Here is a 109,420-nt window from a genome sequence, read left to right as displayed (position 1 = left end):
TGCTTTTTTCAGACAGCAAGAAAACAGACTATAAATATTACAGCAAAACATGATTCCAGTTACTCTGCCCTGGTCGTACATGTTGCATCCAGGAAGTCTGGTAAACCTGGCAAGATGAGCAGATCCAATACCAACCATTGCTCAAGGGAGATAACTCTTTCACGACATCTCACAAACAAAGCCATACCCCAGATTCAGGAGAAGGCTCCTGTCAACATCTCACAACAAAATGTAACATCATGATATAGTCTAAAATAATGCAGGGAGAAAGACTTTTCACTCTCAGAGAATAAAAGGATTTCAAGAGTTTGGTTTTCACTTATCCTCCCACAAACCCATGACACATAAACATGGCATGCTAATAATAACACTATTAGTGGTATGGGGATTTCTACATGTACCATTAATAAGTAGGGTGTCAGCCCAACAGTGGTAATGATGTCTATTCAAATGGGCTTATTAAAAGATAGTGACATAACCAGTAATAGACTTGACTTTGCAGAAGCCAAAATCTTGCAGCAAAAGGACATCACCATACCCAGGTAACACATCGTCAAGCTAAAAATCAATTTGTAACACTCTTATGATTCAAATATATAAGGTGTTCTATTCTGAAAAAAATCAAGAGAGGTATTTTGAATGATTTATGATTTCATAATTTGATTTGAAGTTCACAAGCAACAGAAATCCTGTTAATGAACTAGAATGGTTGTGAATATGAGTACTGATGATAATTGAATGAAGAATCGAAAATAATGAGAGTCAAACAAACTTGCAGACAATGGACACTATGTACAACATTTGACTTCTAACCAAATGAACTCTGGAATATAAAGATTATCACATACATAAACAGTCTAGAGAAGCACAATGCATGTAACCATGGAATATTCTTACATAGTGAGTGAGTGAGTATGGTTTTACGCCGCTTTTAGCAATATTCCAGCAATATCACGGCGGGGGACACCAGAAATGGGCTTCACACATTGTACCCATGTCGGGAATCGAACCTGGGTCTTCGGCCAGGGTTCGACAACAGATTGTAAAAACAACAGATTGTGTAAGTAACACGCAGAAACAGGAACCAACTTCGTAATATTCTGGGGGACTTTAGTTTCTTCTTTAATTTGTTCCAGAATGTTTTTACCTAAGATTTTTCAAACAAACAAAATATCTATTCACTGGATAATGCTGGATGCCCTTAAAAACTTGTACTATTGAGCCCAAAGAAATTGTTTGGCTCCCCCACTACCAAGAATATTGACGTACAATATGTTTCTGTTGGAAGCAGCCTTGACGATACAACCCACTTGACACCTACACCAATCCACTTGACACCTACACGAGATCCGCTGACAAGCGTCTGATATTTGTCCTTCCAACCTCTGCAAGGGATGTCCATCTCCTATGGGTTGCAGCTAGATTAGACAAAGTGTGTGGATACCACAACATGGTACTGGCTAGAACTTTCCCAAAGCATTCATGCCCAGCTAGACTTCAGCTCTCTATTTTCTACAATAAAATGCAATCAATGTCTTACATTACCTTAGATAACACCAATAGAAATGTAGTTTTTTAAGTGTGCCAACCTAAAGAATATGTTTTAACAACAAATCTCAAAACCTGTCATTGAACGTGGTCATGTTTTTTTCATTTTTCATCTTTTCACTGGCATTACACAATAACAATGGTCAAAACTTTAGTAAGTGTGATTTCTATGTGTGCCCTATGGCATAGGGTCATATATATTGCCACATTAACGCAAAGAATGTTTATTCCTGGACAATTCAACTAAGCGCAACAAAAATGGTAACTTGAAACAATGTTCAAACTATTTCTAAAATTATTTCTTGGAAAAGGACTGCATCCAATAGTCTACATGCCCTACCTGCATAACTTTACAATGAAAGAAATCTTTGTTACAAAGCTTAACTCCATTACAAATCGCATTCATATCCCTTCACGTATAAAGCGCAGAGGATGAGGTATGGCAGGATGGTCTGGGTTGCAATGTGATGAAGATGTGGCAGAACCTGGCACATGAACAGGAGCTTGATAAATCTCACTCATAAATGTTGATATGACTAGTTAACATTGTCTCATAGCAGGGTATGAAACTCCCCAAAAATTCAGCCAGACCACAGGACTGGCTAGCTGAAATACTTGCCAGCCCTGACCAAAACCTGCCTGCCCACTATAATCATATGTTTCTCAGGATAATTTAATTAAAAATATGAAAACTGATTGCTTGTAGCATAAGCGCATCGCTAAATGTTAGGTTGTCTAAAAGCTAACAGGATTTCTTTTTGGTTACATTTTATCATTCTTCTTTACATGTGAATTAATGCTTATCATCGGGAAATATTTAGAATATTTTCACCTATGAAATATAACCCAACCGTCGGGCAGGGGGATTTGAAAATCTGGCAGCCCGAGTTGAAATCAACCCGTCTCGGACGGTCTGGCTGGCATCTATTTCGAACGCTGCTCATAGGTAAAAGCTCTCTAAAGCATGTTGTGTTAAAAAGAAATTTAAAAAATTCATTGGTTCTAATTACATCTTTTTCTGAATTCATCCCCTTTCTAAAAATGATGCCACATGTTTGGTCATTTGTGGAATCAAAGGTTTCCACTTTCCAAGAACTAGAAAGAAAACTGCTTCAAGAATGTTTATAGTTAGTCCTTTAACTAACAACATACAAAAATATAGAATCATAAGATCATAACCAATAACAAACAATACATTGTTTAAACATAAAACAATGTTCCTCTATGGTGAAATATACTGATTCACATTGATGATGTTGCCATGACTACCCCGCATCACATGTATCAGTACTACTGCACCCTAGATGAAACTGAAACATGATCGACTGATTTTGAATCCCATGAAAGAAACATCTTCGGTGACCTGCTTGTGGTAATGACAAGTACCTCACAATGACACGTTAAACCCTCATGTAACCCCACTGAAGACTCCTAGTGCTTGTCTGTTACAGGCAAACTCTTGGCTTTCATCTCTTGCAGTTTAAAATGTGTGTAGGCAAGGACTCCTGAAACAGAGGGAGATAATATACTTAATTTGATATATATTTTTTCAGATTTCATTTTGTATTCAACTCGTAGGCTTGTATTTTGTTGTAACAAACTAAATACCCAAGTCGTGTTTCATAGTTCAAGATATTTATAATGTGTCTCACAATTGTATCATAACTGTTTGGGAATGATTGTACAAGGGTGGTGAGAATGTGTACCTACCTCCGAGGGTGGTGAGAATGACTACGTACCTCCGAGGGTGGTGAGAATGACTACATACCCTCGAGGGTGGTGAGAATGACTACATACCTCCGAGGGTTGTGAGAATGACTACGTACATCCGGGGTTGGTGAGAATGACTACATACCTCCGAGGGTTGTGAGAATGACTACGTACATCCGGGGTTGGTGAGAATGACAACGTACCTCCGAGGGTGGTGAGAATGACTACGTACATCCGCGGGTTGTGAGAATGACTATGTACATCCGCGGGTGGTGAGAATGACTACGTACCTCCGGGGGTGGTGAGAATGACTACATACCTCCGCGGGTTGTGAGAATGACTATGTACATCCGCGGGTGGTGAGAATGACTACGTACCTCCAGGGGTGGTGAGAATGACAAGGTACCTCTGGGGGTGGTGAGAATGACTACGTAGCTCCTAGGGTTATGAGAATGACAACATACCTCCGGGGGTGGTGAGAATGATTACGTACATCCCCGGGTGGTGAGAATAACTACGTATCTCCCAGGGAGGGTGGTGAGAATGACTACGTACCTCCGAGGGTGGTGAGAATGACTACATACCTCCGAGGGTGGTGAGAATGATTACGTACATCCGCGGGTGGTGAGAATGACTACGTACCTCCGAGGGTGGTGAGAATGACTACGTACCTCCGAGGGTGGTGAGAATGACTAGGTACCTCCGGGGGTGGTGAGAATGACTACGTACATCCCCGGGTGGTGAGAATGACTATGTACATCCGCGGGTGGTGAGAATGATTACGTACATCCCCGGGTGGTGAGAATGACTATGTACATCCGCGGGTGGTGAGAATGACTACGTACCTCCGGGGGTGGTGAGAATGACTAGGTACCTCCGGGGTTGGTGAGAATGACTACGTAGCTCCTAGGGTTATGAGAATGACAACATACCTCCGGGGGCGGTGAGAATGATTACGTACATCCGCGGGTGGTGAGAATGACTACATATCTCCCAGGGAGGGTGGTGAGAATGACTACGTACCTCCGAGGGTGGTGAGAATGACTACATACCTCCGACGGTGGTGAGAATGATTACGTACATCCGCGGGTGGTGAGAATGACTACGTACCTCCGAGGGTGGTGAGAATGACTACGTACCTCCGAGGGTGGTGAGAATGCCGGAGACCTGCAACAGCTGCAGGTGGTCGTGGAACAGCAAGTAGCCTCCCAGGAGAGTGAGACAAAACTTGAGGTGCCCCACCATGTTATATCTGAACACAGTCAGGAACAACAACACAGGAACAACACAGGACCATCAACATGAGGACTGCAAACTGCTTCAAACAATTATTCTACAATGACATCTAGGCATCCAGCATTTTACTTCAAAACTGGTGCAAATAATTGTTGCATTTCTTAGATTATTCAAAGCAAGTGTGCTAACATACTTTAGGGTGAAAACTCGATAAACAAGGACTTAGTGCGTGTAGTTTGTAAATTTCAGGAACATCAACACAGCTTGACTTGGCTCTTCTCTAATTCATATTGTGACATCTTGGTCGTCTTGTCTGTACAACATGATGTCATCATCGCAGCAAGGTATCTGATTTGATACCTCTACCTTTTTCAAATTCTCTTGACTGCATTTGACTTCAAATGAAATTTATAGGTGAGGTGAGGTGAAATGGGGTTTAACGTCTCATTCAAATTTATTGCACTTATATAGCGACGTACATGCATGTGTGAGTCTGCTTGTACTAGTCTGAACTAATGCTGATTTAAAAGTGCTATCCCACTGAGATACCATGCCAAGGTTTTAACATGAATACCACACTCCGAGACGGCCAGTCCTTGTTTTAGCCCCTTAATACTGAGGACCAGGCAGTGTAACAACAAGTATCATCTTTTAATGTCTTTTGGTATGACACGGCCAGGGATTGAACCCTCGACCTTTGACTCCCCGGCAGATGCTCTACCACTAGACCAGGGAGGCAGCTGAAATTTACAGGTATTGAATCTACATTCCAAACCTCAAAATAATGTAAATTGTAAACAGTCAGTCACAATGCCACGGAGAGTTTACGATTGAAGCATTACATCATATAACACTACATATTCACATACACTGTCCACTGTCTCACTCAGTGTGACATACTCGAATAATACTATGGAGAATATGCCCCGCAAAGAGCTACAAGACTGCTGAAGCGACAATACACATTCACAAACTGACGAAGGATACGTGACAGGTGATGTGTTGCCAATGATCCAAAAGATGGAAAGATTAACAGAGAAGGCTACCACTCCCGACAGGAACACCATCAACTGAAACAAATACAGCCTATTACATGGGTGAATGTCATACCGATGCTAGGACTATCTATTTCAGTTCATGCTGTAGTCAAGCCATTGTGTTGTCTGTATGGAGAACAGTTTCCATATGAAGACGCCAATGACAGATTTGTTTGTTGTTTAACACCACACTCAGCAAAATTACAGCAACATGATGGTATGTAAGTAACTGTTTTTGGACCAAACAATCCAGTGATTGACATCATGAGCATCAATCTACGCAATTGGGATAAAATGACATGCATAAACCATGACAGCCAGTTTGGCCACTGATCCCCTCAGTCGCCTCTTACGACAAGCGTGTCCTAACCATGATCTTTACTGTGGACCAATGAGACTCTGATGTCATCATCCTCATATGTTGTTTGTTTGTTTGTTGTTTAGCGCCGCACTCAGCAATATTTCAGCTATATGACGATGGTCTTTAAATAATCGTGTCTGGACCAGACAATCCAGTGATTGACACCATGAGCATCGATCTATGCATTTGGGATACGATGACATGCATCAACCAAGACAGACAGTCTGACCACCCGATCCTGTTAGTCACCTCTTACGACAAGCAGAGTTGCCTTGTACGGCAAGCAAAGATTGATGAAGAACTATTCTAACCCGGATCTTCATTGGGACCTCATGTGCTGTAATGTTATTAAACAGTACTGCAGTACATTATCATTCAAATGAAACTTATTAAACATGCTGTACAATATGGAAATTTATTCATCATCATATCATTAAACTGTGTTGAATGTAATCTCATCCCAATCTCATTAACATCAGATCTAAGTTCTCGCTGCTGCTAAACAAAGATCCGAGGACATACCATTATGTGTCACGTTAGAACGACCTTACGCGAACTTTGACCGACCACTGAAACAACTAACGAGAAGTCAACATCAGCCAATTAGAAAGCAGCTTTCTCAAGCTTTAGGGTACTTGTTTCAACCTGGCAACTTCCATTTCAGACTACGCTAGAAAAGTATGTTCACGCAGTTCTCGATTAAAATTTTGAAAACTGAACAAAAGAACATTCCGGAATGTCTAATATATTGTTGCGATTGTATGACAGTGCTTCCCACGTACTTTGCAACGTCTCCACCATTCAAATGTTTATCCAACGGAAGCGAGAGACAGAGGATAAATTTTACGGAATCTGTCATTCGGAATCCCCGTGTTAACATTTTCGAGGTTGCATGATTAGAAAACACATTGCGACTGTCACTTTCATGATCTGGTAAGCAACGCTTTGATTGGTCGGATGAAAGGTCGTTCTGACATGACCCTACCTTAGGTGGTTGTACCTTAAAATCGACCTGCCACGGCCACATGGCCAAACAGTGGAATGGGGCTGTGGACTTGGTCAAATGTGGCACAAATATAGTAATGGTATCATGATTAATCATAGATTAAAGACTCCAGAGTCACACTAATCATTAGGTCTGTCCTTAGAGTTACAAAGAGCATTCTCTCTCTGTATATTGCAAGAACGAAAAAAAATGAACTGAAATATTTTGCAATACTCTTCAACACAAACACAACTACAAGAAACACTGCACCACATGTGTTATCAGATCTTATTGTTTCTATACAAGTTGCTGAAAATAATCAATATCATGACTGATTTGTTAGATACTGAAACCAGTCTGTTGCCAGTTATCACTTAACCGGAATACTAATGCCTGTCCTATTGTTATACCAGATATCTGTATGATGAGCAGTGTGCTACTTACAAGCGCCTCCATGGGCCAGTTGTGAAGAACCCCATGGAACTGTAGGACTGGCTCAAAGAACGGAATAACGAACATGAGGAGGACTGCTGAGAGAGGAGCTTGGTAATACAGGAGCTGCATGGAGTTTACTTGGAATTCATGCTGTTTCTCACCAACCCACTGAAACAGAAGACAAATGACTCAATCTTTATGTAATCATGGCATTAGTCTTAATATAATTATTTCAGTGATATTTCCAGTTTTTGAAATTAATTTCTATATTCACTAGTCCGCAAGAAACCTGCTACAACAATACGAGATCAGTTACATTGTTCAATGATGCAACACAGCCCCCAACCACTCTATTAACAGCCAATCAACAGCCTCTGTTGTCTAGCAGTAGAGCGTCCGCCCGAAGAGTTAAACATCTGGGGTTTAACCCCAGCTGCGTCATATAAAAAGACGTTAAAAGATGGTACTTGATGTTACCCTGCCTGGCGCTCTGCATAAAGGGGATAAAACAAGGACTGGTCGACTAGAAGTCAGTATACTGTGTCTGAGTAGGGTATTCATGTTAAACTGTGGCATGGTATCTCAGTGGGCCAGTTCTATACACGGCATCAGTCTGGACAAGCACCCCCACACACACAAACATGCACATAACTATATTAGTGCAACAATCATAAACACAGGGTTAAACCCCACTTCACCTCACCTCACATTATCAGCCAATCAGAAAACAGTGGCCCCCTAGTGGGCAGCACCTAGCTTTGGGGGATTTATGGAAACATAAATTCAAAACGAATTGCTTGGTTAGCCAATACAATGTCATGGGCTCACATGCAATATATCCATCCACTACAGTCAACAACCCAAAGAATCTTGTAAAGTATAACGCTGCAGTGTCAAAATTAAGGAGGGGTCCTGGTTTTTGATTCTAAGGATCTAACTTTTAACATCAGGGTAATGACAAGCAGGGATAATTCTAGGGTGGGGCCTTGTGCTTTTAGCCCCTAAATTTGAAAAAAGGCCTACATTTTAAAATACGAGGAATTGGCGTATGGGTGTATCTCTGGAATACTTGAATTTTTCATATAAGAGCCCATGTCAGAAGAATCCAAGAGTGAACCCTGGACAAGGATCCCTTGACTTTCATGCTTAATTTTCAACACTACACGCATAAACAGTGTTGGAAATAAAGTGGGGCCCTGGAGTACCTTACGTTTGCTGCTACAGTATTTGAATCTATGGACCCCTTAATTAGGGAGGTTTTAAAAATAGGGTTATGATGAGGACACCTTGACTTTCACAGCAACATGTGTAAGAAACCTACCACTTGATACAGGGATGTGACCAATACACCAGCTGTAGCAAATCCAATACCAACGATATTAAACTTGACATCGTAGAAGGAGTTGAGAAAGACACCTATCGTGATGGGAATCTGAAACAGAAAAATGTGTGTATGACAAGAGCTGACCATGTTGACTGTACACAGAAGAATATTTTCATCATTTTTCACATTATAGTATAGTTTTCTTTTAGGGTCAGGCTCACTCGACCATCTATACTACCTTACACAGTTAAGGAAAAGGTAATGTTAATTAAAGATTAGAAAGAAGTAGATTGCACTTTACTGTGAACCTGCAAGTAGGATCACTTCATCCGCCTGCATCTACAATCAGAGCCAAAGGATAAATATTTCCATATTGTCACTAATACATTCATCGGGGGAACTATGCTTGTGTAAGTCCTTGCAAGTTAATCTCATAGTTTATTATACACAGGTACATTATGCCTTAACTTAACACACACACACAAACACATATTCTTGTTTCTCCATACACTTTTCAAAACTGACAGGTTAGGATGGGAAGAATTAAATTAAAGATTTTTTCGGATTTCGGTAGTTCCCAAAACCATGTGATCTCATTTGGAAATAACAACTGCGGCTAAAGTATGAGATGGACCATGCAGAGGTCACAGTGACAAGAAGGTTATGCTGCAAATATGACACACTGGGACTTGCACGATCTGTGCAAAATGTCAAAAATTCCATCTCAAACACAGTATATTTGGGAGAATATTGTTTGTTATTATTTCTAACAAATAATTAGGAGCAGATATAACTAAAACTGAACAACTAACAACATATCAGGAATTTAAGGACTAGAAGACTAAATATGACATGTTACAAACAACTGTTTAGAAAAATGGAAAACTTGTATTTTCTATTTGATTACCCATAAGTACCACTGATGGGGTCGTTGTCGTCACAGGGTCTACAGCTATATACCCCAGGTACATTTCTGTATACAGAATTGTACACAAACCAAAATGAGAATACAGAAAGGTACCTGGTACCTTAAACGGCGGACAAGTCCATATTCCTCAACCCATAACCAGGTTCACCATATTCCTCAACCCGAAACCAGGTTCGCCTGATGACGAATGCATACTGGATAATACTGTGCATCATGGAATATTAGAGTAATGTACGTTCATCTTTGGTCGTTTTTTTATATAGCACACTGGAATGCATCTCATACAACATTAAGACAGTTCAGATCCATTTATGGTAAAGAACTACTGAGGGAAACATATACAACACATAATCATTATAATGCCATGTTGAATTTTACCACGGTTTGGCATCCAGGACGTGTGGTATATGTAAGTGTTCAAGGATCCGATTCAGCGTTATGCACAATTCGGTCTGCGTTGAATGAACTCATCCCTGGGTACTTTCTACATTGTGATTTTGTCTAGGGTTCATCTCTGTATACAAAAACGTTCCTGCAGTACATATATATATAATATGTATAAACAAGTGATTTCATCAGATGTATAAATGTATAGGTATTAAATATACAGAGTCCAGATATTCGTGCTTGTAAAAATTCCTATATGCAGTCGCCGTGCCACCTTTAGCAGAAGTACCAATATTAAATTAGACTTTTCAAAACAAATTATAAACAGACCACGGCGACAAAAATAAATTTTGTTATGGTTATGGTGAAACTGCAAGAGGTCACTACTAAAAAAACTACTACAAAACACCCACGTTAATGCCACGAAACGAAACGTCCGTAAAATGTCCTTACCAAGGTAGATTTCACCTTCCAAGAAAAGCTTCGTGAATAAGCATACGTTTGAATGACAATTATGCATGGTGTTGTCATTGTCTTGATCAGCTGATACGTTCCAACTGTGTTCGTTTCAAGCGATAAATTAGTGAAGACGACAAATCCACAAAATGTCAAAGCAAGAGGCAACATCTGCAGAAACGGAAGACTTTTGGGTTGAAATAGATTCCCTAGTTTGCAGAGGAACAGTCCAAATGTGGTGACAATGAAGTGAATGCATGTCAAGGTGATGTTTGGAAATCCGTAATGAGTGTAGATCCATTTGTTTAACAAGACGATCACGATAGAACAGCAAATATTCAGTACGAGACAGATGGATACGACTGTACTGCTGGGCGGCGCCATGTTCCTACAATGCAGCAAATATTTTAGAAATGTTGATTCGTGTATAAAACATTAAAACCTTTTTAGTCATGTCTTATTATCCATCAAATATATTTCTGTGAAATACTAAATACATAATAAACATAGTCAAACTCGTATAATGGTAATATAAATTTCTTCATAAATTTGGAAACTAGAACCGCACTCTTCAATACTATTATCCGAACAGCATATATTATATGTGAACTGTCCTCGACTGTTTGGGGACCCTTTCCAGTCTCTGTTCATGGTCATTGTAATTTGTGCCTTGAGTGAAACTGAGACATTCATCTGTTTTATTAAGATAGTCAAGAAAGACTACTTTGATATACGTCGCTTAGTTGAGTGTTTGAAAAAGGTGTCAGAATATCACTATTTTAATACAAATGATCGAATGTCCATCTTATTACACATAAGAATATGCCTTTTTAGATATTTCATGATATTTCACAGAATAGATCACCTGACAAGTAAGAGAAGTATGTTTGTTAGAAAAGTAAAAGAATAATCTTGACAGTCGCATTTACTTTCAATCCTTATCAAACATTATTATTTGAGATGTTTGATAGTTTTGTAAACGGATTTTAGAATCAAATTTCAACCTATACCCCGTAATATACGGTATGTTACTTGCGAGTGAAGCCATTCTCGGCATCGATGTATGTTGTAATCACATCGTTGGTTTATGAGGACAGATTACCGGACGTGCGAGGGAGATGAGTGGAGAGTTAATCCGGATTAGGGAGCGTCAGGTGGATATTAAATAGGCCCTTTGTCCCATTTCAGTCCGGAATCCAGAGTGAAGAGAGTCCGGAATCGACACATTTTTAAGGAAGCTTCGCGGTGGCTGAGTGGGTTAGGTCGCTGACTTTGTTTGCTGGCGATTAGTGCCTCACTCTGACTGAGTGGATTTGAATCCCGGATGGGACGTCCCCCAAAAGTAAATACTGGAATTTGTAATTTACTAAGAAAATGTAATCCCAAATATAAAATGTTGGATTTTTACTTGATTATATATGAACATATTAATCAAATCAATGACATTATTTTACTCTGGTGTTAATTGAGATCCGGAATTGTCAGAGTCGGGTTTACACATATTCCTCTGTGGTTAAAATGACACCAAATTGTGTGAAACGGAAGCAGGGCCCGTTGGAAATTGCACCTTCCTATCTTGCCAAGCAAACTTATATCTAAATAATAATTAAAAAAATAAAAACATGTATATGATTAAAATAAACTAAAACGTAAAAAACAAACCCGCAGTTTGCATACGATGCTCACTGTTTTTACGTTTACAAGAGTACAGACGCAAAAGCACATTGAAGTCAATTCTTATAAATAAATACGTCTACAATATTAACTTCACAGACTGATTATTTAAGAATTCTGACACGAAAACTGTAGACAACAAAACGAATCATTGACATCGTTCTACCCAATAATGTAACAGAAAGCCCCGCCCATTCTAGCATCAGTCAATCAGGAAACAATAGTCCGATAGTATCCAAGGTACTTTTCGCCCCTTAATTACAGGTGTTAATTGGTGTTAATTAACCGGAGGGTAACAGTCGTTACCTCCTCACCTGTACTACGGTAATCCCCTCGTTCTTGGTGCTGACAGACTGGGATGTTACGAGAGGTACAAGGTCAGTACCCGAGGGCCTTGGATGAATTACCGTAGTTCTCCCAATGAGCACAAAGAGTTTCTTTCGTTGATGACTGTTTATTCAATCACTAATGATTGATCAACAACTTCTGGTCACGATGGTTTAAGGACTTTAGCCGCAAAGCTTCAGTCCTGGCCGAAATACTGGAGGTGTAAACTGGTGTTTTTCAGAGTAAGGTCGAGATCGTGGTGCTCAATTGGGATCCTCCAGTCTCCCCGAACCTTGGGTCTCCCCGTCCTTTTTACCCCCAGCTTACGTCAAGGTTTTACCCATTTTTTTCCTATTTCATTGGTCAAACACCTTTCCCCCCTTACCTTAGGTCGTTCTTCCCCACTCTTCTCTAATAACCAGAACCTTATTCGGACTCGCTATCATGTAACTTCTTACCCCTTGGAATTCGGACTATTTTCCCCCCTCAGACCATATATGTCCAAAGTCCCTGACGTTCCCGTACCTCCCAACTCTATTTTTTTCCCTTTTATCTATTTCTCATCTGTTAATTATATTTCGTTCATGTATAACCCTCGACCTACTGCCCTCGTCCCTGGATCCTCGTGGCCCGGCATGCTCCCGTAGTCTTCAAGTAACCAGAGCTGCCTGTTTTATACATTTACCTATTCCCGACTTACCGACCCCAACTCTCCCTCTTGATCTTTTATAGAATCAGAATGTATCTTAATGCTTATTAATTACTTTAATTACTTGTTAATTATCTAAATGTATATTACACTTTTATGCCTATAATAATGCCTATAATAATAGTTGTCGTGGCCTATTTTTTCGGTTTATGAAAAAGCAATGTGCTGAGTTATCCCATCAAATGCCACGTCATTTGCGTTTTTATAAATATATGCTCTGGGATATGTAATACAGGATACTTACAAAGCTGCTACATACATTTATATTCTACTCAACCACTCAATATTCTATTCTGATAGGGGTCCTGGGCTTGTTGTTTGAACATCTGTTGATGATCGAATAGTACGCTATTTTTGCATGTTTATATTTCAAATCCAAAATAAGTATAAGTACATGTGGATATAAGTATAATAAATATCGTACCAGTATGAGATCAAACAGTATCAAGATGCAATTTCAATTAAGACAATACTACTATAATCAACCTCATTAAAATCAGATCTAAGTTCTCGCTGCCGCTGATTTTAAAGAGATTGTACTACATGTATATGTATAATCAAACTACAAACTGCCACAAAGCTCATTCCTTTTCAACCCATGCAGCGAAGACGTTCCGGTTTTAAGACTCCGTGTAACATGTCAGTCCTAATTCCAATAATTAAATGGAAGTCTTCTCTTGGGCCGGAAATCTAAGGATTCGATTCTGACAGTAAGTCCTTATAACATGTTTGTAGTTGCTGTTGTTGTTGTTTGTTGTTTAACGCCGCACTCCGCAATATTCCAGCTATATGACGGCGGTCTGTAAATAATCGAGTCTGGACCAGACAATCCAGTGATTGACCTCTGGAGCATCGATCCACACAAATGGGATACGATGACATGCATCAACCAAGTCAGCAAGCCTGACCACCCGATCCCGTTATTCGCCTCTTACGACAAGCATAGTCGCCTTTTACGGCAAGCATGGGTTGCTGAAGACCTATTCTGCCCCGGATCTTCACGGGTCTATAACATGTTTATAGACTGTGGATCTAGAGATTGAAAAAAGCTGTTGTGTCTGATCCTGTTGAGTGACGGCATGTCGCTGCTCCATGAGCGTCGGTCGGGTAATTAGTGTCTCTTGCGAAACTATCCTTATGTAATTAGGGTAATAAATTATTCATTGATCTAGTTAATTAAATCTGAGAATCAGTCAAGCAAATCGTTGTTTGAATGGTGACTTCTCATTCTGCCTACAGCTCATTCTGCCTACAGCTCATTCTGCCTACACTGAATTAAATGAGAGAGTCCTTTTGTTAACACATTGACAACAGAAATAAATTATCAGGTGAGGAGCAATCTCATTATAATCAGATCTTAGTTCTCGCTATCGCTAAACAAATTGTTTAACGGCAGCGAGAACTTAGTAATTATACTCTAATGTTCCTTTGTGTGATTTAAACATATCTGTTTTCACAAAATATGAAAATGGATCGGTAAACAAGCGAATCGCTTATGTTAATACCATGCATAATTTAACTCCCAGTGTATCCCTTTATCTCCCCTTCTTACATTTTGTAACTGTCTCCGTTGTCAGTTTTGTCATTTCTGGTAGCAAATTCTGAAGTTTTTTCGGAGCTGGTTTTAATTAATCTGCATGTGCTTTTGTTTTACACGTCACTGTTTGAGGATTGGCTTTATCCCTTAAGTTGTAGTTTTCGCTTTCCGAAACTGTATTAGGTACAAGCCTACAAAGATATTCGGGTGAGAAATGATTATTCATTTTGTAAAAGGTTACCAATTGTATCAACATCTTTCATTTGTATTGCATTCATCTTATTTCTTTTATGAAAACATAAAATAATTATACATATGTTATCATCAGTGATATCATGATCAGATAATAAGTACACGTATTTTCATATATGTCATCTTGACATAAAATAAGTCAAGTCACAATTCAGATTAAATGTAACATCAGAACATGTCAGAAGCCAGTTCTCTCTGCGTGTTTTGAGACAAGATAGCTTGATATGTATTCACATTTCTTTATGGACTGGTCTGCATAATTTGTGCTGAAAGGATAAGTCTATTATATGAAAGGGATGACAGGTATTCAGTAAACATTCAGTCAAGTGGAACTAATCGCCACATTCAAATTATAATGAGTATTATAAACTGAAGGCAGAATTAGCTGTAGGCTGAATGCATGATCCAAATGTCTGCACGTTGGTCTAAGCCAAGTCGCGCGCGCGTGCGTGTGTGTGTGTGTGTGTGTGTGTGTGTGTGTGTGTGTGTGTGAGGTTTCTCTTATTAAAATATTGTAAATTTACTTTGCACATGCAATAAAGAAAACTGTATATATACAAGTTATATCATCATAGTGATTTGTCTAATATTGAATTTCAAATTTGACACAAACAAAAATCATGCTAATGATAAAAATATAGTATCTTTCGTTAAGTGTTCATCCCTAAAAGATAGGAAACGGAGGCTGGTAGAGATCCATTTAACACTTTGTATTTAGTCGATAAGAATATAATATGTGACTCACTTCCTGTTTACTTCCGTGTCACGTGATCAACGCTGATTGACATTTAGGAAGCAAAGCGTAGCGTGTCATGTCAGAGGCATGCAAGACTCATTCATCACTTGACAGTTAACGATAACAGTGTTCTGGCCGACTCTCATCAACTCTTTTGTGGAAAATGGGAAGGGAAAGCGACCTGATCAAAGCAGTAAAGCACAATGACGCTTCAAAAGTTCAGGTATTTGTTTGAATAATATTTAGGTTACTCTGGTAGTTTTTTTTATACTAATAAACACCACGGCCCCAGGTTGTCCTGTGGCATGAACGATAAGATGCTTGATAGAGTTTATGTGACAATGTCTTTACTGTTGGTGCTCGGCTGTGAAAGTATAGCCATGCCAGAGGCATATATCGATATATGGTCTCTAGCGAAGCAGATGTTGGCTATATGAACTTTCAAATACAAATTTATTTTCTTCTCTTAAGAAAATGTACATGTGTGAAATAATGAATGATATTGTTTTTATTTTTGCTTCGGTTATAGAATCTGTTCGCCACTCAATAGTATCATAAAAACTAGATATGTCTCAAGAAAAAGTATTTAGTATATCGCATTACTGATCTGGTTAGTTGTTATATGTTCACAGGAACCTAATTTGTTATTGGTCAGTAAATAATAATATATACCCAAATATGTAATTTGTTTTTGGTCAGTAAATAATAATATATACCCCTATATGTAAGTCCCTACTTACGTACGTAACTACGTATGGGATATAAATTAATTATTATTTACTGACCAATAACAAGTTCCTGTGTGTCAGTTACCCCCAACTCTATCCTTGGCCCATGGATCCTTGAATGAAAATAGTGGTGAACACATTTTACATCGGCTTCAAATTGTTTTCTCCAAGTGTTATTTGCAGATTGTTTTCATATAGTTTCGGTATTGATAATATTTTGTCATATTGAAATATCTGAACAGTTGTGAATGTAAATAAGCGATTTCTGTTCACCTAAGGAACTATAGGCTGTGAGTGGGAGTGGACTGGCATTTTTATCTGGGAGTGTTCATCAATATCACCCAATACATCCTGTTTTAGAAACTGCTGCTCCCGGATAAAGGATACAACGTGAAGCGAAACACAAACACGTGGTCAGAGAGTCCACTGGTCAGTCCGCCTGACCGTACCAAGTCTACTGGTGGACGTATACGTCTGGAGCTGGGTCATATTGACATAAACTGTCATGAGCGGAATACGGAATACACACCTCTCATTATTGCGACGCTGAATGGTAAGGTTATTAAAATTTGTTCTTAAGATCTTAGGCCCCATGCCCTCAAATACTTGTGTGTTTGGGGTAATCCAGCTGACCCCTTGTCTCACTTGCAACCCAACTGTTTTAATCACAGCTGAAAACAGCCATCAAGAAATTATATTTTACATTCAAAAACAAATTGGATTTTTCTGCATTTTATTGTTGCCATAGTTACTTTGACCTACAATTCGAGATGAATTGCAACTAGCATCAGTTCTGACAAGCCATCTGCACATGGCATTTTGTTCAACATTCCCTAAAAGGGTTACCGTATTCAACGTAATAAGCGCCCAGGGCGCTCTCAAAATAAGAAATAGAGGGTGCTTATTAGAATATTATTTTGATTTGAAAGATCGTAATTTTCGTGGTTTATGCTAACAGCCTGAAATGTTTACATACGACAGATATATTTTTCAAGAATTTAATTGCCCATAATTAAGGGTGATATGACACACAAGTGCGTATTATACACGAATAAATAAGTCTTGTGTACATTGATCATCGGAAGGGGTGCTGATTGTTCACTAGCCAATATATTAGCATATATCGCCGTGAGCGCTTATGAGAGCGGGGCGCTTATTACGTCGAATACGGTATTAAAAAAAACAAAAAAACTACCTACTTATCCATATCTGTTAGATCCATGTGAACCTGAACACAAATATATATTTTTTACGTCCTTCCTTACTTCTTTTCATATTGGTCAAACCAAAGAAATACAAAAACTAACCAGTGGCCATTGGTATCAACTTTCATTTTATGCTTTGATCTCTTAACATGCTTATGAGGTATCTTGAAATCAACAAAGTTATTTACTGAACAATATTTATTGTTTGTTTGATATTGTCAACTGACAGATTTCATTTGGCCATCTTCCATTATGACATGACATTTGTCGCATTGGAATTTCTCCCACGCAACAATGACACACCATCATATGTCTGAGCTCCAGACAAGCTACGTATTTGCATAAAATACATTCACTAAATCACAATATGTAATTAATGTTGAGTTGCTGGAGTACAAATACCCATGAAGAAATTTGATAACCCAAAAGTTTAATAACACTATGCATTAAGGGTGTGTGGTATTACCGGTATATAGGTAAATTGAGATTGATTCTTTCAACAATATGTATCACAATATCATGTTTTAATGCTGGGTATATTGGGTGATTTAAAAAAAAAGGATTTTTATTATGTGTTTAATGTTATACACTTGCCAAAGACATGTACATTCAAAATGTTTCCGTAATTCCAAAATGCAAGTTCGCATTCTGGAGTTCTTCTGTGGCAGTGGTGTAACACCAAGTCATCATTGTCCCGGAGCGTGCATCCTTGAGTATTTATTGAATAATCAAACATAATGCTGTTCTAGCATCTTGTTTTGTTCCATTTGTGAACTTCAATTCCTGCATTGCTTCTTTATGCTTAATTTTGAATTATACAGTATATTGTGATACATATCACAATACGGCCCTGTGCATTGTAATATATTGTGATACACTTTAAACATCCAATACCCATCCCTAATGTGCATAATAACTTACGTAGCCTTTTCAGTTTGTACAGATGTGACACTTCTGTCTTATTGTAACTTAGACATGTGTCACTTTTAGTAGGTAATGTGTCATGTGACTCACTTGCGTTAGCACACAAACATAGGCTTTTAGAAGCTACCGGAACACCACAGATGTACTAAATACCCATTGTGAGTGATAACATAATGTGATAATAACGATAACATGAATAAATACTCAATGATTCAAAGACTTACCTGAATGCTGTTCCAAACAGCCATGACTGACTCACACACAGTTCATATTGTGAGATGTTTTGAATTGTTTGATGGGCATTTCTTAGAAGTTGACGGATGACAAAGTAGACACAATTTATGGATAAAAACAGAGCTCCAGATAAGCTGCGTATCTGCGTAAAATACGCATCAGACATGCAGAAATACGCAGTAAAATATAATCCAAGCGTATCAAATACGCAACAAACATTACAGATAAGCTACAAAAATAAAACTTGTGCGTATCATCAAAATATTGTGCAGTAACCCTGCATATTCGATCAGCAAATCAGCAACTTGTTTTGAAATTATAAACGGGCATTCCGTCAACCTTGCCAAACTCCATGATGACAGTTACATCACGATCATTTGCCATCACACTTTCTTGTGGAAGTATCGTGGTATTTTTGAGTCCTATAAAGCTCCAATCCACACGACACCAGTTTGCAGGGACTAGATGAATAGTGTTTATAAATATTTAACTTAAATACCCACATGTGTAAAACTAGTGGGTAACAGAAATTTGAATACCCAGATAGAATTACTGATACCAAATGATTTTAAAATGCATGGGTAAAATACCCACAACACCAAAAGCTTATCTGGAGCTCTGAAAAACTTTTTAATTTTACCGTAATGGCAACGTTAGGTATAGATCCACTTACTGTTGTCAGTCTTGTTTGACATTGGTTTAAGGATCTAAACCGAAACACCCCATTACAGTAAAATATAGAAGTTGTTTTAGATTCTATCTACTTTCTAAGATATTTTGCTGATATTAAAAACTCTGGTAATCCAACCTGATTGGTTTGGAAACCCCACCTTCCGAACAATTACTAATGGAAAGATATATTCAAAGGGACGTTACTCTATAATCAAAATTGGTTAATCTACAAATTGTTAGTGTGGCAGTTTTCTTCAGAATGGTAGCACCTGGATTAACATGGCTCTTGGACCCGGAGGAACCAGGTTAGAATTGGCCCCCGGCGTTTAATTGCTTGTCATAAGAGGTGTTTAAATTTGGGTGGTCATTCTCGATGACTTGATTGATTGCGTGTCATCACACCAGCGACTAATACGTCTGGCCTAGGGTCAGTTATTTGAAGGCCACAGTGATACTAATGGAATATATCGTCTTCTACATAAACAAAAACAAAGAAAGACAAACGTTTTGACAATTTATTGACTTCAGAACTGACTTTTCGTGTTGTCTGTTTGGATGAGAATCTTTCAAATGTTTGATATTTTGATACACTGTTGTGACCTCTAGCTCAATAAGATCTGGGTGCCATTGTACGAAGCGGATCTTAGCGCTAAGGTGATCGTAACTCACATACCTTAACTTAGACTTGCGACAGTCGTGTTGCTAAGGTTGTTTTGAACAATGGCATCCAGGTCTTTTGCTCTGATTTGACACCTCTCTCTGTCAGGACCAGACAGACTCTCCATAGGAGCTCTTAGGATGAGATGGTAATGTGACTGTTAACCCAGCAGTGGATGGGTACCTGGTAGGATGAGATGGTAATGTGACAGTTAACCCAGCAGTGAATGGGTACTTGGTAGGATGAGATGGTAATGTGACTATTAACCCAGGAGTGAATGGGTACCTGGTAGAATGAGATGGTAATGTGACTATTAACCCAGCAGTGGATGGGTACCTGGTAGGATGAGATGGTAATGTGACTGTTAACCCAGCAGTGGATGGGTACCTGGTAGGATGAGATGGTAATGTGACTGTTAACCCAGCAGTGGATGGGTACCTGGTAGGATGAGATGGTAATGTGACTGTTAACCCAGCAGTGAATGGGTACTTGGTAGGATGAGATGGTAATGTGACTATTAACCCAGGAGTGAATGGGTACCTGGTAGAATGAGATGGTAATGTGACTGTTAACCCAGCAGTGAATGGGTACCTGGTAGGATGAGATGGTTATGTGACTGTTAACCTCCTAGCACCACACAGACACAAAACATTGCCAGATAGTATTACTGTATACAATGTTGGATGTTTAGAAGCTACAGGATGTCAAATAGCCGCGACATATCATGACCGGTATTCTACATTCAGAACTGTCCATTAACCTTCCTTTTTGAAAACAAACAAACAGATAAGCTGGTCTGAGTACGTAGCTTGCTGATACCAAGGATTAAGAAATCATGCAGATGATTGACTGATCTGGAAGCTCACCTGACATGACCTCCAGTGGAATGTTTTCCACATCTTGACTTTGAGATTTATCACAACAGAGTAAAAAACTTATTCAATGAGATTGATCATGATGTCACTCACATCACTCAAATCATCAGACAACAACTGTTTTTGTAAAATGCATCAGAGTATGGTGGCAGTGATTTTGTCAGCTAAGGTTATATGCTCAGTTAAACATTACTATAATGATATTAGTGTATTGAGAAATGAAAATTATTAGTGATTGTGATATGGACTAAATGACCCTTAAACTAATTAGTGTTCTTTTTAAGGTCAGCTTTTGGCTTTTTCACTGCGTAATGTACTGCTTCCAATCATTTTAAGAATGTTCATTTCTGTTGGGGAATGGAAATAATTAATACAATATTTCACCATAACTTGTGTTAATTACACAAATTTGCTTGGCAGAATATGAATTGAAATTGCAATTTCTTTAACTTATATTTAAAACAAATTAAGATCATTCTTGTTAAAGAGAGCTGCCAATTAAACACCAATATACATGGACATGTTTTAAATCTTCAATGAAGTTCAACGAGGAGTTTTGAGTTGGGAGTGAACCAGAGCATGATGGCTGTGAAGGAGTGCCCCCTTCACAAGCCTGTTACCCTGAGGCTAAACACAATTAAAATCAACTAGCTGTAACTAGTTATGAATTTTGTTAAGGTTTGACTGTGTATTTTTTCGGGTTTTTTGAGGTATGAATCGAAAAACCGCTGTGCAAACCTATTGAATCCACGTACCTGATTCTTACAAAAGTTTGCGCATCGGTTTTTCGATGACATTTGTGGAACAATGTGAACGAGAGAAAAACAGGCGAGCGAGCCTATACCTTTGCTGTTTAATTCCTTCCCTGGTTTCGGTCTCAAGGGGTAGTTTGGAATTTTGTTAAATGTCCTGTCCATGTTACGATACAAAGGTGTGCAGAAAGGGAATTGCTCGACTGTAATTTTGGGATTTCCTAACAATTCTATGGTAATGAATTAATGCAATAACATGTGACCAATTCAGCTAATCAGAATGCAGGAATTACAATGAACACAACGAAAATTTAATTATTCACTTGTAAATACGAGTAATTATATTTTAATTGCATATGATTTGATTTTTCAAAATGCATATTTACTTGTTTAGTTATATTGTGTTCATGGCAGTGACAATATTTAGATCAAATATTCAAGACATAAGTCCAGATATACAAAGAACACTTTTTATAGCCAGACAGTGTAATTACATGATTAATTTGCGTACTTCAGTATGGATTTGTTGACATGGTATTTCCCGTGTTAAGTGCTCACGGTAATATCTTTCCATGGGGGAGGAGGGGGGGGGGGGGACATCAAAACTCATTATTTCGTGTATAATGCGCACCCCCTTCTACTTGAGTGAGTGAGTTTCGTTTTATGCTGCTTTTAGCAATATTCGGGCACTATCAATAAAAAAAAAAAAGTATCATGGCTGAGGACACCAGAAATGGGATTCACACATTGTACCCATGTGGGGAATAGAACCGGGTCTTTGGCGTGACAAAAGTAGGTACTTGACCTTGTGACCATCTGTCTGTGTTAAATTTCAGTTAAACCTTATTGACTCATTTTAGTAATATACATATCAATACAACTGTTTCCTTATTAGACCTTATAACACTGAAATGATATCCATATTTCAGTTTTGCCAATTATGTAATATAACATCTAACAATTTTAGTACAAGGTATCAAAATATCCTCTCTTGATGTAAAATTCAAACAGTAAAAGGTAAAGAATGTGTAAACTGTTTTCAAATGTGAATATTGATGTGACTGAAGCAATTTACTAATATTTTCATTTTCAAATCAAATAAGTCCTTTGAAACATTCAACCAAAGCACAAATAAAACCTCCTATGTAACTTTTTTTGTAATCTTTCTTCTAAGTAACCTAGTGTCATTCAAGGAGGTGTTTTATTGCTAAAGGAGCCTTGTGGAACTGGGCTAAACCAATACATGTTGTATGACATGCATCTTCTGTCAAACTCAAATTCATTTATTCTCAGAAAAACCACCCACGGTGGTACATGAGATACAATTATATACAATTTTTATTATGTACAAAATGACAGCATTTAACAAGAATAGGTTTCGTGGATACTAATACAATTTACCAATTGAACTGAACACATTGTTAAGGAATTAAGATAGGCCTTTTAGATCTCCTACACTGTTTGTGGTCATAGTTTTCTTAAATTGGGACATGTTTGGAAACTGAAGATAATGCTTATTTAAGAGTTCATATCGCTGTTGGTGAAAAGCTTCACATCGGAATGAATAGTGAAATTCATCTCCCGATTGAATCACTGAGTGGACACTGGCGGTCTTCCCTGGGAATGTTCAACCATCGACCAGTTTCAACGGGTAATCTATGGTTAGAAGTTCTGAATTTTAATATAGGGAGAAATATTGATTTTGAGAGCAATAGATATTTCTCAAATGAAGCTTGATTCTTCAAGTACTCGTAATACGACCCTTTAGAACTTGATTTGACAGTGGATTTCCAGTACTGACGGAATTGAGATTTATACGTATATTCAACCATTGAGGCCAGCCATGGCGTGGAACATACCGATAGGTTTTGAAATACATATGACAGGCCGCAATTATCTAATACATTCTAAAAATAAATTTTAACCATGGGACATTTTCAACTTCTGTATGGATAGCATACATGTATTTGTAAAGTATCTGGGACGGTTTATGATACACTTCTGAGGTAGCAAGCTTACTTATGCCAAAAGGAGATAACACGTTTATAAACTTTAATACTTAGTGGTTCCCTACCCAGTTTGCCATATAACATAAAGTTTGGGGTTGTGTTTTTCAGTCCAGTAGCTAATTTAAGAAATTTTAGATGGACTCTTTCTATAATAGTTAGATTCTCTTACCCCCAGATCTCGACACCATATAATAGTATAGGGACGACGATTGCATCAAATGCAAATAAGAGGCAATCTAATGGCAAAGTAACATTTCAGGACTTCATGAGTAAGCTGAACATGGCTTTAGTTGCGTTTTCTGACAGCGATTTGACTGCTTATATACATCGTATATTCCTGTGTAGTTTTAGGCCAAGGTAGTCATATGAATCTACAGTTTCGATAGGGTCGGAGTCGATAGTGAAACATAATTTTGATTTGTTTGCAGGTCTGGCACCAAAGATCACCACTTTTGTTTTTGTTAGATTAACATTTAACTTCCATAGAGCACAATAGTCGGAAAACTGATTTAACGATCTTTGTAGGTCTTTAGGGTTATCACTTATTATAACTGTGTCATGAGCATAGAGCAGCATTAGGAGGAGCTGGAAAAATACTGTTAGGTTAGTATCGATCAGATTTTCAAGATCAACACTTTTACATTCATTGTTCAGCAGATATTGTTTGAGATCATTTAGGAATAACGAAAACAGCAGAGGGGAAAGGTTTTCACCCTGTCGTACACCATCATGGCAAATGAAATCGTCAGAGAACTGGTTATTAATACTAATTTTAGATTTGATGTTGTGGTACATATTCTTGACCAGGGTGAAAAACCTTCCTTCAATTCCAAGTTTTTAAAGTTTATGCCATAGACCAACTCTCCATACTTTATCGAATGCTTTAGTGAAATCTATAAAAAACGAATATAATTTCTTTTTTGATATTTTCATTATTTGCATCAACATTTGCATTGCAAAAATGTTATCACAAGTAGAAAAAACTTTTCTAAAACCTGCTTGTGCAGGATTTAAAATGTTATTATCATCAACAAATTTAGTTAATCTGTTATTTAATATTCGGGTAAAAAGTTTGCCGAAGCAACTCAATATAGTTATGGGTCTGTATGAATTAGAATCTAGGCGATTGCCCTTCCCTTTATAGACTGGTTTCACAATCCCTGTAAGCCATGTATCTGGCAACAGTCCAGATGATAATATACCATTAAAGACATTTCTAAGAAATGGGACTAGAGTGTCAATGGCATCTATAAAATAATCATTCTCTATAAAATCCTGTCCTGAAGCTTTATTCCTCTTCAGGCCTTTAACTGCTAAAGTAATTTCTTCGGCTGAAATATCGGTGTTAAGAACTGTAGTATCTAGTGTAAGGTTACCTAGCCAGTTGTCATCGATGGTTGTATCATATGTTGAACGTTCATTAATTTCAGTGAAGTAGGCATAAGAACTGTCTATATCTGGTGTAATTTCTGTTTTATTACTATCATTTCTATTTAACATTTTCCAAAATTCTCTGTCCATGTCAGGTGTCTCAAATTGTAGCTTGTATGGAGATTATACATGCTGCCAGTTACCTAGACTAACATCTAGTCTCGGAATTTAACATATTTTTCAATAAAAAACAGTTGTTAAATTAGTGTTATAAAAAATAATAAAAAGGAGCCAAGTGACTTTGTTACTTTTCAGCCTGATGCTACTGTAATCAAGACTTGCCAAATATTGTAGACTTGGCATTGCATGGGCTGTATTGGATATATTTGATTTCTGTTTCTTTTTTCCTTTTTTTCTAGGGAGGGGGAGGGGGGTTCTGAAATAATTATCAAGCCCTATTTTACTGTTTTTTTGTACATATACCTCGTATTGTAGGAAACGAATAATGTGCCGTTTTCTTGCAGACTGTATTGATCTATTCAAAGCATACAGTTTGTTATTTTCATTTATTTAAAATTAATAACTGAGCACATTAGAAAAAAATTAGAAAAAAATTAGCTGATCTCAAACCAAAATCTGCCCCCCACTTCCCTGAAAATCAAATGCTTACTTGCCTCATTTGGGGTTTAACTATGTCAGAGTTCATAGGAGTGCTCGTACCATCCAGGATATGAGGACACTCGACTGACCCTGTTGACGCCATTCATTACACAGCAATATTCAGGTTGTTTCACATCTATGTATACCAAATATAGATAGCATCTTCCAACATGACCAGGTTTTCAATGAATAAAAATTTCATTCTCAACTCCTAAAATGGTAGCCCCTGAAGAAAGTTCAAACGCTCTTGATGTACGTGGAAACCGCAAAGATCTGGGGTAGAATAGGTCTTCAGCAACCCATGCTTGCTGTAAAAGGTGACTAACGGGATCGGGTGGTCAGGCTCTCTGACTTGGTTGATGCATGTCATCAATCCCAATTGCGTGTATCGATGCTCATGATATTAATCATTAGTCTGGTCCAGACTTGATTATTTACAGACTGCCGTCATATAGGTGGAATATTGCTGAGTGGAAACCTATGTGATCACTTGACATGCACAACAGTAAATGTCAAACATTCACACGTAAGTACTTTCTCTTTGTTCCAAAGTGCAACTGCCTTGATATCTCTCTATTTCTATTCATTGATATCCCATATTGATTGATATTCTGCAAGCTGATCGTGACCCAGACTGTCTCAGCTTAATCTGTCTACAAACACCAGCCATCTTGAAACCTCCCCCAAAGCTTAACACAGCTGATTGAGTGGGTTGTTTTGGCAGGTTCATTCGCGTTACGCCGACTTTCAGAAAAAAATTATTCGCGTTACGCCGACCAGCGGTTTTTCTTTGATGATACGTGCGTGTTATGTTAACACAGGTGGTTGTTACAAGCACGCATTGAATGGTGTTTTTGAATGGTGTTCAGGACACATTCTAACAGTAGAAACATATAATAGATTTTGTGTCGTTTATTATAGAACATACCCAAGATATCAAGTTATTTGCTTTTCTCTTATTTAAACGGTACATGAACCCACCTACACATAAGTATCTTACACCATGAGCAGTTGGAATGAACTTCTTCTCTATCTGTGCATTGGCCATTACGAAAAGAAGTGAAGATATCTTGAACTCGATCCATTATATATACATATGTATATGACACGTGAACACAATTCATATCTTAATCAGCTGGGATGTTCAATCATTTTCTTCTCAAATGTGAGATGTTCGATCATTTTCTTCTCAAATGTGAGATGTTCAATTATTTTCTTCTCACAAGTGTTCACCAGAACCCGACTTCAGTCCTACTATAAAAAGTTGAAATCACACGCACTAATCCCATTGTTCTCTTAATCCCCAGTGAACAACCCAACTATTCGCATTTTGCCGACCTTAATTTTGACCCCAAATGTCTAAAGGTCGGGGTAACACGAAGATACCGTTTTGGAAGCAGGTTATAAGAAACCTGATATATAATGTCATTGCCCTTGCAGCCCTGACCATTCAGGATTCCTGAACAGCATATGTGAAACGTTTAAGTCCCACATGCTTTGATTAAAGTCCAATATTCTGTAGTTTAATATGTATATCTATTCTTAGGTTTAAGATGCTGAAGACCAAGATTGTGACAGGTGTAATTGATGACATGTTTAATTGTCAGGGTTGACTGACTTCAGCCCGGGGACGTTGTTTGTGGGAGCAGGGCCTGTGTGGCAGTCTAGTCATCAATCAGGATGGTGTGCTGAGGGGTGGGGATCGGGGATGGGGTGGCGTGTGTGAATAGAAGGGGAAGTAGATACAACAGTAACTGCTTCAATTACTAATATATATGTACATATTCTGTTGCAAAGCTTCATTAAAAATCGTTGCTTCAAATGATTTCTTTTTATATCATAATGTGATTTGGTGGGATATGTTTTAACATATTTCTTGTTTTAATATCCCAACCACTTCAAACCAATTTCAGAATTGGGCTAAACGAAAGAAGTGATATAAAAAGAGATAATTGTTTTGCCATTTTATTCCTGGTAGTCGGGATTCGTTGGAACAAAAAGTGCAACTCAGAATGGAAAAAAACACAGAATTGGAAGCAGATTTAGTTTGAAAAAATATGTAAAAAACTCAGGTGTTTGATCATGTTGATAGGTATTTAGGGTCTGGCTGATTATAGGATTGGTTCAGGGTTGTATGAGAAACAAAATATGTGTTTTTCAAATGTAGCCTATGATGTTATGAGGAAGTATGATATTGAAAACGTACTCTCTCACCTTCTTATTGACTCTCGAATCTGAATTTATCTAATTACAGATGAGCAGACATTATGATAAAGATTATGAAATAATGTTATCATTTAATGGCAACAGAAACCATATATCATATGGTCCCTGATGGCAATATGTAGTTTAATCATTTCGAAATGTCCATTCCTAAGTTGTATCTAATTCAAATAGGTGAATGTTGATGAATTAACATCAATAAAAGCCTTAAAGAAGAATGCACAAATAACTTGTTATGCATGACATGCATGATACAATAACAAAGTAAAAATCAACAGACTTTATTTTAGTTTTAAAAAAGATGCATTGTGTTGTTTTCAGGATTATTCCTATGAATGTTATATATACACAATATTAGGAAATGTACCACCAGGACCTGGTGTGAATGCATAACATGTACGAGTGATAGTGCCAACTCATATCACGGAAACATTCCAATCTCCGTTGATTGACCTGATGTATCATTTGAATATGCCCTATATGTTATTTCCTGCTATTGGTTTCAAGGAACAGTAGGTCAAATGTGAAGTGAAGTTTAAATAAAGTGATGGAGAAGTAAGGAGTGTAAGGGAGCAAGCAACATCCCTCAATCAGTTGCAGATTTGTGTTATTAAATGTAAAACAGGCAGATTTGTGTTATTTAATGTAAAAAGGGCAGATTTGTGTTATTGAATGTAAAACAGGCAGATTTGTGTTATTAAATGCAAAAAGGGCAGATTTGTGTTATTAAATGTAAAACAGGCTAATCATGTTTATTTCATGACCCATTCTTGGCTATTGGTGGAGGTGCACGCAATAATTTCATGATTTTCAGTATGTTATGCCTAAGTTGTGATCACATTAGTTGAACACCCATAATATATCATTTTCAGAGCCTACAATCATTGAATTATGAAGTGTGACCTTGTAACTTGTGTTAAATCTGTATCTAGATTACTAGTAGAAATAGAACTTTTATTGTGAAATATTTTGCCAACAAGTGTGATTATATAAAACCATACCTTAAAATTAATCAGGTCAATATACAGTATATAAGTATATATGTAGAACCAAATAATTTGTTAATGGGTTTGGACTCGTGAAGATCCACTTCAGAGGCATATAATAATATTGGTTGAATGGGGTGGTCAAACAAATGTACTGGACTGTCGATGGACATTTCCAACTGTCTTATCTTCATAAACACAGTTAAGATCCGGGGTAGAATAGGTCTTCAGTAACCCATGCTTGCTGTAACAGGCAACTATGCTTGTCAGAAGAGGCGACTAACGGGAACAGGTGGTCAGGCTCGCTGACTTAGTTGATGTATGTCCTCGTATCCCAATTGCAAAGATCGATGCTCATGATGTCTATCAATTGGATTGTCTGGTTCAGACTTAATTATCTACAGACCACCATCATATAGTTGGAATATTGCTGAGTGCGGCGTTAAACAACAAACAGACGAAGTGTTTATGAGTTTGCATGAATTATTCATGTCTGATTGTTTTAGGATTAAAACATCAAACCTGTTCAGACAAGAAATGAAATACAAGATCTCCATTATATATTAGCCACTCACATAGAAAGATAGAGTATGATAATTTCATAATATTTGCATTTTAGCATGTTTAACAATTCATGATGCTGATTGGTCCTTTGAAGCTGTATGACATCACAGTGCCCAATTGTTGAGAACAATACAAGGTGATGTCATCCATTCTTCATGATGTCACACACTGACAACATGATGCCATCACAACACCAGTTTTTCATCAGTAATGGTTCTCTGTAGGATCGACATTTCATTCCTTTTTCCCTCATTTTCTTTCTTAAAATGATAAGGCCACACATTTTTTAGTTTTCGTTTCATGGGCCTGCCACCCCTACTGAAAAGCAGCTGGAGAAGAAATAATTTAAACTTAAATTTTATATTTTTTTTGTTATACAATAAAAAATGTTATATATATAATCCATGTCTACATCACTATCAGTGATTCAAGCAGTTTAACACCATGGCAGAATAACTTTCATATTAATAAATAAATAAATGATTGACATAGTTAATTATTTTTATTTTTATTTCAACCGACCTTGTGTTGAAAAGCTGGAATAAATGCGTGAAACATTAAATGAAATAAGTGTGGCCTAATGTGCAATATAATGGATAATGCGTTGTGAATGAATTATGTTATTTCCTGGCGAGATATTCGGGCCCATTCATCATGTTCATTCCCTGATAAAGAGCAGTCCGTAATACCTCATTGTTGGTCTGTAACTCTTTCCCTGTCACGGGGCGGTCGGGTAGCCTAGTGGGTAAAGCGTTCGCTCGTCACGCCAAAGACCCGGGTTTGATTCCTGACATGGGTACAATGTGTGAAGCCCATTTCTGGTGTCCCCTGCCGTGATATTGCTGGAATATTGCTAAAAGCGGCGTAAAACCTCAGTCACTCACTCACTCACTTTCCCTGTCACAGCCTGAATACAGAATAAGTTAGTATTTCTGTGTTGTTTCCAGGGTGTAAGGCTATCGCCGAGACGCTCATCTTTCACTCCGCTGATGTTGATGGCAGAGACATAAAGGGGTAAGTAAAAATTGTTTCCTTGGCAACAGATATGTTGTCATAGTGAAAGTATGTTATTATCTTGTATCTTGTATCTTATATTAGAATTGGTCAACAGCAACCACTTGCTTGTTTTAATAGACGACTAAAGGGATTGGGTGGTCAGGCTCACTCAATGGTTGATGCATGGCATTGTATCCTATTTATTTAGATCAGTGCTTATGTCAATTACTGTATTGTCTGGTCCAGACACAATTATTTACAGGCCACTGTCATATAGCTGTAATATTGGTGAGTAGCGTTAATCATCAAACAAACAAACAAACAAACAAACAATTGTGATAGTGGTACCAGCACTACAACAGTATTTCAGTGGTGTTTCCAACCGATGAATCCCTGGGTTAGAATAGGTCTTGAGCAACCCATGCTTGCCGTAATGGGCAACTATGATTGTCAGAAGAGGTGACTAACGTGGTGTGGCCAAGCTCGCTGACTTGGTTGATGCATGTCATGGTTTCCCAATTGGATCAATGCTCATGATATCAATCACTGGATTGTCTGGTCCAGATTATTTACAGAGCGCTGTCATATAGCTGGAATATAGCTGGAAAACAATGGTGTTTCGAAGGTGTCCATGGAAATCCCCCGGCCTAAAGAATGAAGGATGGTTGTATGCTTTTATTATTGAACACAGGTGATGTGTGAATCATCGGCCATTCCTTGTGTGTGTATGAAAGTACATGTGGCCAGTGGTTAAGCCAAACAGTTGCCTCATGTCCTCCTCCACCACCCAGTCTCCCACATGGGCACAATGTGTGTCCACACCCCTCTACCATGTCCCTTGAGGGGAACTCCACATGCTGGGGGTGTGCTTCTACTACATGTGTCTATTATGTTCCAGCAACACAGCGCTACATATGGCCGTCTTCGCAGGGGAAACAGAGTTTGTGGAGTTGTTTTTACAGAATGGCGCCTCGGTGAGTTCACCTGACCTCTGACCTCTGGAATGGGTTGTGTTGATGTGCTGCAATCATGCCAATGGGAAATGTCAAACAAAGTGCTACAGTCATGGGAAACTAATGCCTTTTGACCTTTTGAAATATGTTGTTATTTTGGGTCATATCACCACTTGACGCTCAGTATGTTTTCTCACATACCTGTATATGTTGATTGGTCACTGTATTATTTCACAAAAGTGATTTAATTGTGTGCAAATGTAGATCTTTGTTTATTCATCCTGTTGATAAAGCAGCGTTCTTGAGTTCCTATACAATAGATATTTTGTCTGTGAGATGTACTAATATTTCATGGTGACAAGGGTGGAAAGACTTCATGTTTCTATACTGCTCAACTCTTGACAGGGATGTTCCTATCATGCTTTGATATACCAATGTGGTGGCTTTAGGAACCCACTGGTTAGAATATGTCACTAGCTCCCTATCACGTTTATTGCTTCTTTAAAAATGGGGGTCAGTCATCTATGGAGTTGCAATTCACATTGCAGAGTTGCTTCCCTTGGACATGCCAGGAACCAATGATTTTGGGTTTCGAATCTCTGTTCACCCGATTATGTTTCTAGGTTAATCAGTCCCATAGGGCCGGTGGGTTTTACCAAAGTGGTAAATGTCCGAGACCTGCATCATTTCGGCCCACATCAACCTGACATTACTGTTCAATAGGAGTTAAACCCAACTCACTCAACCTTAAACCCAACTCACTCGTTGATATATTAGATATCAAAAGAAATGAGGGTGAGATTCTCTATTTCTACTGATATTAAACATTCTCCTTCATTATTACTCGGTGTCACTTAACAATAAGAGCATCATAGCTCCCGTACCTTAACATAGACTTGCGACAGTCGTAGCACTTATGTCACTATGTTACACAGGCCCAGGTGGCAGGGAGTTTGTATGATGATTAGTATGATGTTTGTCCTGTTCTAGGTGAATTGTCAGAACAACGATGGCAACACCCCCCTCCATATTGCCTGTCAGAGTGATGCTGAAAACAACGTGCCAATTATCCTCCGCCTCCTCAATGTAAGTACACAAGGTTCTACAGATGTACCAGCATCACCCCCGAGTATCGTGTATTTTGTCTCCATTTCCTTGTGGTATATGCCCCATGCCAAATTACTGCCATAGGTACATTTTTAGCCTGACTCGATTGACACGATACTAAAGGTAGCCATACAATCAAACTACCCAATCAGTACATATTTACAGCTATACCAACTTTTGATAAAAATTAAGGAATGTAAATCTGTTTCAGATATGATTTTAGGAAGTTTCAGGTGCCATATACCAGGGTATGAAACTCCAAAAAATTTTCAGCCAGACCACTGGACTGGCTAGCTGAAATACTTGCCAGCCCTGACCAAAACCTGCCTGCCCACTATAATCATATGTTTCTCAGGATAATTTAATTAAAACTTTAAATCGAATTCATTGAACATGAAGTAATGCAAGAAAAGAAATAGCAAACACTTTTTAGGTCAGATTTGTATTTAATATCCTAGAATACATCATGTAAATAATTCTTATCATCGGGAAATATTTAGAATATTTTTACATATGAAATATAACCCGACCATCAGGCAGGGGGATTTGAAAATCTGGCAGCCCGAGTTGAAATCAACCCGTCTCAGACGGCCGGGCAGGCAGGTATTTCGAACACTGCATATACAAGTTGTTTTTGGCATCTAGTATGTTGTTACTGTTTCACAGAAAGTGCAATTCTCTGAACACGACGTTAAACCCCATTGCATGTCAACCCCATACATCAAAGAATGCTGCCCAATACCTTTTTGCAAACACCATGGACCCAAATAGGTGACTGTTGTAGACCTATCTTTGAGTCACTTGTACTGTAGACATATCTATTTTGGATATCTTAACCATTGCAGAGCTACAGATAAGCAGCATATTTGCGTAAAATACCCCCCAAAAATATTAAAAACCCAGTTACTTTCAATTAACTTGCATACAGAAACGCATGCATGTAATCAAAAACTCAAATGTATAAAAACAGCATGTGTAAATACCCAATGATGCTTTTTCAGTGCGAATACAAAGGAGCTAATTTCCGAAAGACAGTTACGAGCTGATCTACTTTCCGAGTCAAGCCTATATATTTAGAACAGTTATCTGCATCTAAAACATTATTTCATTTTTTTTTAAATCTTAAAATGTTCACTAATTTTGGGAAAAACCCAATAGAGTGATGAATAGATGAGTGAAAAAATATTGGTTACCCAATGAAAAATGTAATAACCCAATTAAAATAGAAACCCTAGAGTAAAAACTCAATTGCTCAAAAAGTTATCTGGAGTTCTGCCATTGACAGTTATTGTTGTTACTAGCATAAGTGTTAGTTTCATACTTCCTGGTTCCAACTCCAGATTTATGAAACATTTTATCACATATGGCTCGTGTTATCAATAGTGCAATAAACTTTGGATAACAGCCCAATAGATATGCAATCCAGGTCACCAATCAGAAACTACTTTGAGTAGGCTCTGTACACGTGATGCCATGCTTAAAAAACTACTTCCTAACATCCCCACAAAGTTAAGACAGGATTTTCCTGATGTGTGAGTGCAGATGTAAACAAACATGGATGTAGATCATTTAGCACGATATCAAAAGTAGGGCAGGTCAGACATTGTGTTACTCTAGGCTTCTAAAGTTACTTAAGTGAATGACGATATGTGGTAACCTTTGATTATTTTAAGAATGATGTTGAGTGAGTGAGTGAGTATGGTTTTACGCCGCTTTTAGCAATATTCCAGCAATATCACGGCGGGGGACACCAGAAATGGGCTTCACACATTGTACCCATGTCGGGAATCGAACCTGGGTCTTGGGCGTGACGAGCGAATGCTTTAACCACTAGGCTACCCGACCGCCCCAGAATGATGTTGAAGTATTTAGAGATTATTTCTTTTGTTTAGTAAGATCATATATTAAGAATATAAAAAGATGTATTAAACTTTCTGAGAGCTGTCATGATACAATTTCTATTCCTAACGTGTAATATTACAACACAAAAGCACACTTGGCGTAGTAAATAATCTCAATCACAAATCTTCTTTGATGGAGTCAGGTTAGTCCGGTAATGGGGCCAGTCAAGAACCAGGAAGTGATTCACTTGGGGGGCGGTGCATGGAGAGGGGTAGAGATAACGTGTACCCTGAAACACACTCTACACACCTCTATTGTGCTTTAAAGTATTTGTTACGGATCGTTGGTGGCTGTATTGTGACAGGGCAGTTGGCTTCAGTGTCTCAGTATTTTTCAGTTTTGACCTGATAGTCATTATTTGTTAAAGTTTCACACTCAGAAAATGGACAAAAAATATTTCTGTTTACATTGCTGTTCTGTGACATAACCATGTTTCATTCTTTCAGTATTATGATACAGATGTTATTGTATATATATATATATATAGAGAGAGAGAGAGAGAGAGATAGAGATAGATAGATAGATAGATCAATAGATCAATAGATAGATAGATAGATAGATAGATAGATAGATCCCTCCCACATCATGCAGTGATATAACTGGAATGCTGTTAAAAGCGGCATTAAACCCATCTCACTCACACTTGTCATTTTGGCCAGGCTTTTTATATTTTTCGGATTACGGACCCGCCGACTCTAAATTTTTTAAAAACGTGAAAAAAAAAATCAGATTTCCATTTTTTTTTCCCGCCGATAGCCACGTAGTCAGTTATTTTATTTGTTATCATCACCTTTTAATAAAAAAACATATGAATTTACCGTTGTTAACTAGTAAAGAGATACATAATCGATTTTTGAACATGAATAGCCTCCCTTGACAATTGTCCGTGTTGTAAGTAGTTGAAATTTCATTGTTACAAGGTGCTTTATCGTCACAAATGGTGGTCTTTTGAGCACAGAATATGTTCATAAAGTATGCCAGAGGCATTCTGCATTAAAAAAAATGCATCTGGCTTCTTTTTTTTCCCTTTTTTCCCTCCTCCAACCCTGGACTTGGGGCTGAAAAATCTGTAATCCTAAAAATAAAATAAAAATGGCCTAAGGTGTTTATCTGATTAAGTGGGTGTGGCACTCCTGAAAATATCTAACTTGTCCAACCTCATTAAAATCAGATCTTAGTTCTTGCTATCAGTAGACAAAGATCTGAGGACATCCCATAACAGGTTATGCAAGAATGACATTTCATGTCGCTAACCAGATTCGGAAAGTGACAGTCAGAATGTGTTTCTTATCATGCAAATTCAAGGAGCTTAACACTGGGTATTCCTAACGACAGTTAAGGACTCTACGACTGAATCCGTCAAAATTATCATAGATCTCTCGCTTCCATATCTTAGACATTCCAGAATTGTCTTTTGTTCAGTTTTATAAATTTTGAATGGAGAACTTAGTCCAAATTATTTTAAAAGCGTAATCTGTTATTGAAAAAACTAGTGCCTTAAATGTCAAAACAGCTTTTTTCTGATTGGCTAATGTTGATTTCTCGTTAGACATTTCATTAGTCGGTCAAAATTCGCAAAACGTCATTCTCACATGACCTGTTTAATGGGATGTCCCCAGATCTTTGTTTAGCGGTAGCAATAAGTAATATTACAGCTATATGATGGTGGTCTGTACGGCATGGTAACTAGGAAGACAAGTACATCAGCTGATAGCTGGCCCAGTATAGCTACATAGAAGTCACAACTGTAGGTTAAGAACACAAACATGAAGTTTTGGGATTTTTGTCACATGTGTTATGTACTTGAGATTTAGGCTAACTGATAAGGCTAATTCCACTGACTGTTCCTTGCTTTTGACATACCATAACTCCCACACCATTTAAACTTGGACTCATTATGTACCGTGACATGAGAATATTATAAAAAACTTGATATTCCATCCTCGATTATCAAGGGTATCATATCACCATTCTAGTATGACACATACCCTGAACCCGTGATCCTTTGTTTCAGCAGTCACCATCTCCATCCTTTGTATCACTGACCCATCACTGACCTATCACTGACCTATCACTGAAATTCCCTCTTTCATGACTTTTGAAACCAAATTTATGATGCCTCTTCTGAATACAAGTTCTGCAAAGGTTGGAACATTCAATGTCGCAGCCATGTATGAGCTAGCTCTCATTGTAGATGAATCAGGAGACTTGTTATTGAAGAACGTTAAGCTAAAAAATATGACTGTTATCCTGAGTATAAGACAGGTGGAGGGATGTCCTTATGCTGTAAGATGTTCCCAGCTGTATATAAAATGGTATGCAGCAAGGCGAATTGAGTACTAAAATGTCACCACTTGTTGCAAATTTTGAAAAAAAACAGTGTAATAAGATTAGACAGCTTAGTTTAGCATTGTGTCAATTGGGTCAGGCTGATAACACTACTATGGTGGTGAATGCGCCCAGGGTATATATCCAGCCATACATCGCTAAAATTTCAGTTTGACATGGCTTGTTTAAGTGGTAGGACTTTATTATCACACGTTTCATAATTTCAGGAATAAAAAGTTAATAGTGAGGATTAGTCCTACTTACGGTATTGATTTAATAAAACAATGTGCATTGCCATAAAAAATCATAACTGAAGTTCTGAGCAGTGTGCGTCGTTGCATCATAACTTTCTGTATCATTGTCAGGAGCTATGGTGACTTAGAAAGCATTTTCTTATTGCAAGGTCTATTGGCCAGGTTATATATATTTATCCAATCACAAATGGTATTGTATTGATTTGTTGTTATGGTTGTCCGCAAACAGGCTGTTGCCTGCCACACAGGATCCAATCTAGTCTGTCTTACAGACCCTGATACAAATATATATCAAATACAGCTCATGCAAGTCTATAATGTTTGGCAAGTCTAGATCACTGCAGTATCAGGAAGAGAGTCACTGGGCTCCTTTTTATTATATTTTTATTAAGATAACTGAACAACTGTTTTTTTATGTACGATATGTTCATTTCAGAGACTAGATGTTAGTCTAGATCCAATCATTAGGGTGAAAGTTGAAGATGAAATACATTTTTTATGGGGGACTAGACTGCTGGGAAAAAATGAAAAAACAACTCTTGTTCAGTGAAGGTATATGGACATGAAGGTTTAGTGGCCATTATGGTTCTGATTAAAGGCTGTCCAAACAGAGTTTTGTATAACACATGCTCATGATATAGTCACAGTCGTACAATCGACTCTGCTTTTAGCAAAGATTTCTATTGAATATGAAAAGGGTTTTGTTGCTTTTATATATTTGACTTTTTGACTTTTGCCAATGATTTATTACAAGTCATTGACCTATATACAGCTTTTCGTGTCAAAATCACTGATATAATGGAATGGAGATATACTACATTTGATAATCGAGGATGTCTATACTTGATAATGTACTGTACAGTATAATTTTTTTACAGCTACATATATTTGCAAAAAAAAATTTCTGATGTGGGTAAAAAAAACATGGAGATTATTTTTTGGTTAAATATGAAGTAATTGTGAAATATACATCGAGAAATCTTTTGGTACACTTGGATAAAATGTGTCTGTCCCACCCTTCCATGATAAATGTTAATCCAAGGTGTCTTCTATACATCAAGTCAGCTGTTGAGGGAGAGACTGACTGTAGTGACCCATCTCTCCGAAGTGTACATTGGCAGTGTATTGAGGTTGCCTTGTATTGAAGGAAGTTCCCCCTCAGACTTCAAGAGGCATTTTCCTTAATTAGAATGGACCAATTTCTAAACAATATAGAAGCTAAGGGCCTGTTTCTTCGTTTTTGATCATCATGTCAGCCAATTAAATACTACATATATGGAGAGCTTCACGTGAGTGTGTGTGGACTTCGTATTTGAGTAGAGAAAATACTGCCAGGATGTTTGTTTGCTTGTTTGTTTGTTTGTTTTTTTAATGCCGCACTCAGCAATATTCAACCTATATGATGGCGGTCTGTAAATAATCGAGTCTGGACCAGACAATCCAGTAATTGACATCATGAGCATCAATCCATGCAATTTTAATACGATGACATGCATCAACCAAGTGAGTGAGTCTGACCATGCAATCCTGTAAATTGCCTCTTACGGCAAGCATAGCTTCCTTTTAGGAAAGCATGGGTTGCTGAAGATCTATTCTACCCCGGATCTTCATGGATCGCCAGGATGTTTAATCCCTTACACATTTGAGTTGTACAAGATTGGTGTGATCATTTCACAAATGAAATAATTTCTATATAATCTACACAGCTGTGGAATAAATACAGTGATCTCTATATTTAAGTCCTGTGTGGATTCGAGTTGAAATAAATCACCACTCACCAGTAAAATGTTGTTTTCTGTAAGGGGCAATTCGGAGGACTTGATGACTTGAATGTTATCGTACCCAGTAGCGTGGGACATTGTTCATGATATCAACCACTTGTTTACAGACTGAGGCCGTATTACAGTATTATAGCTAAAATTGATAGAATTATCATTAAACCGCCCTCATGTTATCAGAAATCATCGGGCCACTGCAACTTGATAATGCCCTCATATTGCTTGACGACTGGCCATTATCACACACGCTGTTAGGTGACGTCATAGGATAGGGATAGGTGACGTCACGTTCAATAGTGACATCATCTGGTTTGTTCTATGACATTTCCATATTTGTAAAAGTGGGTCAGTGACATTCGTGTTGATTGCAGTAAATTTTTCAAAACCGATATTGTTGTTTCTTTTTATTTGATAACAAATTCCATCCATTTTAGCTGTTATAACGGTAACGCTCTTTTTCAGGGCATTATCATTTGCAGAAGCCCTCGGGTCTTTTCAACTGCCCTCCTTCCTCGGGCAGTTAATGGAAGACCTCGTGCTAACAAACAAGAAACATACTAACAATATAACTTTATCACAAGTTTTGATTATAATCTTCCTGTATTCTCAGGGCGGGGCAGACAGTGACAAGCGAAACAAAAAAGGCATCGGACCGTTGGATGCTGCTGCAATGTTCAATAAAAAAGGTTTGTTATTGATGTGGAAGTGAAAGCAATGATTTTGTTCCTCGTAGGTATGGATGGAGAAAAATTCACACAGATAATAATAAACATGTGAAAAGGAAGGACACGCTATTGTGCTTGATGTTCCTTAGCATCCTGTACTGACACATGTTGCCATGGTAACAGGAAAAATCCTGTTTCATTATGAGGTGCATGCGACATTAGATATTGATTTCATTTTTACTGAATAATTTAACTTAATTTGTCTCCTCTGGAAGGAGACACTTCACAAGTCATTAAACTTTTATCCCTGAAGGAAATATCTTTTTTCCTTTCCTAGCATATGCTTCACCACTGTGAAGACCGGAGGAGCATCGCTCAATCTAAATATTTTTTTATATTGTTTCAAACATGAATAAAAGCATTTTAATGAATATAATTAACTGGGCATATATGGTATACATGTTATCTGATTTGCATCAGGGTGTTGATATTAATGCTTAAAGATTTCATGATGAAACTTTCATGTTGATTGGGCATTTCTATTTGGTGTTCTGCACATTATTTTGAACTTCCTTGTGTTACATGCATAATATGGAAAAGATACAAAGGCAGTTTTATCCAGCAAAAGTTCACTTGATAACCTGTCCTAGTTTTGTGTTATCCTATTATTTCATACGGCTTTAGACCCGTGAAGATCCGGGGTAGAATAGGTCGTCAACAACCCATGCTTGTCCCCCCCGTGAAGATCCGGGCTAAAACAGGTCTTCAGCAACCCATGCTTGCCATCAAAGGCGACCATGCTTGTCGTAAGAGGTGACTAACGGGATCGGGTGGTCAGGCTCGCTGATTTGTTTGATTGATGCATGTCATCATAACCCAATTGCGTGGATAAATGCTCATGATATCAATTGCTGGATTGTCTGGTCCAGACTCGATTATTTACAGACCGCCATCATATAGCTGGAATATTGCTGAATGCGGTGTTGAACAACAAACAAACCAACAAATGATATGGCTTTAGTGTGTCTCCCCCTGAAAGCCATTTGGTATTATGTTCTGGGTTGGATTTAGATGTTCTATTGCAGGTTCTGTCCTGAAGTATCTTTGATTAACACTGGTTACTTCTAATGTGGTCAACCTTGGTTACCCGAAATGACGTAACGTCAGTTGACTCACGTCACTCAAATGTTAATAATCCAACTCACATGCCAAGAAAACATACTACTTTGTAGATAACAAATTCTTGTTTATTGCATTTAGTGACATTTTGATGTAGGTTCTTACACTGTTATCAGGCAAGAGTGACTACAACCAAGTGATGAGAGGTATAATTTATGATGTGCTGTGATAAGCGGCAGATAAAGCCACACATTGTTTGTTTTCCGTTTCACTGGCCCACTGCCCCTACTGAAAGGCAGCCAGTCCAGGAAATAAATTAAACATAATTTTTTTTATATTTATCATGTTACCTCCTAGTAATATAGACACTCTTAAAGATAAAAAAATGTTATGTTTAAATTACAAGTCTACATCACATGGAACATGGGACTGAACCCACACTGCCAGAGTGAGGCACCTAATCGCCAGCACACAAAGTCAGCGATCTAACCCACTCAGCCACCGAGATAACCACAAAAATGAAAGTCTGACAACTGGTAGTCTAGATCATGTACTTTGTGTACCCCTCTGACAAGTGTAAATGGGTACATGATAGGGCTGGGATGGGTAACTCGGATACCCGGGTGGGGTGGGTACTGAGTAGGACCCGGATACCCCAGGACTATCCGGACCCGTGGTTAGTCACGTGATGTATTGTTTAATGACCAAAATTATCTAGAACTCTATGGTTACACTACAAGTCACTAATGTTCGCATTTCTTTCTGACTATGCATCCATTCCTTCTGATTTTTCATATGGTTGAATAAAGATATAACTTAATTGAGCTTCAGTGTTTGAATGACCAGATTGTTTAATACAAATATCGAAATATGTTTTGCCAGGGCTATGCTAAAAATGTTCCCAATCTCCTGAGACCTACGGTGGGTACCTGGGTAGGGTGGGATAATAGGGGCGTGGGTACCCAGGTAGTAAATTTGGACTCGTCCCAGCCCATAGTACATGATCTAGACTACCAGTTGTCAGACTTTCCCAGTTGTGTCCTCTCCGTGATCTGTGAGTAAAGGATGTGTCTTTCACAGATGCCGTGTCACTCCTCCTGGACCACGACCCACGCCTCCGGCTCAACTCCATGGCCATCGTGGAGGCGGCGACCAGAGGAACAAAAGAAATTGTGGAGCTACTGTTGGATTATGGGATAAGTCCGAACGGCATTGATGTCATCAAGTGTACAGCACCTCTCCATGAGGCTGTCAGGTTTCTCAGGTAAATATATTTCTCCATCCCAGTTGCCAAGACTAGCTTCTACAGACATTTCTCCTTTTAATCGTATGGACAGGCTTAAATTATTTCACTGAAACTGTCTGTTCTATTTGTTGTATTTTGGAGAAATAGTATGGGTCATGTTTAGTTCCTGTTTAATATGTCAGGAAATTTATCTAGACCTGCTCAGAGGCCAATATTTTGCCCCGAGTCTGCATCAACTGTGCTAATTAATCACTATTAATGTAATACATCACTAATTTTATGGCTTTGTAGGGATACCATGTATTTCACTGATAACAGGGCCAATATATAGGAAGAGGTATTAATGCTTAGCTCACTGCATATAATGCAATCTCAAAATACAATGTTGAAATAGGCCTACCTCTGAATTTCAAGGGGGGGTGAAGTTGTCTAGAGGTTAAAGTGTTGCTCGTCACGCTGAAGACCAGGGTTCTATTGCCCTCATGGGTACAATGTGTGAAGCCCATTTGTGGTGTCCCCCGCCGTGATATTGCTAGAATACTGCTAAAAGCGGCTGTAAAACCCAACTCACTCACCCTCACTCACTGAATTTAAGAAAATAACATACAAAATCCCCATTTTATGCAAGATAATGTTTACTTTTCTATTTGCCTGCCAGAGGCACTTTGTTTTGAATCCTGGATATGCCGCCATTTTGAAGTAATTTCCAGACATATTCTAATTTCCAATTATGTAATGGTTTTATTATAATCTACTTTTGGATTTTAGATAAGGCTACAAGGAAACTAATATATTCAGGTGAGCTACAGCACGTCACAATGTAACTTCTCTGTTTGACCACAGATTTGAAGCAGTGAAGGTGTTACTTGCATTCGGTGCATCTACAGCTCTACAGAACACCAACAGGGAGGTAGGTGGGAGTGTTACCTGTCGTGAGCAGCTGGAGTCACAGTCTACAGGTGTTAATTACTTGCATTAATTGCAAGGTGAATAAGGAAATTAGGTGATATATTTTTCAAAAGATAAGTAGGGTGTTTCATGAAAAATGAAAGAGTGGTTTATTATTAATGTCCTTATTAAATGGTCATGTAACCATAGTCTTGACATTGTCAACAAGTGATCTTTTCAGGTGCAAGATCTTCACACTGTCCCGAAGTATGTTTTTAAGGTGCAAGACCTGATAAGGTGTGCTCTGACAGTTATTTTTTTGTTAAAATGACCGGTATAAATCCATATCCAAATATGAACTCTTATGTGTATGGACTGAAACTTTTCATGACATAGAAGTTTATTTCACAAAGGGGCTGGTCATTTATTAAATGGGGTGAGGTTGGGTGGGAGTGATAAAGGGGGCTCATGACAAAATGACACCGTGAAAGAGGGTGTGTCACCGATATTTTGGTGCATGACTATATGGGTGGGAGAGAAGTGATGACACAGTCCTCTGGGTTATTTTTTCAAAAAAGGCTTTATAAATATTGAACAATACAGGATTTATGGCAAAGATGTAATAGAGGTAGAGGATTCGCGAGAATTATGAACATTGGGATTGGTTATTTAATGGGGGGTGGGGGGGGGGGGTGGACATGTAAAACTGTACATGTATTCTTGGTTGAAGGATGAAAAAATGCTGCATAAAATGAATGGGGAGAGGGGGGGTACAATCTGTAAGTGCCAACTGAGAGCATGTTCACTATAACTCTCACTCATGTTAATGTTATCTCAGTTCTATGGTTGCCAGGGGTTGCCCAATCTCCTGAATGTGCGGGTCATGATGACCCCTGTTGCTGGGTCACTGTCATTTCTGCGAATCTTTTTGAATAAATCAGTATCTATTTTAAGAATATGTTTGTCGGTATCTATTAAACTCTAATCTTACACCTTGAAATACCACTCCTACATGAAGTACAGAGCCTGTCGTCTTGCTGTTATGTTTACACTGTTGCATGTCTGACCCCACAACCTGCCACTCAGAATATCCCTGTCAAATGCTGAGTAGTATATTTGGCAATAGTGATGCTGTGATAACTCCATTATTGAATTACCGACCAAGACAAGATGAGTCAACAAGATTAACAATAGATTTGCTCACATTCTTTGTTTTTGTTTGTTTTAATGCGCTTTGCATGCTGTTTATTTTACGTATTTTGAGTTGTGTATTTTACTTTATGTGTGCTTGTTGTCTAATTGTTTGACAGACCCCAGAAAGTATCGTCCGTGAGCTACCCAAAGCAATGTGTGATAAATTTCTAGATTTGTTTGAAGGTAGGCAAAGACATCTTTGTAATACAAACATATTTTTATAAAATTGATATCTTTCTACAGGTATCTAAAATCTGGATATATGATATTATACCTGTAAATATTATGAAAAAATTATTTGTACGCTGACTAAGTTGATTGACATTCCTGCCAACTGACACACTATCTTTCTGTATTTTCAGTTGATTATTTTCATTTTGTTTCTCTTTCACTGCCTTTGTTGTCCATTTTGCCTTCATTCTCATCCTGCATGGTTATATTAACATTAGTGTACTTCTCTAATGGAAGATATGTTGGTCTAGATGTCATGTGTTGATTGAGATGTTGTCATGTGTAGGTCCATATGAAGTCATATGTAGGTCCATATGAAATCATGTGTAGTCCATATGAAATCATTTGTAGGTCCATATGAAATCATGTGTAGTCTGTATGAAATCATGTGTAGGTCCACATGAAATCATGTGTAGATCAAGATGTCATGCGGAGGTCCATATGAAATCATGTGTAGGTCCATATGAAAACATGTGTAGGTCCATATGAAATCATGTGTAGATCCATATGAAATCATGTGTAGGTCTATATGAAATCATGTGTAGGTCCATATGAAATCATGTGTAGATCCATATGAAATCATGTGTAGGTCTATATGAAATCATGTGTAGATCAAGATGTCATGCGAAGGTCCATATGAAATCATGTGTAGGTCTATATGAAATCATGTGTAGGTCTATATGAAATCATGGGTAGTCTATATGAAATCATGTGTAGTCTATATGAAATCATGTGTAGGTCCATATGAAATCATGTGTAGATCAAGATGTCATGCGAAGGTCCATATGAAATCATGTGTAGGTCTATATGAAATCATGGGTAGGTCTATATGAAATCATGGGTAGTCTATATGAAGTCATGTGTAGATCCATATGAAATCATGTGTAGGTCTAGATATCATGTGTATACCAAGATGTTGTCATGTATACGTCCATATGAAACCATCACACTACAGATCAGTCCAATGTGCTCGCAGGTGATGGAGATATTTGATCTAAACCATTCTATTGCATTTGTTGCAGAGTACAAGAAGTCACTGCCCAGACTACCAAGGTTTTATGGAGAAAATGGCAATGAGAAAACTAACACAGAAATCTCAAAAGGTGGGAGTTACTATACAACATGGACTGGAATAAACATACCATGTTCGACGTTATAAGCGCCCCGTTCTAATAAACGCCCACGGTGATATTTGCTAATAATTATATTGGCTAGTGAACAATCCCAATTAGCACCTCTTCCGAATGATCAATGTACACAAGACTTATTTATTCATGTATAATACACACTCATGTTTTATATGCACCCTTAATTATGGGTAATTAAATTCTGGAAAAATATATTTGTTGTGTATAATATGCACATACTTTTCTTTTGTATCATTTCAGGTACACAAATGTAGAAATGTATGATCTTTCAAGTCTGTTTTTTTTTTCACCAAAATTATATTCTAGTAGGAGCCCCCTACTTCTAATTTTGAGAGCGCCCTGGGCGCTTATTACATCAAATACAGTGTGTCTAAATACTAGCATTCTCACATACTTTGACATTTGTTAAGATCCAGGTTAGAGTTGGTCTTTAGCAACTCATGACAACCGTAACGGGACTAACAGGATCGGGTTGTCAGGCTTGCTGACTTGGTTGATGCATGGGGCAGGTGACCCATAGATGTTGCCTGCCCATCTTCAAAATTACCTACCCGCATTCAGATGTTATAAATATTGATGAATCGCTAAATTAAGAGACAAATCGCATCTTGAGTCAGTTGAAATAATGCAAAACAATCACTTTAGAATCTACGAGGAGTTATGATAAATTTGAATAAGTAAGTAGTCTTAAAATTATCTGCTAGACAGTCAGGCTTGTGGAGGGAAATGTCCCTCAGCCCGACCAAAAAGTTACCAGCCATGGGCTGGCAGGCAGGCAGTTATATCAGACACTGGGCACAGGTAACTCAGTCATTGAAGGTACCACAATGTGTGAGCAGAGTTGCATCCCTTAGTCATGCCAGTATCCAGTGATCCTGGAAACCCTGATAAAAAAAGACAAGCAGACTTTGCTAGAAAGATAAACTTTATTGATTATCGCCAAGGTTTTGTTCAACACCAAAGACTTATAAGGTCCACAGGGACGGACAGTCATGTGAATTACCGGTCCAAGCCTAATTTTACCAGGGTTCATATCATGTCATATGGAAAATATATGTGGATTTTGAATGTGTGTACAGGGGGGTCGGCTAAAAGGTTGGGCCCCTTTATAGACGGCGTTATGTGGTACACTACCCTCACCATCCACGTGGACTCACAGGGGGGTCGGGTAGCCTAGTGGTTAAAGCGTTTACTCGTCATACAAGACCCGGGTTCCATTCCCGACATGGGTGCAGTGTGTGAAGCCCATTTCTGGTGTCCCCTGCCGTGATATAGATGGAATATTGTTAAAAGCAGCGTAAAACCATACTCACTCACTCACTCACTCATGTGGACTCACAACTCTGGTGAAAATAAAGGCCAAAATCAATTAATCAGGGCCAGTGATTATATACAGGAAGTTGTGTGACTTGCTTGTCGAAATATAAAATGTGTGTCTCCTTTAAGTGTAAGTCTTTATCAGAATGAAGAACAGAAATTGATGGAATATTTGCTTAACGAAGGTGTGAAAACTTACTGTCTAGAAAATGTCCTGTGTGTCCATTGATTCTTCTTCAGCACCGGGCTTCACTCCACAACACAATCTGCACACAGCCATACCTCCACATAGAGTTATAACATCTGTACTGCTATCTTAGCGTTATGGGGACACAGGTGGCCCAGTCGTCTAAGGCGCCGCAATTCGCTGTGCAGAGTTGCGTCCCTTTGGCACGCCAGAAACCTATGATTGTGGGTTTGAATCTCGGTTCGCCCCGATAATGTTTCTAGGTTTGTCAGCACCATACCCGTGCTCGTGGGTTTCACCGAAGTGGTAGACGTCTCAGACCTGTGTCACTTCGGGCTTTCCTCCCACATTAAGCTGACACGCCGCGATATAACTGGAATACTGTTAAAAGCGACTTAACCCAACACACTCACTCACTCACTCTTTGCGTTATGGAATGTGGCCCTGGGCCAGATTCCACAAAGCTATCGTAGTGCTACAACTGTCGTAAGTCTATGTTAAAGTATAGGAGTTATGATCATCTTAGCGCTACGATCATTTTGTGGATTGGACCCCTGCTTTGTAGTTTCTGAAATATCCAGTGGGACTCCTGACTTTCTGTCCACTGGGTGACATTGTACAAAACAACAAACCTGTCGTAAGTCCATGTTAAAGTATAGGAGTTACGATCATCTTAGCGCTACAATCACTCATACATGTGGAACCTGGGGACTGTGCCTAGACAGCACATGTAAGGTGTATCTATAGACATGATGTATTGTAGATTCTATTGTGTTTATGCTCACAGTTGAATCAGAAAGGTTTTGTCTCCAGTCAATCACTATTTCCACCTTCATCCTAGATTATCCTTTACTGCCGAGCAACAGCAAATGGACCAAGAATATTCCAGAATTTTGCAGCACGTGTACAGAGAAAAACACAAACGCCCATGTGCTTGATGGTATGTACATAATCAGGACACATTGTATCCTATGTGTTTGATAGTAGGTGCCGTATTCAACATAATAAGCTCCCTGCTCTAATAAGTGCCCACAGCAATATTTGCTTATATATTGGCTAGTGAACAATCCCAATTAGAACCCCTTCTGATTGATCAATGTACTTGAGACTTATTTATTCGCGTATAATACGCACTCGTGTTTTACATGCACCCTTAATTATGGGCAATTAAATTCTGGAAATATATATCTGTCGTATAAAATCATTTCAGACTGTCAGCATAAACCACGAAATTTATCTTTCAACACTTTTCACCAAAATAATATTCCAATAAGAGTCTCCTATTTCTAATTTTGAGTGCGCCCTGGGCGCTTATTATGTCGAATACGGTATATTTTGTAGAGCACATTATATCCCCCAGTTGGGTTTCCATGTTAGAATAGGTCTTCAGCAACCCATGGGGGTCATAAGAGTTGACTTAGTGGATAGTGGTTAATAGCGTGTCAACTCACCCCGATGGAGTGAATAGTTGCTCATACTGTCAATAACCGGAGTATCTGGTCTTGATTTGAATAAACCCATGAAGCTCCAGTTAGAAGAGGTTTTCAGCAACCCATGCTTGTCGTAAGAGTTGACTTAGTGGATTGGGTGCTCAGGCTCGTTGACTTGGTTGATGGTTTGTCAACGCACCACAACGGAGTGGACAGTTGCTCATGCTATCAATCACCCAATTATCTGGCCTTGATTTGAATAAACTCGTAATGTTCCAGTTAGAATAGGTCCTCAGCAACCCATGCTTGTCGTAAGAGACTTTTAACGGGATCCGGTGGTCAGGCTCGCTGACTTGGTTGATAGTGTGTCAACGCACGCGGACGGTGTGGATAGTTCTTCATAATATCAATCACTGGATTATCCAGTCTTGATTCGATTAATTACATATTGTGTCAGTGCACTGTAAGCATGGTTATGGCAGTAGAGAGGAGGGTTTGAGATACTGTACAAGAAGAGTTATACCACTCACTCACTCACTCATCAGGAACATGTGATGTCAGTACCATCATGATCATGCAACTGAGGACTAAGGACAGTTGTGAAAACACTGTCCTGCAGAACACAAATTGAATCAAGATGCTCTGCTAATGAGTCAAATGTGCTATTTCGATTTCGTGAATTAACAAAACTTTGTCGTGTAAAATTAGCAAATACCCCCAAGATCTGTGCCCTCCATGTCACTTTATGATCGCCTTTCAGATAACCCGTTTACATTCTGGGTGATCCCAAGTCTTCACCACGCCTGGACAGTGTTTGATCTACAGCAGGACCACACCATCACGGGCATCACGCTGTATGGCTGGTGAGGGCACCTGCTTTGTCAATCCATTGTTAGCCGCAGGGGAGAAAACTCTTGCCCAGTCAAGGAGTTGGTGCAAATTGCCTACCTGTGGCTTTAGTTTGCTCTTAAACTTTCATTGATTGAGACTACTCCATTTCAAAGAATTTTGTCATTTCAACTGTAAAAGATTACTGATATATCCATATTGGAGTGAAATTGACCATTAAGACAGATGTCGTCATTACTTTGTGAAACTGGATTATAGTTCCAAGTTTTCGACATTGTCAACTTATGTGTTACAGGCACAGTACTCAGATGGTGAAGAATTTTGAACTGCAGAAATCGGATAACGTGAAGTAGGTTGATAGGAGTAGATACTGAAGTAGATGGTGAGGACTAAGATAGAGACACTTGATGTGTGCCTCCATTGATGCGGATGTAGTAGATGAAAGCCTTTGTGAACATTGCCTGTGACAAAAACACACATCTTTCTATATACACCATTATGGGGTGTGTGGGTGTGTGGGTGTGGGTGTGGGTGTGGGTGTGGGTGTGGGTGTGGGTGTGTGGGTGTGGGTGTGGGTGTGGGTGTGGGGGTGTGGGTGTGGGGGCGTGGGCGTGTGGGTGTGTGGGGGTGGGGGTGGGTGCGTGGGCGTGTGTGGGGGTGTGGGGGTGGGTGTGTGTGCGGGTGCGTGGGTGTGGATGTGGGTGTTGGTCAGGTGGTTATACTGATCTGTGCTGTGGGTCAATGGATCTCAGGTGTGTGTGAGGTGATTTGTGTGTGTGTGTGTGTGTCAGCCGATGTGTGTATGAGCTTCATGTGTATGTGTGTGTGTGTGTGTGTGTGTGTGTGTGTGTGTGTATCTGGTGATGTGTGTGTGTGTGTCAGGTGATGTGTGTGTGTGTGTGTGTGTGTGAGCTGGTGTGTGTGAGCTGATTTGTGTGTGTGTGTGTATCTGGTGATGTGTGTGTGAGCTGATGTGTGTATGAGCTGGTGCATGTGTGTATGTCAGGTGATGTGTGCGTGTGTGTCAGGTGATGTGTGTGTGTGCGCCAGGTGATGTGGGTGTGTGTCAGGAGATGTGTGTGAGCTGATGTGTGTGGGTGTTGGGGTGTGTGTCAGGTGATGTGTGTAAGCTGATGTGTGTGTGCCAGGTGGTGAGCTGGTGTGTGTGTGTGTCAGGTGATGTGTGTGTGAGCTGGTGTGTGTGTGTGTCAGGTGATGTGTGTGTGTGTGTGTGTGTCAGGTGATGTGTGTGTGAGCTGGTGTGTGTGTGTGTGAGCTGATGTGTGTGTGTATGTGGGTGTGGGTGTATGTGGGTGTGTGTGAGCTGATGTGTGTGTCAGGTGATGTGTGTGTGTGTCAGGTGATGTGTGTGTGTGTCAGGTGATGTGTGTGTGTGTGTGTGTGTGTGTGTGTGTGTGTGTGTGTGTGTGTGTGTGTGTGTGTGTGTGTGTGTGAGCTGATGTGTTTGTGAGCTGATGTGTGTGTGTGCCAGGTGGTTGTACTGATCTGCGCTATGTTTCACCAGGGGTCCCTGGAGCACCTGTCTGTCCGGAGTGTGCCAACTGGAGGGCAGCACAGACCCAAAAGAACCTGGTGAGTGTTTACTTTGTTTCCTTCCAGCCTCTTGTCATATCGATTACTCACCAAATCACCTGGCCCAAATTACACAGCCGTCCCATCAGCCCCCCAACCACGCAGGTGCTCACTGAACCACCCAAATCACATAATCCACTCACTCACTCAACCTCTCAAAAACCCAACAACTCACTCACCCACCAGCTCACTCACTCTTCACAGAATCACTCTCATCTGGACAGTCAAACAAACATACACCTTCCCATAACTCACTCACTCACTCACTCACTCACTCACTCACTCACTCACTCACTCACTCACTCACTCACTCACTCACCCTTCCACTCAAAATCACCCACCACCTCACTCACCCTTCCACTCAATCACTCTAATCTGGACAGTCAAACAAACATACACCCTCCCATAACTCACTCACTCACTCACTCACTCACTCACTCACTCACTCACTGTTTCAGGGGCACCCCAGACATTTAAGGGTTTCGAGGTGACGTGTCAGTACCTTCGCCTCTACATCCGCAACAACCACGGCGGCAGCTGCATCTGCTTCCAGGGGGCCCAGCTACACGGCGTGGAGGGGAAGGTGAGCTCCATCTTGGACAGCAGCAACATCGTCGACAACAAAGACAACATCATCTGCCAGGTACATCCTTGTCTGCTCTGTGATAGTGTGAGATGTTGGCCCCAAGACATAAATGTCACAGATGTTCCATTTAAGCAATATGACATTTTATCACACCTCCATGTCAGAATGATGAGATCTGATTGGTCCACGTGATCTTGATAAAACACTGTGTAACCCCGCATTGGAGGGTAAAATTTTTCTCAGCGGGGGAATAAATCTCCCGCCAAGAGCGCTACAGGCTGCACGTGCATTTCTGAGAGACAGAATAAATCCTTTCTACCCTGCTTCAAAGCAATAAGCCGCACGCTTTTTCCGAGTCAATGGATGTCACATGACATAGCGCAAGCTAACCTCAGCTCAATCGAGCAGCTGTTTTCTATCAATTTTGAATTTATTTGAATTATTTTACAATGTCATATTTAAACACGTCGGTAAGATAAATTCTTTGTAGCAGGATCACTCGGGATACATGGGGTTTTATGCGTCCCTCGTTAGGTTTTATACCATGTGCCCCGCCTCCGGTTTGTGGTATAAAACCTTACACGGGACGCATAAAATCCCATGTACCCTGAGTGATCCTGCTACAACTTATAGTGTAAAATCCTAGTCTACTGACAGCATACTATTAAGAAAGTTAAGGCCTTTGTCATTCAACTCAAACAACACTTTCTATATTTGCAATAACCAGTTTATCTTCCCAAGGCAAGAGAGTTAACTGACAATGAAAGACCAGTTTCCACCAGTGCCGAACTAGGCTGGAATTATGGAGTTATATTTTGGCTTGACTAGCGAGTCGTTGCATAGTCGAATCAAAATCACGGAATGAAATCAACATCCGGTTTGTAAACTGCCATGTAGATTTTGGTCGATTGCAGGATTTGCAAAGCATGTGTACCGCCAATTCTGCGTAAACAGGCATTTTCCAAAACTTTTCATGCTTTTAATCAAGGTGCTGAAGTGATTTGATGAGAACCATTTTATCACAATATAGATTTTTATTATCGATCAGATCGTCTTGAATGGGCGTCCCATTTTTTTTAAGCAAATGCAAGTGATATGAGAGATGGAATCTGATTGGTCAATAGGAGGATCATAACACGTTACAGCCACTAATGGTGATATGATTGAGCCCAGAAATTCCAGCCTAGTTTGGCAAGGGTGGAAAGTCGACTTTTTGAAGTCAATTCAGCAGTCAAACCAAAGTTTCATTTGGTCAATTACATGCTTTGGTATTTCTTTCCTGAAATCTTCCTTTTTTGACACCCAGTGTTGACTAATATTCCAACATTCCACTCACTGCTTCTCTAATATTTTTGCATCCATTATTTTTACTGTTTTATGATACCTCCAAGGGCCCATAGGATTTTTTAAAAGAATTGTTTTTCTGAAGTCACATGTTGTCTAGTATATACTTCCAGGAATGTAACAAAGCTTTTGGCCATGAGAGTCATGCCAATTTACACTTGTCAGAGGAGTACACAAAGTACGTAATCTAGACTACCAGTTGTCAGACTTTCATTTTTGTGGAAGCTTCAGTGGCTGAGTGGGTTAGATCACTGACTTTGTGTGCTGGCGATTAGGTGCCTCACCCTGGCAGTGTGGGTTCGAATCCCGGACGGGACTCAACCCAAAAAAACATGAGAATCTGTACTTTACTCAGAAAGTGTTATCCCGAACATTACATTTGTTACATTTGACCACTTTCTAAATGGCATTGCGTGTTCATACTGCCAGGAAGCCAACACATACCTGAGGCTACTGAAGATGGAGGATGATGCAATTAAAAAGGTTAGTTGGCATTGTTCATATGATCCACAATATTCTTTAAAAAAACCTGTTAAATCTGTGAACACTGTGGCTGTATTCAATTTTTGGTGAAAATACAACATAGGTCACAGTTTTCGCATCCTGAAAGAGGGTCCCAGCAATGGCCTCTCTAACAAACTGCCAAAGAATTCTCATTATTTATTAGTTACCATGGAAAACATATTAAAATTATCATTTCTGCACATTTCTCAACGTTTTTTTGCCTTTATCATTATGAAATATGTAGTAACTATAGATATCTAGAATAACATAAGGTACATGTGTGGCATATTTTGAATTTTGACAATGCTATTTATATGCCACTATTCAGGTGAGATTCAGAACCTTGTGGCTCTGCGTTCCAGATGTTTGTATGGCAAGGCTGTCGAGTGAAACTATTGCAATGATTGTTACATTTGCTGTAACTGTTTTTCAGATCTGTGGGTCCGAAGATACAACAGAATTACTTAAAACGCTTCAGAATTTGAGAGAAAATGGTGAGTAACCATGGTAACATGATTTATAGGTATCATCTGAATCAGAACCCATCAAATTCATGCATGAGCTACATGTTGTCCAAGCTCTTTTTGTCAGGTTTATGCACTAAATATATGTATTTACCTAAACCAGAGTGAGGGAGAATTATTATAGATATATGATTCGCTGCATCTGGCTTATTTGTTTGCTGTGTTCAGCTGTGATTGTCTGGCTGTTTGATCAGTGACACTGTGTATAGTGTTGACGTCTTCCCAGGGCAAGAGTGTACTCATGCCGGTAGAAACCATTATGACTCAAGTCAATGATTCAGTGTGCACTCAATATTCATTCTCAGCTCCATGGGGAGCATGCAACACAAGCTGTCTGTGCAACACTAGAATGTTGACAGTCATTTTACCGTCTCATCCTGCCAGCTACCGATTCACTTCTGGGTGAACAGAGGCATGTTTCCAACAAAGTCACTTGTCTATTGTGACACGGGTGGCCCGGTCGTCTAAGGCGCCGCGATTCGCTGTGCAGAGTTGCGTCTCTTGGGCACGCCAGAAACCTATGATTGTGGGTTCGAATCCCGGTTCGCCCCGATTATGTTTCTAGGTTTGTCATCACCATACCCGTGCTCGTGGGTTTCACCGAAGTGATAAACGTCTGAGACCTGCATCACTTGGGGCTTTCCTCCCACATTAAGCTGACATGCCACGATATAACTGGAATACTGTTAAAAGCGGCGTTAAACCCAACTCACTCACTCACTCACTCACTCACTCTATGGTGACACTACATGTGCTGCATGTGCTTCAGTGTGGGGCAGGACTGAAACAATAGAAAAAGCTGCGGAAAACATCCCATCCAGATCTTCTGTTTATAGATCTGAATCCTGTATTTCCCCTGATCCTGGTTAATACACAGTTTATCAGCAACATACATATGTTTGTTGTTGTAAGGCTAACAAAAATAATAGTTTTGGATCTCAGGCACCGCCCACATCATCATAAAGTTTGCCCAATTTTTTTTTTTAAATCCTTACATATTCCAAGTCCTACTGTATTACAGTATTTTATTCATCAAGGAATACATTAATGTAGGGAGGCCCTTTGCCAGGTAGATTGTACACAACTGTTTCTTTGGTTACATACTAGTTGCAACCCCCCTCCCCAAAATAAAAAAAACAAAACACTGCCTGCCTGCACTATATTTTCAAAAGCCATTGCCTGAGAACCAATTCTTTAATTTTCTTAAGCCTAACCAAAGAGATAAAAATCTACATCCTACTTCCTCATCATCAGCCAACATGTTCAAAGTCGACAATCAACTTACTCGCTCACATTTTTCTCCCAGAATTCCCTCTGTCCACCCTTGACTGGCTCCGAGTGCCGATCACGCTGACAAGAGCAGAGGAAGAGCTGCCCGACTTCAGCGTGCAGTCCGACCCCGATGTCTGCCAGATGGTGGAGGCGTATGTGGACGGCGGCAGGCTGGCGGGAAACACCCGTGTCAGACTCATTCCTAGCGACAACGATGAAGCATCCATCGCCATCTTCTCGGGCATCTCATTCAAAACAGGTACTGCAAACTGTTGGCATTGTTGGCGGGTAATGGAAAGTTATGTATGTCTTCTTGAGAATTCATTTGTCATTGTGTTTTAAGGGCGGATCCAGCATTTGTAAAAGAGAGGGGTCCAAAATATCAAAATCCTCTCTGTCATTTTTACTGCCTACAACATACTTCATTTGGTTTTCAAAAGAGGGGGTCCGGACCCCCTGGATCTCCCCTCTGGATCCGCCTATGTTATGTGTACTAGCAAGAGGAATTTAGCTAACAAATCAATGAATAATTTTGTTTTTTCGTTTTTTGGTATTGCCCTGTGACATTAAGGCATATTGACAAGACCTATGTTAAACAATACAAAGTGGTCTGACTTGGTGAGTAGTTCATGACTGGTTTTCATCGCCATGGTAAACATCTACAGCTGGTGTTGTTTTCCCCCAACTGGTCGCATGCTATGACTGACATGCTGTACACAGTGGCTTTAAACCCAACTCACTCACTATTTTCAGCTGGAAGTTTTGGCATCAAAGTTCGCAGCCTGGCCAACCCAGAACTGTTTGTGGAAGCTCCGGAAGTCATTGAAGTCCGTAAGTTGTCTTGGAGTCTTACATCACTTGTTATGTACCAGAGAGGTCAGTCCAGTAACATGTGATATCAGAGAGATCAGCCCATTTATACATGGGATATCAGCCAAGGTCAGTCCAGTTATACATGTGATATCATCAGAGGTCAGTCCAGTAATATGTGGGATATCAGCTGAGGTCAGTCCAGTTATACATGTGATATCAGCCGAGGTCAGTCCAGTTATACATGTGATATCATCAGAGGTCAGCCCAGTTATACATGGGATATCAGCCGAGGTCAGTCCAGTTATACATGTGATATCATCAGAGGTCAGTCCAGTAATATGTTGGATATCAGCCGAGGTCAGTCCAGTTATACATGTGATATCATCAGAGGTCAGTCCAGTTATACATGTGATATCAGCCGAGGTCAGTCCAGTAATACATGTGATATCAGCCGAGGTCAGTCCAGTAATACGTGGAATATCAGCTGAGGTCAGTTCAGTTATACATGGGATATCATCAGAGATCTGTCCTGTAATATGTTGGATATCAGCCGAGGTCAGTCCAGTTATACATGTGATATCATCAGAGGTCAGCCCAGTTATACATGGGGTATCAGCCGAGGTCAGTCCAGTTATACATGTGATATCATCAGAGGTCAGCCCAGTTATACATGGGATATCAGCCGAGGTCAGTCCAGAGTTATACATGTGATATCATCAGAGGTCAGTCCAGTAATATGTTGGATATCAGCCGAGGTCAGTCCAGTTATACATATGATATCATCAGAGGTCAGTCCAGTTATACATGTGATATCATCAGAGGTCAGTCCAGTAATACATGGAATATCAGCCGAGGTCAGTTCAGTTATACATGGGATATCATTAGAGGTCGGCCCAGTAAAATGTGGCATATCAGCAGAAAAGTTTAGTTCTCCATTGAAATCATGAGAGCTCAATTCAGTAATACATGTGATACTATCAGAGGTCAATTCAGTAGCATGTGGTATCAGAAGCGAGGTCAGTTCAGTGATATGTGGTTTATCAGCTGAGATGTAACACAATGTGTCTTTGTTCCAGGTCCCGCCAAGAAATCAACAAGTGAAATTGATGCAGCATTTGACGAGATTCAGAACATGCTTCAAGATCTGACATTTTGAACGGGAAACTGGTGTCATGTGACAAGTCATGTGACACAGTTACAATCTCAAGACTGAAGGACTTTAGTACAAGGCACCATATGTACAAAGCTATAGATCAGCTATCCTGTCACCGTAGACTGCCTGACTGTTGTGTTTATGTACAAGGCTTGGTGTACAAAGTACAAATGTACAAGGTGATATCAGTCAAGGCATAGCAGCTATCATGGCTATGCACTGTGGATATTTCCTTCAAAGTTATAACCAGAAAAAATGGCAACAGGGTTGTATCACCTGTGTGTTTCTGTATCAACATGTGTGAACGTGTGAGTACACATGTGCTCAATACACCTAGGTGTATTTATGTGTCCAGATGTCTGTATATGTGATACCTGTCCATGATGTACCTGTTTGTATGTATGTATCGTCCTGTAGGTAAATGTGTTATGCCTGTGCACAAAACACCTGAGCGTAATTATATTTTGTTGTGTTAGGACCTGTGTCCCTCATTCGCTGTTGTGTAAGTTTATAATGTCAGCTACGCCAGTGTGTTTGTTTGAAGGTATACTGTGAATCTTGAACTTAAATGAAATTCTTGAGCGTGAATTAAATGCGAAAAATGCGAGTGGTCTTCGCTTGCATTGATTAAACCTTGCAATTGTATCTCAAAATGACTATCAACAATAACACAGGCTTCACATTTTGGACAGCAGAAATACCATAAAAACATAAACCTTGGACATAAAAATAAACAACTATATATTTTCCACATCACTGTTTTTTGAGCAGCACTTGTAACAAGTACATAATAATGTCATTCAAACACAAGCCATTTACTCTATATATACTAGTAATTTCACTGGGGTGGGGGGTCACATTCATATCAGAGACCATATCGGTGTATGGTCTCTGTTCATATTGAGTTGTATTTTTGGCTAGGGGCCAGCAGTCGCGACCCGTGAAGATTCTGGGGTAGAATAGGTCTTCAGCAACCCATGCTTGCCGTAAAAGGCGACTAACGGGATCGGGTGATCAGGCTCGCTGACTTGGTTGATGCATGTCATTGATCCCAATTGCGAGGATCTATGCTTATGATATTAATCACTGGATTGTCTGGTCCAGACTCAATCATTATAGGCCGCCATCATATAGCTGGAATATTGCTGAGTCCGGCGTAATACAACTAACCAAATAACCAAAATATGTAAGCTGTGCAGAGTTGCATCCCTTGGGCACGGTCATTGTTGTGGTCTTTCAGTCCAGCCAGGCTGTCACTGACCTGCTGGTTGTTGCGTGTTCATCACCTTATGTTACTCCAGCCATGTGTTCTATGTACCCCATCAGTTATCTCCCTTGTGTACACCTTCCATTCACACCCTCCATGTGTGTTCTATAAACCATGGATATATCGTTATACATTGATACCATAACCAATTACAGGTGATGTGATGATGCAATGAAATGTAAATGGCATAGAGTGTTTTTCCAACAAAATGTTCTTGCTGTCTTGCCTAATACTACATACATGTATATATGTACATACAATAAGGTCCACAATGGCTTGGTGGATATAAGCATTAAATAGAACATTGTAGTGAAGTGTCTTCGCTAGATCAGGAGCTTTGTTGTGTGTCTGTAAGCATGAGGGCGGTCGGGTAGCCTAGTGGTTTAAGCGTTGGCTCGTCATGCCGAAGACCCGGGTTCGATTCCCGACATGGGTACAATGTGTGAAGCCTATTTCTGGTGTCCCCCGCCGTGATATTGCTGGAATATTGCTAAAACCATACTCACTCACTCACTCACTGTAAGCATGTATGTTAATACAGGAGGGTGTGGCATTGGTGGTCCAGAGGTCAAGGTCACCCCAAGGTAACCAGGATCTGCTGATCTGGGATTCCAACATTGTTATGATTCTTAACCTGTCAGAGCCATACCTGTGTTTGGAGGTTACATTTAACGAGTAAGTGGCTTTTATAGGTCACTTTGGGCTTCTCTCCTATATAAGCGGACATGTGACATAATTTGTATGCTGTTCAAATTGACATAAACCAAACTCACTCACTAATCCTGTAGATATGGATAATATTTACAAACTATACCACTAACAAAAAGTAATGCTTATATAGAAATATGAAAGAATCGGGTGGTCTTTAACTGTTTTAGCTGTCGCTATTTTATATCAATATCAGACGAGTGTTCATGTGAAATTTCTGTTTATAATAAGAGGAAATTACAGTATTATCAATGAAGAAGTTAAAATTTACAAGTGTTGAAATGAGAGTTCCATTTGCAGACAGATGCACTAGTAGTGATGCGAACTGTTCATTCTCATAAGTAGGATGTCTGTTTCCATGCCTACAAATACCCCCTCCCCATCTCAATGCAAGCTCTTCAAAAATAGATGTCAGTAAATGTATGCTGGACTCCAGATAGTATTTGAGCCATTGAGTTGACTTCTAAAACATGTGTTTGTTTGCTGCCCCAAGTGGTGAACATACTTAGTATATAACAATATAAATGTGTAATTAACAATACGCAACATGTGGTGTTAAATGCTGTTAATGATATTTCATTATTTTATCTCAAGTGAGAAATTTGACCTTTTTATTGGTCATGTTTGTTTTATGATTTAATGCAATGATTATGATCACATTGCTTTTAATATGTAATAATATTCATTGAGCAAGTCATCTTTCAATGAGATAATCCTCAAACACATCGCCATAACATACAAATATTACCCATTGTGGCACTGTATTCAGCTGCATATTGATGAAATGTGTATAAGAATAGAATTAAAAAAATATTCTTCAATATTTAATGAAGTCAGTGGTGGTCTAAATATAATCTAAACAGCTGATGGACCAATCCAAGTTCAATACCTCATTGTTGGTGTCACCAGCACCTGCCACTCCTATTTATTGTTGAATTGGTTCTTAAAGAATGATGATGGATACTGTATTCAAGTCATTGCTACATTGTGAACAAGGGATAGCAACAAATAAAATGTACCTACATGTAAGCAGCAAATATACATGTCATATGACAAACACCAGCGAGTGTTCCTGTCCATGGTCATCCTAATTTACTTGGCCCATGAAGATCCAGGGTAGAATAGGTCTTCAGCAACCCATGCTTGCCGTAAAAGGCGACTAACGGGATCGGGTGGTCAGGCTCGCTGACTTGGTTGATGCATGTCATTGATCCCAATTGCATGGATCGATGCTCATGATGTCAATCACTGGATTGTCTGGTCCATTCTCAATTATTTACAGACCACCATCATATAGCTGGAATATTGCTGAGTGCAGTGTAAAACAACAAACAAACCAACAACCAATGTAATTTACTAACTAGAACCACTGTGACATTAGAACCAAGTCTCAATTCTAGGCTGGCTGACCTTGTGTGTGATCACACCCAGACAGTGTGACTGTGTTCTTACTGCTGTTTATTTGCACACTCACTCACTCCGCTGGGTGGCCCTGTGGTCTGAGGTGCAGTTGTTCTCTTGAAGTTTTACTCCTGTGTAGACGTTGCATTTGTTGTTTTGAATTATTGAACAGTTCAATCATCCACAACATCATTGTATGATCTGGTCATGTGGTAACTTGCCATTGTCACAATGCACTTAACCACCCACTGCAGTGTTCCTCCTTGGACAGTTTTATTTCCCTGTCTCAATTCATCAATGTCGACTAATGATAATAATGACATACTGTTTCTACATACTAAACAATAAATATTGAAATGTACCTTTTTGCTTTGTTATCCTTTTCATCACTTTTGTTGTGGAGGATCTTAACCCAATCAAGTACTGGAATCTCTACAAAGAAAGTGTTGTCCCAAATATAACAATTCGTTACATTTGACCACTTTCTAAATGGCATTGTGTGTGCACATTTCAGTACATTTTGAACTAAAAATGGCTAAATATTAACCCAAAACAGGTTTTTGTCAATATGACTGCCCTATTGAATTTTCGATCAGGAAAATATTAACAATATTTTAGCGAGTAATTGCCCTCATCATCCTTGTAAGGTTATAACCAAAGGTTTCATGGAAAATGTCACAGTTGGAATACATGTGAACTTGTGAGCTTGGTCAGGGTGCATTAACTTGATAATATAATATGTTAACAGTCAGATGTCTTGTCCTCTCTGTACAAATAGCATAAAATGTTCAGAGATAGAAAAAATCCTTGTATCACTGTTGTGTGAGAATATGAGAGGTAGGTGGTTTAGGACATTCTCATAACTCATATTTCACTAAAGACGAGCTTCTCAAATACCTCCCAAACTCTTGATCATAAAATTATCATATTTATGTTAGGCAGAAAGACGAGAAAGCGCGTATTCGTGAAAATAAAACACAAGGATGTGAAATATGCGGAAGAACGCACCCTGTTTCAGTGGCAGGTTCCGGCAACAATTATACGTGCATTTCGTGGGAAGCGACCACAAGTCATCTTCATGTAGATATTCTTTGATAGGCCTTTGTCATTCATGCAGATATTCGGAATAATGTAACTATTGTTTATGTAGAAGGGTTTGGTTGTTCAGGGTGTTTTATTAGATCGTTAGATATTCTTGGTGACATTGGTACACATCCTATTTCAATATATTTGATGTCAAAAGAGGTTCAGCAATACCATTATAACTGCGGGATGCCACGGGACCGTACAACAGTTTCCTAAATGTATTGCCGTTCCGTGTCGCCATGGTCAGTTTAAGTCAGAACTCTGCAACTCGGAGAGGCGTGAGAGTCCGTCGACCGGTACTCATTACCAATATATACAGGCATGTACTAGCGCACACATACAAGTATTAACACATCCCAAGTGTAACCCGTGAAGATCCGGGGTAGAATAGGTCTTCAGCTACCCATGCTTGCCGTAAAAGGTGGATATGCTTGTCGTAAGAGGCGACTATAAGGGGTCGGGTGGTCAGGCTCGCTGACTTGGTTGATGCATGTCATCGTATCCCAATTGCGTGGATCGATGCTCATGTTGTCAATCACTGGATTGTCTGGTCCAGACTCGATTATTTACAGACCGCCGTAGTCGCCTTTTACGGCAAGCATGGGTTGCTGAAGACCTATTCTATACCTCTCTATACCCGAGACCTACTGACCGGTTAGTCATTATTTATTGATTAGCTTCCTGCTCCGTTTCTCCCCCTTAATGTGTTCTGTCTCTGTTGATTTATTAAAAGGCAATGACAGAATCGATACTATAACTAAAATAACCGCCCTTCTAAATGTTGAATTTGTTACAATTTTTATGAGGTTTTGGGAATGCATTTTTGCATTACAAAAATACTATACAATTTTGATGTAGATAAAATAGTAAATCGATTTGCATGCAAGAAATGCCTTTGTATAAATATTAATAAAACCAATATCATGGTACATGGCGAATGGGTTAGATTAGATGTCCTGTATATAATTATACAATAGTGCACTTAGGTTCTTACGTATTGGTTGAGACTGTTAGGTATACCATCAATAGATTTTCCAAGAAATGGTTATAATATGATGCTAATTAATGACAGACATGGAAACAGAAATTGGGTAACAGACGTAACACAATGTTTTATTGTTTAAGGTTGGATATAGCTATATGTCGAATGATCAATATGTAGAATCCTACCAACCCCCCCCCCCCCCCCATAATGTGTCATGTCACAAACACAGAAACTGAAGGATATATATATACAAAATTGGGGTAAATCTTTAATAGTACCAAATATATATTATAAAACGTGCACACCAAAGACTAATCAGTCTTGAAACAGAATCCTCTGGTTGTAACAGACATTATGGTGGTGAAAATTACAACAATGAAAAAGTATATAGATTATGTAGCATATAGAACTGTCTATGTATGTTGAACCATATTTATCTCTTTATAAATGCAAGAAATTTCGAATAGTTCTAACTACATGTCACTGTTCTTCACACACACGTATTGTTATATGGCAGTGTATTTTATTGTTAAACAATGATTGTAACTGTATTACATTTTTTTTCTGTTTTTCTGAGCTTTAATAGAAGTTCCTTGTATTGTATTTGGACAATGATTAGTTGTCAGGAATGTAGTACTAGTTAATGTAAGCAGACTCGATTATTTACAGTCCTCCGTCATATAGCTGGAATATTGCTGAGTGCTGCGTTAAACAACAAACTACAAAAACAACAACTTGCCCTTTTTCAAATTTACATGACCGATATCAAGCTACAAAAAAATCAGTAATACTGTTCTGTTTCAGAACTGAGATTCACCTCCATGGATTTCTGTAATTTGTCTTATTTGTTCCCTCTACAACTAGTTGTCGTATAGTGACATAGCTGTATTGCAAGAGGGGCAGTCGGGTAGCCTAGTGGTTAAAGCGTTGGCTCGTCACGCCGAAGACCCGGGTTCGATTCCCGACATGGGTACAATGTGTGAAGCCCATTTCTGGTGTCCCCCGCCGTGATATTGCTGGAATATTGCTAAAAGCGGCGTAAAACCACACTCACTCACTCACTCACTGTATTACAAGTCAAAGCTTCATGGCTCATTTGGAATCAAACATGGCACATTAAATAAACTGGAACAAGTTTTACGAGAATGTAATCATGTGTTGTTACGATATTTGATTGGCAAATAGTTTGCTAGTGCCCCAGATAGGCAATAATTTGCATACAAATACACTAGTAAACCAATCAGATTAATACACGTCGAGGTCTGACGGGTCAACAACGAGAACCAGGCTTGTTTGTAACGTGAAGTAGATCTACTGCCAGCTCAACGTTATTTATAGTAACCACGATCAGATTAAAGCTGTTGACGTCTTGAAACAAAGGTTAGTTGACAGAGAATGGGTACATATATCATAAATGCCATATTGTGACTCGTTAAAAGTCATATTTGTTGTCAACACAACGTTTTCACGATCGTAACAGCTTCAACTATTAAATAACACGATATTGGAATCCCTGATAAAATAACAGTCTCAGATACAGTTTCTTCCTATCTTTGCATCTAACTTCTTTTAAGTTACGCCATCAGGTATATTTTAATTGAATCACGGAAGATTTAGGAGAAAATATGTACAGCTGATTGCAATTTTCGGTTTAGTTTACATGAAAATACACTCGGTAATCTTAATGCTTGCATATAAAACAATGCCCAACAGAATGGTAAATACAATTTAAATGGTAAATCCAACATCTATTAATATTTAATCGCAAATTTCACATTTGTATCGATCAAGTTTGTTATCACCTGTTCGTTCACCTGAATTCCCTAAAGGGATATGATGTAGGTTTTTTGTACAGCGCATAATACTTGTAAAAATAATCCCCCCCTCCCCCAAAAATACTGCATCCCAAAGAGGTGTACGCATTATGCTTGTGTGTACACTTTACTCAAAAACATAGTGAGCTATTGAATTATAGAGTAGCCTCTCTTTGCTTATTAGCGCACATGGTCGGGATATCTACAATTACATCACCAACTTTTAACGTACTTCGGATCATGTTGCACCAATCTTAGGGTTTTCTGCGGGGGCACGCTAAAGATGAAGGCGGAGGGGATTCTGATCATTCATTTACTTTTCTTTAAGAAAAACGAGACGTTAAACCCAATTTACTTATCACATCTTACCCGTCCACGGACATGCTAGACATTGTACAATGTATATTACTCGCTTGACTTTCTAAATCGTACTTGGCACGGGCGTCGGGCAATGGTATTTGTTTACCCCTGTCTGTTGTGAGGAAATTTAAAACAAAATCGTTCAAACATAACGTCTCAGGGATAACGGATTTTGCAAGGTTACAGGTGTAGCACTTCCGATACAAACATTTCGAAACAGACTTTATCAGTCCAATATGAGGGCTGTAGACCGGATGTGCGGCCACCTCTGTCTGTGCACATCGTGCTTATCGTGTGGAGTCGATTAGGACGACAGTCGGTGACAAGTTGTTGTTTCCACAGGCGAGTCATGTGTCAGTCTGGATTGCAACACGTCGTGTGTTTTGGGACAAAAATGAACTGTATTGGAACCGCTGACACAAATGACACATTTTGTGCACATAATTACAATGTCGATATAAATAACATTTTCTATTTCTGGTGCTCCCCGCCGTGATATTACCGGAATATTACTATGAGCGGCGCAAAACCATACTCACTCACGAAATAACACGTGACGCTGTCTGTCGAATAAAAGAACATTTTATACTTTCTGTGGATATGAACGTTATAGTATATTCAATCGCGGATACAGCTTTTTGAAAAAGTTGGAAAACACGTCACGCCCACTCAACCACCACCCAAACACCAGATCCGCAGAAGACATTACTTTTCTCGCGTGGCAATGACCCCTATCTTTGTCGTACGTATGTTTCTCAACACAACTTGATAAATCAAACTAACATCGCCAGGTAGATGTTCTCAGTATTCATAGGAAATTGTACGTAAATTGTCGTGCAAAAGAAAGTATACACCTGAAAAAATGGATTGGACCAAAACATTACAAACATTATCAAAATGTTACAGGGCTGAACAAAAAACAATCACCACAACACTGGAAACTTAGGGCCTAAAGTCCAACTATGGTACCTGTATCTAATACATTATAATCAAATAACCATTTCTTGTTTGTTTCATTTTTATTCGTCTTTGAACATTGGTCTTTTCTTCTTTGAGAGGCATTTAGAAGTTGGAGTATTAAGTAAGGATAAGAAATATGGATGAACAACTTCTTTACGGATCATTACAGTAGAGAGAAAGTAATACCTTCCGGACAAAAGCATTCCTGTGGAGCGTGGAGCACCAACAAAAGCATTCCTGTGGAGCATAGAATTTCCAACAAATTCCTGTGGAGCATTGAATTTCCAACAAAAGCATTCCTGTGGAGCATTGAATTTCCAACAAAAGCATACCTGTTACCTTCCGGACAAAAGCAGCCCTGTAGAGCGTGGAATTTCCATCAAAAACATTCCTGTGGAGCAAAGAATTTCCATCAAAAACATTCCTGTGGAGCAAAGAGTAAAGAAACAAACAAAAGCATTCCTGTGGAGCAAAGAATTTCCAACAAAAGCATTCCTGTGGAGCGTTGAATTTCTATCAAAAGCATTCCTGTGGAGCAGCATTTCTATAAATCTACTCGTGTGTGGGTTTTAACCGCTGAACCTGTTAACCCTTTCACCGAAATCAATTCGTTTATAAACATTTTTCTCTACTTCATTCACGTTTCACTAAGTGTTAAAGACGCATAGAGTAAAGAAACAAACAAAAGCATTCTTGTGGAGCATACCACAGAGGTCAGTCAATACCTTTCACATAATAGAAGCAAATTTTGCTAAAGGTGACCAGCAGTAAGGCTGGCTCTGTATATATTCGCTCTGTTCAAACATCTAACTATGTCACCGCTCACTAGTATCAATACACTAGAGGTAGCTCTCTCTCACCCACTCTTTATACGCAAGAGTAAATCTATTCGTGTGTGGGTTTTAGACGCTGAACCTGTTAACCCTATAACAATAACATTCCAGGATCAACGTGTCATCCACTTATTAAATGTATGGTACGATGAATACTCAGTAACCAATGAAACGCTAAGGAAGACAAAGTACACCAATGAAATTCAATTTTATAGAAGTTAAGCAGTGTTAAACTGTTGAAGCTTTCATTCGTGCTTAAACAGCGATCTTGTCAACAAGACGAAATCTTCACGCCAGTATACATCTCGAATCTGATCATGGGAACCCGAACAACTGACAAGTATGTATTTTTTTACACCAGAACTTCAGTGTTTAGTCAACATTTTTCTACTGAGATTGTTATTGAAGGAATAGCATTTAACTGTGCTGAGCAGTATTACATGTATAAAAAAGCTTGTATGTTCAGTGATTGGGAAACTGCGCATAAGATTTTAAAGTGTGTTTCTGCTGCTGAACAAAAACGTTTAGGTAGAAGTGTGAGATGTTTTAATCAACGCCAATGGGATGTTGTGAGTTCCAATGTGGTGTATGCAGCATCTTCAGCTAAATTCTCTCAGTCTGTTTTTCTGAAGAAACAACTGTTAGACACTTTTCCCAAGATCTTGGTAGAAGCGAGTCCATATGATCGTGTGTGGGGTGTGGGTCTATCACTGCATGACCCTAATATTCTTAATCCATCTAAATGGAAAGGCAGTAATAGACTTGGTCAGATCTTAATAAAGGTTAGAAATGAAATAATGAACACAGAGTCAAGTGAAAACTGATGGTTTTAAATGTGTTACAGTGATGTAACTTGCTATTTTGAACAGCGGCAAGAAAACTACATTCTACTCATGGAAGCAGGTCATGCGGATGCCACACACTCTAAATGAACCAGTCATAACACAATCACCTGAGTGGTTTCAAGATAAGGAAGAATGCGTGAAAGATGCAAAGAGAAAATTTAAAGATGAATACAAGGCAACAAAGAGAGTCATTATCAAGAAGATGAAAACCTTACCACTCAATGCTGATGAAGTAGATATGGCTACAAAACTGAAACAAGCAGAGGATCTTCTCACGATGAGTTACTCTTTAGAAGTGAGTAAAATGATCAGTCAGCTCGCATGTGAAATGTGTATTCCTTGTCTGTTTAATGAAGAAAGTGATCCATTATTTTTGGGAGATCATTCTTGTCGCATGACGGAGCAGGAGCAGGTTGATAAATACTTCAACGCGGCACTTGAGGATATGGACAATGAACTGGTAATAGGAAAATGGATGAAACTTGTGATTGATGATCCACATCTGTGCACAATGCCTGCTTTCAATTTAGTACCTTACCAGTGTAAGGACTATCGTGACAATACATTCAAATCACCTGAATGGGTGAATGGTTTGAAGCAATGTGTTGTAAAAATGTTGAAGTTGCAAAAACGCTTGTAGACTGTTTCCATGTCATATTATTTTATCAGTACCAAAATGAAATGTGTGTGTATGTGTGAGTGTGTGTGTACTTTAGCAATATTCATACTATGAATAAAACATAAATTATGCTTACATCTTTGTTTGTCTTCTTTTGATAGTTATCAAATGGTTGTTCTTTAATAGGTGTCTGTTGTCAGTGCTTCTCTCATTTCATCATGAAGCCACAACAGAGAAAGGTGCTAACAAAGAAACAGGAGAAGATATTAGAAAGTTACTATTTTAACCCGCTTGAACCGGGAGCTTTTTATGGGCCTGAGAAACTTCATAGCGTTCTGAAATTAGATCGTCAACCAGATCTCAGACTGAGCACTGTGAGACGTTTTCTGAACAAACAGGACGCCTACAGTTTACACAAGCCACCCAAACAGAGATTCAAAAGGCTGAGAGTTCGAGTGAATTCTATAAATGAAATGTTTGATGTAGATTTGACTGACATGACTCGTTACAGCAAGGAGAATAATGGCGTGCGTTATTTACTGGTGGCTATTGACATACTGAGTAGGTTTGCTTTCGCTCTACCTTTAACAAATAAGAGACCAGAGACAGTATTGAAAGCTTTTAAAGAAATTATTCAGGAACGAAATCCAATGAAAGTACGTGTGGATGGTGGTTCAGAGTTTAAAGGAGTATTTAAACATTTTTTAGAAAAACACAATATCACTCTGACTGTTGCACATAATGAAAATATCAAAAGTAATTATGTGGAACGATTCAACAGAACACTGAAATCACTTATTACTCGTTACTTGACCCATAATAACACCAAGTATTATTTAGATGCACTACCTAAGTTGATGGACAATTATAACAACACATTACATTCTTCTTTGCCCAACCTTTCACCGGTTCAAGTCAAGAAGAAGAATGAACTGAAAGTATGGGAACATTTGTATGTGAAGCCGTTGTTACTTAAAAAACAAAGCTCCAAACACAACCGGTCAAAGGCATTTGTATTTAAAGTAGGGGATCTTGTTCGCATTCCATACCTCCGGAGACCTTTCAGTAAGGAACTTGATCTGAAGTGGACTCAAGAGCTGTTTAAGGTGGTTAGACGATACAAGAGACAAGAGATAGCACAGTATAAGATCAAAGACTTTCATGATAAACTGATAGAAGGTACGTTTTATGGCAATGAGTTACAAAAGGTGGAGAAAAAGGAAAATGTTTTGTGGCAGGTAGAGAAGATTTTAAAGAGAAAACGTGTGAAAGGGAAGACCTACCTGTTAGTGAGGTGGTTGGGCTGGCCGAGTTCCTTCGATTCTTATATGGAGGAAAGTGAACTGAAAGATATCTGATGGAAAGGTACATATTTCTCAAAAGCTCAGACTCCAAACAATCTTATTTTAATGAGAATACGCCTTATCATTTTCGTGTTAAACTAAATCAAAGGTTGAATTTTGATGGATTCTGGGTTGTGTCTTTAACGGAGATTAATTTTGGTAAACTTGACATCACCCACATGAATGATCCATATGTGGACGTGTTATGCAATCTGTGTGATAGTTCTTTGGCAGGTGAACAGCAGTTGCCTTTATTGAGACGGCTTGATCTCAGACAAGGTCCTTACTATAGCTTTGCATGTGAATACAATATTCCGATTAAAGTCAAAGAATCTCCACACATAGAGGTACGTATAAAGGCCAGTAACGGCATGTCACACTCATTTCTAAAGGAAGTGACATATGTGACACTGCACTTGAGACGGTATCCCTTCATTGATTAACCATGGAGTCCACACCTTTGTATGTCCCTGATTATGTTAAATGGACCCACTATTTCAAGAAACACATGAAAGGAACATCTGCCTTAGTGAATGGTAAACCACAGGTGAAAGTGATCCCGACACGACTTCAAGTGAAGACTGAAGAACCCAAGATCAAACTGGAAGTAACATCAGAGACGCAGAATATTGTTGAGAGAGCCAATGCCAAAGAAAAGCGACGGAAATCTTTAAAACGAGCTGCAGGTGACCAAATTGCCACTTCAAAGAAGATCCGTCAGACAGATAACATTCCATCAAAGACCGCTAAGGTTCTCCAGTGTACCCCTATTCGAGAAAACGACGTTTTCAGTTAATCATGTCACTGTTGAATGATAAAGACTTTGAGGAACTGATACCACCCTCTCTCAATCTGTTTATTTTACCTCCATACCAGACCAGCATCCATCAACATTATTTTGATGAGGTGCGTCCACTCAGTCAAATCAATGATTCTTCACCGTTGGAATTTCAAGTAACGAATGCTGGAAGTGATTACATTGACCTGAACCGTACCCGCATACATGTGAAGCTCAAGGTGAAACATGCAGATGGCACTGATCTCGATGACAAGGAACATATTGTCCCTGTCAACTTGTTTCTGCAGGCTCTCTTTTCCCAGGTGTCAGTGTATCTGCAGAATCAGTTGGTATCTTCTACAAACAACCATTATGCTTACAAGAGCATGATGAAAACTCTACTCAACTATGGAACAGAAGCTAAAACTTCACAGCTGTCATCTCAACTCTTCTACAAAGATGTGTCTGAATCTATCAATGATGTAGAATCATCCGATCCCTACACTGGTCTCAATACAGGAGTGCAATCTCGTGGTGGCTTCATTAATAATAGTAAAGTCTTGACCATGTCGGGACCATTGTATGAAGATATCTTTCACATGAACAGACATTTAGTCAATGGAGTGGATTTGACAATGAAGCTGTACCGCTCCTCGCCCCAGTTCTGTTTGATGAGTGGCAAAACAGGTCAAGATTACAAGGTAGAAATTCTGGATACCTACCTGAAGGTGTGTAAACTGAAAGTCAATCCAGCTCTTATTTTGGCTCACAACACCTTGTTTCAAGACAGCAATGCTCTGTATCCTTACACCAAAAGTGAGGTCAAGGTGACAAGCATCCCCACCACTCAACTGACACATACCATTGACAATCTGTCGAATCCTATTGCTAATCGTTACATTGTAGGCTTTGTACTCAGCAACAGCTTGAATGGATCTTACACTGGTAACCCCTACAACTTCCAATCTAGTATGGTGAAAAACATCAGCCTGTACATCAATGGTGCCAGTGTCCCCGGACGTCCCATGCAGGCAGATGATGTTGAGTCCTACGTGCAGATGTTTGATGGGATGTGTCTGTGGAAAGAAAATACAGGAAACGGAATCACTCGGAGCGACTTTTTGCTTGGGAGTGCCCTGTTCGTCTTTGACATTGATAAAGTATGCAGTGAAACCGACTATCTGAATCTGTTGAAATCTGGTAGCACCCGACTAGAAATCGAGTTCAAAAACGCCCTCACTGAAACACTCAGTTGTGTTGTTCTGAGTGAAAGAAATTCCCTCATTGAAATTGACAAGACCAGGAACGTGTTTGTGAAGTAAAAAACATGAAAGCCTCTGACCTTGCATGTGCTATTCAAAGTGACTCCATCTTAAAGTACCAGGTCTTAGGTGTGTTTGCCAAAGATACTTTACCTGTGCTAACTAGTGTCATGCTTGCACGTGGAGTGGGTCTCATTGTCAATACTGATCCATCTGGAAGACTGGGTCGTCACTGGGTGGCTATGTACTTCAAAGGAAATACAGGGGAACTGTTTGACAGTCTGGGTGAGCCAGTGAATTCCGTTTTTGACTTGTTCTTAAAAACATATGTCAATCAATACCAACACAACAGAAGACAGTTACAGTCCTCATCGTCCAACCTTTGTGGTCATTATTGTTTATATTATTTGTTGTATAAATGCAAAACAGAACTTACCCTTCAAACCTTTGTACAGATATTTGATGTGCAAGTCCGTTTTAACAATGATGAGCATGTGTCAAAGTTTATCTGTAATTATTTTAGATATTGTTTGTTATCTTGTCATACCTGTGTCATGTAACATACTACTGTACTTGTGTAACCCATTACAAAAATAAAATAAAAAAGAAATTAGTGTAGTCATTCGAGTTTGTTCTATAAATATAAGTAACTCAGCTGTAATGTCACAGTTGAATTATTGTGCTCAGAGTGTGATCATGGAACGTAAGTGTCTCTTACCAATACAAACACCTACCACCATATCTGTGATTGGTGGATCTTCCTCAGGGAAAACAGTTTGGGTGAAAAGGTTGTTAGAGCAGACTAATCTGATGTTTGACAAACCTCCCAACCTTATTGTGTACTGTTATACTGTATGGCAAGACATCTACAGTGACATGCGGCAAAACATTTCTAACATTCTTTTTATGGATTCCCTTCCAACTGAGAATGATTTGAAAATGTGGTCTGAGCAATCTGAAAAGAACATGGTGTTGGTCATGGATGACATGATGATGGATATATGTAAAAGTCCACTGATGTTAAATCTCTACACTACATTGTCTCATCATTGGGGAATCAGTGTTATAAATATTCAACAGTCTGCTTATCCTAAGGGGGATTGTAACCGAACTATTTCCTTGAATACACACTACTTCATTTTGCTATCTAACCCACGTTCTGCACATGAATATAAAATCTTGGCATCTCAAATATTTCCGGGTCAAGCCAAATATTTTACTGAATCATTTCGTGATGCAGTGGAGGGAAAGAAATTTCAATATTTAATGATTGATGTATCACCCTATTCCGATCCTCAGTATGGGCGTCTGCGCAGTGGTGTCTTTCCAGATGAAGTATGTATTGTGTACCAACCCAAATAAAAGCTACTGCTCAAAGTTATACCCACCAGTTGCCTGTCTTACCAATGAACAGATCAGTTGCTTACCAAGATCATCATGGATGTTTGCGGACGATTTGAAGATATTGCTAACGATTGTTCAGTGATTTCAACCAATGCTGAAGTGTATGGTCATAGCTTTTGTGAGAGATTAAAGTCCTTTGTCAGTTGGCCCATGCAAATGAAACAGTCACTGAAGACTATGGCACAAGCAGGATTCATTTACACGGGTCAATCAGATAAAGTCTACTGTTTCATGTGTCGATTGCGTGTACATAAATGGATGCCAGAAGATGATCCACTAACTGAACATTTCAGGTTATCACCTCAGTGTAGTTACATAAACATGATAGCTTCTAATACTGAATGAGAGACATTGGCTATGGTGTATGAGGAATATTAGAGTCTAAGCATACATATATATATATATATATATAAGACACAATTACCTAGTTGGATCATTTCACATTGTGATCTCCTCACTTCAATATGGGTGATTTACTGGAAAAACATCTGTCTTTTCTTCAAACACTACTGCAGGCTAATGTGAAGCAGAGAAAAGCTTTACTTCAATATGTGTCATGTGAACAAATGCATGCTATTAATAGCATGATGTTAAACATTTTGAAAGGGAATATTCCACTCTCACTGATGGATAAAACTCGCTTGCACCGTCATAGGTTTCACATTAGAACATTGGCTGCCAAAGAAGGTTTTCCCAATCGGGTTAAAAAGGAGGTGTTGATAAGACATCATTCCATCTTGCCTATTTGCATTGCTGCACTGTTAGATTACCTACATCATGAGCAGACCTATGGTTCTCCTGAACAGAAACACATACCAACGTCTAATAGACAACCAGGAAAAGGAGAAGACAGTGACACAGGAACAACAGATAATGACAGTGACTCCAGATCAGGAGACGAGTCCTCTGAGACCGAATGAGACCCCTGAAGAAATCACCCATGATGAAGCACAGATTAAAGCGAATACGAACTTGATTCTGGATCTACTTCTTAAGGATGTGTCATTAACTAAAACGATTGGCAAACTTGTCAAACTATGGTACTTTATCAAGGATCAGATCAGAAATGCTCACTTCAGACTGAATAATCAGTTCGAAATTGTTTTAGATAATGAGAATGTGTGGATCGGAACTAACGTTATTGACCTCATTCGTTTTACTGTGATGCATCGTGGGGCTGTTCCTTCAGGCTACCATGACTTTCTCAATCTTTTAAAAATGCTCCATGTACCGAAGCGGCTTTTGTATAAGCCAGATGTCAAGAAAAAGAACGACAAAAGAAAAAAGGCAAAATCATCTTTATATATAAAACGACAAGCACAACATGGTGTACCCGGTGCTAACACTACTGCAAAATTAAGAAAACTAGATATTTTCTAACTGTACATGTACATTGAATTCATGATATATATTCTATGTAACTTTCAGATTGTAAAGCAATAAAATAATGCTAACACATGCGACTTTTAGTTATTACTATCTTCCATGTTCATAAGGACTCTGAGCTGCATCTCAAGTCTTTCTTTTCTGTCATTGCAGAAGAAATGACTATGCATATAATCGGTGTCATTGAAATGCACAGTGTGCTGATCCTGAAACTCTAGCCCAAGGCTTACCCTCTGTTGCTTGGCTTTTTCCAAGATGGTATGAAGGGGCAGCTCATTCACTGCACGATCAAAGTATTGAGTAATACACTCGTCACTGTTCATCATGAGACACTGGTGATGTACTTGCGATGGATGATTAACTTCACATCCATAACAATTATCACAACATAACTTCCGAACAAGTCTCTGGAGTTCATTGAGATAGTGAGTTTCCAAGATGCCTACGAAAAGTCTTTTGTTTCGACGCAGCTGTAAGCGATTGGTTATTTGTCTCCTGTTGATGTGAATTTCACGCACAGTTACTGAATAGTTGGGTGTTTGATGATTCTCGTCTTGATGGAACATTCTTCTTGCACGCTGTAAACCTGCCTGCATGGCATCCTCATGGCTTCTTCGGAAGCTTCTACCTTCATAATACAGTATGTCATTGCCGCCGTTTCGTCTTAACTGGTAAATGAATCCGGTGGTACTCATGTTGCTGTAATCATAAAGATAATTAAATGAGTGAAACACTTTAAGTGTGATGATAACAGCAATTATTACTATTAATATTAGAATTATTATTATTGTTAAATTAAAAATGGATAACATTCGGCAAAAAAGGAGGAGGGTACCTGTATCAATCACCCATCTCTAAAATGTGGAACTTGAACAGCATTACCACATACTCTTAGACTGGTGAATACCCATAGGGTAAACTATATATACCATCCTCTAGTACATAACGTTTATCATCTAAGGGGGATAATGCTATTTTGCTTAATGACTCAGTGTATAAAGTGTTATTGTGAGAGCGAATGAGTGAATAGGAACAATAAAAAGGTTTCCTCTCCAGGAGACTGTCTTTGTATTTCTTATGGGTCAATTGCTTAGCAATGACAGATTTCTTTATTCCTTTAGCTGTCTTTTGGTTTGATACAGTGTTCTCATCTGATTGTATCAAAAAGGAATACATTTTGCTTTTCAACCCTACAAACTCTAAAATGATCTTTCCTGCAGCTTCATCCTTCATCTTTCCTGTGACTTTTTTGTTTTCATTCGAATACAATCCTTTAGGATCGTTCTGATCATAATTGGAAGTATCAAACAAATGCAGATTTTGCTTCATGAATATGTAGGGATCAAGCAAAGTCTCGTGTGGAGGGGCATGAATGTGCAAAAAGAGACTGTCTGTGTCTGTCATGAGCAAGTCCAATCGTTCTGGTCCATATTGCTGTTGCATGACGTCATAATAGAAAGAAAGGATTTGAAATTTGGCTAAATCCAAAATACTGAAACCAACAGCGATAGGTTGATCTAAAAGGACAGACACTTGCTCCATTTCCACGGACACAACATCTTCTGAAAACACTTTCACCTGCTTGAAATTGGTTTTAGCTACATAACTGCGAAATTGCTGTCTTTGGGTCACTAAGTGCACGGATTTCCGCTTGCGTTTATTCATACAGAACCTGCCAAACACACAATTATTCATAAGTTTATATCGGTCCTTGTCACAGGCATCAGTTGCGTGTTTGCGACTTTCCAAATTTAACTGAACATAGGGTTTCAACCAGGGACCTTGCTTGAACTTTAACACTCTATGAATGTGTTGGAGGACTAGCCCATGTCTCAAATACAGTTGCAAAGTTTTGAAATGAACCACATAGTTCAAGCGATCTTTTAAAGTAGCAAACAATTTCTTGCCTGAGGGTTTTTGACACTGGGAGGTATAGAACTGGCTGAGTAACTCTTTGTGATAAGGTGAAAAGTCCTCAAAGGGAATGTTGTCATGGGTAGGAGCCATGGGGAAAGCAGCATGAAGTTTGTGTAAATGTTTAGGATAGTGCAAGTCCACTTCCAAAATGTAACCTGTATCCCCTTGGGTATCTATTGTAACCCAATCAATAGTTTCATAATCTTGTGCTGACATGAACTGATAGTTACCAATAGGTAGGGGTTCCAGCATAACTCCAGAATAAAGACTGTTAAAGTCCATGTACAGAAGCACTGAGGCCTCTTTTTCTGGGTTATAATTAGACATGTATTCATTGTTGCTTTCGGCAAATTTCTTACCGATGACAGACACGCCTCCCCGAATGGAATTTTCCACAAAATTGTAACTATCTACATCAGTGAAGAGATCAAGCTTGACCCCGGTGACTTTCAGTGCTGCATCAATACAAAACCCAGGCATGGAATAGTAGTGACAGATGTCAAGTCCATAATCTGCTAAACATCCAGTTCTGAATGTTTCGACAATATCAGCCAACAACAGTGTGTCTACAACCACATACAACCGTGTAAAGTCAGACATTGTGTTGCATGCGAATGTATGCCACAATTCATGGGCAAAGACATAGTCTTCATCAGTAATGCCTTCATCACTCAAGGAACTGTAGAAGGATTCTTTAGGTGGCAACTGTGTGTCATTTAATTTTTCCCATGAATCCATGTACTCATAAGGAAAAGGAAGCTTTCGAGTCATTATACCAACATGCTGTGGGAACTGCTCTTTCAAGAAAACAAATGTGTCTAATCCTTTATTCATCTGATTCTTAGTCAGAGCATCTAAAGAGCTTTGCAAAAATTTGCAAGAATCTAGGAAGACCAGATCATTGTCGACAGTAAAAGACAGAAACTGTTCAGAATTATGGGGTATGATCTGAATACTTCTCTCTCCAAATTCACGTGCTGCTTCAAGAATAAGATGCGTATCATAACGCTCTGAATTATGCAACATCAGATACACTTTCTTTTGCAGCTGGAAATTTAGGTTACACTTGTTGTGTAATACTTGTCTAAAAGCACCACTGAGATGGTCATGATCTAACACCCTATCTTTCCCTAACTCTTTTCCACATAATCCACACTGAGTTGTGTTTGCTATGCTTGTCCTATCCTGATGAGATAATTGCATGGGAACAACATTGGCAAAGATCTCCTTAATTTCATCATATTCTCTTAAAATGTCTTGAATAAAGTGTTCTGCTGCATCTGAACCTACATAGGTTTGAACAGATTTCGAATACCGCTGCTCTGAACAAATAACTTTGTAAGCATAGGCACAAGGAACATGTCTGTTCAAACGCGATGCATGATTTTCGACTGGCAACAGCAAACTTTCAAAATCGGCCACAATAAGAAATTTAGCTCTTTCTGTTTTAGCTTCAGATCGTAATCCAAACTGATAGACTGCTTTCTCGGGTTTAGGCATATTGACACGCTGAGCTTTATCAAAACAATACCCCTTGTGCTTATTCAACCTTTCTTGTGAGCTGTATGTCCACAAACATTTTCTGCAAATATAATACTGGTTACTACGTTTTTTCTCAGGGTTTTTGACAAAATTTTTCAACTTAGTGATCAAACAAAAATGGGTGTCTGCTTTCGTTTCTACATCCATAAGTTCATGACCCTCTAGGCCTATGAATCCTTCAAAATCTTCGGGCTCATTCTCTTGTGAAAGCATCAACAAATCAATTTGACTGTCTGGTTCTATGTTGGATACGTTGCTTATGTAAAGTGGATAGAGAGTCTTATCTTCGAAGCCATACACATTGATACTCAACTGATTGACTTGTTCAAATCGTGGGATTTGTTTGAGTGTCATCGGAAAAGTAAACCCATCCAAATTCAATCTGTTCACAAAAGGTTGATAATGCTTCACCCGTGTTGGATGATGCAGAGCGGGAAACAGTTTGGCTAAAATGCTATAGATAAAACACATCTCATCATTGTTTTCTACATTCACAACACTTTTAGTTTTGTATGCAATTTCTTTGGGAAGAGGGATGTATGTACCGCCTTTAAAAGGCTTAAATTTAACGATGATCACTTTCATCATTGCAATGTCTAGCACGTTTAAATTAGAATGTTCACCCTGATAATTATCTAGTGAACGCAATATCTTGTGCATGGCTTCAAGGTATTGATCGGACAAATTGGTTCCTTGTGTAGCTATGACCATTGTGCTTCGAAAGTAAGCCTCGTGAATATTAGCTGTTTCATCTTCAGTAGGTTTAACCATTCTGATGTGAAGACATAATCCCCATTTCACTGACTGTTTCTCTCTGAGTTCTGTCTTGATCACATCAATAATGACAGCTTGTTGATTCACCATAAAATGTAAAGCATCTGTAGCACCCTGTCCTTTAAACTCATACTCTCTCACATCTCCACCTAAAGATTCGCTGGTACATGGGCGAGCATGATCAGAAGTGTCACCAACAGGTTCAGGATTAGGAGGAGTACCTGGTGGGGAGGGAATGGGAGGCAAAGAAGGGTTGGATGGAAGTGCAGATACTGTAGCCGTTTTTTTCCTACTTAACTTGCCTTTGCTACCACCCCACATATCATGTCCTGTTCTATTCTTATGCAGTCGCAATGCTTTCGAAGTTGGAAACATTGTCTGACAAGTCTGACAGGTTACATCATTTTGCGAAATCTCGTTTATGAGGTAGGGATTGGGATAAGAAGGAGAAACATCAGAGGAGGGGATGGGCGGTGGAGGGGGGTAGGAGGAAGGAATGGGAGGTGGTGATGAGGTGGAAGGAGAATCATATTGCGAAGTCGTGTTTAGACAATGTGGTAAGTGTGATTGAAAAGCAAGTTCATGGGTAAAGTGTTGAAAACACAGTGAACATTGGCAAACCAAAGGATTGACTACTTTTTGACAGCTTTTCACATGTCGTTTTAAACTATCTTTTCTGGAAAAATATTTTCTACAATACTGACATGAAAATTGATCCCCAACTTTCCCACATATTTGTTGATGTCTTGTTAAATTTCTTTTAAAACCAAAACAAGTGTGACAATTTTCACAGTAGGAGTCTCTACTCGTGGTGTACATAGTCATTAAATAGGTATTCACCAACTAAGTGTGTATGAGTTGGTAGTTACCTGAAAACAAAAAAACAAAAACGAACATCAACTAAGCATTAAACTAAAATGGTTACTATCAGTTTTAAGTATTATATCGTGATAATAAGTTTTAAATAATACGTTAAGTGTATAAGTTTTAAATAATCTAACAAATGTCAAAGTGTAAGTATGCAGTAAAAGTGGAGTACTTGCTCTTTTGCTGGAGATTCCTATCCTAAGGATGCGTGTTAATGGTTAACGTTTCCTGTACACTTTTGGTTGATGTTGCCTTGGCAATTTCTCAGACGAAAATGGTGAAAAATATAAAAGTGAATGGACTTCTTATTCCAAACTATACATTTTGGAGCTCTATAGAAATATTAGTTCAAACTTAAGTGCAAACAGCTGCTAACAATGAACATGAGTGGTTTGGCTGCTATTCAAAACAGTTTCAGGTTGCTTCAAGACAGATGTATCAAGCGGGGTGTATAATAGGGTAGTACTATGAACTGCTGAATCACCTTGACCGAGTACACAAGCAATACAACTTTTTTAATTTTATTTTTGTTATTGATGGGAAATGTTTACCATGGGATGGTACTGAAAACGTGTCTCTTTAAAAGCACAGGTGTTTCTTTATGAAAGACTATATAAAAATGAACTGCTGAATCACCTTGACTGAGTACACAAGCTATACAATTTATTGTTGTTGAGTGTTTACCATGGGATGGTGCTGAAAACGTGACACTTTAAAAGTACAGATGTTCCTTAATGAAAGAGCTGTATAGAGAGTGTGTTACTAAAAACTCGATATTGATTAAAAATGATAGAGTAACAAGTGGTGGCTTTGTGGATTCGCTCTTGTTAAGTCTATAGGGCTGCCGACTGATCAAACAGGGGAGTATCTAGAAAACGTACTAATTAAAAATCGTATACCATCACTTACAAGCAAAGTATAGTGAGTCAGAAGTAAATGTATACTCCATTTGTATGTGGGGTGTAACAGTTGATACCATTTGAAAAGAACAAGGTAACATAATGAAGTAGTTTTTCCCGTGAGAAAGTGTCAACATGCTGAATCACCTTACTTGAGGAGTGAGTATAAATACAACGTGATAGTGGTTAGTGGAGAAGACACTTTACTCAAAAATGTCTGACAATCACAACCACACTACGTTTGAGTGGGCTGCTGGACATTGGTTGTCCATCAACTTGTTTCGCGATGATGCTTGGGTGCATCTTTCAAACTACAACAGCAAAAAGGAAAGGAAAACCATTTCCTTGAAAAGCAGTGTATTTAGAAAACTGTTTGAAGATCGCGAACAAATTCTATCTGCTTTGGAGGGCTATGAGATGGCATGCGAAGTTCCAGTCATTCCGGGTATTCCTCAGACGGGAAGCGACATGGTACCCCCACCTCCGCCCTCTTATCCTGCTGCTGTCGGAAATATGCCTACCGGAACGATGCCAGCTGGTAAAACGCTAACAACAGGAAGAACCAATCCGGTAACTAACCAACTGAAGCGGGGTTATGCTGATGGTAAGTTAGTTTTGATATAATACAGGTGTGTTTTAATGTTGTGGTTACAACAGTTTTATCATTAAAAACAAGCATGAGTAGTAGTTTATAAATGACTTCAGCTCTGTATTTTCATTTTCATGGGTATAAACTTTTGTTTAGTAGCCTATTTCATAATGGTGACTAACTTGCGAGCGGTAGTGTACAGCCATTGCTTATATTTCGCGGTTACTACACTTTCTCATTCGGAACAAAGCATGAGCGGTAGTTTATAATGACTTTAGCACTGTATTTTGCATTTTCACGGACATAAACTTTCGTAAAGTAGTGTATTTACAACGGTGACTAACTTGCGAGCAGTAGTGTACAACCATTTAGGAATCAGTTTTGGTACTGCTTTGAGTGCTTTGGATTATTATTATTATTATTATTATTATTAATAATTCACCCTTCCTTTTCAGCCATCGAGGGGTACAATGTTCGTTGAGACGAGAAAGAAAAAGACTGCTTCAACGTAGATTTATTTACATCACGGATATTATTGCCACATACGCAAGCATTTCACTGTGTTTTCTAAAATAAAAAAAGCATATTTAAAATCAGAATGTGTGTATGTTTTATGTTTCAATTCATAGTTATTCGCTCTCTTGGTATATCAATGCGTGATATAAGACACTTGTGTGATACGAGTTACCTCCCTTGGATCAGACGAGTCAGCCGCTCTCTTGGTCTAACAATGTGATATGAACCACTAGTGTGATACGAGTTACCTCCCTCGGATCAGGCGAGCCGGTCGCTCTCTTGGTCTGACAAATTGATATGAGCCACTAGTGTGATACGAGTTACCTCCCTTGGATCAGACGAGTAGGTCGCTCGCTTCATCCGTATTTCGGTATATGTATTCATACCAACCGGCTTTCTTTGTTTTGACGGGGTTTACCAGTGACAACCGTGAAGGCTAATGACTTGTTTCCAACTGGTTTCGAGGTTATATATATATATATATATATATATGTATATATATATATATATATATATACATACATATATTATATATATATACCACAATCAACTCTGGCGGGTTTATCGGAAAAACGCTCGCAAGACTACAACGTTACTAGATAAAACAAGACATAAAACATATATTTTTATCATAATCATAGAATTTATTGTTTACAAGGATTAATGCGTTATTGATTACAATTCTGTTACTTCCCGCCTGAGGTGAGGTGGTTCATCGTGCTCCTCCTCCTCGCGACGGTGACGGTGAAGGGTGCGGCGGGCATTCCGTCTCCTGCGGAGAAACCACCGCAAAGCGAGTCCCGACGGAATGCCCACCGCAGCCAGGACAGCCATGATGAGGAGTGCCGTCACCTCCGACTTCATCACTGAAAAAGTAATAATTAAATTAAAGTTAAAAATTAAAGTTCAATTAATATAAACTCCAAATCCAAGTATTACATTTATAACTTCAAATTTACCACAGACACGACACTAAATTATAATAATACTTACCACAACCACGACACTCCTCATCATGATGATCATCATCATCATAGCCATCGCCGTTGCTGATAGTGTAGGGATGGGAGGGGTGATAGGGTCTTGCTGATGGGTAAATGAAGTGAAGAATAGGTAAAAAATAAATAAATAAATAAATAAATAAATAAATAATTAAAAAATAAAAATAAAAATATAAAAGTGTTAGAATAAAATTTTAACATTTATTAACTTTAGATTGAAATGTAAACAATTCTATCTCATTATCTTCTATATCTGGAGGAGGTGATATATACCTTGTATGATTACCTTTCCTTTTTCGATAAACCAAATAAAAAACCATTAACAGAAAGAATATGATGATAATAATAATAATAGTTATACCTACGATAGTAGAATCTGATAACCGGGTGCTTCGGATATCAGCGGTGGAAGTTGGTGAAGAAATATTAGCAACAGAACCGGTAATAATCAGAGTAGATGATTTAACAGAAGAAACAGTAGAAGTTGTGGAGGTGGTAATAGCAACAGGGTTAGTGCCAACAGGGTTAGTAACAACGGGATTAGTAGTTGGAGAAGTAGCTGTAGTAGACGTAGCTGCAGTAGTAGCAGTAGTAGTAGTAGCAGTAGGGTTAGTAACAACAGGATTAGTAGTTGTGGTAGTTGGTGCAGTAGTAGTAGCTGCAGTAGAAGTGGAAGTATTAACCGTAGCAGGAAACAATGAGAGGCTATTAATTCTAACAGTAGAGGAAGTAGGAGGGAGAGTAGTAATGATAGTGGTAGTAGTAGTAGTAGAAGTAGTAGTAGTAGTAGTAGTAGTAGAGAGAGATAAAGAAATAGCAGTTGTTGATAGCTCTGAAAGCAAAACAATAATAAAACAATATAAAGTTTGTGCAATACAAGATTTCAAAATAAAAGGTTCAACAGAAAATAAAAAGTTTGTAACTAATTACGAAAAATAACAGTCAATCAGACTAAATATATGAAATACTTACCACTGCACCACTTGCCATTCACCGGCACCTGAACGCCGACAACACGGCTGCAGTCCACGTCTCCTATAATTGCCTGTGAATAGAATAGACTAGACTGTGAACAGGACAGGATAGGACGGGACAGGACAGGACAGGACAGGACAGGACAGGACAGAAATAGAATAGCATACCTGCAGTTGTGGAAACAAATCACCGTTGATTAGCAGCAGTGATGGTGAACCGTGAATTCTTATGACGGATATTCCTCGATAGAGTTGACCGGACAAAAGAGAAATTGACTTATGCTGTTCGGTAGAGCATGATAAAGTTGATCCTCCGATCCATGAGCACGGCAAAGCATCACCATGTGAAATACCGACAACAACGTAGATCAAAACTATTATCAACATTTTTTTTTTTTTCTTTCTTTCTTTTTTTTTTTTTCTCTCAATGGTATAAATTAGCGATTTCAACGGTTTTTATATACAATTAATATCGTACTCTGATTGGATATTCAATAACAGCCAAACATTGGCAATACATTAACACATGTGCAAAATGTGATCGTGCTGATTGGATAAAACAATACCACCATACCACAACCCACCCGAAATTGACAGTTCATTGTTATACGTGCAAAATGACACGTAGTAGAGAGATGAAAGCCGCTCACATGAGCGTCATCAAAGGAAAGTCGATAATGGAATGAAATTAAAGCTTTGTTACAAGTGACAACGAATAACCTTCTTTCTAGTTACAAAGAATAACCAACGAAAATAAAAGAGATACTCACGTTGATAAGCGCAACGACAATTCCAGGCAACTTTGAAGGTTTTTTAATTGTCTCCTTGTTAAATAAATAAACACTTCTCCGTGGATTATAATTGCTCCTGTAAAATCCGTACGAAAATAAATTTTACAGAAAATACTGATATTATTTTCTATCTGTGGATTTTGTAGAATAAAGAGCAAATTTCGTGATGAAATAAAATTTAAAAAAATAGAATGACGAAGTTGCCTAATACCGAAATTATAATCTGTGCGAGTGGGATTTCTCAGCATAAACGAAACGGACATTTTTTCACAGGCAGAGTGAAAAAAAAACTAACTTCGCACGCTGCTAGATTTATAGAATCTGACGTCTGAATGGACTTTTGTAGTTGAAAGGTCATCCATTGTGTACGACTATGAAAACATTGTGTAGAGTGATCAAGATGAAAATGAATATAGGGTATAGACATTATTTCCTTGCGACTGTTGTAAAACATGTATTATCAGTTGGTCTTTCCTCACCCCAACCGCCTATTCTGTCCTGACCAACATATATAATCATCTTAAATCTTATAAATTCATTATATACCGTAAACATGTAATAAAGTTGCGAATGGGTGATAGATTTACGTTCTTTACACAATGTGCTATTAATACTGATTGCAATGCATATAGTTAAAATTAAATAATAAAATAAAAACTTACCTTTTCAGAATTTGTTTTGGAATACTCTTTCTTGGAAAAAATGCTCCAATAGATTAACAGATGAAATTATATCCCGAATTTCACCTACTGACAGCTGCACTTGTCCATTTGACTGATTTACAGTTAACACTTCAGTCTGCCGGTTCAAAGTAAAATGTGTTGAACAAATATCATAAGTTAACAAAGCGTTATGAAGGTGAAAACTATTTCTATAAATTAAAATTTCGTCTAAAATATAAATTAAAAAAGATTTCAAAATTGGTTTCAGATGATTGCACACGCTAATAGAAGTATTTTCGTTATAAAATTCGATGTTATATGTCCAATCAGATTTAAAAGAGATTTCGAACGGCATGACAAGACAGCTGAATACTAAAAAATAAATAAAATCGCATACGCTATATATTTATATGAATCTGTAAAACATTTTTGTGTGGTTTTTCTAACACAACGAACACCGGTGCTATTCAAAGTGCGCGTGACAAATTAATCGTATTTGAACGTATTCTGCTTGGGGATATCTTGACATTGTAACAGTTGACAGATTTCGTTAGATAAGATACATAATAGCAACCTACCGCCGACGTATCAGTTGTCAAATTTCGTTAGATAAGATAAATAATTACAGCCTACCGACGTCGTTAGTAAATAGTAACAGATAAAGAATAGACTCTGGTCTACTGATTGATATTTGCTTTTCCCACACGTGTTGAAATATAAGTTTGCGGTTTGAAAATGAATAAGATTTACTTTTCCCACATAGGTCAACAAAAAAGTAGGAAAGAGAAGTATAAAGCGTAGTTGTTATAAAAGAGCGGAGGAATAGTTAAGCTATACATTTTAGTACAGCAAGGGGTACTTCGAAAAAAACAAACCCCAAAACACCACCAGAAATTAGATTTTACAAAATGACGTCTAAAGAGGTTTTTTTAAGATCGCTTGGAATACAAAGTGAAACCGCTGAACCAAACAATCGATCAGTGCTTTTAGTGGAAAAACAAATTCGTTGTTTGGAAGCTCAGACGTTAATTGCTGATTATGATAAAAGAAAAGAAAAACTTCGAAATGAGATGAGAAGAGTGGCAAGAAGAACACATACCTTCTGCAGAAAATATAAACGTTATTCAAAACAAAGAACAAGAAAGTGGTTGTGAGAAAATTCAACAGAACACTGTTATGTGTTTTACGTACCAACGATTCACTGAGTGAACTGTTTTCGTGTGCAGTAAAACACGAGGATATGACGAAACTTGTGCAAGAAAAACTTGAGGATATAACAAAGAACAAGAAGAAAAAGTAGATGTGGGAAAATTCAATAGCACTCTGAAGAGTGATTTACTTGCAAACGATTCGCTTCGGGAACTGTTTTCATGTATAGTAAAACTCGAAGATATTACGAAACATACGAGTAAAAACTTGAGGTTGTTGAAAAATGTGACAGACATACACTCGTTCGTATATTCGATGAAATATGAACAGTTATTGTTAAACTCTAATTTGCTATGTTCTGAGCTTTTTCTTGTGTCATACACTGTATCGGGAAGCGATCGGCTAGTTAGTGATTTAGTTAAAAGTATATATTAATTGATCCTGACTGATTTATGTTTATATATATATATATATGTAATCAGGAGAAGCATTTTCATAAGCCAGCTCGGCTTGTTTGCTAAATACTGTCATGAACAATTGATGGAATAAATATGATTAAACCAAATATGAACTGAGCGGATGGTTAATTCAAACGGAATATATGGAGGAAATGATTAATGAAACAGTGTTGATCAGTCAAAAGGTAAGTTCACTTTTATTTTTCATTATTATTATTACATCAATTAGTTATATGTCATAAAGCAGAAAACATACGAATTACACATCTGTCGATGGGTATAATGTATACTTTCTACTCAAGTTCTAACATAATGACGAACACAAGTAACAGCGACTAGTTGGTGATCGTCTAAAAGCAACCTTTAACCCTTAGTGTTACGTTAGCATACTGAAACAGATAAAAAGTTAAAGAGTGATAGAAATGTTAATAGATAAAGGTTAATGAATGCCACTATGAATAATAACATAATATTTTAACACTTAGTGAAACGTGAATGAAGAAGAGAAAGAAAATGTTTATAATGAATTGACACCGGTGAAAGGGTTAACAGGTTCAGCGGTCAAAACCCACACACGAATAGATTTACTCTTGCGTGTAAAGAGTGGGGTGAGAGAGAGCTACCTCTAGTGTATTGATACTAATGTGCGGTGGTGACATAGTTACATGTTTGAACAGAGCGAATATATACAGAGCCAGCCTTACTGCTGGTCTCCTTTAGCAAACTTTTGCTTCTATTGTGTGAAAGGTATTGACTGCCCTCTGTGGTATGCTCCACAAGAATGCTTTTGTTTGTTTCAATACTCTATGCGCCTTTAACACTTAGTGAAACGTGAATGAATTAGAGTAAAATGATTATAAATGAATTGACTTCGGTGAAAGGGTTAACAGGTTCAGCGGTTAAAACCCACACACGAATATATTTACTCTTGCGTGTAAAGAGTGGGTAAGAGAGAGCTACCTCTAGTGTATTGATACTAATGAGCGGTGCCATAGTTACATGTTTGAACAGAGCGAATATATACAGAGCCAGCCTTACTGCTAGTCTCCTTTAGCAAAATTTGCTTCTATTATGTGGAAGGTATTGACTGACCTCTGTGGTATGCTCCACAAGAATGCTTTTGTTTGTTTCTTTACTCTACGCTCCACAGGAATGCTTTTGTTTGTTTCTTTACTCTACGCTCCACAGAAATGCTTTTGTTAGAAAAATTCCATGCTCCACAGGAATGCTTTTGTTAGAAAATTCCATGCTCCACAGGAATTTGTTGAAATTCTATGCTCCACAGGAATGCTTTTGTTGGTGCTCCACGCTCCACAGGAATGCTTTTGTCCGGAAGGTATTACTTTCTCTCTACTCATTACTTATTGGTCTATTCTTTTAGGCAAAGCAGGTTAGGTCACGAGACTAGTTGTTTTCGTTTTCCCGGTAGCAAAGTAATATTTGTTAAGGATTAACATGAATAAGCTCTCTAAACAGACTTTCAAGAACAGAACAGAAAACAACATTAATGAACATATTTGTTTACTAGATTCGAATCACACAATGATCCCCATATATCCCTTCAAATCTTATCCAGAAAACGTGAAACGTCAATAGCTGAAATATAAACAGGGGCGAAACTACCATTGTAGCAGAAATAAAATTGCTTACACCTAAGAAAAAAACACAATTTGTTTTTACACCTAACAAAAGTACATTTCTTTTTTAAATAGGTAAACCTCAATTTACCATCTATGCAGTAAATTATTCATTCAAACTCTACCAGTCGAACATGATATTTATTGTCTAACTTGAAAATCGGAATCTTTACGCACTTTAATATTTTAGTGGTTGATGGTTTATCATAGCTGTGAAAACCCTAGTCACAATGCCAGTGAGTTCTGCCACTGCAGAACGTTCATTCAGCGCAATGAGGCAGATCAAGACACACCGCAGGTCCACACTGACCAACGAGAGAATGAGCTCTTTGGCACACCTCCACACCCACAAGGGCACGGACAAAGTGACTGACCTCTTGTCTGGAGGACGGAACCGCCGAATTGGCCAAATCTTTGAATTATAACTGATTTGTCACAAACATTTAAACGTTAATTCAAAGGTCAAGATTCTGCGATTCTGTCAATGACTTGGTGACCTTATATTTAATGTGTATTTCATTGTTGTGTCGAAAATGTGTTGGTGAAACACGTATATATATTTCTAATAAAAGAATATAATAAATAAATTACCAGTATTTGTTACAAATAAAATGAACATTAACGGTCCCCAAATGCTTGCTTGTTTTCACTTAAACTTAGCCTAGTTGCGCCCCTGATAAAGACAGATATATAAATCTATGTAATATTGCAGTGAAGTATGTTATAAGGCATCAGTACGACAGCAGTAATCATCATGGCATCTCTGTCGACGAAAGTCAATACTGAAGTCTTCATCTCGTACTGCGATAAAACATCTTAAATTATTCCTGCACTTCCCCTCATCTTTAAGGGCAACATTGGCTTTATTGATACGTCTCATCAGGGAGTAGTGAAGATTATTGTATACCCCTTGTTATCGTGTTTCACTCAGCTATAAAATATTAAAAATTAATAGATTACCCCGTTTCATTTACAACCATAGAGTTGAACGCCAGACCAGTCGTATTTTCACGTGCATATATTTTCCTAAAGCATACAAAATGTCAACGAAACAGATTCCATTGGGCGTAAAAGGGTGAAAATTATATGAATGAATCACTGATAACCAGTGATGACACAGGGTGTTCCGGAAATGGATAAGCAGGTGTTATCTCTCGGTTATATATTATATCTTTTTAAGGTTGATTTTACGGTCTGTTGGGAGATGAAAAATATGAAAGTGAAAACGATAGCTTAAGGATACATTAGATGAGTTATCTTTGTGTCTCATTACCGCAAACAAATACATACTTTGCTGACCTGAAACGTTTCAAAGCTAGAATATCTTCAAAATGATATTAATATTAAAAGGTAAAAAGGTAAAAATATAATCAGTTCTTCCGCACTTATTTCGATGACAAAAACTGTTTTGCTCCTGGTATTTTAAGCCTATTGCCAGGCCAGCTTACTGAACTCTTTCTTTCTTCTTCTCATCACGTCAGGCTCGAATTCCTTTATTGATAGACCGAATAGTTTGTTCTGTAAGTCCCTTCCCACCAAGAAAGCTCTTACACAGTCGATGATCTCGTGGGTCCTTCCAACCACCGTTGGCGAAGGCGTGTCCTGGTTCAAAATCCGCGTCCTGGTTATGCGTCAGTGACACCTCCTTGGGAAACAGGTACTCCTCGTTCTCTATCAACAAGTCGGTTACTTCACGTTTAATATTTTTGGAAGAACAACCTTCCACGTTTCTATGGAAACCGTGACATAAACCTATATGGAAAACTCTACCAGCAGAAGGCTGAAGAATGTTCAGCGATCCCGTCATGCACTTCAGGACAGTTTCCTGTAAGGCCCAGTCCCAGTTGTAGTCGTCGTATGTACAGAACACTTGCGAACAGGACCTGAAGTCTTGCCAGAAGTCCTTACTGAACGCCATTCCACGTCCGACGCCGACATACCATTTCTGTTGTCTTATAATGTTGGACATTCCTTCGTACGACCAGGTAGGTATTTCATCATAATCTCCAAGAATCATCATGTTGTATTTGCCTGGTTCAGATCTTCTGATCTTATTCATTTCTTGTATAATATAAATCACGTCTTCTGCGACATAATAGTCTTCATCGAGTCTCAGGAATGTCCCTTCGAAGTTTTTGAGAATCCGGATCTCCTCTATGACATAGTGTAGTTGCCATAGCCAATGGTGCTTCATCTGAGCGACCTTGGCTTCCCTGTAATGACCATAACTGTCCGGATTATAAGCATTGTTGCACTTCCGCTTCCGGGCCGCCATCAAAGTTATGTTCCAAGGACAGTCATTGGGGTGCTGCCCGGGGAAGCTAGACGGATAATTTTGAATGGAATACGGGTAGAATATTTGCAGAACTGGGAACGCCTGAATATCATTTATAATAGTATTGATGTCCTTGGAATACATATCATGACTAAATATGACCAAACATTTATTGATGTACCTTGCCCTTTCTAAAGATTCAATGAGGAACCGGAGTTCCTCAATCCTCTGATGAACCTGTATTACAATCACAACACTCTCCGAGTCCAGATCCAGGCCGAGGCGTTCCCCATTGCGCACAAGCTGCTGCAGGTTTATACTCTCAATAAGCTGTTTCAGCTCTTCGGGGTTGCTGATGTTGAGAGGTCGAGGGGAGGTAACTCTGCGAACACCTACTTGAATGTCAACGGTATCACCAAGGACTTTGTTGATGAGTGTATCCATCACTCTAGATCCATCTGCACCCAGGGAATAAAACACGAAGTACATTTCCCACACCACGAATACAAGCAAACAAAACAAGATTGTTTTCTGAAAACATTTTCTTCGTACTATAGCCATGGTGTCAACTTCACAGCCAAGAAGGGAGTCCGCATCCTATGTATGTCCCCAGCCGTGGAATTCGGGTCCCAGTTCTTCGAACTCACGTAACGCACCTGTCAGTGCGGTGTGAAATATACGTAAATCGCAGCCACGGTCAAACGCCACAATGAACTGCAACCCCACAGCACTTGTTAAATCTCTGTAAGACGACACTCTAGCTGGCTTGCCAGTGAATATTCCAATGCATTTTTCATGAGGTAGTGTCAATATACCTTAGGGAAGGAATGATATGAGCATCTGGAAGCGAATTACTGATTTCATCTACGACATAACAAGGTTCCCTGCCAAACACGACTATGTATAACTAACTTCAATTCGACATTGCTGCGTCTCCAAACTATCTTGCCGACAGAGCGAGTCTGTCCACACGGTAGAGGGTGGTTGGAGACGTCTTTGATTTCATTGCAGAACGTGTGTTGACACTCGATATACCCGGTCCAACTAGTCAATAGGGTCAAAGGGTGGTGTGATAAGATTTCACCTCCTATCTTTTCCCAATAATGAATACTGTTACGATTAAGCCGATTTGAATGTGTGACCTTTCGCTATCGACAGTCCGCTGTCACAATCTGACATCAGGCAACGTCCCAGTGTGCGTTTTGGGGTATGGAATGCATCCCGTTCAAGCTTACTATCCTATTATTGTTGTCACAGAGATGCTCAGCCAACATACGTAGTGCACACACGATACGGTAAAAACTACTTATTCGATGATTACCATTGGCACGTGAATTACGAGCTAAAGGTCACGTTTCAGTCTAAAGGTCTCGTTATTTTGATACGAATGCAGCGTTCCTAAATAATTCATCTAGATATTGAGTATTATTTGTGAACAAATATATAACTTTGTAGTAAGCAGGATTTACATTTTCTGATTAGGCTTTAATTATTTCAGTAACAAGCAAGGCTGGGACGGGTAACTTGGGTATTCGGGCCGGGTGGGTCCTGACTAGGACCCGGGTACCCACAGGACTACCCGGACCCGTCATTAGTCACGCGATATATTGTTTAATGACAAAAATTAACCAAAACTCTATGGTTTTATCGAAAGTCACTAATGTTCCCATTTTTATATGTTTGAATAAAGATAAAACTTCAGTGTATGCATGACCAGATCGTTTTACACGTGTGTCTATATACATTTTGTCAGGGCTAAGATCAAACTCGGACAGTTTGTACCTGTCTCTAAATATCTACAGCGGGTACCCTGGTAAAGAACTGACGGATATAACAAACTGTTTCTGGGTCCCGTCCATTTTCTGCATATATGTTGTACATATGCTTATAACGAACTACGGTTATAACAAATTATAATTTGAGTTCGCGCGCGTGTGTGTGGTCCCTTTGAGTTCGCGCGCGCGCGCGTTCGGCGTGCGGCGTGCGGCGTGCGTGCGTGCGTGCTAGTGTGTACAGTGTACTGACTTCGAGCCGACACGTCCTTGTTTGATCCCGTTAGTGTCGAGCTCCAGACAGGGTAACAACAAGTACCATCTTTTATGAAGCGGCCGGGAACGGAACCCTTGACCTTCCACTCCAGGCGGGTTTGGGTGTTAGGTGGGGATTGGTTGGACCTTGTTTATTGCATTGTTCCTTCTGCGGATAGTTCAGAGGATAATATGATCTGATATTGTTCAATGATATGATATATCATTGTTTGAATAAGTGAGTCAGTGAGTGAGGTGGGTTTTAAGTCGCTTTGAACATTTCGGTAATATCAAGGCGTGTCTGCTTAGTGCGGAAGTGATGCATCAAGTAGCGCAGGCCATACGGGTTGACTACTTTGATGAAACCAACGAGTGCGGGAACGATGCTGACAAACTAATGGGCACAGGCACACACAAGGGCCATAACTCTGCTAACCGAATTGTGGTTGCTTAGACTCCTCCCCACCTCGCAACACTCACCAATATATTTACTATTCATATGGCTGTTGTTTGTTTGTTGTTTAACGACGCACTTAGCAATATTCCAGCTATATGACGGCGGTCTGGAAATAATGGAGTCTGGACCAGACAATCCAATGATTGACATCCTGAGCACAATGATTGGACACAATGGCATGCATCAACCAAGTCAGCGAGCCTGATCACCCGATCCCGTTCGTCGCCTTATCGTCACCTTATACGCAAGCATGAGTTGCTGAAGACCTTTTCTACCCCGGATCTTCACGGGTCCATGTGACTGTTGACTCACAGTGTGCAGGATTCGACAAACGTACTTTTTCAGATGGACCATTATGGACCAGTTTTACAGAACAATCAATCTTCCCACAGGATACTTTCTGAACAGCTACACAAAACCAAAGTAAGTGTCCATGTCTCCTAATTCAAGTATCTTGAGATTCGAGCCCTCGATTACCGGATCCTGGCCCGGTGTGGGACCCAACTCTGCACAGAGCAAGCTGGTACCATAAATAACTGGGCCGTCCGTGCTCACTGATCTGTTTGAGAATGGCTATCTCTTGTAACTATAAAATTATAAAACTTTGCATCTGTGCTGAGGACAAACTGTGTCGCGAATTACTGTAAGTGTACGTGGTCGCATGCTCGCTTGTGTGTTTATTCCGAAGGTCATTAAGAATACGTATGTGCAAAACACACGCATCGCATGTTGGTAGGACAATAATTCTAAAGTATCAATTTATATATGAATCTAAGGATTCAAGGTCACTGTAAAAAATAACAAACAATGCATTTTTCTGCTTTTAATATGTTTATTGTTCTTGCAAGTCCCTCACGTTTGAAGCGAGAGGTGGACACCTGCAGCAGGAACTCCCGGCCTAGCCCTTCACCTGGAACAGTTGATAATGCACGTGTATTGAGTCAACTTTGGAACAGGGTGACTGCGTCATTGGAGATCCAGCATACGCAGTCTGGTGATCTGGAAAGACTGTACTAAGAAAGTGTTATCCCAACTATAACATTAGTAACATTTGACCACTTTCTGAATGGCATTGTGTATTCATAGCTTTCGGCTATGGGAGCCGTGCCAATTTACACTTGCCAGAGGGGTACACAAAGTACGTGATCTAGACTACCAGTTGTCGGACTTTCATTTTTTGGGGGGAAGCCTCGGTGGCTGAGAGGATGATATCACTGACTTTGTGTGCTGCCGATTAGGTGCCTCACTCTGACAGTGTGTGTTCCAATCCCGGACGGAACTCAACCCAAAATGTACGAGAATCTGTACTTTACTAAGAAAGTATTATCCCAAGTATAACATCAGTTACATCTGGGGAGATGATGAACCTATTGGTTTTGTCTGATGGAGGCATGATTTCGAGGGACTGTTGAAAAGTTCCTACTACTAAGGATGTAAATCTCACGTTAAAAAGTTTGCGTGTATACAGTTTGCGAGTACAATACTTCCCATGCTTATAGGCTGCATTTGAACCAAATACACATCCAGGCAGCGTATGTCTGCAGGCATCGAAGTGCTTAGTTATTCTGATGCAACTGGACACAAATTGGCCACCACGCTCAAAGGGTCAACTTCAACAGCCATCAATGCGGACATGGTATCAACTTTAAGGGATGATGCTCCCCCTTTGCCATTTACGCTATGGTGGACACCCCTTGGAAGAAGTCTTCTACACAAGTGGGGTCCAGGCGCGCCTGCATCGTTGGCAGAAGCGTGTGGACCTCTGCGGGATTATGTTGAAAATGATATATTTTGCAACCAACTCCATCAACGCAATCCATATTATTACCTAGGAGGGCAAACATATCGGGGTAAATAAAAAATCACTTGTGTCCTCGGGTCATAACACGTCACGAGGCAACAGTGTATTGTTACCGTCATCTGGACAGCATTGTTAACGTCATTCGAATCTTATTGTGTCGTGAGGTCGGAATGACGTCACACTAGAAACGACGTCATGCTGAAGATTGTTAGAGTCATTCGACAGATTGTCGTTTTGTTGCTGTTTAGACGCCTCTGCCCTTATAGTTAAACACTAAACTTCGTCTCTGTATGTATACATCTTCTTCGGTAATAAATAGAACATTATATTCGTGTTCATGTCATACAATGTTTGCGACACTAAATTCCGGTATTTAGACACTCATGTCGTAAACATTGTATGACATAAACACTCATATAATATCCTCTATATAGTTATGCTCGGGGCATTAAGCCATCTCTCGTTGTTGGTTTTTTTGGTGAGTTCGTGATGAAGTCTCATAGGCTTGTCTAAAGGGAGCATATCACAGGTTCATCCAAATGGGTCTTCTCAAGGGCTTGTCTAAAGGGGCGTCTCTAAGGCTTGCCTAAAGTGGCATATCGTGGGCTTGTCTAAAGGGGCGTCTCAAGGGCTTGTCTAAAGGGGCATATCATGGGCTTGTCTAAAGGGGGCATATCAAGGGCTTGTCGGGAGGGGCATATCATGGGCTTGTCTAAAGGGAGCATATCACAGGTTTATCCAAATGGGTCTTCTCAAGGGCTTGTCTAAAGGGGCGTCTCTAAGGCTTGCCTAAAGTGGCATATCGTGGGCTTGTCTAAAGGGGCGTCTCGAGGGCTTGTCTAAAGGGGCGTCTCAAGGGCTTGTCTAAAGGGAGCATATCACAGGTTTATCCAAATGGGTCTTCTCAAAGGCTTTTCTAAAGGGGCATATCATGGGCTTGTCTAAAGGGGCTTCTCAAGGGCTTGTCTAAAGGGGCGTCTCAAGGGTTGTCTAAAGGGGCGTCTCAAGGGCTTGTCTAAAGGGGGCATATCAAAGGCTTTTCTAAAGAAGCAAATCATGGGCTTGTCAAAAGGGGCGTCTCAAGGGCTTGTCAAAAGGAAGCATATCATGGACTTGTCTGAAGGGGCTTTTCAAGGGCTTGTCTAAAGGGGCGTCTCAAGGGCTTGTCTAAAGGGGCGTCTCAAGGGATTGTCTAAAGGGAGCATATCATTGGCTTGTCTGAAGGGGCGTCTCGAGGGCTTGTCTAAGGGGCATATTAGGGGCTTGTCTCAATGGCCTGTCTAAAGTCGCATCTCATAGGCTTGTCTAAATTTAAGGGGGCGTCTCATGGGCTTGTCTAACGTCCAGCCCTAAAAGGCAGCAGCAAGAAGCACTGATACTCACTGGTCTCTGGCAGGTTCCGCTCCTCTTCCACGCAGAAGACCACCCTGTCCTTTTGCAGATAAGTCTTTTCTCGCACCTTAAAAAAAACGTTGACGTGACACGTTGAGTTCCAGAACATAGTCAATGTCAGCCAAATGTCCTACTGAAGTGACAGTGCAGTCTTCCCACTAGATGTCGCTCTCGCTCAAATGAGGATTTTGAAGGAACTATAACTTAAATACATGTACAACTATTTAAGTAGGACGCAGATGTGCACAACATTCCCACAATGGGTGCCGATATAAATACTCATACTCATACTCATAAATATAAGAATGACCGCCAAGGAACACACTTTGTCCCAGTTATCACCCAGCTTGTTGCATGTCATTGTAGGCCCTTTTCATGGGTGTGCTTTGTAAAAACCTCGAACAGATGACCCAAACGTTCTCAACAAGCGCAGTGTTATTTAGAACTACTGAATGGCCAGTTTTACTATCATAACAACTGAGTGGTCAGGGTATTCGATCCTAACAGGGTACGTGTATGATATTGAAATGTGGGCAGACAGGACTGAATTCAGAAAGGACATTTTCTCGCTTTGACGATTTCTGATGGGGTCGTCGGGTAGCCTTGTGGTTAAAGCGTTCGCTCGTCACCCCGCGGACCTGGGTTCGATTCCCGACATGGGTACAATGTGTGAAGCCCATTTATGGTGCCCTCCGCCGTGTTAGTGCTGGAATATTGCTAAAAGCGGCGTGAAACTAAATTCACTCACTCAATCGTTTTCTGATAGTTTCGATAGATAATGTATAAACAGGAAATGACGTCATGTTTGTGTTACAGGTTATGTGGTTGATGAAACATATTGATTGAAGACGTCATGAGTCTCATATCACATATCATACCACACGAGCTGAGGTAAAAGAAAATCAACCTTTGGTTTAGTTTACATAATTTATAGATACAATGTAGACCGAAAGATTACTTGGGTGAGCGACATGTTTAACGCGGCTTTGAACAGGATGTCAGTTATATCCCGCCCAGTCAGCTTAAGCGGTGCAGGTCTTGGCATATTATCATGTAGAGAGGAAAGTTCAAAGTGACGCAGGTCACGTCAGGTCAGGTCAGGTGAGATGGGGTTTAACGTCGCTTTCAAGATGATCATGTGCCAGCACACTGAGATACCATACCGTAGTTTAACATGGATACTCCCCACAGACACAGTATACTGACTCCGAGCCGCCAAGTCTTCAGTATGTCCCCTTGATGTCGAACGTCAGGCAGGGTAACAAGAACTACCATCTATAAACCTCATTCTGTATGAAGCGGCCGGGGATCGAACCACCGAGCTGCCGCTGTCCGGGCAGACGATTGACGGAGGTGAGAGACGTATACCACAACGGTAATAACGTCTTGTGATCTAAATCATGATAGTTCAGAGGCAAGAGGCCCTTATATATGGCAGAGTCATTTTTGTTATTCAAATATGAAATTAGCCACACAGTTACTGTGACCAATAAAAATTTGTTTCAAGACGTGACCCCAACCAAATGATTTACGTCTGGCGATCCTGACGGCCAATTTGAAAAAATGAAAAGATAAATAAATAATTTTAGTGTCTTTACCTATGTTTTCGTGGTCAAGGAATCTGATTATGACCAAATAAATCATGTAAAATGTTGAGTCACCCATTTTATTTCAAACTTGACAACAATTTTGCGTTAAATTTACATAAATATCTCAGGTGTACGTGCATATTTAGGTGCGTCAAGTTTTCCAAAGACGAAATTATCAATTTTGATTTTGGAATGTTCTGCGTTGCCACATGCACACTGACCCTTGTCACTGATAATATGTTAACTGGCAGAGATATACCGTATTTCCTCTATTAGACGCCAGACCTCCAACCTCCAACTTCCGCCGGCGTCAAACTGACGCCAGATCATATGCTCCATAAACGAATGATGTTTTTGATGTATGAAAGTTGTCTACATTGATGAAAGTACGAGCCACTACCAGAAACTATATGTCAGTACAGAAATCACATGGAGCCTTCCCTTCTGTGTACCGAATAGTGATACCAGACCCATAACAGTCAGAACGAATCAGTTTCACAACAATGCAATAAAGCAAGCAATATGAACAGAAAGTTAACCAGTATTATTTCATAATCAAAACTCCTTGTTGATTTTTCAAGAAGCCCTGTCATTTACTTATATTGTGCAATGTTGACAGTTTGTTAATTGGCTCCCCTCCAAGCTACCAGTCAATTCGTCAATTCATTACACCAACAGGAGCGTATTGCAACTCTGTCTTTCTTGCACATAATGTGAACAGATTTGATTCTCAAATCGTTAAATGACTGATTGGTTTACAACAGGTTGGGTCCTTTTACAAGTATATCACAATTTAGAACGAAATGGAAAAGAAATATGAAAAAAACAATAATAAATTAAATCATGAATATTAAATGAACATAACGCTTCAGTTTTACAGGTAATAGCTCATGCTTGTGTCGAAAAGTGCACAATTGTTTGCTAAGCCTGTTGACTATGAGTGTTGCAGATGTTGCCATTAGCACGCTTCGTCTGATAACACATTTGAAACAGTGTGTATCCGGGACTACACTATACCGTCACCTGCTGTGTTTGGAGCGGCCAGAGGCTATGTACAATGCAAGTGATCAATTAATATTCAAGAAGCAAACAGTTCCCTTTTGTTTGATTTTTAGTTGTTATGACCGCACATAGTATGGGTCTTATAACCATGTAAAGTATCAGTGTTGTAACCGAATATAGTATCAGTGTTACAACAGTAGACAGCATCAGTTTTGTAACCGTATATAGTAACATGTTACAACCGAAGAGCATCAGTGTCATACCCTTCTATAGTATCAGTGTTATAGCCATATATACTATCAGTGTCATTACCTTTTTATCAGTGTTATACCCATATATAGTATCAGTGTTACAACCTTATATAGTATCAGTGTTAAAACCTTATATAGTATCAGTGTTACAACCTTATATACTATCAGTGTTACAACCTTAAATAGTATCAGTGTTCAACCTTATATACTATCAGTGTCATTACCTTTTTATCAGTGTTATTTCGATATATAGTATCAGTGTTACAACCTTATATAGTATCAGTGTTAAAACTTTACATACTAACAGTGCCATTACCTTTTTAACAGTGTTATATCGATATATAGTATCAGTGTTACAACCTTATATAGTATCAGTGTTACAACCTTATATAGTATCAGTGTTACAACCTTATATACTATCTGTGTTATTACCTTTTTATCAGTGTTATATCGATATATAGTATCAGTGTTACAACCTTATATAGTATCAGTGTTACAACCTTATATAGTATCAGTGTCACAACCTTATATACTGTCAGTGTTACAACCTTATATACCATCAGTGTTATAACCTAATATACTGTCAGTGTTACAGCCCTATATAGTATCAGTGTTACAACCTTATATACTATCAGTGTTACAACCTTATAAACTGTCAGTGTTACAACCTTATATACTATCAGTGTTACAACTTTATATACTGTCAGTGTTACAACCTTATATACTGTCAGTGTTACAACCTTATATTCTATCAGTGTTACAACCTTATATACTGTCAGTGTTACAACCTTATATAGTATCAGTGTTATAACCTTATATACTATCAGTGTTACAACCTTATATACTGTCAGTGTAACAACCTTATATACTGTCAGTGTTACAACCTTATATACTATCAGTGTTACAACCTTATATACGAAATACCACGCCTGTCCGAAAATGAGCGTCTGCGAGCCGATGATGTACTTGAAGCAGGATCGAGTCAACGTGATGTTGCAAGACAATTTAACGTCCACAGAAACACCATTTGGTGTTTATGGCAACGTTGGCAACAGACGAATGCAGTCAGAGACCATCCTCGGAGTGGCAGGCCACGCGTAACCAATAATCGACAAGACAACTGGATTCGAACAACAAATCTACGAAATCGATTCCAGCCAGCAACAGTGACTGCAAGAAGCATCCCTGGCCCGAATATCGTATCGACCCTACGTCGTCGCCTTAGATATGCAGGGATTGTCTCATATTGCTCGACTTGTTCAGAATTCTCTTCAACAAAACAACGTAAAAACGTCATCCCCTGGCCGACTCGCTCCCCTGATCTCTCACCAATCGAGCACATGTGGGATGAAATTGATCGGCGCCTTCGACGTCAACCACGTGTTCCACAGACACTCCAGGACTTTGAAACATGCTCCAGCAGAAATGGACAGATATCTCACAGGACTTTGTGCGACGCCTGGTCCATTCCATGAGACGAAGATGAGTTGCTTGCATCGCAAACCAGAGGTGGACACACACGCTAATGATTTGTAAATTGACATTTTGGCATGTTTATGTGTTGTTTTTTTATGAACCATTTGAACACTTACAGGAGTCTTTTATCTGTTGCAAACCGAAATTGTTTCAGATTTGGTAAAAAACATTACTTTGCATTAAATCGTATTCAATGTCACAGGTACTTTTGTTGTTCAGTACACTATCAGTGTTATGCTCTTATTTAGTATCAGTGTACTAATCTAAAAAAGTACAACCTTATATAGTATCATTATGATAAATTTATATAGTATCAGTGTTGCAAGGTTATATATTATCAGTGTTACAACCTTAAATAATATCAGTGTTGTGAACTTATATACTATCAATGATATTATCTTATTACCTTATATTGATTGTATGTATATACCTTGATTGTTTCTTATGTAGTATGTGTTATAACGTCTTAGTATACCGTTTTATAACATTATTATTATGATGATGATGATGATGATGATGATGATGATGATGATGATGATATTAACCTATCAAAATAAGTGGTGTAACCGTAGATAGAATCAGTGTTGTAACTTTATATAGTATCAGCGGCTGGGATTTGCGGCGTCTTAGACGACCCGAGCCCTCGTGATTTACTTTAGGGAGACCCGTGGAGATCCGGGGTAGAATCGGTCTTCAGCTACCCATGCTTGCTGTGAAAAGCGACTATGCTTGTCGTGAGTGGCGACTAACGGGATTGGGTGGTCAGGCTCGCTGACTTGGTTGATGCATGTCATCGATCCCAATTGCGTGGATCGATGCTCATATGCATGTTGTCAATCACTGGATTATTTACAGACTACCGTCAAAATGCTGAGTGCGGCATTTAACAACAAACAAACAATCAAACTTTCACTAAAGTAATTATATTGTCAGCAAACTGGATCAGAGAAGAGAGAATTCTGACGTGCAAGCACAAAATAAGTGAAACATACGGTTTGAAGATGGAGCACTTCTGTCCCACCTTGCCTGCACAGATGTCGCAGCAACCACACGTCCCTCGAGTAGCTTGGCAGGACTTGGGGAGGGTTTTACACCTGACCCTCTGATAACTGCAGTGAACACACCTTAATCCCTCCACCCTGGGGAGGGACACGAGGAGCAGGGCGGCACTCACCCCCACGGCCAGGACCACTAGGTATACATTCATCTTTAACTGGATGCGTACAACTGGAGTATAGCGAGGCAGTCTGGTCTCTATATTGACTTGGGTAGCCAGATCTGACACATGATGTGATGTGACGTTTGGGTGTGACAATGAATTAAGGTACCATATGTATGGGGGCGGGTCCATGTGTCGTGTCGTGTCCGGGTGAGATATCATCTGGGTACGCTCATTCTCACCCAGGCACAATTATCAATGATCACGTTCATCACGCCCCTGTCGTCGAGGATATGGTGCAGTCAGTGTTCACAGAGCCGGTGCTTGAAATACTGGTACTCTTCACTCTAAGTCTCACTTCCCAATCCTGTCATTCACTCTTAGTCTCACTTCCCAATCTTATCATTCAGTAGCCATCTCACTTCCCAATTTTATTCGCTCTCTGTCGCACTTCCCAATCTCGCCATTCACTCACAGTCTCACATCCCAATCTCGTCATTTACTCTTAGTCTCACTTCCCAATCTTGTCATTCACTCTTAGTCTCACTTCCCAATCTCGTCATTTACTCTTAGTCTCACTTCCCAATCTTGTCATTCACTCTTAGTCTCACTTCCCAATCTTGTCATTCACTCACAGTCTCACTTCCCAATCTCGTCATTTACTCTTAGTCTCACTTCCCAATCTCGTCATTCACTCTCAGTTTCACTTCCCAATCTTGTCATTTCACTCTTAGTCTCACTTCCCAATCTTGTCATTCACTCACAGTCTCACTTCCAAATCTTGTCATTTACTCTTAGTCTCACTTCCCAATCTCGTCATTCACTCTCAGTTTCACTTCCCAATCTTGTCATTTCACTCTTAGTCTCACTTCCCAATCTTGTCATTCACTCACAGTCTCACTTCCAAATCTTGTCATTTCACTCTTAGTCTCACTTCCCAATCTCGTCATTCACTCACAGTCTCACTTCCAAATCTCGCCATTTCACTCTTAGTCTCACTTCCAAATCTTGTCATTTCAATCTTAGTCTCACTTCCCAATGTTGTCATTTACTCACAGTCTCACTTCCCAATCTCGTCATTCACTCTTAGTCTCACTTCCCAATCTCGTCATTTACTCTCAGTCTCACTTCCAAATCTTGTCATTTCACTCTTAGTCTCACTTCCAAATCTTGTCATTTCACTCTTAGTCTCACTTCCCAATCTCGTCATTTACTCTTAGTCTCACTTCCCAATCTCGTCATTCACTCACAGTCTCACTTCCAAATCTTGTCATTTCACTCTTAGTCTCACTTCCCAATCGTGTCATTCACTCACAGTCTCACTTCCAAATCTTGTCATTTACTCTTAGTCTCACTTCCCAATCTCGTCATTCACTCTCAGTTTCACTTCCCAATCTTGTCATTTCACTCTTAGTCTCACTTCCCAATCTTGTCATTCACTCACAGTCCCACTTCCAAATCTTGTCATTTCACTCTTAGTCTCACTTCCCAATCTCGTCATTCACTCACAGTCTCACTTCCAAATCTCGCCATTTCACTCTTAGTCTCACTTCCAAATCTTGTCATTTCAATCTTAGTCTCACTTCCCAATGTTGTCATTTACTCACAGTCTCACTTCCCAATCTCGTCATTCACTCTTAGTCTCACTTCCCAATCTCGTCATTTACTCTCAGTCTCACTTCCAAATCTTGTCATTTCACTCTTAGTCTCACTTCCAAATCTTGTCATTTCACTCTTAGTCTCACTTCCCAATCTCGTCATTCACTCACATTCTCACTTCCCAATCTCGTCATTCACTCTCAGTCTCACTTCCCAATCTCGTCATTTACTCTTAGTCTCACATCCCAATCTCGTCGTTCACTCTCAGTCTCACTTCCCAATCTTGTCATTTCACTCTTAGTCTCACTTCCCAATCTCGTCATTCACTCACAGTCTCACTTCCCAATCTTGTCATTTCACTCTTAGTCTCACTTCCCAATCTCGTCATTCACTCTTAGTCTCACTTCCCAATCTTGTCATTTCACTCACAGTCTCACTTCCCAATCTCGTCATTCACTCTTAGTCTCCCTTCCCAATCTTGTCATTTCACTCACAGTCTCACTTCCCAATCTTGTCTAATGACAATCACGAAATATTGTGGTCCCGGGTTCCTCACAGGAGAACAAGTACTAATTTGTTTGAAATACACATGTAACCTTTATTCAGAACTAAGGCCGATGGCTTCTCTATAAGATATAACATACTTTTGGTGGTGAGGTGAAATGGGTTTAACGTCGCGTCCAAGCTTATTGCATTTATATAGCGACGGTGTGCCAGGTGATGTGTGTGTGTGCGCCAGGTGATGTGTGTATGTGTGCGCCAGGTGATGTGTGTGTTTGTGTTTGTGGGGGTGGGGGTGGGGCTGCTTGTCCGGACTAATACCATGCCGCAGTTTAACATGAATATCCCACTCAGACACAATATACTGACACCGCGCCGCCCAGTCCTTAGTATGTCCCCTTGATGTCGAACGTCAGGCAGGGTAACAAGAACTACCATCTTTAAACGTCATTTTGTACGATGCGGTCTGGGATCGAACCACCGACCTTCCGCTGTCCGGACAGATGATTGACGTATGATTGAAGTGAAAGACGTATACCACAACGGTAAAAACTTGTTGTGATCTAAGTCATGATAGTTCAGGGGCTGGAGCCTCTTATACGACATAGTCATGCATTTTTGTTATGTAGGGAATAATCACATAGTTACTATGACCAATAAAAAATTGTTTCAAAACGGGACCCCAACCAAATGTTTTACCTCTGGCGATCCTGACGGCCATTTTGAAAAATGTCCGCCATTCACATTTCAATGTCTCATATCTCGACTGCACACAAAGATAAATATATTATTTTAGTGTCTTTGCCTATGTTTTTATGGTCAAGGAATCTACTTATGACCAATTAAATCATATAGTTATGAATTACCGTTTTTATTTCAAACTTGACAGCAATTGTGCGTTAAAGTTACAATAAATTTCTCAGGCGTATGTGCATATTTATATGCGTCACTTTAGAATATAAAAGATGTCACCATGTCGTATATCAAATGAAAGGTTTCTTTAATAGCTGTCTAGGGCGATGTTTGGTTTTAAGTTCGGGTAATTTGGTAGAAACGTACAATTTGTTAAACATTTTATGTCAAAATTTGTTTTTCACAAAATGTTAATAAAATGACCTAGTTTTCCAAAGACGAAATTATCAATTTAGATTTTGGAATGTTTTGCGTTGTCACATGCACACTGACCCTTGTCACTGATAATATGTAAACTGGCAGAGATATACCGCATTTCCTCTATTAGACGCCAGACCTCCAACCTCCAACTTCCGCCGGCGTCAAACTGACGCCAGATCATATGCGCCATTAACGAATGATGTTTTTGATGTATGAAAGTTGTCTACATTGATGAAAGTACGAGCCACTACCAGAAACTGTATGTCAGTACAGAGATCACATGGAGCCTTCCCTTCTGTGTACCGAATAGTGATACCAGACCAATATCAGTCGGAACGAATCAGTATCACAACAATGCAATAAAATATTAGGTAACTGAAGTCACACAGAAACGACAGTTCGACAAATCACAAGACACTGAAAAGTCACATTCTGTTGTCTTCATCGTCATTAATTCTGAGAAATGTGTATTCTTCCTCTACAGTTATTCTTCACCAAGACTGTATAGACAATAATGTGCATACACAGATATTTATTTTGGGGACCGAATTGTAAGCAATATGAACAGAAAGTTAACCAGTATTATTTCATAATCAAAACTCTGTTTCCTTGGTGATATATCAAGAAGCCCTGTCATTGACTGATATTGTGCAATGTTGACAGTTTGTTAATTGGCTCCCCTCCAAGCTACCAGTCAATTCGTCAATTCATTACACCAACAGGAGCGTATTGCAACTCTGTCTTTCTTGCACATAATGTGAACAGATTTGATTCTCAAATCGTTAAATGACTGATTGGTTTATAACAGGTTGGGTCCTTTTACTAGTATGTCACAATTAAGAAAAAAATATTTAAAAAATATGAAAAAACAAAAATAAAATAAAAACATGAATATTAAATGAACATAACGCTTTTACAGGTAATAGCTCATGCTTGTGTCAAGAAGTGCACAATTGTTTACTAAGCCTGTTATAACGATATGTAGTATCAGTGTTACAACCTTATATAGTATTAGTGTTACAACCTTTTATAGTATCAGTGTTACAACCTTATATAGTATCAGTGTTACAACCTTATATAGTATCAGTGTCATTTCCTTTTTATCAGGGCTATAACGATATGTAGTATCAGTGTTACAACCTTATATAGTATCAGTGTCATTACCTTTTTATCAGTCTAATATCGATATATAGTATCAGTGTTACAACCTTATATAGTATCAGTGTTAAAACTTTATATACTAACAGTGCCATTACCTTTTTGTCATGGCTATATCGATATATAGTATCAGTGTTACAACCTTATATAGTATCAGAGTTACAACCTTATATAGTATCAGTGTCATTTCCTTTTTATCAGGGTTATAACGATATGTAGTATCAGTGTTACAACCTTATATAGTATCAGTGTCATTTCCTTTTTATCAGGGTTATAACGATATGTAGTATCAGTGTTACAACCTTATATAGTATCAGTGTTACAACCTTATATAGTATCAGTGTAATTTCCTTTTTTCAAGGTTACAACGATATGTAGTATCAGTGTTACAACCTTATATAGTATCAGTGTGACAACCTTATATAGTATCAGTGTTACAACCTTATATAGTATTAGTGTTACAACCTGATATAGTATCAGTGTTACAACCTTATATAGTATCAGAGTTACAACCTTATATAGTATCAGTGTCATTTCCTTTTTATCAGGGTTATAACGATATGTAGTATCAGTGTAAAAACCTTATATGGTATTAGTGTTACAACCTTATATAGTATCAGTGTTACAACCTTATATAGTATCAGAGTTACAACCTTATATAGTATCAGTGTTACAACCTGATATAGTATCAGTGTTTCAACCTTATATAGTATCAGAGTTACAACCTTATATAGTATCAGTGTCATTTCCTTTTTATCAGGGTTATAACGATATGTAGTATCAGTGTTACAACCTTATATAGTATCAGTGTTACAACCTTATATAGTATCAGTGTAACTTCCTTTTTATCAAGGTTACAACGATATGTAGTATCAGTGTTACAACCTTATATAGTATCAGTGTTACAACCTTATATAGTATCAGAGTTACAACCTTATATAGTATTAGTGTTACAACCTGATATCGTATCAGTGTTACAACCTTATATAGTATCAGAGTTACAACCTTATATAGTATCAGTGTCAATTCCTTTTTATCAGGGTTATAACGATATGTAGTATCAGTGTAAAAACCTTATATGGTATCAGTGTTACAACCTTATATAGTATCAGCGTAATTTCCTTTTTATCAGGGTTATAACGATATGTAGTATCAGTGTTACAACCTTATATAGTATCAGTGTTACAACCTTATATAGTATCAGTGTCATTTCCTTTTTATCAGGGTTATAACGATATGTAGTATCAGTGTTACAACCTGATATAGTATCAGTTTTACAACCTTATATAGTATCAGTGTTACAACCTTATATAGTATCAGTGTCATTACCTTTTTATCAGGGTTATAACGATATGCAGTATCAGTGTTACAACCTTATATAGTATCGGGGTTACAACCTTATATAGTATCAGTGTTACAACCTTATATAGTATCAGTGTCATTTCCTTTTTATCAGGGTTATAACGATAAGTAGTTGTTAATTGGCTCCCCTCCAAGCTACCAGGCAATTCGTCAATTCATTACACCAACAAGAAATGTATTGCAACTCTGTCTCTCTTGCACATAATGTGAACAGATTTGATTCTCAAATCGTTAAATGACTGATTGGTTTACAACAGGTTGGGTCCTTTTACAAGTATATCACAATTTAGAAAAAGATTATGAAAAAACAAAAATAAAATTAAAACATAAATATTAAATGAACATAACGCTTCAGTTTTACAGGTAATAGCTCATGCTTGTGTCGAAAAGTGCACAATTGTTTGCTAAGCCTGTGGACTATAAGTGTTGCAGATGTTGCCATTAGCACACTTCGTCTGATAACACATTTGAAACAGGGTGTATCCGGGACTACACTATGCCGTCACCTGCTGTGTTTGGAGCGGCCAGAGGCTATGTACAATGCAAGTGATCAATTATTATTCAAGAAGCAAACAGTTCCCTTTTGTTTGAATGTTAGTTGTTATGACCGTACATAGTATGGGTCTTATAACCATGTATAGTACCAGTGTTTTAAACCGAATATAGTATCAGTGTTACAACAGTAGACAGCACTAGTTTTGTAACCGTATATAGTAACATGTTACAACCGTAGAGTATCAGTGTCATACCCTTATATAGTATCAATGTTACAACCTTATATAGTGTCAGTGTTACAACCTTATATACTATCATTGACATTACCTTCATAGCGATATGTATTTAGTCTTATCTTATTTAGTAGCAGTGTACTAATCTAAAAGGGTCGGTCGGGTAGCCTAGTGGTTAAAGCGTTCGCTCGTCACGCTGAAAATCCGGGTTCGATTCCCGACATGGGTACAATGTGTGAAGCCCATTTCTGGTGTCCCCCGCCGTGATATTGCTGGAATATTGCTAAAAGCGGCGTAAAACCATACTCACTCACTCACTCACTAATCTAAAATAGTATCAGCGATACAACCTAATATAGTATCAGTGTGATACTCTTATATAGTATCAGACCGCCTCCGTGGTCTAGAGGTAGGGCGGACGGTCCGTGGCTCGATCCCCGCCCGCGTCATACGTTAAAAATGGTACTTGTTGTTACCCTGTCTGGCGCTCGGCATTTATTAGCTAAAACAAGGACTGGCCGGCTCGGAGTCAGTATTCTATGTCTGAGTGGGGTATTCATGCTAAACTGCGGCATGGTAACTCAGTGAGCTAGCACTATAAATCGGCATCAGTCCGGACTAGTACAAGCCACACAGCCGCACACAGCCACACACAGCCACACACACACACACACACACACACACACACACACACACACACACGTCACTATGTAAGTGCAATAATCTTGGACGCGACGTTAAACCCAATGTCATCTCACCTTATATAGTATCAGTGTTACAAGGTTATATATTATCAGTGTTACAACCTTAAATAATATCATAAACTCATATGCTATCAATTATATTATCTTATCACCTTATATTGGTTGTATCTTATGTAGTATGTGTTATAACGTTATAGTATACCGTTTTATAACATATTATATCAGTGTTATAACCTTTTATAACATTAGTGGTGTAACCGTAGATAGTATCAGTGTTGTAACTTTATTTTGTATCAGCGGCTGGGATTTGCGGCGTCTCAGATGACCCGGGCCCTTGTGATTTACTTAAGGGAGACCCGTGAAGATCTGGGGTAGAGTAGGTCTTCAGCAACCCATGCTTGACGTTAAAGACGACTATGCTTGTCGTAAGAGCCGACTAACAGGATCATTATACCGTTATCAAGCAAGACTGTCAAGTTGTCAAGTCAGTATTGCTTGACAATGGTACAAGGATCTATCCCGAAACGATGCCTTTACAGTAATTAAAAAGGTTGTTGTCCATAAATTGTGTCTATATTGTCATCCGTCAACTTCTAAGTAATGGTTATCAAACAATTCAAAAACCCAATAATATTTCTTTACAGACCTTCATCACACCTACCTAGGGGATACATCTTCCCGAGGCAAGGGAGTTAACTGACTATAAATGTCCAGTTTCCACCCTTCCCGAACTAGGCTGGAATTATGGAGACACATTTTGGATGGACAAACGAAACGAAATCGACATCCTGTTAGTAAACTTTAGAGCAGATTTCGCACGATTGCAGAATTAGCAGAGCATGTGTTCCCACAACTGGGCGTTGACAGATATTTTCCAAATATTTTCATGTTTTTAATCAAGGTGCTTAACTCGTAAGATACATTTTGCGAGGTAAGACCCGTCTTATTACAATAAATGTCATGATTATTGTTCAGATCGTTTTGACTGGGCGCCGCCATTTTGTTTGAAGCAAATGCAAGTGACATGAGAGGTGGAATTTGATTGGTCAGTAGGAGGTGACCCGTGAAGATACGGGGTAGAATAGGTCTTCAGCAACCCATACTTGCCGTAAAAG

The 109,420-nt window shown here is 39.0% G+C and overlaps 7 protein-coding genes across 9 annotated transcripts in view; 2 read left to right on the top strand and 5 right to left on the bottom strand.

The window, feature by feature from the left end:
* Positions 1-2,339: 2,339 nt before the first annotated feature.
* Positions 2,340-10,792, bottom strand: LOC124120704 (solute carrier family 35 member E3-like). Its single transcript, XM_046483584.2, has 6 exons — positions 10,405-10,792; positions 8,634-8,744; positions 7,322-7,480; positions 5,482-5,564; positions 4,398-4,510; positions 2,340-3,053 (listed from the first exon to the last, which is right to left on the bottom strand). Exons 1-6 carry the CDS (start codon positions 10,789-10,791, stop codon positions 2,980-2,982), a joined length of 927 nt encoding a protein of 308 aa, XP_046339540.1. The 5' UTR covers position 10,792; the 3' UTR covers positions 2,340-2,979.
* A 4,885-nt stretch (positions 10,793-15,677) lies between these two features.
* LOC124120720 lies at positions 15,678-60,083 on the top strand. Its single transcript, XM_046483599.2, has 20 exons — positions 15,678-15,865; positions 16,731-16,923; positions 30,451-30,517; positions 31,398-31,473; positions 32,443-32,538; positions 39,432-39,507; positions 41,686-41,869; positions 42,695-42,761; positions 44,050-44,116; positions 45,187-45,267; positions 47,658-47,756; positions 49,007-49,109; positions 49,391-49,444; positions 50,621-50,688; positions 51,147-51,331; positions 53,048-53,101; positions 53,556-53,616; positions 54,953-55,177; positions 55,672-55,749; positions 56,808-60,083. The coding sequence occupies exons 1-20, from the start codon at positions 15,806-15,808 to the stop codon at positions 56,885-56,887; spliced, it is 1,974 nt and encodes a 657-aa protein (XP_046339555.2). The 5' UTR covers positions 15,678-15,805; the 3' UTR covers positions 56,888-60,083.
* Positions 60,084-69,903: 9,820 nt separating this feature from the next.
* On the top strand, positions 69,904-71,205 carry LOC125380947 (uncharacterized protein F54H12.2-like). Its single transcript, XM_048396723.1, has one exon. It carries the CDS (start codon positions 69,904-69,906, stop codon positions 71,203-71,205), a length of 1,302 nt encoding a protein of 433 aa, XP_048252680.1.
* A 2,769-nt stretch (positions 71,206-73,974) lies between these two features.
* On the bottom strand, positions 73,975-76,750 carry LOC125380990. Its single transcript, XM_048396820.1, has 2 exons — positions 74,771-76,750; positions 73,975-74,634 (listed from the first exon to the last, which is right to left on the bottom strand). Exon 1 carries the CDS (start codon positions 76,684-76,686, stop codon positions 74,827-74,829), a length of 1,860 nt encoding a protein of 619 aa, XP_048252777.1. The 5' UTR covers positions 76,687-76,750; the 3' UTR covers positions 73,975-74,634; positions 74,771-74,826.
* Positions 76,751-81,662: 4,912 nt separating this feature from the next.
* LOC124127212 lies at positions 81,663-84,752 on the bottom strand. Of its 2 annotated transcripts, none has more exons than XR_007221521.1 (4): positions 83,183-84,752; positions 83,013-83,085; positions 82,033-82,872; positions 81,663-81,905 (listed from the first exon to the last, which is right to left on the bottom strand). XR_007221521.1 is itself a non-coding variant. In XM_048396679.1 (4 exons), the coding sequence occupies exons 1-4, from the start codon at positions 83,399-83,401 to the stop codon at positions 81,715-81,717; spliced, it is 576 nt and encodes a 191-aa protein (XP_048252636.1). In that variant the 5' UTR covers positions 83,402-84,752; the 3' UTR covers positions 81,663-81,714. The 2 variants fall into 2 exon arrangements, 1 of the variants encoding a protein (XP_048252636.1); XM_048396679.1 differs by having other exon boundaries at positions 82,033-82,125.
* Positions 84,753-89,188: 4,436 nt separating this feature from the next.
* On the bottom strand, positions 89,189-90,475 carry LOC124120692 (alpha-1,6-mannosyl-glycoprotein 2-beta-N-acetylglucosaminyltransferase-like). Its single transcript, XM_046483571.2, has one exon. The coding sequence runs from the start codon at positions 90,473-90,475 to the stop codon at positions 89,189-89,191; it is 1,287 nt and encodes a 428-aa protein (XP_046339527.2).
* A 2,807-nt stretch (positions 90,476-93,282) lies between these two features.
* Positions 93,283-109,420, bottom strand: part of LOC124120708 (perlustrin-like protein) — a 16,745-nt gene continuing 607 nt past the window's right edge. Inside the window, exons 1-3 of one of the 2 annotated variants that reach the window (XM_046483587.2) lie at positions 100,974-101,252; positions 95,655-95,730; positions 93,283-93,380 (exon numbers count right to left, since the gene is read on the bottom strand). In XM_046483587.2, the coding sequence (XP_046339543.2) occupies positions 93,369-93,380; positions 95,655-95,730; positions 100,974-101,188 (303 nt within the window). In that variant the 5' untranslated portion in view covers positions 101,189-101,252 and the 3' untranslated portion in view covers positions 93,283-93,368. Of the gene's footprint in view, positions 93,381-95,654; positions 95,731-100,973; positions 101,253-109,420 lie in introns of those variants that run through there. The other variant, XM_046483588.2, reaches the window with a different exon arrangement.

This window comes from Haliotis rufescens, unplaced genomic scaffold (assembly GCF_023055435.1).
Source record: "Haliotis rufescens isolate VD_foot unplaced genomic scaffold, xgHalRufe1.0.p SCAF_16, whole genome shotgun sequence".
In the NCBI taxonomy this organism is placed as follows: Eukaryota; Metazoa; Mollusca; class Gastropoda; order Lepetellida; family Haliotidae; genus Haliotis; species Haliotis rufescens.
This window is presented reverse-complemented; position numbering and strand designations above follow the sequence as displayed.

Excerpts from the sequence above, each read along its gene's own strand:
- LOC125380947 (XM_048396723.1), top strand. The coding sequence starts at position 69,904 with ATGTCACTGTTGAATGATAAAGACTTTGAGGAACTGATACCACCCTCT.
- LOC125380990 (XM_048396820.1), bottom strand. The coding sequence starts at position 76,686 with ATGAATAAAGGATTAGACACATTTGTTTTCTTGAAAGAGCAGTTCCCA.
- LOC124127212 (XM_048396679.1), bottom strand. The coding sequence starts at position 83,401 with ATGTTGATAATAGTTTTGATCTACGTTGTTGTCGGTATTTCACATGGT. Across the intron at positions 83,086-83,182 it reads ATTTGTTTCCACAACTGCAG|GCAATTATAGGAGACGTGGA; the intron begins GTATGCTATTCT and ends TTCTATTCACAG. Across the intron at positions 81,906-82,032 it reads TGAGGAGTGTCGTGGTTGTG|TGATGAAGTCGGAGGTGACG; the intron begins GTAAGTATTATT and ends TTACTTTTTCAG.
- LOC124120720 (XM_046483599.2), top strand. The coding sequence starts at position 15,806 with ATGGGAAGGGAAAGCGACCTGATCAAAGCAGTAAAGCACAATGACGCT. Across the intron at positions 16,924-30,450 it reads CATTATTGCGACGCTGAATG|GGTGTAAGGCTATCGCCGAG; the intron begins GTAAGGTTATTA and ends TGTTGTTTCCAG. Across the intron at positions 55,750-56,807 it reads TCCGGAAGTCATTGAAGTCC|GTCCCGCCAAGAAATCAACA; the intron begins GTAAGTTGTCTT and ends TCTTTGTTCCAG.
- LOC124120692 (XM_046483571.2), bottom strand. The coding sequence starts at position 90,475 with ATGTACTTCGTGTTTTATTCCCTGGGTGCAGATGGATCTAGAGTGATG.
- LOC124120704 (XM_046483584.2), bottom strand. The coding sequence starts at position 10,791 with ATGGCGCCGCCCAGCAGTACAGTCGTATCCATCTGTCTCGTACTGAAT. Across the intron at positions 8,745-10,404 it reads GGAAGGTGAAATCTACCTTG|ATTCCCATCACGATAGGTGT; the intron begins GTAAGGACATTT and ends TTTCTGTTTCAG. Across the intron at positions 5,565-7,321 it reads ACTGGCCCATGGAGGCGCTT|TTGATGGTGTTCCTGTCGGG; the intron begins GTAAGTAGCACA and ends TATTTGTTTCAG.